Below are 144,179 nucleotides of genomic sequence, written 5' to 3' on the forward strand. Positions count from 1 at the left end.
GGAGGTTTCATTCTGCTCCCCATCCCTATCTTTCAGCTCAGGGGCCTGTGTATCCAGCAAACAACTGGTCTTACTACTAAAGACTGAGGCAAAGAAGGTACTAAGTACCTCAGCCTTTTCCTTATCCTTGACCACTATGTTCCCCACTGCATCCAACAAAGGACAGAGATTCTCCTTAGTCTTCCTTTTGTATTTGTAGAAGCACTTCCTGTTCTCTTTAACAGATGAAGACAAATTAATTTTCAGTTGGGCTTTGGCCCTTCTGATTTTCTTCCTGCATAGTCTCATGACAATCTTGTAGTCCTCCCAGGTTACCTGTGCCTTCTTCCAACGACCACAGACTCTCCTCCCTAAGCAGCAACCAAACCTCCGTATTTAGCCAGGCTGGCTTTCTTCCCTGCCAGCTCCTCTTTTGGCACATGGGAATGGCCTGTTCCTGTGTTTTTAAGAGTTGCCTCTTGAACAGTGCCAAGTCTTCCTGAACTCTTTGGCTTTTCAGGACTATCTCCCATGGGAGTCTGTCTACCAGTCTCTGAAACAGGCCAAAGTCTGCCTGCTAGAATTCCCAGGTGGAATTCTCTCTTTACTTCTCCAACAATGGAGAACTCTATCCTTTCCTGATTGCTGTGCCCAAGGTGGCCCCCATCACTCACCAGTCCTCTCTTCACAAACAGCAGGTCCAGCAAGGTGCCTTTTCTAGTTGTTTCCATCACCAGCTCTGTCAGGAAGGTAGCTTTACACACTCTAGGAACCTCCAGGTCTGGCTCCACTCTGCTGTGTATATCTTTGTGTATATCAGTAGCATAGCACATAAGAGGTTGGTCTCACATAAGACTATGTGAGAGCTCCTAAAACTTATCAGATGGCCTCCCTCTGTAACTGAAATTTCTTGTATAGCCCTTGGAAAAATATTGCACAGGCAATAGTAGTGCTGTCTACCCCCCAGTCACACCAGTAAGTCTGTATTTACAGAGAAAACCACATCGCAGTTATCATTCTCTTTCCTGGGGTCCATGGCATGCACATCCATCAGAATCTACATTCCCTGAAACCCACTTTGGGTTATATGCACACAGACACACGTGTACACTTCCCTGTTCATCTCTCCATTGACCGAAGATCAGCAGAGACACTTGTAGAAGAGCTTCTCTTGGTGCAAGCAATGGTTGGAACAGCAGCAAAATGTTCATCAGAAGGATGAGTGTCCCTGCCACCATGTGTGCCATGTAGAGGGTCCTGCTGACCCCAAGGGATGGTGGCAGATCAAGTCTGTCTGTTAGTTGCTCCATCCCCTTTGGCAGTAGCAGAGGGGATTCAGAAAGAGGTTTTTCAAAGTTTGTTCCGTTTGCACTGGTTTTGTGTCTCTCCTAACCTCTTTCTGAACTCTTGAATGAAGAGCTGTGAACCGAAGCTCACAGAGCCTGATTTCTTTCTTTCCCACAAAGAGAAATAACAGGAAATAACTCTTTTCTACAAAAAGAACAAACATATGAACTGCTCAGACTTAACAATGTTCATATATCAAAAGGGACAGTGTGAAGAGGGCATGAGGGACTTCTTTTATGAATGGGTTTGCTCATCCTGACTAAAAGCTGGCATCTTCCAATAGACTGAATTTTCTTTCCTAGCAAACAGTCCAGCTAAACTGTCAGGCTTCTGAGTACATCCTGCTAAATAAACAGCCTTGTCTTCTTCTTGCAGAAACATTGCAATTATTATAAATACTGCAGATGGGAAAACAATTTGAAGGAAGGGAAGTTGGTAGGCTCCAGGAAGGAGGAGGAGCTGGCATGTGCACTTTGATCCACAGGAAGGGTCCTCTCATGCTAAAAAAAAAATAAGTAGGGCAAGTATCTGTGCTTGTTTCTGTCTCTGAAAGGAATACTTCCAGAAAATATTTATCTATCAGGATGGCCTATGGCAAAAAATTTAGATTCTCTAGATCTTATATATAAGATCAAATACAAATCAGCTCTTGGAAAAGTATGTGACAGTGTATTTGCCTTGACAGAAATGCTACTTTTTCAGTCTCAAACAGCACAGATGTTGGTGATAACTCTTAGCTTGTTCATTAAGAGCAAGAGCTTTTCTGGGTGCCATTCTGGATTAGCCCATAATTTTTCCTCTAGATTTCTGAGCCAAAAGATCTCTCCAGCCCTGACTTCTAAAAGAAACAATGCTGGTTCATTTAGCTATAGTCTGCTCTGAGTGATTTAGAATGCCATTAGTGCACTAGCCACCAGCCCTAGAGCTGATAGTCTGCCAGTGCTGTGGGACATATCTTCAGGGAGATCTGCACATGTCTAAAAGCAACAATACTCCTGCACACACCCTGTGTAGGTCTTGAAAAGCAGCAGAAACACCAATACAATCAAACAACAAGAACAGCTCTAGGAGGTTTTTTTCTTTGTAAAGCAACTATGAAAGAATAATACTTCATATTGCTATTTCCGCCCCCCCCCCCCCCCCCCCCCTTCTGTCTTTTGTGCAATTCTGTAAAGATTTGGGCACTTGGGAGTGGACAGTCACAGCTCAGGGATCATGATCCTCTTTCTCCTCCTACCCTAGCTGCTCAGAATCAGACACAGACTGGCTTCTGGAATCTCAGAGTTAAGAACCCTCTTCTTCCCCAGGTCTCTGTGTTGCCACTGGCCACCATTCCACCATCATCTCCTGGGCTCTCAGGTCCTCTTCAGAAAATTTGCAGCATATTCCCAGGGAGGAATCACAAAATGGCTCTCAACTCTGCTAATGCTCAAGGTGCCAGTGGGCTAAAATGTAGTTCAGCATACCTGAGGTCACATCTGAGAAAACTAACAATTCATCTCTTCAGCTTTGAATATTCAAGCTTCCCATTTTTTCTGCTGTGTTTTCACTTTCTTAATTGCTATTTTTCTGCAGTCATGCAAAACTATACATACTAGAAACTGAGTGACTAATCCATTGATCTGTCTTTGCAGCATTTCTCCTGAATCTTCTTGGATGAAGCAGTTTGCTCTGCTTGCAAGCAACCTGGAGTCTTTTAACTAAAAGATCTCTGTGTTACTAACACATTTAAATGTCAGTTGAATACCTGAATTGATAGAAAAGCATATTGGTCCTGGTGAACCAAGAGGAGAAGTAAGATGCTATAAATTCTGTAGCTGTTGTCATTCTTGTCCTTCACCTGTGGTATTTACTTGCTACTTCCACCTCAATTCCTTGATTCCTGATCTGTTGCTTTTGTACTGTTGTTCATTTATCATTATAGCTGGCCTTGCATGCTGGTTTTGCTCATCCACCATGTAGGTGATGCTGGGAGGAGCTGTTTTAGTGAAAAACCTAAAGTGATGCTGTATTGCTGCTTCTTGAGGAAGAGGCAGTGGGGTTAGGCAACCAGCCTCTGTCCACCCAGGACTCTCTTATCTGCTGCCCTGTTTCCTCATTCCCACCTCTCTCTACTTGTTTAAATATCATAATTAACTGCTTTCAGGTTTTTTTATATCGATTGTCACAGCAGTGTGTACTACCTGCCTTACTAGTGTAGTCCTCCTGTTGCCCTCTCTCCCTTGAACTTCTGTCTAGCTCTATGACTGAACACCCAACCTCAGACCTTTTCCAAGGTATTGGGTACAAAACGACCTTGACACATTTTGCAGACACAGCTGCCTCACCCTGCTTTGGTGAAATGACCAAACCCCCTTCAGGGTACCTGAATTTGGGATTTCTGAAGAATTTTTAACTCTGGTATTTCTGACTGGTGGGATCTCACTGGTAGACCTTGAGGGAAGGATGATACACTAAAAGCATGGCAGATAGGAAGTAAGATGCAAAAGACCAAGGTGTGGACTTGTGCAAAATTAGGGAAAGCAAGACAAGATCATTTTGTTTAATTTGAAATATTTCAACTATAGTTGTTGCCCTCATATCATACAGTTCTATAGAGATGTGCAAGAACATAAACATTGCTTTATAGAATCAAAGCAATAGTATATCTGGCCAAAATTGTGTCCCTCAAAACTGGCTCCCAGCAGAAAAGTGTCAAAATGCCTGACTGGAATTGAACTTTCCTCTGCTGTAAGCCCTGGGCACTAAGTTGTCTTTTGTCCACAAAGGCTACAGCCCTCTCCACTCTTACTCACTTAGCACGCCTTTTCTGGCTGTTCTTGTGACTTGTGTTGCACTCTCAGACCTCATGCTTGCTAGCAAAAGGCACCTCCTATATCCTATGGCTGCCACTTCAGACAATTAACTCATGAATACTTCTATGACTGAACAGAAAACCTTTGGAAACAATTTTTTCCCCAGGCCTAGTACTAAGCGGTAGCAGTATGTAAGATCATCATCTCATTTTGCATAACCCTTGGAATGGTTATGAGAAGTAGGTAATGGTTTTCTCCAGAACATTAAACAGGTGACTAAAAGATTTGCACTCCATTAACAGAGTAACAAGTAATAGTTTCTGTGGAAGAATGTCTCATTTGTATCTTTCCTGTTTTGCAACCCAAAACTTCTGAAAATGCTTTTCCAACTTCAGTTCTCTCTTTTAAGTTCTCATTTCTGTAATCTCTTCCTATCTCAGTGAGATAAATATTGGTTTGAAAAAGCACTGTTCAAGTAGCTAAATTGTCAGAGAGGCAAAATTAAAAATTTGCTTCTTCCTTTAAATCTTATACACTCTGTGATGGGGCTATCCATCAAGAGTGAGCTATCTCAGGACTGATCACAAGTCTGGCACAAAGTAATTACTGAACCAGAAGCATTGTATTATACAGCATGAAATGAAATAGCAACTTTGCCTTCCACATTATGAACCAGTTGACTAATGATGGAGTGTTGCAATTAGAAAATATGGAAGAAACAAGGCAAGGTATTCCACGGTCTGCTAATGTGTAGAATAAAACTACTGATAGTGTGAAGTAGGGAAATTAAAACCACTAAAACTGTAACAGAAAATAACTATGGTATTATTAATAAACTGCAAAAGGAGAAGGTGACAGTGTCCTCTAAAGTAGGTCAAGTTTAAAAGGATTATGTGCACCACATGAAAAGGACTCCTTCTGGTTTTGTGTCAGTGGAGCTATTTTTTTCTAATGTGTTTTCTGATGACTGAGAACTGCTGCGTTCATTAGCATAGCAACTGTGACAAAGCGTCAGGAGATTATGCTTTAAAAGACCAGAAAGGAAAAATGATGAGTTGGGGGCAAGAACTGCCACAAAATCACCCAGGGACGCCAAGGCAAAAGCACTGGCGGCATAACTAGTAGTTTGGAAAAGTCACCATTTTGATATAAATTAGCCAGAAACCGACTGAGAGGAAATTTTGAAGTACTACAAGCTGCCCCAAATCAGTACTGAAGGCATTCTTCCCTGCCTCCTTTTATTTGCCTGGGCCATGTGTCTTCAAATAAGTCAATTACCTGGAAACAAAAAAAGTTGGGCATTTATTATAAAATGCAACCTTTTTTCCTTTCTTTTTATTTTTTTTAAGCCTAGATTAAAATCTTTCTGTAGTCCTAATATCAACTACAAACATTCTGAGTCATGCCAGTCTGGCCTACTTCTATTTTACCTTAATGTTAGCTGCAAACTTTAACAGTGCCTGAGTGGCGCAAGGATTTAGGTTTTCAGTGAAATCCACCCAGGTTAGTCAGAAGCTCTCGCTCTTGCTGCCCTCACTGCTAGCTTTTAAAATCAGGTTTTTTTGCCTCATACATAGCTACTTGCCCCCTTAGCACGCTGAACTACTCAAAGGCTCTTGCTCTGATTTCTGGATAACGTGGATACTGGATAACATAGCTCTTCACAATTTGGCAGCCTAATGCCAAACAAGACCTTTGTAAAAACAAATACACAGCCAAAGCAAGTGGTTTCAGCCTTTCCCATGTCAGACCATGGTGGCCACCAAGCTCATTCTGCCAGTTGCTGCCAGCAGAAGCTCTTCAGGTGAGCAGCCACAGCTGGAGCAGCAGCTTGTGCAGCTCACCATTCAATGGGTGAGACAGTTGTGGCAGTAGCACATACTGGAAACCCTTTCTTGACATAGTTATGACACTTGAGAGTCTCCTCATCCATCACTTTTAGCCTTTGGGAAGAAATATTGCAACAAAGAGCCCAATGTTTAGACCACACACTAACAAAAGTGATGGAAAAGATGAGTGAAGAATGCCACACAACAGCTTGTAGCATGTTATTTGAACACTGTAGAAAAAAATGTGCAGCATGCTGTGTTACTGAGAACCAATCCCAGGACTAATCCTCTTTTTGCCTGTTCTGGGCTTATATGACCGCTTGTGACCTTGAAGATGAAGTTTTTCCAGCCTAGAAGTTCATGAGTGCACAAACACAGGAGAAGGTACAAATCTGGTAGAGAAATGTGAAGCTGTGAAAGAGCTGCTGGATGTTTATGGAGGCAAGAAGCTGCCTGGGACAGAGCTGAACTGCAACCCTGTGCCACACAGACGGTGCTGAGCTGGAGCAGGACTTATGCAAAATGTCAGAGCCCTGAGCCAAATAGCCATGCTGCCTCTTCCACAGACTCTAGGGAACAGCCCTTCTCGTCCACAATTAATGCACTGGAGCAGGCTGAGCCTAGGAAATAAATGCAGGGCAGAAAAGAAAAGGTAGCATCTCATGTCCACACCGCTTAGCCAACATGTCTTTTCACAAGATGCAACTTCAGGGGAAGCCAGCCTGCAATCTGATGGCACAGGCAAATAGGAAAGTTAAGCAGGAAAAGAAGGAAATAGTTTTGTTGCTCCTATTCATGGCATTGCAGAAAATACTGGTGGAAGACAGTATCTGCATCATTCTTCATCTTTGCAAAGCCTATTTTTAAAACTGCTGAATGATGGAGAGCATACAGCTTCCCCAGTCTTCTAGACTGGACCTTCCTGTCCTCATTAGCCTTTTTCCTCATGGTCAGTCCAGGCAGTCATGGCTGCGATTTAGGCTTATTCTTTGCTGTCTTACTGGCAGCACAAAGACCAGACTGATGTAGGTTTTCACATATTTGAAGTCTATTACATCTGCATTCTGTCCCTCTTTTCTCAACTAGGCAAACTCAGTTCTTTAACCCATTCCTTGTGAGTGATGCTTTAATAACTGTCATTCTTCTTGCTCAGTCTGAGTTATAAGAGAGAGAGCCTTATCTTTACTTCTCCACAGATGAGGAAAAGGGAGAATACATCACTACCAGGTCTGTTTGGAAAGTCAGTGTGGATCAGATAATGGCCAGGGACTGTTGCCTTCTCATGCTCCATTTTAATAGACAGCCAAGTCAGTGTCACATGAATAGCTAGATATCAAAACTGAATAGAGAGCAAATAAGCACCATATGGATGTATGGCCATCAGAGTGACAAACACCCCAGAAATGTCTGAGATAATGAAGGCAGAGAAGTACAAGAAACGAGGAGAAGCAGATACTGGGAACATGCAGGGAATCAGGGTGACAGCCTGGGGAAGAGTAGAGCAGGGAAAAGCAGTCCTTACCTGACCTCTAAAGAATGAGGTAAGGGGCCAAACTGTCTTCCACTCCTGAATGGAACACTGGAAGTCTGAGCTGAGCTGGGCCATGATTCAAAGTGCTTTGAGCATGGGAAGAGCACAATGCATGGCTGGGGTTACTAACGCTTGCAAGAAGACAGGGGACCAATGTCCTAACTCAGCCAGGGAGGAATGGTGGTCTGTGCAAACAGAACCTGCACAGGGCCTCAAGCAGTCTTCTGTATTGTATCTAGTTTTGACACTCATCAAATTGCAAGGTTATTGCATTTAACTTGAAGGAAAAAGAAAGAAAAGTAAAAAAGAAGGAAAAAGGAAAGCAGGGAAAAAAGAGGAAAAGTGACCATTGAATTTGGTGGCATTTTCTAACACCCTCTGGCTTAAATTCAGTAATTGATTTCATCAACAATAAAGAAAACCCAGCCTTTTCTACTCCCTCTTCTCCCACTTATCACTTTTATCAAGGCTCCTGATTGACATAGAGTAGGATCTTGGAGGGTATTTTTGTGTTTGTAAAATATCAGCTTGGAATCTGACTCTGTCTCCTCGGAACACTCTGTGCCTTTCCGAGGGGACTTTCTGGGGGTGTATGAGCTGAAGAGACAGGTAACATTGCTGATGCTCTTTGGTGGCAGTTGCATTAAAGGTTCTGTGAAAAAGTGAAGAAACATGAGTTATAAACTTCTGTTCCCACTTGCAAAGGGGATTTTAGAAACTTGTTTTGGGGGGAGGGGAAACAAAACGTTAACATAATTCAGCTACATTTTGAAAAGTACCTAACAGATTATTGCCCATTTCAAGATAATGCATATACACAACAACCAGTCCTGGATTATCTAAAAGCCTGGCAGAGCAGCAGTGGCAACTTTTACCACCAGGCAAGTGGTGAATTTCCTGATGTAACTGAAACCCCTGTGCTCTACTTGGGAAAAGCCACAGGAACCCGAGACTTACTTTTCTCTCCCTCTTGGACCCTTCATGATATTTTGAAGAGCTGACCAAGAAGTTTTTCTCAACACCTGAAACATCATGAGGATGACACTGGCTTTGTCTCTTTTTGCCCACTCTTGCTGTTATCCTGAAGAGTGCAACAGAAGCAACATCCAGGGCATCAAGATTTGGTCACACAGTTCATAACTCTGCAAGTGGGTGCTGAACTGTTTCACTCACTGCAGGTTGCTCTGACTAGCACCATTGCTATTTAAGACCTCCTGGACTGTTATTAGGGAGACTGAGTGGGTCCAAGGTAAGCATGTAGCTTCTCCTCCACATCTCTAATCCAGGACACAGCCCAGCCCAGTTGCCTAACTTTGGTTCATGCTAATGGGAAAATCATGATGTTGTTTGCAGTGGAGAGTCAAGCAAGATAAGGTAAAACTACAGATGGAGGAGGGATTGTTGAGACAGGTATCAGTAAGGATTTCAGGGATTTAAGGGAGAAAAAAATGAACCACCATGGAAAGATTAAGAAACACCAATGTGATAAAAAAGAGAAAAAAAACTTTCAGAAGATGGTAGCTCAGCACCACCAAACAGCTATGCTGGGGAGCCTTGGGGGATGGTAAAACTTTCTTCTTTTGGCTGATGCCTGCAAGACTGGTAAAGATGTCTTGAGGTCATGAGGAGACTAATGCAGTGAAAGTTGCTCAAAATGGCTCAGAAATAACACAAGACCCCTTACTCAAGGAAATTAAGTTGCCTTTGAATCCTATCATGTTTTCTTAGGGGTGTCCTGATAGAAGTGTGGCTGCTTTCCAGCCTAGGCTGCTCTTGGGGACTGCATCTACACCCTTGCCCTATGACCTTTTCTAGCTGTTGTTAGGACACTTACATATTAGCCAGTCTATCTCTAAACTGCATTGTGAAAACACCTGGACACATTCTGCTTCTTTTCCATAATGGCTTAAATTGGCACAAACTGGTGGGACTTATCGCTAATAACAGACAGCAAGAAACTCTCTCCAGCAGTCTTTATTTTACCTATGCGATGTGACCTTCTGGTCCTGAAATTACTGGCTAGAAACCCCTTCATGGTGTAGTGAACTTAATGGCATCTGTGGAGGTCCTGGTGCATGTTCCTGCTGCAGCACAGCAAACTACATGGCATGAATGGAGTGCAGAAGTCTGTAGTGGCTGTGAAGCTGATTGCTGCACCTCAGGCTGTGCTTTACTACTCACCTTTCCCATCCATGCATTCTCATGGGGGTCTAGAGAGCCACAAGATCTGACATCAGAGCATCAGACAAACTCAATAAAGCAGTTCACAATGACCACTGGGAATATTTCCAGCACTCTGTTTTCTGTCATCAGTTTCACCTGCCTTCTCTCTTGTTATATGTTTGATCTTCATCCCTCTCCATTTTTTTGTCCAAATACTTGCATCTTTTTCCATATATACATAGTTTCCCTCATATACTAAAACTCTTCCCAGTCTGGAAGTGTTGCTCACTACTCACAATCACAGGCTCTTCTTTAAACAGGAGCAAAAAATCCCTCCCTCTCTGGAAGGGAACTGAATTCACGCATACATCCTGACCTCAGTGACATTTACATGGTCGAAATCTTGCCCTTAGGCTTTTCTGTCAGGATTGCAGGTTGGTAAACCAAGCAATTAAAGTTTAAGAGATTGCAGATTAGTATTGACATTTAAATTCAAATTACCACAAAATGACTGCAATTTTGGAATGAAAAAAAAAGTAAGCTATAAAGTTGATGTATTAAACTCTGTAATTTTCTCTAAATTTTATGTTTAAACTATTTTTTTCAATGATTTATGATGATACTTAATTTCACTATTCAGTGTTTTCCAAAAGGTTTTGTATAACCAAAGGATACATAATTTCCCTGGGAGGCTGAATAGTTGTTAGAAGAAAAAATTGCTTACATACAGCTCTATTCACATTTGGAGAAACGTTCACATTTCTGAAACAATTCAGAATTCAGGAATGGTTCAGATTTGTCTATTTATTTTCCCCCAAGCTCTTTATTGCTCTTGGGGCATAATTCCCAATATATCCAATGTAAAGTACAAGCCATTATCCTAATGGTTAAGTCATCCAAATGGAAAAAAAATTGAAGACCGAAGATGCTGGTATCAAGCAGCAGAGTTGAAACAGGAGCCAGACTCTATAGTTGCTCCTTCCCAGCCAAGCACCTCTTGCAGGCAAAACCATAGGAAGGTTCTCTGTCCTGGCTTGGGGCTTTCTAATCACTACCTCTTGCATATGTGGTGATGTTGCCCCTTTTTCCTACTTCAACCCATTTGGCAGCTAGTAGTTTTCTGGAAAGTTGGTCACTTCAGGATACAGAAATCATGAAACTCAAGTTATCCCACTATCTGAGTAAATGCTCTACACACTATGTTTTAAAAGGGAAAGAGAAGTAATTTCTCAATCTCAGGAAGCTATTTTTAATATCAATTCATTTGATATGTATTAAGGAGACAAAAAAATTGTCACTTTATTTCAGTGCCTTTGGTTTGCATGGCAAGGTTTTGCTAGTGGAGGGTTGCTAGAGAGATGCCATCTGTGGCAAGCTTCCCCAGTATCTGACACAGCCAATACCAGACAGCTCCAAGAAAGACTCACCTCTGGACAAGGCCAAGCCTATCAGTGATGGTATCAACCTCTGGGATAGCATATTTAAGAGAGAAAAAAACAAACCTGAAGAACCATAATTGTAGTCAGAGAGAGGAGAATATGAGAGAAACAATTCTGTCAACACCAGTCAGCAGAGGTGTTCCAGGCACTGAAGCAGATTTCTCTGCAGCCCATAGTGGAGACCGTGGTGAGACCAGCTGTGACCCTGCAACTCATGGAAGTCCACAGTGGAGGAGATACTCACCTGCAGCTCTTCGAGGGCCCTGTGCCAGGGCAGGTGAACACCCAAACGAGATTATGACCCCATGACGAGTCCACACTGAAGCAGGCTCCTGGCAGGAACTGTGGGTCTATGGAGAAAGAAAGCCACAGTGGAGCAGGTTTGCTGGCAGGACTTGTGACCCCATATGGGGCCCTTGATGGAGCACCCTGTTCCTGAAGAACAACACTCTGTAGAAGAGACCCACACAGGAGCAGCTTCTGAATAAATGTAGCCCGTGGGAAGGCCTCACGTTGGAAAAATGTGTGGAGAACTGTCTTCCGTGGGAGGGACCCCACGCTGAAGCAGGGGAAGAGTGTCAAGTGTCCTCCCACTGAGGAGGGAATGGTAGAGATGTGTGATGAACTGACCACAGCCCCCATTCACTGCCCCTGCTGTGGGGGAGAAAGTAGAGAATTTCAGGAGCAAAACTGAGCCTGGGAAGAAGGGAAGGGTAGGAGGAAGCTGTTTTTAAGATTTGGCTTTATTTCTCATTATCCTACTTGATTTTGATTGGCATTAAACTAAATTAATTTTCCTGAGTCAAGCCTGGTTTGCCCGTACAGTAACTGCTGAGTGATCTCTCCTTGTCTTTACCTCCAGCCATGAGCATTTCATTCAATTTTCCCTCCCGTCTGGCTGAAGAGAATAGTGACAGAACAGTGGGCACCTGACATCCAGAAAGGGTCAATCCCTCACAGTCAGGCAGAATTTCAGAAGCCCTTTCCTCTGGGGCATTTCTATCCTTCTGGTTTGCCTCCTTTCTTTTTTTCCTTTCTAAAGCAAGTGCTGGTTGGCTTAAGTTCTAGTCTGGCGTTCCTATTCTCTCTGGTTAACTACACAGGCAACACAGGCACCAGTAAATTTAGGATGCTGCAGTGCTGAGTAATCAGATTTCATGTGTAGCCCTGTTTCACTGTGAAGACACACAGTCTCAAAAGCATTTTGGATTGTAGTAGTCAAATTTATTTCCACTGTAGAAGCACACTTGCTTTGGTAATAAAAAAATAACATTTTCTTTGCAGAATAAAAGTAATCCTGTAGTGGTATAAATATATTTACTTGCACAAGAATCCATGTAAGTCACTCAACACATATTCAGATTCCATATTCTCACAGTCCTAAGTATCAAATGGAGTGAACAGAAGATAGATACTTGCAGAAATAGGAGAAATGTGAAGTCTGGCTCAGTGGGATTTAAACATACATGAAATAATAGAAAGCTTTCTTGTTTCTTGGGGTTTTTTTGAAATTATTTTAAATGAATACATTGCTTATGAAAAATACTGACAGTCTTCAGCACTGATAATTTCTATTTAACTCTTTAAAACATACTATATGGTGGCAGCCACAGATGTCTTTTCTGGCTGCCTCACAGACATGACCTCGGTGCTGGGCAGGCAGAAGTAACATCAAGAGCGTTCAAGATCGGTGCTCCTTCGTCTGTGTTCAGCCTGTATGTCTCCACACCAGAGACTCCCACCACCAGCTACTCTCTTTCAAGGAACAAACCAGGTCTAGGAATTTGTTTCAAGAGGTCATCACAAACTCATCAGACAGCACGCCTGATAAGTCCCTATGCTACACTAAGACAGGTTCTACATTCCAGATAGAGTGATTACTGACCTGGTGCAACCAACAGTTCAGCTTGTAGTAGGTAGGGTTGATGTGTAACTTTATCTATAGCATGAATACTTCATGCAAAAGGAAATGCACTATTTTCTGCATTCTCCCTTCAGTTCAAGCAATGAAACAATGGTAAACAAAACTGGAGTGAATTTAACTTAATGTACATATTTCAACTTTTAGATAATTCTTGAACTCTTTCTCCAATTGTGGGAGCGGAAAAAAACACAGAAATTAAATGAAATGAGTCACGTCATGACTGTGTTACTGTGTTCTGTCTCATTTATACTTCTTTACTGTGTGGGCTAACATTAGCACCATGCCCTCACAACATATGGTGATTTATTCTAATTCTTTTCTGTTAGTACAGTGAAAAAAGCACAAACTTCAGCCTTGATTCTTCTCAATGTGTCTATGAGATGAGGACACCAAACTAATACAACACAATACTGAAGACGAACATAACACTTAGTTCTGATACACTGAAAAGGAATTTCACACAAGATCATTTAAGTAGGCACACTGCCATACTGAGCATCATTCTTTTTTTCTTATTTTTTCCTCTTTTAGTTTAACATCAACCTTCAACTCTGAACAGAAGAATGTCAAGCCTCTAGGACAGTTTCAGAATTAAGAAAAGAACTACCTCTATTTTACAAACATCAAAACACTAATGTTGACACTTTAGTCGAGAAGTTCACTGCAAGTGACCCTCCCTCTGAATTCGAAGGCGCTCCTTCTCCACTTGCAAGCGTTCCTTCTCAATCTGCAGCTTCTCTGACTCAAACTTCAGGAACTGCAGCCTCTCTTTCTCTAACTGTAAACGTTCCTTTTCAAGTTTTAACTTCTCAGTTTCTAGATCGAGAGGCTGCATGATGGGTTTTTCTGTTTGGGTGAGGTCATTTTCCACAGCAGGTTTTTCAGCATGCAGAGTCTCTAGCCTGAGTTTCTCCCATTCAATCTGCAGCCGCTCCTTCTCAATCTGCAGTCTCTCACGCTCCAAGTCAACATGCCGCAACCGTTCCTTTTCAATTTGCAGGCGCTCCTTCTCTACTTGCAACCTTTCGGCTTCAATGTCTAGTCGCTGCTTCTCCAGTTCCACTTTTTGCTTCTCCAGATTTATAAGCAAGTGAGAATCTTCATAGGCTAGCCTAGCTTGAGCAGAGCTCAGATTTCCAAACTCTTCAATGTGAGGGAAGTCTGGTAGGTCATTTTCCTTTTTTGAATCTGGCAAAACTGATGACAAAATTTCCTCTTCTTCCTCAATAGGAAACTGCAGACAGGAATGTGACAGACATGAATTACATACCAGTCTTTATGCCAGAATAAATTTGTTACACACAACACCACCGAAAAGAACATATTGGGGTTTTTACTCTTAAAAGCTATTCAGAACCGCCTATCTCATGCTGTGAAATAACCATGTCTGATCAAAAGACTGTTTTCTACCTTTACACAGGCAGAGAAACATGCTTTATTAGTAAGTTACCTGATCATGAAAAACAGAAAAGTCAGCTTGCCAGTGGACATGCAAGAACAGACAGAAAACACTGCATGATAGATATTACAGAGCATTCAGAACCACTGATACAAAATTTGATCTAAAAGAGCATATGTTGTTCTTATTTTTCATATAGGTAAGCGACATTAACATAAGCCACTAGGAATTTGTTGTGAGTTACTGTCAGAGCAGTTGGTTACATGGTATGTCAGTTAACCCAGCTTTCACTAACTGAATGCTTCAATTTCTCAAAAACATGTAACACTGACGTCTTTCACATGCTCCTAATCATTAAAACTGTATTGTGATGACTAGGTATTTAGGAGCTGGGTGCAGGCAAACATCACGAAGTTTAATAAGGACAAGTGCAAGGTCCTACATCTGGGGAGAAATAACAATAGGCACCAGTATAGGTTAGGGGCTTCCCTGCTGGAAAGCAGCTCCATAGAGAAAGACCTTGGAGTGCTGGTGGACAGCAAGTTCTCCATAGAACAACAATGTGCCCTTGTGGCCAAGAGAGCCAATGGGTTCCTGGGATGTATCAAGAAAGGTGTGTCCAGCAGGTCTAGGGAAGTTCTTCTACCTCTCTACTCTGACCTGGTGAGACCACACCTGGAATACTGTGTCCAGTTTTGGGCTCCCCAGTTCAAGAGAGACAGAGACCTGCTGGAGACAAGCCAACAGAGAGCCACAAGGATGATTAGGGGACTTGAGCATCTCCCCTATGAAGAGAGACTGAGATCCCTAGGGCTATTTAGTCTTGAGAAGAGAAGACTGAGAGGGGATCTGAACAATGTCTATAAATATCCAAGGGGTGGGTGTCAAGTGGAAGGGCCCAGACTCTTTTCAGTGGTTCACAGTGATAAGACAACAAACAATGGGTTCAAACTTGAACTCCTCAACATGAGGAGAAACTTCTTTACAGTGAGGGTGACAGAGCACTGGAATAGGCTGCCCAGGGGGTTGTGGAATCTCTTTCTCTGGAGACTTTCAAAACCCACCTGGATGCATTCCTGTGTGGACTACCCTAAGTGATCCTGCTCCAGCAGGGGGGGTTGGACCTGATGATCTCTTGAGGTCCCTTCCAACCTCTGATACACTGTGATACTGTGGCCACGCTCTTGGCAGACTGTAACAACTTGTGTAGAATTATAGCCCTCATGTACCACAAACTCATAATACATAAGAGATAATGGTTTCCTACAAAGTATGCTGAAAAAGCAAGGCAAACTGAGCAAGATACAAGTTCAGAAAATCTTAAAGTAACGAGAACACTGCCAATCTTCTAGCATCAGAACAGACACACTGTTCTTCAGCAGTTGTCAGACAGCAGTCTTACTACCATTTAACAACTTATACTGATTTTTTTTCCCATCACACATCTCAATTGAGCCAAGACAGGAGTTTATGTCCCCCAACCCCCTCCAAAACTGTTAAATACTCCTTTTTTGGAATGAGAACTATATTTTTGTACAGGCACAACAAAACTATGCAAACATTTGACTTTGCTTCTGCTAGCTGCCTATCTCAGGATAGATGCAGTACTACTACAAGTAACAAAGTGTCTGCAGGATCCACAGCAGCTTGTCAAACACATTAAAATTCTGACAGAAAGGAATGCTGCTTGACCAGCATTGACTCTGTGTCCTGTGGGTTCATTTTATGAAATACAAACAGTATTCTATTTCTGTATTCTATTTCTTTCTGCACCTGCAGGTACTTTAATTTAAGGAGGTGAATTTCTCTTACCTATTCATCCACCTATCTTGCCTAAGTATTAAAATAACCAGTTTCCTTCAACAGCGTATTTTTCATTCTACCAACTGAACTAATTCTTATTTGTGGCACATACAAATGGAAAACACATGCAAAAACATATTCAAAGTTTAAGAAGATCACTTTGATAATGAACTTCCAAGACCTTGCACACAATTCCAAGTTGCTAGATTTGAATATCATCTATTTGAAACGTATTTGTTTCTACAGTTTCTTTAATTCACATTCAGAAAAATCAGAAACAGATGCTATAAAGAAACAAAGCAAAAAGCCTTATGCTTGAAATGAGACAAAGGACATATTGCATATAGCTAATATATGTCAATCACTCACTTCAAAATTCTGTGGATCCTCCTCTTCCTCTTCTACTTTGATTTCTGTTAAAGATCCACCAGCTTCTCTAAAGTCAGTGATATTTTGCCATTCAAAACTAGATTCAATTGCAAACCCCATTTTCTCATCCATGTCTTCATTGAGAGAGTCATCTAAATTGGATGAAGGAAGATGAAACCCAGCACCTACGACTTTGATGTTTGCATTCAGACGTTTTCTCTTCATGAGTGCTCTCCAGTCAAGGTATCGTCTTTTCACCTCTGTCCCTGTTCTTTGCTCTCCTTCACCTACAGCATTTACACACTCTGCTATTTCCTCCCAAGCTTTCCGTTTCATCTCATTAATTGTTGTATTAAGTTGCTTTGAAAAGAGTACTTCTCTCCTTTTCCTGATTTCCTTAAGAAGAGTTTGAGTTTCCTGAACACTAAAATTGCTTTTTCTTTTTCGTTTTAACTGTTTCATTTTTTCCAGCTTTAACCTAATAATTTCACCACAGTAGACACAGAGATGATCTGACACTAATCAGTTAACACAAAAATTAAAAGCCAATGAAAACAGAATTCAATTCTTGTGAATTTTCTCTTCACTTTGTAGTATTTTCTTATTTGTCAGGCTTCCTAAGAGAAAAAGAACAAACAACATAAATCTCAAAGGTATACACTGTATACTTTCATTTAATGAACTCAACTCCAAAGTCATCCTTTAAGGAATGCATGTTTTCAACCAATCATTCTTTTGATAAAAAGTAACCATTTTGTTGGACTCTGAATATAAAGTTGCTAAAGATACCTTCTCTAATCTCATATGAATGACAAATTCATTAATATATCCAACTCAAAAACTGTTGATACTTCCATTAAAAAAACATAACTATTTTCCTTCAACTCTTAGGAGTTTTGCCACTCAGAATTTGCTTAAGGCTGAAATTTGACATGCACATTTCAGTTTGAATGCTAAATTACTTCCAAAAGAAGCTAAATTTGTTATATTACTACTTCAAAACCAAGAATTGTTTAGAGGACTGAAATTTTTGAGAAACATTTAAAATGAAGCATTATTTCCACCCAATTACATTAGTATGAAAGGTTGAAGTTCTAGGGGCTCTTCTGATTTATCTTAATAACAACAACAACAAAAAAGAACTGGAGCAATTCTGCTGAATGTCAGAAATTAACTTTTAGTTCAAACAAATGTCATGCATTAGAGATGTTTTAAGAGGAAACAGACTTAGGAATAAGTCCTTAAATGCCTATGGTGAAGCCATCAGATGGGATGGCTAGTTCCAAATTTATCCAGCCCTCTACTCTCAGATCCTTTGCCTGATGCTGAAGAGAACAATAAACCTGACAGACTCTGTGCAACTGTACAGAAAGGGGAAAATTTGAGTAGACAAAAACAGGGGACTAATAATGCAGTGAGATGAATGTATCATAGACCATATAACCCCCCAAAAAAATCAAACTGAAAGCAAAAATTGAGACTAGAAAATGGTTCTTGGTCACAGACTGTTTGGTAATGGTCCAACTTAGGATTTATTTTGAACTTTGGACCATGCTACCTACTACTTTAGATTGGTTTAAGATGCTTTAAATCTAGTAGGCAAACAATTCACTTTACTGTACTTAGAATTTCAAGCTGTTGTTTGCTTACTAACCTAGTACACATTTTTGTCCACCTGAAGCAAATGGCTTGATTTTTTATTCGATTGCTATGGACTAATGGACTTAATCCTTAAACAACTCCCCCCCAGCTATACAGAATTCTCAAGTTACTCATTGGGGTTTTTTTTTGCCCATTATTATCCTAAACTTGCTTAAAACATACATGTCAGCACATTACACAAAACTTTCTATTTGGGGATAATACACATAATAGTGTAGACATCATTTTTCATCTGCTATCTCTATTGACAGGTTCACGTGCAAAGTTTTCACTGTCAAGCAACATTGTTTCATAGTCAGCATGTGAGCATGCTGGCAATAGAAAATATTTTTTAAAACTACAAGATTTAATAAAATATCCTTTAAGCTACTTCAGCTTGGTGCAATTTAAGACTATTGTACCATGGGCAGATTTATTACAGGAGCACCAGGGTCACCAATGGACAGTCCTCTCTTCACAGGAGCTTGCAGGTTGAACATGTGAAAAAACAAGCACTATAGGGAGCCAACAACACTTAAAAGGGTCATTGAAAAAGCAGAGAGGAGATGTCGAAGACGGATAGCAGTTGTGGAATGAGGTCGTTGAATATACGGATTCATCGACGAAAGGTTCCCCTTCCTCTCAGACAGCAATGGCCATGAACGGCAGAACAGCTCCCTTCCGAGCAGCGAGCGCGTTTTGGAGGAATGAAGGCGGGTACAGCCCCCAGGGCTGAAACGGCTCAGCCACCGACCTCGCTGCCGGCAAGCGGGGCAGGCTAGGTCCCGCCAGGAGGCGCACGAAGCCCTGCGGGGAGGCCACTAAAAGCAACAAAGAAAGGTGGGGGTACGGCTGGCTGCCCTGGTCAGCACGGGCCTGAGGCCCACCGGGCCTGCTCCCCAAAACCAGCTGCGCCTCGTCCGCGGCGGCGGGCCCAACCCCGCGCTGAGCCTCGGGGAACAGGTGGGTGCCCGGGCCCCATCCGCACCGCACTGCAAGGTCTCCCTCAGCAAGTGACCCACAGGCGGGCCGCTGGGGCCCGGCGCCTCTAGCGAGATGAGGAGGAAGACCTCCCAGCGAGGCCACCGACAACGGCGGACAACGGGCCCCACCGCTCTCATGGGCCGAGGGCAGTGAAGCCCCACCACTCTCTCCCTACAAAGGGACCAGGGGCTGCTTACGCCCCGCATGGACAACAACCTCACAGGAGAAGCTGCCTCAGCTCCGCAAGAGCTAGTACCGCTCCACTCCCATACCCCACCAGTTCCCCGGGGAGCCGCACGAACTACTCACCTACGCCCAACTCGCCTCTCCGGGTCGCCGGCCCTGTAACAACCACCGCCTTCCCATTGGGCAAACTGTGTGCCTATCAGCCCTTCCCGCACGCCTATTGGCAGTCCACATCCGCCACTTTCCTCGGCCCCACCTCCTCACCACCCTGACGCTCCAGACGGGCCAGAATCCCCCACATAGGTTTCGAGCGCGGCAACTCCTCTCCCAGCGGGACTGCCGCCGTACACCAACTCCCAGACAGCATTGGCTACCGATGCTGCTTGTCTTCCCGATGCCTACCGGTGACTGGCTAGTTCCTTCCAAAGCCCGCCTCTCCTTCAATGAGCTTCCGCTGGCAGGGATGTTGCCGGGTCATGGAAGAGCCAGACAGGGTGGTTCTGGTGTCTGTGCCCTGCCTGCCCTGCGTGAGGAGGCGGTGCAGCACTGTAGGCTGCCGGGGCATGGTGAGAGAGGGCTGGCGCCTCTCTGCCGCAATCTGTGAGGGAGGGAGAAGCTCGGCTGCCCGGCGTGCCATGACCGCAGGGCCCAGGCAGAGGGCGCGCGATTGCCCCGTGAGCCTCTCTGCGGCCGAGTAGAAGGAATTAGCAGCAGCCGGAGTCAGCGTGGCCGCTATGCTTTTGGTGGCAGAGCTAACAATATCGCACAGCAATATATATTTCTTCTTCGACCGCGTTGTTTGAGTCTGCTATTGGTTTTGTGATTAAAATAGTGAAATGACATTTGTGGAGATAATAGATATTTAAAAATATTATCTTTTGCCACTTTGTCATTAATGTAATTGAATATATGTGAAAAAACGTTTCTGTAGAGGTCTCTGTTCTTGAGCCCTTTTGTTGTTTTCTCAGTCATATGAAGTTACTGGCATTTGCTCTTTGTATTACATCCTGTTGCCTTGGTAACATAACCATTGAGCAGGCTTAAAGCACTACTTGCAGGTAGATAATTAATTCCCTCCTCCCCCCCCGAAGTTTGCTACCTGCCTATTCCACCTAAACTGATGTATTGTCTTGCATGCATATTAACAATTATTTGCTCAATCAAATGCAAGTTCTGAGCTATAATCAGTATTTGCACTTAAGCATTTTCACTGGACAGATATCTTTTAGAGATCATAATTGTGATGAAGAAACTACAAATTTGCTTTAAAATGGTATTTTCCACTTTCGGTCAATAATTTTGTCAGTGAACTTCCTGAATATATTTACAGAAACTCAACATGAAAAGGTTGTGAATTCATCAGCTTTCTTACAGTTGATAATTATTTTGCTTCCATACTTGCCTGTTGTGTACTGCACAATTTTAACAGGAAAATAGTAAGGAGTAGAGTAGCAAGATTATGCCATGTTGCTGGCAATATGCAGGGATACTTCTTTCTAAGGCCTAAGTATGAATTATGCTTTGATTTACACTATTACCAGTATTTTGACAGTGCTGAGAAATGTGATGCAAGTGTGCCCTGAAGGTCTTGCAAGCTAGTTCCAACCAGATTCAGGTGCAAGTAGGTGGAAAATTGATAGAGAGTGAAAGTCATTAACAGTTTGAACCTCTGCCAGTCTGCAAAAATAATTAGTGCTAATCATACCTCATTGAGCATCCTTCTTTTTATTGGGAAGCACAAAACCACTAAATATGATTAGTGTCCGTTAGACTAGTTTTAACTAGGAAGCGTATGATTTCCTAGGGTAGCTGTGTGCGTAATTCTAAAGAGTTTTATTTTCTCCCCCTACTCTTTTTCCACTATTACAGAGGCTAGTGATCAGAGGTGAAAAATCTTGGGATACACCACCCTCCTAACAAAAATCCTTGGACCTACTTCATTCCTGTGAAGTGTCTTGAATTTATCTTGAATTTGTATAGTTTATGTGTATTTTATTCATTAAATCCAGATTCTGCTTCCTTGCTTTTCATGACAATGGAAAAAGCCCCATCATGCCATCTGCTTCAGATACAAACTGTGCCAATCCATGGTGAATTCCTTGGATCTGTAAAACATATATAGGCTCTCAAATTTGGTCAGTTACTTGATATAAGCTTTTAACATTTTGAACACGTGGAATGCTTTGTACATGTCTCCAACTGGCTTTTGCTAGCTGTGTGGCAGAAGCTGGAAGGTTAATTTTTATTGCTGTAACGCTACTTTATCTATACAGGTTTGAAGACCACCTAGGGAAACACAGGGCTCCCTCACTTTGTATTAATGCCATTTCTGCAACCTTTCAGACTAATTAGCTTATATGTTGATTTAAAGCCATTTCTAAGTAGTATGGAAGCACGCTTCATAAATACCTAATAATTTGCAATACACAAACTGTTAAAATCCCCTATATTTCAGTCTGAGCTAGACGGATCTAATAAAAAAGATACCAATTTAAAAGAGCACCTTACAATGGTAAATTTAAAACTTTTCAGCAGGCTAAATCAAATTTAGCAGCAAATTGATATATGAAGGATATAAAAATACAAGCTCCAAGGACAATTTAACACACCCCCTCCACCCCTCCACTGCAGATTTCATGCATGCTAACTGCATTCTTGATTATAGTTTTAACATTCAAAATGCTCTCCACTTGAAAAAAGAAACAATGAAAAAAAGTAGTTACCCTCATTAGAAACACTGTAGATTCTCTATATGTTGAAAGTCACTGGAAAAAAAAAAAAAAACAAAACAAAACAAAATCAGACCTGAAAATGATTAAGTTGCATGGTGCTTTTATTTCACAAAAGAATTAACATCTCAGCAAACACATAGTAGCATACTTCCCACATATCAGCAGAACCCAGGCAGCAGCAAAATATTTGTTACTGATCTCTGTTTTATTAGATGTTAAAAGGGAGAAAAAGAAAGTAAATTGAGCATAATGTTCAGTTATAAATATTGTTGAATACATCCCTGGTTTCAGTCTGTTTTAATTAAAATAGATCTCATGCTGCCTCCTGTTGGCCATTGACAAACAGAAGCGCCTAAAGTGAGACTCTACATTACAAACTGCAGACAGCACATTCTATATCCTGTACCTTACTTACTACCTACTGCTAATCAGAGTAGGTATACATCTTTTTTTTTTTTTTCATGGAGTAGTACTTGAATTAAATCTGACCCAGTAAATCTACTCCATTTTGTGAATATAATGAATTTTTAACAGCAATAAACTTACATTAAATGTATTCAGAATACGGGAAATAATTAGTACATAAATAATAATCATCAGGTCTGTGCAAACATAATCAATATAAACACCTGAATAATTGATATTTATTATAACAAACAAACCAGTGTGATGACATTACCAAAGTGCCATAACATTTTTATAGCATTCTTTAAAAATTAAGATTATCCAATATAATCATTACTGGATATTAAAATCCCACATACATTATTTATTATCTTCATGTATATTATACTGGGCATGCTTATGTTGTGTTCCGTGACGTCAACTAGAATACTATTAGAAATGTTTTGGTTACATTGTTTAAGTGCAAATAGTAGATTATAGTTTTACATGCAATTTGTTTTAAGCATCTTACTATACATCAGTGAGAATACAGGTAATCATTAATCTAGTAGTTGACTATTTTTAGAGGAAGGTACTCTTACTGTGAGCTTTGAAAAGTCAGAAAAGATGTTAAAAAACCACTGAGCAATAATTTTGTAACTACTTTAAAATTGCATAACAGCTGCATAAAGCAGACTGAAAAATCTATTTGATCAAGACTTACAGTAGTTACTCATGCAAGTAATCCACGTTCTTCTGAGTAGTGTATTTGACTTTGCTGAGGTTTCTTACAACATTAGTGATTAATCACAAGACTTGGAACACAGGTCTTTAATTCTGTCATAAAGCTTTGGTTTTAACCATGATTTTCTAACACAGTTTCTTCTGCACTCAGTTCTATAAGATTTAACTCTCTGTGTGTGTGGAATTGTGCCAAATTAGCTTTTTTTATTCTGAGATTTGTAGTACAGGCTTACCCACATAACTGAAGAAAATTAACTATTTCACAGTAACTTTTCTGTAGGCAATGGTTGGTATAAAGTAACTGACACTGCTATATTATTTCCTGGTCACTGAGTAAGAGAGCTCACCTCCATTTGAAAACCATGATTTGTCAGAGCTGGAACTGACGTTAATTCCTGTGCAAATGTAGCATAACATAGTAAAGAAGCATGTCTGTGTTCCAAATGATGCTTCATTCAGTTTTCACTATATATACTAATAATAACAACTAATTTACCACATACGTCATTACTCTGTCTGATGTTGTATGCCAGAGGCATATACATATAGCAAATGACTGGATGGAAGACTGCCAAAAAAATGCTGTAAGGAAACAATTATAGGAAAGAGCATCACCTGAATTACTGACTGACTCGCTGTTTATGTGACCCAGCAAATTGGACATGACAGTGGCAATTAAAAAAAACTCTCACAATTCTCTATTCTCTTCCAATTTGCATAGCTATTTATACCCATATACTATGGGCATGTGACTTTCCTCATTGTCTAAATGTCATACTCATATTACTCAGGTATAAAAACAGCACAAAAACACAAGCAAATGAGAATTCAGTTTTGTCTTTTGATAAAGTGACAAGTTGCAATAATTAATGGTTAATGAAGTTTCTATGTTACCTTGAGTAGCTTTATTAATGCTAAAACTACTGTTCACCTATATAATTTTCTTCTAGTGTTTCAGTAAGCAGGAACAGTATTCTCCATCTTTCCTAAACTATTTAATACATTTGCTTTGCACTAACAAAAAGTAGTTGTATTCCAGTATAAAAATGTTTGCATTTCAGTACAGTGATTGTAAAGGTTACCTAGCTAAGTGTAGTTATGATTTGGAGACTCATTATAAGAAGAGCAAAATAAATGTGGAAGTTGCTTGAAATGCCATAACAAAAGCTATTTACTTCTAGAGACTTGATAAATATTTAATACAAATAAATTACTAAGTGGGCAAGTTCCACTTATTATTTTCTCCAAATGTGTGTACAAATGTGTGTAATTTTCATTTGCATCCTTATGAAAATATTTATGGCTAATGATATCTAAATTTATACAGGTATCTGCTAATGACTTATAGAGTTGGTTACAGAATTGGAACTTCCTATCTTTACTGTTTAAAACAGAAGTATGTTTCTAGGCAACATTGAGCTTTAAGCTTTAATACTGAGCTTGAGTTTTGCAGAAAGTACATGCATTAGTGATGTGATAATGAACTTACCGTGGTCATCTCAAGCCTTATACAAAATGTTTTAGATGCCTCACTAAATTTTTTTCATTTTCAGACTGCTTGGAAAAGATGTGATTTGATGTTCAGAACCATTATGTCTGGCATTAAGACAAGCTTACTGCTTATATGATACTTATATGGAATTTAAGCCTCTCAGTATCTTATTCAAAAATTTGGTAAGAAAGAAAACTTCCATGCTGTGCAAGCAAATGAAGTTATGAAACCTAAACGATTTCAGTGTCCTTCTGACAATTTATGCCTAGACTAATATTAATACTGCAAGTCCACTACAATTTTAACATTAGAATAGATGACCACTTGTTTATCAAGCAGTATATTGTGTAGCATTTACCATGTAATATCTTATCACTTAAAGTACAAGCTAATGTCTTTTAACTCATTTAAACTACTATAGAAGTTATAAAAAGGGATTATTTAATCTCAGAAAATAGTATTTACTTTGACTTTAAACCTGGGGATTTGTTTTTGCAACTTTGTACTTGAGGCATGATGAGATACAAACATTTCCCATAGTTAACCAAAGTAATGACCAGCGTTTATTTTACAGCTTGTTGCTGTAAGCAACCTAGTGGCTGCTTAGTAGGTAGCACTGCAGACTTCAGAGATGGAAGACTTCTGTTAGAAAACATCCTGAAGTGTTTTTTTCTTTAGTTAACAGCATGACTGAAGCAAAGATACCACGTGAATCATCCACCCTGTAGAAATCTTGCCCACCCTGCTACAGGTTATCAAAGTTTATCTTGCCACACTTAATGGGATGAAAACAAAGTTCAGCTACTACTAAGGCACAAGGATGGAGAAAACTGGTAAAACTGAAGAGATGAAGTAAGATGACAAGAGTTATCTCTCTCTTCAAGTTAGATACCTGGGTTTAATGCTGTGAAGGTCACTTTGGCTGTTGCCCTTGCTAAGGTCGAATAAGATGAAGCTGACAATGAATTCCTCTTACAGGTTTATGAATATAAAAAGCCTAAATAAAACAACACTAATGTAGATTCCTTTTAAACTTCACTTACATACGGAAAACAGTATCACAGTCAGTTTTCTCACTCAGCAACTGACCTACTGGGACAACTGTGACTATTACATAAGTAATGGCACATACTACACAAAGAATTCCTCATTGCTATGTGTTTTTTTTTTAAGTAATATAATTTTGCTGATTAATCATATAATTACAGATAAAACTTGCATATAAAATTAAGTGATACTTTCTGTAGTGACTTGCATGAATGATGATGTAATGGACTCTTCCAAAAGCAGTTCTTTAGCATACAATTTAAACTGAAAATTAAAAGAGTACATACTTTTCCATCTATAAATTAACACCTACAGATCTGTTCTAAAAGTTGTGCATTTGAATAGATTCTTTTGACTCAGGAGTTTTAAAATTCTCCAGAGCATATTGTCAGTACAGATGACCAGGGGTCCCTATATTTATTAAACTGAATGACCTGACAGTAAAACTCAGTTAAGGCTCTTGGCATTGGTGAAACTTCTTCCCACTCAGACCTACTACTATGGTAGACTTGGACTTCATCTGTGATTTCTTCTGGAGCATAATCACCACCCAATATATAAATTTTGTCTTCTGTGCCAACTGCCCCTGCATTAAAGCCAGCACATTCAAAAGATCCTTCCCCTTTCCAAACACAGGTTTCTGGGCAGAAACTGTAGACCTTGTATGTAGAGAGATCACATATGTACAATGTACAGTTCACTGGAACAGCTTTGATTAGAGTCGCATGGAAAAACTGCCCAAATTCTGCTACAAGCTCAGACCACTGATCAGTCATAGCATTGTACTTAAAGAAACAGTCAAGGGATGGATTAAAGGCATCGGTAATCTCTACTTCTGAGCCAAGGACATAAATTATATTCTGACATGCACTTGCTTCTGGATAGTAGATACCTCTTGGTAACTGACTTACAGATTTCCAATCTTTGGAAAAAGGATTATAGGATTCTACATCCAAAAGACTTCGGGTTTCTTGAGCTCCTCTGGTCTTTCCACCTATTACAAACAGCTGATTTAAAGTTACAACAGACGTGTGCATTGTCCTTGGTTTCTTCATAGCTGATACTATGGAGAATTCATTGCTCACTGGACAGTAGCACCAGGTTTGGTCAGTGGCATCATGAAATGGCTCAGCAATATGAAGCCTGACAGTTCTATAACAATTCCCTTTACATCCTCCAGTTATAAATATTTTTTCTCCATAGCTAGATAAGCTTGACCCTGGAAGATCAATCATGTGTGTATGTGGTAGTTCTTTCCATGTATCTGTTTTGATGTTGTAGCAGAATGTATGTCTGTTTTCTCCATCTTCATCAGTTTTATGAACAAATATATATTTTTCTGTTGTTGAAGGACGTGCATCTGGAAACAGTCCACTAAAGTTTTGCACGCTCTTGACTGCATCATTGATTATTACTGAGCAATTCGCACTCTTAAGTAACTGTTCTTCAGAATGCAGAAAGTCCTCCAAAGTCTTTTCAGGTAACTGGTGTAGTCTCACTTTTTTCATCAAATTAGGCAGGTATTTCTGTCGTGTTTCTAAATTGTGTTTGGTCCATTGAAGGACAGCTGTCAACACTGATTCTTCCTCAGGGACATTTAGTTCATCAGACTCCAGGCATTTCTGTAGTATCTCAAAATTCATCTCCAAAAAATCACTTGATCTGAGCAGCAAGGAAAAGTGGTGCTGTACAAAATCTAGTGCATGATCAAATAAGCGGACAGAACCATAACTTTCTGACAGAGAAAGCAACTGTAAGCAATTCACAAGATCAATACTTTTTATTAGAAAGTCACTGCAAGCTTTGGAAAGGAGTGAAACTTGAAGAAATGATGACAGTTGGAAGAGCATTTCCACATTATCATTCGTTATCTCTGTTTTTCCTGTGTAAGCGTAATCAAGGAAAGCTTTCACTGCTTTTGGTGACAGATTACTAATAGTAACATTGCCATCATCTCGCTCTTTCATATTAACTTCAAACATGGCTCTGTGAATAAAATATAGAATATATACACACAAATTAAAGATCTAGCAAACAGCAGAGAACACTGATGTGAGAAGAAGGTGACAATCAGGGCATAGAATAATGTGGGTAGGCTGTATAGGTCTGAAATGTGGAGGGTTCTCATAAGTAAGAACAATGCGTTTACTTGATATGGTTGAAGAAAAAAGGAGTGGTGATAAGAACACATTCAAAATGACAGTTCACAAAAATGATAGCAGCACCTATGCTTTGTATGGATTTTCACAGAGTGATGAATTCTATAGTTCTCAGTATGAGAGAGAATGTGAAATCGTTCGGGACAGCATGGGTTTCAAAAGCTTGAAAAAGGAAAGCTGTAAAAAAAAAAAAATTAGTAAAAAAACCCAGAATTTAGGTCATGCACCATGGATGAATATAGAGAATTAAACAAAAATAGGCCTTCTGAATTCCAGGCTGAGCAAATGGCGGGATGGACGATGGCTGTATTCCCCACTAATAAAAGTCGGTGAAGGATGGAAGAGGAGAAAAACCATGAGGAAGCTGAATTCTTGCTTTAGAATTGACAGATAGATGTATAGGTACAGGAAGATGTCAGTGAAAAAAAAAAAAAAGGAAGTTTTGACATAGGATTATATGACACAATGAAACTTGTAATGAAGGTACATTATGACTGAATACAAAGATGATGGTTGAAACTATGGAACAAACTATTGATCAGTAGAGTTGTGCAAATTCTACTAGAACTTTGACTATTACTAAATATGTACTAACATTTAACTATTTTGCACAGCCTAATATGGCAAAATAATTAAATTTTTTTCAAGCTGGTAAATGCTGGCAACAGAACAGTGCTGCAACATCACTTGCTCTACCCTTGAAGAGCCCGAGCGTCAGGCTGTGATAGCAACAGCTTCTAAATTTGACAAAAGATGATAGTGGTGAAAGATTTAGATAAATCATCAAATATTAAATATATAACCTGAATTATTAAGGAATCACAGATAATTCCTATTTAAAGAAGAGTATAATATCATAGCTCAGCTACACAGTATCTGTATAGTATGTGAAAATTCCATACTTTCATGAAGCCAAAGAGAAAAAGGAAAACCACTGTGTATAGCATAGTCTTTGGGAAGTGAACACCAGGTAAAGGAGTAACTTATCTGACCTCCCGAACATGAACATAAAATTACAATATGACATTTATATCCCAAAGAAATTTTTGCATACTAAATGATGATTTTTCATTCCCTTATGAATCCAATAGCTAACCTCTAAATCTAAATCTCTGAATTATAACATAAAATAGCAACCAATACTAGTAGAAGGAGACCAATCAAGCTAACAAGCAAGGAGCAGAATGTTGCTGAATCTTGAATTTACGCAGGGAAACCAAAATGAAGAAAAGTCCAAAGGCCAAGGAAGACAAAAGGTGTTTCATTTTAAAATGTAGCTAACACACCTAGATACTACTTCCTGAATTCTAGCTAACAGCAGAACCATGTACTTACAGTATGACATTTGTATTTCAGAGTAGAGTTTGCTGTGTGAATCTCTAATTCGCAAAGTCCTCGTGTCAGTTTGGAAGAACAGATATATTTGGGGTATGGTTAGACATCTAACACTGCAGTTTTGGTTTGGTTCTTTATTCTGCTATGTTTAATATGGCATTTGAATGCTTTGCTCAAAACTCTGCAGATGTGTAAACTGTGATTATTTACCTTTTATTTTTTGTAATTATATTCCCTTCCTTCATCTTAGAGAACTTACAATTCATTTCCTGCAAACTCATGCCAAGATTAGGTTTACCTGAAAAAATCACTGCATGCTGCCAGCACACAACGATGACATGGAATTATTTCATCTTTCACAAGAATTTTAAAGTCAAAAAATATATTTTGTTCTCTGAATTTTTGTAGTACTTTTAGAATCTGTTGTCCATGACCTTCAGCCACTAAGGAATTGATTTTATTTTCAGGAACAGAAATTCCATTGCAAATTGGTCTGCTAATGTAATCCCGTTGATTTGCCATAGTTTCTTCAATCTATTCCTGAATCTGAAAAGGAAAAAAAAAAGTCATTGATTCAGATACAGTTTTACTATTTAAAAACAAAACAACTCCCCAAACCAGAATATACCACAAACTAAAAACCCCAGCACTGAATTTAAGTCTGTGCAGTTACAAATTTGTGTTGTAACTTATACACTGAGTTTGCTACTAACACTTCTACTTTGCAAAATATATATAATTACATATTTTGAGAAGTAAAATATCTGATATATATGAAAGAACAACTCTGTGAATAGGACCCACCTGTAGGAATTTTTTTTCAATACAATCCACAGAAAACACACCAAAGAGGGTGGTAAATTTTAACAGCCATTTAAGAGAAAAACTAGTCCTAGGCTTACCCTCAAAACCCCCCAAATTCTGTAATTTCATGTAAGATGAAGATCAAGAAGAAAAATGTATTTTTAGATTCCAAAAGGCTCATCTGTATACTACAAAGCTCCAAACCCAAACCACTCCAATGGTCTTTCTAGAGCTTACAGTGGAAGGGAGATCCAGGCTACCAGACTACTTTCTAAATCAATATCCATTAGGCACTCTGGACTAAAATAACAGACTACAAAAAACCACCAACAGCCTGACCTAATCAGAGGATTTCTATGGCTTACCAAATTGGGTCATTTAGAGACAGTTTGGTAACAGTGCAGCTTTGAGTGTTTAGACAATTGATACTGATTTTACCTTGTATGTCTAATATTGCTAGGAAGCTTACAGCCTATGATGCAAACTGTGATCTTCATTTACAGTGGCATAAATTAACTGGCTTCAGAACCTATTTAAACCAGTGCAATCTCCCTTTCAGCAGTCAAGCTTTTTGGGTGAAAGTCCCTGTACTGAAGTGCATCATTTGTATAGTAAGTTGGCTTCTACAATTTTTGTACAATATATTTCACTCCGTTTTGCCAGCATAAAGAAACTTTAAAAATGAGTATACCTTTTTTACACATATTTAAAGAGCTATTTATACAACTACAGATGCATAAATTGCCCTTAGTGTAAATTTGGATCAAGCTTGCCTATTTTAAAGGCTAAGGAAACATTTTTTTTCTATTGCAGGCTTTTCTTTCACAATTCCAATTAAAATTAGCAACAGATAATGGCCCACCTGAATTGACAAAGAAGGAAGTAACAAATTCCAAGCCAAATACAGAAACCAGAAAAACACTGGGTTTGGGTTTTAATTTCATTAAAAGGCTTATCTGATAATGTGATACATTCAGAGCAAAACTAAGCCATCAGGCAGTCTTCTTCATGAGAGGTATTTTCATAGTAGACTGATCTATACTTTATCTAGTCAGGTAGCTCCAACCACAAATAGACATCCATGTCTCCTGGAATAGAAGAGATCCATTGATCTTGCTGCCAGCACTGGCACCCTTGGAGCAGGCATCTTCTCCTTCCCATGGCCAGACAATTTCACGTATTCACTCTTTCCATTCTAAGCCTGAGGAACTAAGAAAATACAGAAGAACAAGACCACCATTTATTCTGATAATGTATGGCCTCATAAACCCTGACTTCCATAAATCAAAGTTCTTCTCTATGTTAGAATTCTCTAGAATACCCTTTTCTTATGAATTTAAAAGCCTGTTCCTCAAAAGACTGAATTTTCAAAAGCAGAGTTGTTTCAGCAGAATAAGTTTCCCAAAATTGAATGAACTTTTTAATAAAAGTAAGTGAATTTCAAGGTTTATTTGACATCATGTAAAGTAATACTTCTTTTAAAGGAAATATAAACCTTTTCACAAAATTCTGGAACCAATAATAAATAGCAGACATCTTTCTCTTTTTACATATAATTTCTATAGTAAGCTCAGACCTACAGCTTGCTTTCTGCAGGTAGAATTCCTAATTTCAGTAATATTCGTCTTTGTATAATTAACACAGAAACATCAAATGTCATCAAGCCAATCTCTACTATTTTAGGCAGACATCATACAGTCACTTGCATAAAACAACTTTCTGAAACACAGTGTCTTTTACCACCACTATTTCCACAGAAAGACCATCCCAGTATATTTGTACCAAGGCTGCAAACCTTCTTGTAATTACACGTCAATGTATTAATAGTTACATATATTTCCTCTTCTGTTCAAATTGTAATTTAATTTATTCACTCTTACAATTATCAAGACTGTTGATATCCTCTCTCAATTTATTAGAATGAACAACTGTCAAACTTTCCATGGTCCACTTATAAGAATGATTTTCTGTTTACCTTACTATTTCTTGCAGTTTTATCTTCATCCACTCCAATCTGTTCTCATATTTCTTCCACTGATACCAGATTTGTCATACAGCATTACGGTTAAGATCTCATCAGTGTCTCACTACTGCAATTTTCAGATCATCCAGTGCATCCTGATCTATAACAGCAGTGTCTCCTTACTTTTTATTAAAAGCATTATTTCAGCAGTGTACCTATAATTTTTTTGTCCATCATTAAAGAAGATACTAACGAATACTGCATTATGGCTTACCCTAATTCACCCTGCACTCCATTTGAAAAATAAGTATTATAAAATTCTAATTCATATCTCCCTTGTAGCCAATTCCTGCTTTATTTGATAATTTTGGTACTAATTTACCACTTCACTGGATTTGTTGATGATTTTATAGCCCTCCAAAATAACAATTCAGCTAAAACTTACTATGTTAAACAAGGCCAGCTAGCATTTAGAATTATTTCATGCATTATTCTACAAAGCCATATGAATTAATCAATAGTTACATTTATAAATATTTGATCAAGTTACTGACAAAAAGATAGGAAGCATAGCGGTTGCAGACATACACTGTGTGCATCTAGAGTTCAGGAAAGCTGGACATCAAGCCTCCATGTATTTGCTCCTTTTACTCCCACAAGATTCCAACTATGAAGTCCGTCTTTACGTGGATTACCAAGAACCAAACCCCAGTTGATGGTTTATTAGAGTTCTCCTACCTCTGTTTCTTAACATATGACTGTGTGCCATTAAGCTTCTTACCATGGCAGGCAAAGGCTATATACTCAAGCCCTCTTCCATCATCTGACCCACCGGGTACTTGTTACACAACCAATCTTCCAGCATCTCCTGTAATGCAATTGATCAGATGCCAGGTACTGGCATATGTGACTGGGTATTGCCTGTGGTGAGATCAAATGTGTTCTCTGATGCAACCAAATCCACACTACCACTTGACAAAACTTCACTGCTCACATATTGAACCTTTTTCACATTTAGACTGGCAAATGCCTAGTTAGCTATTGGCCTGGTTTTATTAAAAACAAACAAATAAACAAACAAACAAACAAAAAACCCCAACCAACAAAAACCCCTCTGAACCCAAACACCCTTAAATATTTGCCCTGTTTTTCAGCATGGAAGTTGCATTGCACAAGTGGCCCATTAGCCATTACAGTGAAACTTGATACAGACCTCTACGTTATTAAGGTCAACTCCACATAATACATGCTTAGGAAGATGTATGTACCTCTCAAAGCCATCTGTAGAGATGTTCAGTTGAGGGGCTAGGCATTCTGCATACCTGACAGTCAAGTGACAAAAACTAGCCTACCTATGAATAGTCATAAAGCAGCTAGCAGTTGAATGAGGCTGAGTATGGTAAGCTAATTTTGGTCATTACAGGGGACAATCTAAAAGACCACCTGGGATATCTGAGGGGAAAAACATTTTTATGGTCAGTCATAATGATATAGATAGTGGGACTGAGTGCCCCATCAGCAAGTTTGCAGATGACACCAAGCTGAAGGGTGCTGTTGATATGTTAGAGAGATGGGATGTCATCCAGAAGGATGAAGAGGTGGGCCCAGGTGAAACTCATAAGGTCCAATGAGACCAAGTGCAGGGTCCTGCATCTGGGTCAGACCATCCTTATTTTCAATACAGACTGGGGACTGAGGTAATAGAAAGTATCCTTGCAGAAAAGGACTTGGGAGTTCTGGAGGATGAGAAGCTAGACATGAGCCAACAATGTGCACTTGCAGCCCAGAAGGCAAATCACTTCCCAGGCTGCATCAAAAGAAGCATGGCCAGCAGATTGAGAGAGGTGATTCTACCGAATTACTCTGCTGTGGTAAAACCTCACCTGGAGTACTGCATCCAGGTCTGGGGCCCTCAACACAGGAAGGACATGGACCTGATGGAGTGAGTTCAGAGAAGGGCCACAAAGATCATGAGGGGACTGGAACACCCCTCCTATGGGGACAGGCTGAGGGACCAGGAGGCTCCAGGGAGACCTAATAGCAGCCTTCCAGTACCTGAAGGGGGCCTACAAGAAAGATGGAGAGGAACTGTTTACAAAGGCCTGTAGTGACAGGATGAGGGGCAATGGTATCAAACTAGAAAAGAGATAGGATGTTAGGACAAATTCTTTACCACGAGGGTGGTGGAACATTGGAACAGGTTGCCCAGGGACGTGGTTGAGGCCCCATCGCTGGAGATATTCAAGGTCATATTCAAGGCTCGACAAGGCTCTGAGCAACCTGATCCAATGAAGGATGTCCCTGATCACTGCAGAGGGGCTGGACTAGATGACCTTTGGAGGTCCCTTCCAACCCAAACCGTTCTATGATTCTATAAAGTCCACTGATAATGGCCTAGAGATCGTTAGTTCTACTGTTCACAAGATTCCTCTGTTTTAACACTGTCCCTTTTCCCAAGATGGATGGATGAATGGAGCAGCCTAAAACAGAAAGAGCTCATTGACCCAGATTCCAGGTAATTACACTGAGAAGTCTGATAAGCCCATAGTCAAAATATGAGACATAAACACACATTAGTCCTATTTACAAGTATTAAGCATTCATAAACAAGCTGAAAAGATTTTTCTAAACCAACAGTCAAAATAGCCTTAGATGCTGCAACTGAATAATAAAATCATTGCAGAAGTTTAAATGTGCTAATAAAGTTAAGAATGGTATAAGATGTGCCATTAATTCTAAGTGAGTAACTGAAGAAAGCTTATTAAACAAGCGAAGTCAAGGGCCTGTGTAGTAAGAAATGACAACGCAGGGTACTGAATGACACTGGAGAAGACTTACACCAAACTGCTTTGATCAATTTGTAATAGTAAGATAAATTTATATATAAAAAATCTGACTATAATAGCCATGGGGATGTTGTTTTGTGAAAATTCAAGCATACATGTGCTGTGCATACCCAAGTTAGCAGTTTGCCAGAAAAAGCATGTTAGGGTCATGCCTGCCTGACAATAAACATGACTGAACTTTTGCGATGTGACTGAAGCCTGAGACTGTTCCCAGCACAAGAGACACCAATCGTACATGAGACATGACAACATTCAGACAGTACAGATAATATTCTCTCTTTTACTAACACAACTGGCAAAACCAGTCTCAACTCAGCCTTTGTCTGGTACTTTACTGTTTACAAACAATTGTAAAACTATCTGCTTTATCTCAAAGCACAATATAGTAACAGAATTCCATGTTCCTGTCTGGAAAATTCAATGCAACTGTGTCTCATAGCTTTTTAATAAAAAACTGAACTCCAAAGAAAATTAATACTCAATCATTTTTAGGCAATAAAAGAAAGATATATGTGACATTCTGAGACATTCAATCCACAAAAGTGGCATTTATTAATAATACATGTTGAGACAGTATTCTAAGAAGGAAAGGTGTCACAGGCTTTAAAGCTTTGGGTTCTTTAGAAGTGACTGAAAAAAAAACCCAAAACCCCAGTGTAGAAAAAAAACAGCATGGTACCAGTAGGAAGCAGAGAAATTGCACTGATTCCTGGAGACATTCCAAAAGTGCACATGATATTGTTGAATGGCATTTTCTTGGTTGGGTTATTTTGCTGGTGGGTTTTTTTTGTTTTGGTTTGGTTTGGTTTTGTACTGTATTAAATCCTATACCGCTAATCCTACAGTTAACTTTGTCTCTTTTTCCATAATGTTACTTCTGTGTTTAAAATACTTTTCAAAGACCTATGCTCAGCTATTACTATGACTTATTTTAGGCAGGAAGACAGCAGTTCATCTAGTCTGTGTAGAAACAGCACTTTTTCACATTAACAGGGAGCTGGGAATGCTAAACAACAATAACCAACCAAACCAAATCCAAACAACAACCACCAAACAAACCAAAACCAAACCAAAACAATACCCCCTTCCCCCTTCCCCCCCTCCCCCCCCCCCCCCAAAAAAAAAAAAAAGTAGAAAGATTCTAAGAAATACCTGAAATAATTCGATTTTCACAATTTTTGCATCATTTGTACATGGTCAATATACAACAGCTAAAGCATAAATATTTCCAAAGACAAGTAGTAGGTAAGTGGGTAGTAGATTTTCAAACAGACCCTAAATTTTTAGCCATGACCTAACTTTGAAACCAAAAGATAAACAAACAGATGGCCTGTAACTGAGAGTACAATGGAACACAGTCCTGACAGCCCTCACAGTTCTTACGAGAACAATGAGCACAGAACATAGAAAGCTTTCGTTTCGATATATTCTTTAGAGGCTAGAAACAAACTAGGGTGAGGCAGTACTTTGCATCTGGGGTGTGAATAATTATCTTTTTTAGTTAGTAGAAAGCAGCAAGCCCAGGAAAGGCAGGGGACAGCCTCGCTACTACAGCTTCCGGCATGTGTAAACTCCACCTGAGAGGGAGATGGTTCATCTGGAGCATGGATGTACTAATGGCAACGATGGGGCCAGGGGTACCGGGGTTACCACCCGCTATTAACTGATTGCGAAAAAACCCACAACGGACACTGTTCCCAACCGGGTAAGCCCGATCCTGTCTCACACAAAGCTGAAAGCAGACAGAAATTACACGGAAATTACGTTCCTTTTGCCATTGCTAGACTTAGCAGCCACCCCTAACCTCACCAATACACTAGAACCCCGAAGCTGGCCGGTAGCGGTACAGGTACCGGTCTCAGAAACGCAGGCCTCCGCCCCTCGCCCCGCCCGCCGGAGGGAGGGCAGCGCCGGCAGCACCGCTACTGAGCATGTCCAGATGGCCCGCGCATGCGCCGTGGGCCGGCTCTGTTCATTCTAAGGAAGGACTAATTCCGAGACAGCGGCACGACAGGGCTAAGGGGCTTCCCCTTCTCTCATAGGGCGACCGCGGGGCCCGGCCGCGGGATGTGGCAGTCTCCAGCGCTGCTGCCACTCCGCCACCAACAATGAGCTACTCCCCACCTTAGCGCTTCCTCCGAACAGCGCGCACCCACCTGCAGCCAACACCAGCAGCTCACCGACTAGTCTAGCCCACCTTCTGCAGCAGCAACGCCAGCACATTGGCTCCTTCCGGTGTCATTCTCCTACCTCTTGCACTTTGAGTGGCTCTCGCGGCCGTCAATCCAGATGACATCCCGTCCAGCCTCCCGAGCCGGTTCCTCTGTCGGCTCTCTGACGACACTACGGGTGTAGCTCAGCCGCAGGCACCGCCTTTCCCCTGATAAGTCAGTACCTGGCGCATTCCTCTGTCAATCACATGGCACTCTGATATCGGATTGGCCGTTGTGCTTCCACAGCGCATCTTTTCCGCCTACTTACAAATAGGCGTATGGAGGGGTTGTGCCGTTGGGTTGCGGCAGGGCGGAGGCGGTGGAGAAGTGTGGGTCGTGCAGCGTGTCGGCGGGGCTATGGGGAGCGTGCGCTGGGCCTTCCCTTGCGCCGCCTGGCGCCCCTGCCGCCAAGAGTGGTTGCTGGCGGCGCGGTTGGTGCAGCCCGAGGAGAAGGAACGGATCGGCCGCTTTGTTTTTGCCCGTGATGCCAAAGCTGCCCTGGTACATGCTGACGGGGGGCGGGCACGGCAGCGGAGGCTTTCCCCTCCCGCAGAGTCTAGAGGGACTCGAACGACCGCCTTTCCTGGAGCCCTCGTATCTCCTTGCCGCTGTTGCGGGCGAGTGTGGGCGTTGCGGGAGGGGCCCTTCCTCTCCATGGGGCCGCGGGTGGAGGCTTCTCCGTCGAGGGGCTGCGTCTGGCACCACTCGCGGACCTGGGACGCGCTGTTTCCCGTGGGGACGCGATCGTCTCTCTAGATTCTGTACTGCCCAGATTCCTGACTCCGTGTAGAAAAGTACGCCACTCACAGACACATCAGGGAAGTAAACGCATTCCAAAGTATTCATTGCCAGCTCTACCTACATTGTCGCTGTGGAGGAAAAAGGGACGTTGGCAGTCGGCTAGCAGTGTTTGAAAGATTTCGCAGGTGTTGTGATGTCCCTTTGGGAGACAAAATCCATGTGCATTAGGAGACTATACATGAGGACAGTAGTGTAAGGCGTAAGAAAGCAAAGCTGTTGTACGTCATTCTGCTTTTAAATCTCACATAACACTGGTAATAAGACAAACTAATGAATCTGTAAGAAATTACTCCTCTCTTCAGCTGTTCAGTATTTCATTTGATGCCTAAGTGACTGAATAAATATACTGAAAGTACGGCTTTTGAGACAAGTTTGCTGCTCAGTGTGGTGCAAAAAATATTTGTGCAATAAAGTACCTTAAGTGAGTAAAAAAAGGTAGAGAAAGGAATATGTGATTCTTCTAGGCTGAGACTGCTTTTTATTTGGTCTTCATGCTAACAGCGATAACAACCGTGCTATACTTCAGGCTGGTGAACTTGCTTAAATTTACTGTGCCCAGGCTTTTGTAGAAGGGAGAGGTTTGGCTAAAATACGCTTTTCTTTTGTATTGGCAACAATAAACCTACATTTTTTTTAGGCAAGTGCTAGCAACCAGCAACCACAGATACCTTCTAATTCTATGAATTACTTGTTTTATTTCATAGGCTGGCCGCCTGTTGATGCGGAAATTAATTGCAGAAAAGTTGTCCATACCCTGGAATGAAGTAGACTTGCAAAGGACATCCAAAGGAAAACCGTTCCTGGCAAATGACATAGCCGGTATCTATCCTAATTACAACTTCAATGTTTCTCATCAAGGAGATTATGCAGTTCTTGCAGCTGAGCCTGAACTTCAAGTTGGCATCGATATTATGAAGACTAATTTACCAGGTAATGCATTATTATGATTTTGTGGTGTCTAAGTGCTGAACGTTTTAATGTTTTCCAAAGAACCAATCTGTGTCTTAGAAATTTGGTGTACTTGGGAGGGAGTATGTGTACGTGAAGGCCATGAATTCTACCATGATATTGGCAGGACTAGCACCTACCTGCAGATACATTTCTTGAGGGTTTGCTGCCTGCTAGGTAGAATCAGGGGCAACTTTTCAGCTAGGGACAGTGAGATCCACCCTTGTGAGAACTTTATGGACTATAAGCGTTACTCCCTCGTCCCTTAAGGATGGACATTATATGTGTCAGCACCAGGCCAGTACTGTAGCAGGGTGGCATCAGAGATTCACTGTGAGTGTGCAGTAATCTTCAGTGAGAGGGGACTGTAAGGAGGGAACATCTGAGGTGTCTCTGGTAAAACCCTAAGCTTTAAAAACTTAAGTTCTTGGCCTATTTGTTTGCATGAAATGTTGCACTAACACAACTGTGTTAGTGAACTTTAGGACCGAAATTTTAAGTAAGAATTGCAGCTAAGTGTACTTTTAAATACGGTTTTTGTGTAGTTCATTTAGTTCACAAATGTTCATCACTGTGTGACTGGGTTAAAGCAGAAATGTACTGGGATTCATGAATTACTGGAATTTTCATTTTTGAGAAAGTTCCTCAGCAGTTTAACCAGATATAACAAGTAATAGCCAAGTTCTTAGAAAATATCTCTTCACAATCTTGGTTTTGTCCAGAATTTGTGATATGAAATATGTAAATACTCAATTAAACACTGAGGGGATAACTTTTTTCCTGATTACAGTGCACCTTTTTAATGATTATTTTGGATTGGCATATTTATCTAAGATGATCAGGAACTTTGTCGCAATCTAGTGTTAAGTTCTTCTCTGACTCACTTGCATGTATTTCAGACCCTAACTCTAAAGATGGTGGTCAGCATATGAGGCCACCCGAGCAGTTGCATATTTCATGATGGGACCTGTGGCCTGTGGGGAGAGCTACACTGGAACAGGTTCATAGAACCATAGGGACCCCCAAAGGTCATCTAGTCCAACCCACTCTGCAGTAAGCAGGGATGTGCTCAACTAGATCATGTTGCCAAGAGCCCTGTCAAGCCTCACCTTGAATATCTCCCAGGATGGGAATTCAACTACCTCCCTGGGCAATCTGTTCCAGTACCCTCATGGTGGTCACTGAAGGGACTCCTGTAAAGGTTGAGGCTAGTGCTTTTATCATACTTCTCCCAGCCTGCAGGCCCTCCCAGTGTCTTGCACACCCTTGTTCTATTTCCTGGGGAGGCAGAGAGACAGAGAAGACTTTTATGCTGTGTGAACGCTGCTGATATTGGTGTAGTATCAACACTGTTTAGGCATAGATCTAAAGCTGTGCTCTACAGACTGCAGTGAAAAAAAAATTAACACCCAGACCCAGTACTAGCAGAAACACTTTGGTCAGCCATGCTACAGGCCTTACTCCCAAGTTACTAATTTTAAGAAGCTTTCCTGTTTCAGAAACTAAATATATGAACATTATGAACATTTTTATTTTCACTATTTACATTTTAAGGTTTTCCTGTGAAATGGAAAATTAAGTTGCTCATAGATGATATATATGGGGACAGGGATGTCTTGCATCTTTTGCTGGCATTTTATGCAGCTGGAAATATGGCTGATGTTTTAGAGCTGACAAGTCCTATGAAATTTGTTCAACTCTCCTTCTGAAAGTAGGAAACAGTTGTAAAAAATAGAGGTTTAATTTTACATTTAGGTTTAGAAACCTCTATTTATATTACTTCTACATTCTGGAACAGAATATATTCAGCTTTGTAAGGGAATATATTTTTAGTTCTTTTCCAGTTAATAGGAAGAAGCTGGCTTTATTAAAAAAAAATCTCATCACTTCTTTCTCTCCAATTTTTTTACTTGCTCACTTTCTTCTTACTCTCATAGTAAATCACTTAAATAGTGGATAAATCAATGTCTGTTGATCTAGTGCTCATTCTGCAAGCAGCATCAGAACAATTCAAGACTTTTGGGGATTCTTCATTCAGTGTTCCTAATCAGTGCTGTCGTAAATGCTGTAAAATCAAAGTTAGGCTGTCAGTATATATTGTCACTGACTCTTAGTTATGTTGATTTTTAGCAGTCTAAATTTAGGAAAAATGATCTTGAGTTCTTCCTATTGATGATATTTTAGTTTCTATTCTTCTGTCACTTAGCTTTTTGATTGCTTATCCTAGTATTTCCAAATAGCACCATGAAACTGACATTCAGGGGAGGATTTGGTATCAAAGTTTAATCCCAGCAGAAATGCAGGAAGAGTGATGGAAACCAAACTCCTTTTTTTAGTTAATTAAAAGGAGAATTTAGATACAGCATTCACTTAAGTTCTTCAGTAGTGAGAGGCTCCTCCTGCCAATATGTCCTAGAATTGTTGATAGCAGCACGCATGACCTCTCACCATAAAGCAGATTTTGCCACATTCCCCTGGGCTGCAGCACTCTGCTTCTGTGTGGCTTTAATTTGTGAATATGAATGAGTGAGACTAAATAACACCTTGAGATCTGATACAAAGAGGCTTCAAGGGGTTTGCCCATAGAGACAGAAATAGTTGTTTTGGAGATGTTCATGACTCCAAAGACTAAATAATGAAAATCACTTGGTGCTTTTGTAATAAAGTGATACTAAAGAACTATGCATCTGGATAACCAATGTGAAACAATCCTGCTAGGATTCCTGAACGTGGGTCCTTTTATCCATCTTTCCTTCTTGTCAGAGATCTGGGCATATATTAACAGAAAAGGGGGCTATTAGGGCTCATCACTCTATCTGCAATCTGAATTCATGGTGTTGAGCTTCACAGTGTATATAGAGGAGTACAGAATGCATCATTACAAAATTTCTGTCTTTCCTTTCTGAGTATCTGAAATTCCATAGCTGGCATAGTGATTGAAGAAAAGAAGGACTTCCATCCCCTGTATAGATAACCTTTGACATTCTGTGAAATATGGCCATCCCCTGTCATCTTTAGATAGATAACCTTTGTATAGACAGGAGGAAACAGGGTTGCCTGTGTAAACCTCAACATCCCTCTGTTATTTTCACATTGATATATTTCCGAATAAGATAAGAAACATGGACTATATAAGTTTGTACTGAAATCTCTTTCAACACACAGGTCTTTTGGAGAGATCCTACCTGTGTCCAGCGCTGTAATAAAAGCATAATACAAGAAACTTACTGAGTTTCATGTCCTTCTCTAAATCATTTTGGCGACCGCGGCAGGACACCTCTGTTTGGCTGCGGGACCTGTTGAGGAACAGGACCTCTCAGGGCGCCCCCGAGAAATTCTCGAGTAGAGCTCCTCTACTCACCAGATCACCGCAGGAACAGACAAGACTGCTGACGGAGAGAAGGTATGCTTTTATTAAAAGAGGAGGGGTTGTATCCGTAAGTCGCAGAGGGACGCCCTGCGCGGGAGAGGAGCATTTATTGCCACCCCTAGGGAAAAGAGCTCTTAGGTTGGACCAGGGGGGTCCAAAGGGACTTAAAATATTGTTTATATTTTAAGTATACAGGTTGGAACCAGGGGGGTTCCTAAAGGGACTTAAAATATTGTTTATATTTTAAGTATACAGGTTGGAACCAGGGAGGTTCCTAAAGGGACTTAAAATATTGTTTATATTTTAAGTGTACCAGTTGGAACCAGGGGGGTTCCTAAAGGACTTAAAGTATTATAAACACTGTTTATAATTTGAGTGTGTGGTTGAGTGTGTGTGACTGAGACGTAGAAAATCTACGAAGCGAGAGGGAGTCCCAATCTGCGGTTCCGTTTCTCCGCGAGGAGGACGGCCAGAGAGGGACAAAGCGAATGAGCGAATGGAAGTGTGGCCAATAATTGTATGTTTGGGACCGGTCATTTTGTCATAATTGTATTTGTTGTGTGTTGTAAAAAGCCAGTACTGTGCTGTATTGTGTAGAATGGGGGGCAGACAAAGCAGTGAGATCCCAAAACATACCCCACTTGGTTGTATACTTGCCCACTGGGATGAAATTGGAGGCACTCCAGGAGGGTCGACAAAACAACAGACCCTAATTAAATTTTGTACCCGGTGGTGGCCATTATATAAGTTAGGTGATGGAGAAAAATGGCCTGTAAATGGGAGCCTAGAGTATAACACTTTATTGCAATTGATGTTGTTTTTAAGAGGAAAACAAAAATGGGAAGAGTCAATATATGCTGACATGTTTTTCTATCTCCGAGAACATCCTGATCTTCAAAGGGACTGTGGTATAAGAGCTCCCTCAGATCCACTAGTTTTGGCCCTTGAGAAGGAAAATAAGGCTAAGAACAAGAGGCAGGCACATTTGAAAAGGTGTTGTTCTGCATGTAGCATAGGGCAGAGATGCCTTAAACTTGAGGACCCGAAAGACCTGCCTGAGTTTTATCACCCCCCAGGAAAACTGCAAGGGGTAGTGACAGCAGGTCCAGGAGATAACACAGAGGGTCCTGGTAACAGCAGTGATTCTGATAGTGACACTGGAGTTAGCTCCACAACCCAGGCTCTGGGAAGCCCAGTGGCAAGAAGGACCCGAAGACAACAAGTAACTGCCCTGGCTTCCCAGCTACCCATTCAGGCCCCTCTGCGACAAGCAGTAGGGCCAGAGGGTGACCCAGTCTGGATTAAGGTACCTTTTACAAGCCAGGATTTGGATAGCTGGAGGAAAAAGGCTAAAAATTATCGTAATGACCCTACTGGGACAGCTACTCATTTTCGATTTATGATCAGGCAGCATAACCCAGACTGGGATGATATCCAGTTATTACTGGAACAAATGACTGAAACAGAAAAACAATTAATTGAAAGACACGGATTAGAAATAGCAACAGAAAGAATACAAACTCGGGGAGGGGGAGCGAATATAGGGGATGTATTTCCACTCCAAAATCCGGGATGGAATACAAATGATGCCCTGCAAAGAACTAGACTGGAAGAGTACAGGGAATTTATAGCCAGGGGAATGGAAAAAGCCATCCCGAAAACAATTAACTGGTCTGTATTATACTCAGTCAGACAAGGGCCTGGTGAATCACCCTCAGAATTCCTAGATAAGCTGAGGGAGGTCATGAGGAAAAAAACCTCTCTTGACCCTGGGTCAGAAGTAGGTACACAACAACTGGTATCATTATTTATTGGGCAATCTGCTGGTGATATCAGAAAGAAGTTGCAAAAATTGCCAGCTCCACAGGGAAGGGATTTGGAGGCACTTTTGGATGTAGCATGGAGGGTATTCTCTAACAGGGAAGAAGAGAATAGAAGAAAAGAAAAAAGGATGTTGGTGGCAGCGTTGCAGGAAAATAGGGAAACTAAAGGGCCTACCAGGGCACGGTTGGAAAAGGATCAATGTGCAATCTGTAGGAAGAAGGGACATTGGAAAAGAGAATGTCCAGAAAGGAAAAAGAAAAATAGGGTACAGGCACAGCTGGAAGAGGTTGATTAGGGGGGACCGGAGGGAATTACCCTGGCAGACCCTCTGGTTGTAATAAGGCTAGGGGAAAAGGAAAAGAAATTGGAGTTTCTGGTTGATACAGGAGCAACCTTTTCAGTCTTAAATGAAGCTTTGCTACCTTTGGATGAGAGCTATGTTTCTGTGGTAGGGGCTACAGGTCAAACTGAGAAGGCATATTTTTTTAAACCTCTTAAATATAAATATGGTAAAATCTGGGGCTTACATAAGTTTTTATATATGCCAAATGCCCCAAAGTCATTACTAGGAAGGGACTTGTTAGAAGCATTGGGAGCTGAAATTAAATTTAATAAGGGGAAGGTAGAATTTAGGGTAAGGGAGGAACAGTTAATTGAGGTTTTAAGTCTTGCACTAATGAGCCCTCAACGAGATGAAAACAAAATAATAGAAAGTATAAAAGATCAGGTATATCCTGGAGTTTGGGACACTGAGCATCCTGGAAGGGCCAAAAATGCTTTACCGATAACAATAGATCTTAAACCTGGAGCCCAACCAATCAGGATAAAGCAATATCCTTTAAGGAGAAAAGATAGGGAAGGAATTTTGCCCATTATAGAAAAATTTATAAAATATGGGCTGTTAACAGAATGTGAATCATCATACAACACCCCAATTTTGCCCGTGAAGAAACCCACAGGAGGGTATCGGCTAGTGCAGGATCTAAGGGCCATAAATAAAATTACGAGGGACATTCATCCGGTAGTAGCAAACCCATACACTCTCTTAACTCGATTAAGGACAGAGTTAGAATGGTTTACCGTCCTGGACTTAAAAGATGCTTTTTTCTGCCTACCTCTGGCCCCTGAAAGTCAGTCACTGTTTGCTTTTGAATGGGAGAATCCAGAAACTAACAGAAAATGCCAACTGACCTGGACAGTGTTGCCCCAAGGATTTAAAAACAGCCCCACTCTTTTTGGAAATCAACTGGCAAAAGAATTGGAGAAGTGGGATCAGCCAGAAGGAGATGGAGTCCTACTACAGTATGTAGATGATATCTTGATAGCAACTCGAACCACAGAAGAATGTGAAAAGTGGACTGTGAGTATGTTAAATTTTCTGGGACTTAATGGGTATCGAGTCTCCCCACAAAAGGCCCAAATAGTACAGCAGCAAATAACTTACTTGGGATATGAACTGACTGCGGGACAACGAGTACTGGGCCCTGAAAGGAAGGAAGCCATATGCTCCATTCCACTTCCCAACACAGTAAAAGAACTCCGAACCTTCTTGGGAATGACAGGCTGGTGTAGGCTGTGGATTTATAATTACGGCCTGTTTGTCAAACCTCTTTATGAATTATTGAGGAAGGCTGACAGGGCTCTGCAATGGAACGGAGAAGCTAAACAAGCCTTCCACACTTTAAAAAGGGAACTGATGAGGGCACCAGCACTAGGCCTACCTGATGTCACTAAACCCTTTTTGTTATATTCCCATGAAAGTCAGGGAATAGCACTTGGGGTCCTCGCACAAACTTTAGGACCCTATCGAAGAGCAGTGGCATACCTCTCTAAACAACTGGATGAGGTAAGCAAAGGATGGCCAGGATGCCTGAGGGCTGTGGCTGCAGTTGCAGTCAACATTCAGGAGTCCCGCAAGTTCACAATGGGACAGAAGATCACAGTCCTGGTATCACATACAGTCTCTGCTGTGCTGGAAGCCAAAGGGGGACACTGGTTGTCTCCACAACGATTCCTTAAATACCAGGCTATATTAGTGGAGCAGGATGATGTGGAGATCAAAGTCACTAATGTTGTCAATCCAGCCTCTTTCCTCCAGGGAAGTAATGGAGAATCAGTAATCCATGACTGTTTGGAAACAATCGAGGCCACTTACTCCAGCAGACTTGACCTGAAGGAAGAACCCCTGGAGATGGCAGATCATAACTGGTATACTGATGGAAGCAGTTTTGTGATCCAGGGAGAAAGAAAGGCTGGGTATGCTATAACTACAGAAGAAGAGGTGATTGAGGCAGAAGCACTACCAGGTAACACTTCTGCCCAAAAGGCGGAAATAATTGCTCTGACTAGAGCCTTGGAGCTCTCTCAAGGAAAAAGGGCAAACATATGGACAGACTCCAAGTATGCCTTTGGAGTAGTGCATGCCCATGGAGCCATCTGGAAGGAGAGAGGACTATTGTCAACCCAAGGAAAAGGCATTAAGCATGCAGAAGAAATATTGAGGTTATTGGAAGCAGTACAGAAACCAAGCAAAGTGGCTATAATGCACTGCAGAGCACACCAAAAGGGAAACAGTGGTCAAGAAAGAGGTAACCGGTTGGCAGACAAAACGGCTAAAACAGTAGCCAGGGAGGGGAAAGAGGTGGCAGAATTTGTTTTGGTCCCAGATGGTAAACTGACAATTGAGCAAAAGGAACCAGAGCCTGTGTATAACACAGAAGATCAGAAATTAATTAAGGATCTTTTAGGGACTAGGATAGAGAAAGGATGGGCTAGGACACCGGATGGGAAATTAGTCATACCTAGTAACCTCCTTTGGGCATTTGTTCAGATGGAACATGGAAAAACTCACTGGGGAGCTGAAGCTCTGTATCGAAAATTGGTTCAGGAGTGCATAGCACGAAAATTGTACACAACTGTAGAGCAGGTAACTCGACAATGTGAAGTATGTCTTAGGGCCAACCCCAAGGTGGCGAAAGAAGTCAAGCTTGGACAGATTAGTAGAGGAAATTATCCAGGACAACAGTGGCAAATTGATTTCACTGAACTTCCAAGAAAGGGGGGATATAGATATCTTTTGGTACTTACTGACACCTTCTCTGGTTGGCCAGAAGCATTTCCCTGTCGCACAAACAAAGCTCGGGAGGTTACCAAAATAATGTTACAAGAAATAATACCCCGGTTTGGGGTGCCTGCTACTATTTCCTCAGATAGAGGATCACATTTTGTGGCCAAGGTAGTACAACAAATAAGTAAAATCTTAGGAATTGATTGGCAACTCCACACTCCTTACAATCCACGCTCAAGTGGACAGGTGGAGAAAATGAACCATTTAATTAAGAATCAGATAATAAAAATTGGACAGGAGGCAAAACTCCCTTGGCCGCAAGCATTACCAATTGCCCTGCTGCGAATTCGAACTAAGCAAAGGACTAAGGAGAGGTTAAGTCCATTTGAAATTCTATTTGGAAGACCCTATGTGGTGGGAACAATGAATCCTTCTGAACCAGGGCAGTTCAGAGAAGAAATGTTGAATAGGTATGTTCAACAGATTTATAAGAATTTAAACATGATTAACAAACAAGTGATTGGAACCAATGTGAGGGGACTAGACAAACCAGTTCATGATGTAGAACCTGGAGATTATGTCTATGTTAGATCTCTTTCAGAAAATCCCCTGGAACCCAAGTGGACAGGACCATATCAAGTGTTGCTGATATCCTTCACAGCTATCAAAATCAGAGAGCAAGCTGCTTGGATACATCACACGCGAGTAAAGAAGGCAAAAGGCAGCCCTTGGAAAGCAGAAGAGCTGGGAGATTTGAAGTTGAGAATAACTCGTCAATAATGTTTACTTATCTGCTGTTACTTAAAATAGTAATAGTGGTAGCGTGGGATAATAATTTGTATGTACAAGTAATGAGAAATATAACTTTAGGGTTTAAGCTAGAGTCATGTTGGTTATGTACTACTCTCCCAACTGATCAATTAGAAGTGCCACTTTATGGAATACCTCATAAGAATTGGACATTTGAAGTTAAAGTAGGGAAAGATTTTTCAGATCTTACATGCCAATACGGAATGGGGAACGGAGAAAAGGGACCTAAATATGAACTTTTACCTTGGGATGAGAAACAAGAAATTAAAGCATATGCAAGATGTACTGACAGAAATATTACCAGATTCCCATTTGGGAATAGGCATTTTTTAAAAATCTTTGAGTTACCAAGTTGCATAAATACTACTAAAATAGGAAAATTTAGAGAACTCAAGAGGAGGCTAAAACAGTATTATGATTTTAAAAAGCAATCATATTTGAATCAGTGTAAGATGGCTCCAGGTTGGTGGTGGCTGTGTGGAGATGGATATGCACGAAAGAGCTTGCCAGAGAACTGGGAAGGACATTGTGTAGGGGGACAATTGATCCCACAGTATACAATACATAATGAAATAACTACAGGGATTGTAAGAAGTCCCTGGAGAAGGGTAAAAAGAGTACTGAACCCACTAATAGAGAGACCGACGGGATTCCATAGTTTTGTCAGATGGCTGATTCCTATGATAGGAGTGAGTGAATTAGAAAAGGCTATAGTGAATATCTCAGCCAGTATGGAGATGGCCCTTGCAGCAACTGAGGATGCCATTCGTGCAGAGCAGAAGGAAATAGAGAGTCTGCATAAAATTACAGGACAGTTTAAATACGCTCTGGATATTTTATTTGCCAAAGAAGGAGGACTATGCACAATAGTGAATGATAGTTGTTGCACATATGTAAATGAGGAAAAGAAGATAGAAATGGACTTGCATAAAATATGGGAACAAAGTAAGGTATTCCATGAAGTGAGCAGGGATGATATATCATACGGATTTTCAAACCTCTGGGAGAAGTTAACCTCGTGGATGCCCAACATTTTCTGGCTTAAACAATTATTAGTAGGAATTGTAATGATTATCATATTAATAGTATTAATAGTAGTCTTGATTAAGGTAATTATGTGTATTGGAAAGAGTGATGTGAAATCATATGAGAGGTATAAAAATGATAAACTTAGGCATGAGTTGGAAACTGGAAATTATTTTAAGAAAATATAGTATAGGAATATACTATTGGATGGTAGAAAGGGGGGAAATGATTGAAGAAAAGAAGGACTTCCATCCCCTGTATAGACATTCTGTGAAATATGGCCATCCCCTGTCATCTTTAGATAGATAAGGAAAAGCCCAACAAACAGGAACCAGGACTTCCATCCCCTGTATAGATAACCTTTGACATTCTGTGAAATATGGCCATCCCCTGTCATCTTTAGATAGATAACCTTTGTATAGACAGGAGGAAACAGGGTTGCCTGTGTAAACCTCAACATCCCTCTGTTATTTTCACATTGATATATTTCCGAATAAGATAAGAAACATGGACTATATAAGTTTGTACTGAAATCTCTTTCAACACACAGGTCTTTTGGAGAGATCCTACCTGTGTCCAGCGCTGTAATAAAAGCATAATACAAGAAACTTACTGAGTTTCATGTCCTTCTCTAAATCATTTGCATAGTCTGTGCTGAAGTATCTCAGCTGTCAACAGCTTGTATGCATCTCTTCTGTCTTTTGATAAAAAGAGAAACTTCAATTCTTGTCATTATGCATAAAAGAAATGTGTTGTGTGTCAGCATCTCATAATGCAATTGTTTTCCAAATTACATAATTTTATATAAATGTGAATTAAATTAAAAAAAGAATTCAGGTTCCAAATTTAAAGGAGAGGGTGTTTTGGGGGCTGTATGTCTTCCTTTTTCAGAATTATAATTAGTATTTTTTGAAAAATAAATAAGGTATTAATGAAAATTCAGTAATTGTGTGGGAAAGTGAGCCAGCAAATAAGCAATGAGGATAGACTTTTAAATTGTAGTCTCTGTAATATGAACTAAAGCCAGCAGTCTTTTCACCTAAAATTTTTCTGAGAAACTTTTTCTCTTAGTAGAATTACCTGGAAATCTTTTTACTGCTGTGCCATGAATATTTTGACATTTACTAGTATTGCTTTATTTGATGGTTCCACTGAGTGGTGCTCTAGCTCTGCCTTTGAGTACAGAATATTTCTGAGAGTGAATCCACTATAAATTTCTTTCTCTGGAATAGCTACAAGGACAAAGAGTTCCCAGTGTACAAAGTATATTACAGTAGGTGTGGGGTTTTTTTTCAAATACATGTTTAAATACAAAGCACTTCATCTTGTGATGTTATCCAACAGAATTTCGATTGAGGTCTCCAATACTCTAGCTCTTGTATTCCTTTGTTTGGCCAGTGAACAAGATATGCAATGCAAATATATCACAGTATATCAGAGGTTGGAAGGGACCTCAAGAGATCATTGCGTCCAACCCCCCTGCCAGAGCAGGATCACTTAGGGTAGACCGCATCCAGGTGGGTTTTGAAAGTCTTCAGAGAAGGAGACTCCAGAACGTCCTTGTTGTTCCCAGCCTGTTCCAGTGCTCTGTCACCCTCACTCTAAAGAAGTTTCTCCTCATGTTGAGGTGAAATCTTCTGTGTTGAAGTTTGAACCCATTGTTCCTTGTCTTATCACTGTGAACCACTGAAAAGAGCCTGGCCCCCTCCACTTGACACCTGCCCCTCAGATATTTATACACATTTATGAGATCCCCTCTCAGTCTTCTCTTCTCAAGACTAAACAGCCCCAGGGATCTCAGTCTCTCCTCATAGCAGAGATGCTCCCCTCATCATCCTCATGGCTCTCCGTTGGATTCTCTCCGGCAGGTCTCTGTCTCTCTTGAACTGGGGAGCCCAAAACTGGACACAGTATTCCAGATGTGGTCTCACCAGGTCAGAGTAGAGAGGTAGAAGAGCTTCCCTCGACCTGCTGGACACACCTTTCTTGATACATCCCAGGATCCCATTGGCTTTCTTGGCCACAAGAGCACATTGTTCTTCCATGGAGGAGAACTTGCTGTCCACCAGTTCACCATGAAACTTTCTGGTGGAAAGGTCTTTCTCTGTGGAGCTGCTTTCCAGCAGGGCAGCCCCTAACCTGTACTGGTGCCTGTTGTTATTTCTCCCCAGATGTAGGACCCTGCACTTGTCCTTATTAAACTTCATTTGGTTTGCCTGCCCCCAGCTCTCCAGCCTGTCCAGGTCACATTGGATGGCTGCACAGCCTGAGGGGGTGTCAGACGACCCCCCCCAGTTTTGTATCATCAGAACTTGCTGAGGGCACTCTCAATGCCCTCATCCAGGTCATTGATAAAGATATTGAACAAAACTGGACGTTGATAAAGATACTGAACTGAACAGTACTGATCCCTGGGGGACACCACTTGCCACAGGCCTCCAAGTTGACTCTGTACTACTGATGATGACCCTCTGAACTCTGTTGTGGAGCCAGTTTGCAATCCACCTCACTGACCAGCCATCTATGCCACATCTCCTGGGCTTTTCTATGAGGACGTTATGGGAGACGGTATCAAAAGCTTTACTGAAGTCAAGATATATGACATCCACTGCTCTTCCCTCATCTACCCACTTGGTCATAACTTCATAGAAGGCTATCAGATTAGTTAAACAGGAGCTCCCCTTGGTAAATCCATGTTGGCTACTCCTGATAACCTTTGCATCTTCCATGTGGTTAGAGATGACCTCCAGGATGTGCTGCTCCATCATCTTTCCAGGGATGGAGCTAAGGCTGACTGGTCTGTAGTATTATGCTGCTGCAGCTTTTGAGAAATATACTGTTAAATTGTGTGGTAGTGTATAACAAGGAGACCTGGTGCACAGAAGCATTTTGTCACTTACTAATCTGTGCTATATATTTTTGTTTTACTTACCAGCGATAGGAAGCTGCCTCTTTCCATAGTACTCTTGATGTATTATTAAAATCTGAAAAATTAAACCACTTCAAGATAGAGCTTTCTTTGAAGGTGAAGGTAGGCCACACAAGATGCTATTATTACCAGTGCAAATAGAAGCAATTCTACAAAAGTTCCACAGGTATGCAGCAGTTCACCATTTTTTCACTAGTCACATACTGAACTAAGTAACATAAAGCTGGTAGAAAAGGAAAATGTCCTCTTCAGCTGTTGTGTTTTGTTGCCTTTTAATTATCTGGCAGGTTATAATTGTAGGTTTAAACCAGGCTCTCAATTTACTGGTTTTTGAAGATTTACCAAGATAAATTATTTTTTTTTCTTCTTTTATGATCAGTTTAAGGTGAACTCTTGAGTCAGTTGGGAAAATGCAGATTGTACTATAAATCTGTTAATGGATTTAATTGAGGACATTATTTGTCAAGAGAGGTAATGCATATGAAATTGTTCTAACCTTTTCACAAAAGAAATGAGAAGGATTCTCACGGTACTACTAACTCCTGTGCAGATGACCTGCTTGTTGTGATGTATTTGATTATTTACTTTTTTAAACATATGGACAAGAAATTTAGCAAAAAGTGTCAACTTGGTTTACGTGGTGATTTACCAGTTGCTTTAACTTTGTGAAATAGAATGTTTTCAGTGACTTAGGAAATGACTGTAGCTTAGTAAAGGTTGCTTTCAGCATTTAAAAAAAATGTTTAGATCTTAGGTTCAAGAGTTTTCCTGCTGTGTAAGTGAATTTCTTTGCAGTAATACATTTTTTTAGCTTAGATGTAATTACAGATGTAAATTAACAATTCATTCTTGACCTTTCATAATCAGCCTGCAATCTTTCTTACCTATTGCATTAAAGTGAGATTGTAGATGTCCAATGTAAATGTAATTCCAGAAATAAATGTTTCACATACAATAAAATCAGGAGGCTTTTTTCATTAGTCTTGCAGTTTTATGCTAGGTTTGGTTATTAAAAAGACACAAAATGATAACTTTTTTGCATGTGAATTTTACGTATAATTAATTCGATCTAAAAATACTCCCTGAAATGCTTTTTTTAAGGAAGTGGGCTGTTATGTTCAAACACCTGATTGTTGGAACTGTTCCTCTGAGGCAAAAAAATACAAACAGAATTTAACTCATTTTTCTGGTCTTACTCTCATTATTTCATTATTGATATGATAGAAATGATGGAGATCTTCAAAACAGACCTATTTCACACATGAATCAGAGTATCTTAAGTCCCATGAGAAGAAACTAAATACCAGGCTTCAGTCCAGCTAGTAGAAGAGGACTCTTTCTCCAGCTGGTCATAAACTTTTTGCCATTTCTTTTGCTAGTCATTTGAGAGCTAGGCACACACACATCATAGTTTAAGATATTTGGCATGTGTTTTATGTAGCAGCTGTGTTCAAGTTTTTCAATTTGTAACGCTCTTTTAATTGTTGTCTTTTCAGGTTTTGTAATAAGAATTTCTTGATGTAGAGTGAAATGCTGAAACAGATTGTTAATTACTTCTTACAAACAGTACATTTACAGTATCTGTAGCTGTGCCATTAGCTAGTAATTTTGCAATTATCTCGTTATTAAGGATTGGATGCTGATTGCTGCTATGAGATTTACTGAAATGCAACGAAACCAAAACTTTGATTAAGGTGAAGTTAAAGCACAGGAAGACCAGAAGCACTTCAAAGAACAAAGTGCTTTAGGTTAAATGTTACTCCTAATTAAGGAAGTCAGAATTTATAAATATGAAAACATTTTTAGATGTAAAGTAGCATCCAAAAAACTAACTAATATCCTTGTTGAGCTAACAAATCTTAGTGGGCATATGCCCTTATGCTGAGTAAAGAAGGATGAATTTTTGTTCCTCTCTTTGAGAATGTGAAAAAGCAGCCATCTTAAGCATACTCTTAAAGAATACATGTAATATAGCAGTTTTCATTACTCTATTTAGTCATATTTGAAACCCTGTTTTAACCTCAAATCACATTTGGAAAAAAAACACTTGAATATTCTGATAATCGATTAAGCACCAATGCTCGATAAACCGTGAAGGGAAAATTTGATATTGATATAATCTCTTTGAGGGGAAATTGGCTTCTGAGAAACAACCGTGTATGATTTAAAATTTTTTTTTAATCAGAAAACATAAACACATTTGGATTCAAACAGAAACTGACAGGAAAATGAACTTGTGGAGAACAGATATGTTTAAATTGAGGGATAAATTGGCAATTAAGAAAGCAAAAAACATAAAGCAGGGGTTTTCAGGAGAATAAGAGGTGAAACAAAGAGAAACTATAAGAATAATTCTCTGGTTTTGAGTTGTGTGTTGTTTTTTGGTTTTTGGGTTTTGGTTTTTGGGTTTTGGGTTTTGGTTTTGGGTTTTGGTTTTGGGTTTTGGTTTTGGTTTTTGGTTTTGGTTTTTGGTTTTGGTTTTGATAGCCTTCTGGACACTGAATTTACAATAATTGCAGTCCATTCCTAAATTGGTCTTTTGGGAAATTAAATGATGCATTCAAAGTGCAGGGCTCAAGAGAGCTGAACATTTATTTATTTATTAATTTATTATAACGAAACTGAAAATGCATCTGCGTCCACACAACAGTTAGCTTTGGCTCTTCAAATTAATGAAGTCTTTCAGAAAGATATGATGGGAAGAGGAACAAGGTTAAGTAATTGCTATGGTGGGTACCAAGAATTTGCTTTTTTGGGTAGTTTCTTTCCGACATTGCCCATTTTCAATAGCTTCGGCTCTACAAATACATAGATTTGTTGGAAAAGTTAAGAAATAGAAGCAGTCTCTTCTGTCAAAAGCACTTTCAGATGTTGTCTGTACAAGAATGACAGTTTGGAGCTCTTAATAGTTTCAAGGTTGGGACACAATGATTTAGAGACAAATTTGTAGACTTTTAGACTGACTTAGGAAATGGTAGAAATTTATCTCAAATATGTAACATGTCACCTCAATAACAAAAGAACCAAAACAAAATAAAACAACAACCTCAGCTGGATTTCCTGACATATTTCCTTTCTAAGCAAAACTTTGATTTTTAACAAGGCAAATATTTTTCTGTTTCTTCAGGAAAAGTGACAGGTTGCTATTGTAATGTCAGGTTTTCAGGAAAGTTTAGGATCAGGAGACTTTTGCTACTTCTGTAAGCTGCTGTTTTCTTGCCTTTTATCCTAGCACAAAACAATTTACTAAAAACATAGCAAACATTTGGAGATAGTATCTACAAGAGTAGATACAGCTGCTATGGGGAATGGACCATTGAAGTTATCAGTTTTGCAGTTCTGGGCCATATTCAGCTTTTGCCATGTTGCAATAAGTTTATCTTCCTCTTGCATCTTTCCTTGTATAGCCTGGTGGCTGATAGAAGATGGGTCCTGCAGTGATTGGTCTGGAAATGTGGAGAAGTTGATTTGTGTATTGATAGGGAGGAAGGGGGAAAAGAAGAAGGGCAGTGTATACACAGAAATGGGGATGTTTTAAGTGTGAAAACCAGTTTTGACATTGGGTGATTGTCCTCACAGCAGTAGGTTTATCCTTATCACTTTTCTGGAAATGGTAGATGGTGCATTTTCTTCAGGGTATTTTTAGGCAAAGGTTTAATTGTCAAAGGTTTCAATCAATATCTTTCTGTATGTGTAGAAAGACCCTCTAGGACATTATTTCATAAAATGTAATAACTTTTTTTTGAGAGATCTAATGTTTTGGCAAGTACCACTGTGGCTTGAGGCTGTAGGTGGTAAGGCACACATCTTATATGAGTGAGTGCTGTTTCACTAGCGACATCTTGAAGTTTTTGTTGTCTCTTACAAAGTTAGAGATCTTTCTCCATTAAAGCGTGTTATGTTTCTGTATGTGTGTTACCTTTAAAAAGAGATCTGAGTGTGTTTGACCTTTTTAACTTTTTTCATTTTCCTTTTTTTTTTTTTACATCTGTACCTGTGTCCTCACAACTCTCAACCATAATGGCTTTGTAAAAGAAAGTTGATTTTTATGATTATATGGATATTGGGATTTTGTGTTTGCTTAGTGTGATGCATCATGACCTTGTGAGTGTTGAAAGGAAGCAGATTTCCTGCTGTTCTGACAAAATGGAATGATTGTTTTAAACGTTTGGTATGTTTTATAATGGAAAACTCATTAAATGCCATTTTCATGGGGGTAATCTACCTTTTTGTTGAAATTGTGGCTACCTGGAGCTCTGCTAGATGTGGTCATACGACATCTTGGAAAGAGTTTGAGGAGGTTAAAGTTGTGACCATTGACACAGACAAGTTAAGAAAGGGGTTTTCATTTGCTGCTCTTTTTTTCTTTTTCTTTTTTTTTTAAATCATCATTGTTTAGTTAGAAGTACATTTCAGTAAAAGAATTTAAAGTTCCTGAATCATGAGCGATTATCATCCTATGTATTTGAAATAACTTTTCTCTACTCAGAAGCAAGCTGGTTTTGTCCAGGATGTTCTTGTTTTGTTCATAGATTGTAAATACATGTAAATATTGTATATTTTGTACATATTCATTGCACTTGATATTTCTAGATTGTAGTTTTGCTTGTAAATACAGCTTCATTTGCTCTCTAACTGAGCTGGTCTGGCAGTTTTATTTTGGGGGTAATTTCAACCCACCACACCTTGCCCTTGCACCTGTGTGGGATTATGTCAGTACTCTTCCATAGCAAGTTTGTATTGCAGGTGAATGCTTGGCATAGGAAGAACATGTAAAGGTATTCTGGAGTCTGAACAAAATTTAAGAGGATCTGGGTATTTTGGTGGCTTGTGCTTGTTGCTTTTTGTTTGTTTGTTTTCAGAGCAAATGACAAAAAATACACATCTTTTGTAGATCTTGTGTATCACCTGTGTGTAAATTGATCAGATATGTGGCATCCACTTAGTAACTTAGGACTTTTTTTTTTTTTTTTCAGTCTGGGCCACACCTTTATCAAAATTATATTTCTCCAGTGTAGGTTTGGAAGTAGAACTATGTGATCCATTATGACTCTCTGCATTCTTTTATTTAGGATTGACTATCAGAGTAGCTTGCTTAAATATTCTTCGTCTCTGCTGTTGTACCTAATCACAGTGAAATCTTAGCCTAATATTACTCTAATATTGCAAAGCTTTAACAATCCAAACTGCAAAGAAAATTTCCAACATTATCAAACTATGTCAGTCTCTTTGTGACATTCTTTTTGACAATCTGGCTAATGTTAAGTAATTCAAAGGAGGCAACCTTGACTTTTCTGATATTTTAAAGTTAATACTGCTTCTCTGAGGTATGACAAGATAAAACAGACTTTCAGTAGTTACATTATGAGAATGTTTAATGTATCTGTCACAGGGAGAATTGCAGGATACTGGCAAGAAGTGGAGAGGTCGCAGAATACCAATCCAGTTTCCAATTCATGATAATGCTGTGTGAGCCAATAGATCTAAAAAACTTGCTTTGCTTATTTTGTATCTGGATCCTTCTAAGTTAATCATTTATTTAGCTAATGATTTGTCTTGTGTTGTCAGTTTCTAAACATTTGTACAAGGGTTAGTTGGTATTAATTAACAATTAGGACTTGGGCATCTGTTGCAGAAGAAATGTTTTGTCTGTATCAGTTTACTCTCATTTCCTTTAGAGATAGTAAAATGTGATTAAATATGGCAAATGCGACCAAAATTATTGTCATCCCAGGAGTCTAGGACACCAAATGTATTCATATACAGTCTGTCAGTTTGCAGGATTTCTGCCTAGCCTGGGTTTCACCTTATTAAGCAGATTGATCTGTTCATACTTCAGTTGCTCGTTTTGCTAGGTAGCAGGTTTCACACTGACCACTCCACATCTGAAAGTAAATTTATATGTATTGATTAGATGCTGTTCTTAATCACCAGCTGTTTTTTTTCATGCAGTTCAAGGCAATGGAGAGTCTCTTAGCATTCTGAGCTTTGGGGGTTTTGTTGGGTTGGTTTGGTGGTGGTGTTTCTTTTCTTAAGGGGATAGTTGAGCAATTGCCTGGCAGTAGTCTTAACCTTTGAATTTTCATAGTTTTGGTTATAGTCAGTATGTAAGTTAGTTACTTTGTATCTGACCAAAACAATTTGAAGATTGTAAAACTGGTGAAGAGCGAAGTGAGGAAGATGCATTATATAATATTTTTTCAGTGTTGTGGGGAAGGTATGTAATGGTTTTAAGAACTTCAGGTACAATGGGACAGTTAGGACTTTGAAGTGTCTGTTGTATTACCAAATTTGACTTACGATTGACTTGATGTTTGTAACAGATCACTGGTATGAATATTTCTGTATTAGTCCTATGGATAGTAATCTCCACTATTAATAGCTTCATAATTTACATGAATCATCCTACAGATACAGCTTGTTAGGCTTTTTTTTAATCAGTAAAAAAATGGGGGAACATTGCCTGGTATTTATCTAGTATTTCTAAAGCACTTTCTCAGACAGGACTAGGGAACAGAGTGTGTTTTCTTACTCTTAATTTCTGTATCTTTTTAAAATCAGTTTTTTTTTATATCTGGTCTGAGGTTTTGTAGTTTTAAAGGGAAAATGTAAAGCAGATTTTTAGCCTAGTCTTCACAGAAAAATTAATAAAATACTCATTTGTCATTGCAGTGGGGAAGATGGCATTATATATTTCAATGTAAATGATTTGTGCACACCCATGAATGTGTGCACTTATATAGCTTCTTTACTTTCCAGTTTTAATATTGGACTTTCTAGTATCACTTCTCATCTTCCTGCAGTTTCCTGAGTATTGTGTATTTTTAATATCATGAAGAACCTTAAGGCTTGGGTTGGACTTTTTAAAATGCTTGGAAGACAATTTTTGAAAGTTTAGTCAGTTTATATTCTTAGGGATCTAAGAATATAAAGAATATATAAAGAATATAAAGAATTCTAAGGGGACATGGCAGCCATATATAGGCAAGAAAGCGATTGCCTTTGCAGCTCTGTTAATTTTATGTTTAATTTTTTTCTGTGAAATGCTCTGGTTTTAGATCTGCATTATGATGCAGCAGGGCTGTGAGGCTTATGTGCCTGTACATTAAAGAAAAAAAAATCGATGAAAACAGGTGTTGGTGTCAGGGACAAACCTTCTATTTTCTCTTGTAAATGTCAAACTAATATAGACACCCACTGGGGAAACTGGTCAGAGATTTGCTGTATGCCTGTTGTCTGTTGGTTGGTGTTCTCTAAGAATCAAATTAATAAGTATTATAGGAAGGAGGCAGAGCTTTGCATAATTCTAGGGAAAAAGGGCTTGTAAAGTTAGGCCTTGAATAGCTAAACCCTCCTGTCAATTTTGTTCTAATGCAAATGAATATGCAGATTTGTATTTGTTAGGCAATCAGCTACTGGGGCAAATTCTTGTGAGTTAATTTAGTGTTATGAAAATAAGATGTATATTTTAAATTTGGTAGTTTTGTAGCTGACTGTCTTACTTTTCAGCAAGATGATCTAAGTAAAAAGAAACTGTTTCAAATATTTAGAGATTGTCACGCTCTATACCCAAGTGTGGAGTTTACGGTACACTAGAGAAATGCTTTCAGAATATTAGCAAAAAGAAAGAATACACAACAGTTTGTTTAAAGGTGAGAAAAGGAGTGGACTGTAAAAGCATATTCAAATGGAAGTACATTTTCAGCTGAGAAAGGGAAATAAAGTTCTGCTCAGAATTGAGAAGTAGTAAACTTTCCCAGTTGTTCTTGGAAAGAAGCTGTGTAAATTTTGAACACCACATTAACTGTAAGTTAGGAAAATAAGTGGCACAGTTAAGTAAGCAGTATCTATACAAAACACTGGAAATAGTTTTAAAGTTTGTTGTGAGGAATTACCACATTCGCAGTTTGTAGTTGTTAACTTAGATTTTATTTTTCATAAGGTTTATAGTGAAGTTATTTGGTTGAGGACTGAACAGATATGCATTTCTGAAAAGGAAAAAGCACCTTTATTAATAATATTTTAATGATCATGCTTCTATGATAAATAATACTTTTAAGCTACTACAGAGAAAGGCAACGAAGCTGGTGAGGGGCCTTGAACACAGACCCTATGAGGAGAAGCTGAGGGAGCTGGGGTTGTTTAGCCTGGAGAAGAGGAGGCTCAGGGGTGACCTCATTGCTGTCTACAACTACCTGAAGAGAGGTTGTAGCCAGGTGGGGGTTGTTCTCTTCTCGCAGGCAATAAGCAGCAGAACAAGAGGACACAGTCTCAAGTTGTGCCAGGGGAGGTATAAGCTGGATATTAGGAGGAAGTTCTTCACAGGGAGTGTGATTGCCCATTGGAATGGGCTGCCCAGGGAGGTGGTGGAGTCACCATCACTGGAGATGTTCAAGAGAAGACTGGATGAGGCACTTGGTGCCATGGTCTAGTTGATTGGTTAGGGCTGGGTGATCAGTTGGACTGGATGATCTTGGAGCTCTCTTCCAACCTGATTGATTCTATGAATTATTTTTTTCAACATAGTTGTATCCCCAGGTAACTTTTTGGCTCAAGGTTTGTAAGTGGTGTTTTTTAATAACTCAATGCAGGGAAGAGTGCTGGTTTGTATGAGCAAAGGCTCAGTACTGTGCAAACCCAGCTGTGTAGCATCTACTTTTGAGATTGTTAGCATATGGATGTTTAGAAGCACAGGCAGTGTGCAGTTTTCTACAACCTGAATGAGCAGATACTAAAGGAATCTTTTCCTTCTTTATGGCTGGAAATTAAATAAGAAATGGTAGTACAATTGCATAAGTTTTAGTGAGGTCTAGCCTTATCATTAATCATTGGTAATAAGACAAAATATTTCTGGAAATATTAGTATGATCGTAGTGCATTGCAGTGAAAGCATTTGTTCCTTCAGAGAATGGGTTTTTTTTTTCCTCAAATTTTTACTTTTTGTTCATTTTTACCATGCTTCTCCAGTTCGTCAATCTCTTTCAGAAATTTTTCTTACAATTTCTTAGAATTTATTCTTGATAAAGTACTAAAGTTCTCATGCATTCAGGATTTTAGAGTATCTATATACTTGAATTTCATCTGCATAAATACATACATGTACACTGCATCCACATGTCTCTTAGAAAATTAGTATCATCTTGCAGAGAAGCAGCAGCCACTGCACAGTGGAGAGACTGAATTTACATTGGTAGAAGTCTGAAGGTAAAGCGAAAACGTGACTGTAGTCATGAGAACGTTTGTAATGTCATTTCTGTAATGAATACTTTGCAAGTCTTAGGGAATATCTTCTGAAACTGCTAAATATACTTTTATCAAGAAGAAATATTAAATTATTCTTAATCCTTGTAAATACTTCATTGTGTTTCCTTTATTTCCTATTATATTTCCAACCTGCATTTCAATTTCTTTTGTGTTCTATAATTGTAACACAAGTCGGGGTCACCATTTATAATTGTGGCAGTTGTGTTCTCCTAGGCTGTGTGTTGTGGTGTTTCCAGGTGATGCCAAGACAAGAAGACTCTTGCTGTGAAAGGGAAAAGAATTTATTGCCTATGTAACTAAACAAAGCACTAAGCACAAGCAAAAGCAAAGAAAGAGCTTAAGCATAAGCCAAAGCCTACCACTCTGTTACATAGTCCACTTACATACTTTTCTAATACAGAGCTGCCACATCCCAATTTGGCTATCCTTTCACTGACATGGGTCCAAGCAAAGCATGCAAAAGGTTAATACTGACCAACAAGCTTCTCAAGGTATCCAGTCAACTTCTGCCTAGTCTTTCTCTTCAGTTACAAGGTGTTTACATTCTTTCCAACTCAAAGACAAAACATAGCCTTCTCAAAAATTGTTCAAAGGTTTGCTATCTTGCTACAGTGTTCTGTTACATGATCTTTGTGTTTTCCTTGCAGAAAACATTGTGGCTTCATGAAGATGATTAAAATATTGAAGTCCTTTATTTCTTTCTTTGCTTCTATTTTACAGAGTAGGCTTGGAGATTAACAAAAATATTTAGCACTATCCCTAAACTTCTCTAAGAGGAAAATATAGACAATAAACTTAGGAGGAAAAATACTTCAAAAATTATCATCAGAACAGGAAGCTCAGTTGTTCAGTGAAGGACTCTGGTACTCTGTCTTGCCCAGACAAGACTCTGTCTTGGCTGAAATGATCATCTGTAGACTATACTGTGTGTAATTCAAAATTGTAAACATTAGAGCTAACAGCTATTTTGGAAACATAATGGAATAATTGTCATGAAAGTTTTTTGTTGTATTTCTTAATGAAATTTAATTATTTTGTAAACTGGAACTTGGATTACTAATGAATGGAAATGGTCACAGAAATAAGTCCAAGTGTTTGTAGAATTGTTGATAAGTTTATTCCTGAAACAAGTTGGCAAACGGGAGGTAATTTAGAAATGCAGATTTACAACTGAGCAATTGCTGTATGGGATTTGTTCCCATTCTTTGAAAGGAAGTTTTTTGTAAATTGTGGCAACTATGTTTCAGGCTTTTTTTTTTTTTTCTTGTTTTTCCTGTCTGAGAAACAAAAAAGGTATCATTAAAAATAAAACTTTTCTTCTGCTTCCAGTTTTTTTCCCTTCTTATGAACCAGGAGATGAGAGAGAGGAACATTGAAGAGGATTTAGTAAAGGGCCAACAAAGTGACTAGAGGGTTGGGGAGCTTACCTGTGTAGAAATGTTTATGGAAGTGGGTTTGTTTAACCTGAAGAGGGGAGAGTTCTGAGGAGGGGAATCATAGAATAGTAGGGTTGGAAGGGACCTCTGAAGATTGAGTCTAACTCCCCTGCCAAAGCAGGATCACCTAAGGTAGGTCACACAGAAACACATCCAGACAGGTCTTGAAAGTCTCTAGAGAAGGAAACTCCACAACCTCTCTGGGCAGCCTGTTTTAGTGCTCTGTCACCCTTACAGTGAAGAAGCTTTTCATCGTGTTGAGGTGGAACTTCCTGTATTCTGGTTTGTATCTGTTGCCCCTTATCAATTGCCCCTTGTCCTATCACAGAACACCACTGAAAAGAGACTAGTACCTTCTTCTTGACACCCAACTGTCAGACATTTGTAAACACTAGTAAGATCTCTTCAGTCTTCTCTTTTCCGGACTAAACTGCCCCAGGTCGCAGCCTTTTACAGAATCACAGAATCAATAAGGTTGGAAAAGACCTCAAGGATCATCAAAGTCCAGCCTGTCACCCAAGAACTCATGACTGCTTTCCTCATGAGACAGATGTTCCAGTCCCTTAATTATCCTCCTAGGTCACTGGAGAGAAGATGTAGGTAGCTATTTTCATGAGGGTGCACAGGAACAGGACAAATTCAACAGGTCTGGTTGCTTCAGGGGTAATTCTGTCTCGATAGAACAATTCTATACCTTGAGAACAGTAGAACATTGCAATAAGTTGCCCAGAGAAGGGGTGAAAAACTTTGCTTAATAAGGCCCTGCTTCAGGGAAGTTAGATTTTCTAAGTAGATGGGTATTTCATTTGCCTTGGTAATTCATCAAAACATACTTGACATTGTTGCTCCTTCTTTTTTTCAAGTGCCAGAGGAAAGTTAGTTCTGTCCTCAGATTGTTCTGGATCATTCCATTAGGTGACTACTGCATCTATCAATAAAATTTCTGTCTTAAGAGGTTTTTGATCACTTTAGTTTACAAATTAATTGAGGATGTGTCTGAAAAGTCACTGCTGTGTCTTGTGTAATGTACATGTCACGTTTACAGTTTGCAACATGATCTGGAAGTTGTCAAAAAACCTGAATTTGTACTTTAGTGTTGTAACAGTTTGTTCAGTTCAATTATTACCACTTCCAAATCCTGTTTTTATATAGTGCTTAGATATCTGTAGAAGACAACCACTTTATAGAGATGAGTTAATACTCTTCTCTCTAATTTAAGATGGGGAGTATTAGTTTAGAGAAGGAAAGTTCCTTGCCTGTCACTCACAGAATCAGTGGCAAAGCTATGGTTAGAATCTGTGTATTTGTTGAGCAGTTATTAGAGACGAGTTCTTAACAGTGGTGTGGTAGTGGGAGGGGATTTGGATTAAATACAACTAATATTTTCTTTCTGATAAGAACATTGAATAACTTTATGAAAAATTCTCAGTATGTGGAGTTGTCTCTATGCCAATTTTTATTACTCCTACTAAAGAAAATAGATTGCTTTCTGCCATTGTCTGTTTAGCCAGCTGTGAGCCCTATCGGACAGACAGATTGCATGGTATGCTGATTAATGATACAGACTGTGGGTGATTAGCCAAGCGTGTATTGAGGTCCATAGTTTCCAGTGCATTATAGAAATGCTATTGATCAATATAAGAAGGCAGTCTTTAGTCTTCTGCAAAATAAATTTAGACAAGTGGGGGAAAACGGTGTATCCCCTGAAGAGCTGCTGCAGTGCTGAGCAGCTGTGCTTATTTTTAGAGGAGGCTTAAATGTAATCTAAGGATCTGAAGACTTTTTCATTGTGGGTGTTTTTTTTGTCTCCTTGACACCTTTCTTAGTGTGACTATGAGCCTCTCCCTACCCTCATTTTTCTTACAGAATAAATCCAAAAGATTTAATGTGTATACGATAAATTTGGGAGATTGTATTTTCACATGGGCTTAAAGCATTACTTTTGTATCCCAGTATCCAAGAGCAGGAGGCAGAATAACTTGATGAATTCTGACAAAGAGCATGCTGTTTCATAAATGTTACTGTCAAATGTCAAAAACTGCATATGCTGCTGTCTACATTTAGCCTGTATGTGAGGCTAAATTATAAGAGATGCTCTATCACCCGTTGACCCTTCCCAGCTGAGATTGGGAATTTAGGAAAATGAGAGGACGCCCTGGGTTGAAAGGCAAACTAATGAAACAGCAAAACTTAACACCAATATGAAGTATAAAGTTGCACTCAGTGCTGTGAATATACAGTGGTCTCAATTACAGCAAGGAAGTCCTCAGGAGCGGAATGATATGCAAGCTATTCCAGGGATAGAAAGGAGCAGGAGGAGCCTCTGTCCCTCTACAAATTTCCTCCTTTATAACAAGCATTACATTCGTTATGTGGGGGTACACCTGGGAGTCACCTCAGGTATGCTGCCCTGGCTGACATGAAAGTATTAATAGCCAGCATCCCATGGCAGGGCAACTACTTTTGTAATAGTGTATATATGTCTGTGTGTGTGTATATATATATATATATATATGTGTACATACATATATAAATATGTACACATATGGTGGGGTTGTGTTGGGGTTGTTTTGGTTGTTTTTTAACTGTAAAATCAGCACTGGTTAAATACTTCCCTTTTTAGTGAATGCTGAAAATGCATGTTTATGACTTGGACAATTTTAATGCAGTTATTCAGCTGTGAGAATGTTCAGAACACAGTATGAAAAACTCTCAATCACCAGCATCACTGCTTCAAGGCTAATATATATCCAGATTGTGGAGTTGTTGGTTCATAATTTTTCTCTTGTGAGTTTTTGCTAAAGCAATACCATGAGGGAATTAATTTTCTTATTACTAGTCTATTAAAATTTCTGTAAATACATCTTTCTAATTTATAGGTAGCAGCTCCATTCCCAATTTCTTTCGCATCATGAAGCGACAGTGCACTGAAACAGAGTGGGGTGTAATCAAGTCTGTTGGTAATGAATGGATGCAGCTGGATATGTTTTATCGGCACTGGGTAATACTTTTTTTTATTATTATTATTTAAAGACTGCAGTGCTAGAGCCTACATGTTCTCTTTTTACCCATTTTGTTATTGTTCTCATTATGGTAAAATTAGATACTTTTTTTTTATACTTAGATGTTAATGTGGGGATAATATTTTAATGAGATTCGTATTTTAGTTTTGTTTGTGTTCAGTTGTTTGAGGTTTTTTTAATGTCATCTCACATTGCTAGAAAGATTTATGCTTGGTTTTAAACACATAACCAGAACCAAGCAAAGGGTTCCTATCTGTATGTGCCACTTGGTGATTCCAGTTGTAAGTTCATTATGCTGCAGCAAGTTAAGATAGGTATTAACACCACCCATAACTTTCTCTTGATAATTTTATCAATCTGCCCTCACATATATAATACTACAAGTCTTAAATTTATTTGATCTGCAGTGTCTGCTCAGAAGTAATATTTATTGAACAATTTGAAAACAGCTAATATGAATAAAATGTATTTTTTCTGTGTTTTAGGCCTTGAAGGAAAGCTTCTTAAAGGCTGTTGGGGTTGGTATTGGCTTTAATTTGCAAAGAATTGAATTTAATGTGTCCCCATTGCAACTGGAAATAGGGAAGGTGTACAAGGAGACCAAAATGCTTCTGGATGGAGATAAAGAAGAAGACTGGACATTTGAGGTAAGAAATATTCAAATGTATTTTTTCAGTAATGCTAAACAGTCTGAACACTCTAAGGCTACATTGCACATTTATTTTTGAATTGCAAATTCGCCCCTTTATGCTGTATAACCACACTGAAAATTTATGTCAATCAAAATTTAGGGTACAGATCTGCAGCATTTTAACGTGTATTTGATGTTTGCAAAAACACTCCAGAGAGATTCATTATAATGGCTTTTAATTGTTTTCTTTTTCTGGAGTATGTTTCTTGCACTATGTGGAATTCATCCTAGGCCATGTAGGAAGTTCACTGAAGTATAAGTCAGACTAAACTTCTGAACAGTGTCTATGATTTTAAAGTTCTTCATCAGCTGGTCAAGAATGGGACTAGTGAATAACTAACTCCATTAGTTATTGTTCATGTTAAATGTTTGTAACGGAGGAGATCTCTTCATCTTCTTTGGGTTGTTTCTTCTTGACATGCAAACTGCTTGAAACATGTTTTTGTCAGTTAGGAGTCACAGTGTGCTGACTGGCTGCTGTCTGTGGGAATGGAGAGGTGCAAGAGACTTGCCTTTGCTTCATTGGAACTTTCATTTAGGCTCAATCTTTGTTTATCCTTCTTTCAACTTAATCACTTAAACATCTATTCTGTTAGATTTGGTAGGAGATACTTAATAGCATCTAATCTAGTTTAAAGGGTACGTAGAGGGAGAACTGATCGCAGTATGGTTTAGTTGTGGACTTGGCAGAGTTTGGTTAACAGACTTCATCTTAAAACTCTTTTCAAACCTAAATGATTCTTTGGTGGTATACAATGTTCTCAGATTGTTTAATTACTTAAAGAACCAAGCTATAAAAAGGGAAAAAAGTTATAGTGCCATGTCTCTATATGCCAGAGGCATTTTAACTGAACCACTTAAAACAAAGGAAGAAATACAGAAGAAATTGGCCTTAAAATTGTTTGTAAAGGGTACCTGGTTCTAGCCTGCTGTAAGTTTGTGCTTAGCTGGTATGTAGCAGTTCAAAGAATACAGACTTTGCAATTTCACATAATAGCCAAGCACACTTTTCAGTAAGTGTGTCCAGTTCCCAATACCCATTTACATATTTAGAAATATTTGTATTGTTGGAGACAACTCTTCCAGCAGACCTTATCTAAATGACAAATTTCTGCTGTGTGCTTGTTGTGTGTATACAAACCACATATGTGGTATGCATGTAGTAAAAAAAATAAATGTACCAGTAACAGTTAAATTGTGGCATAAGTTGACTTCTTCACAGGTCATTCCTTTTAACTTTCCTAACCACATGTGAGCTTGTGTTATTCTAAAAGTATACCCATACTAAATCAGCCCTCATCCTGATACTGCCATATTCTCTGAGAATTATGTCATGAAATTCACTAGTTGGACTGGCAAAATAAAATGTTAGAAAAGTGTGCCACATCTTGTAATAAAGTGCTTTCTGTATTAATGCTAACAGGGTACCATTGTCAAGGAAGCATCTGCCTCTTTCAGTTGAATTCTGGCACTTCTAATTTTGGTCTTTGATGACATGCCTGTGCTTGATTATCTAAAATAGCCTGAGCATGATGATATAGATAGCTGTATTACTTAAATGCTTTATAATTATTTGATTTTTTCCTTATTACTCAGTAATTACTGCTAGAAGCTTAATTTAATTTTTGTCTGAGGAATGTCTCCTTTTCCATGCTTGCCCTTCTGCTTCCCAAGAGCTCAACATTATAATTAGGCAGATTGTAGTGTTTCAAAGAAAGGATTTATTACCAAGTTTCATTTAAATGTAAGCTCAATTGGGATATAATTTCATTTAAATATCAACATTTATTAAAATGAAATTGAAATAAATAATTAGTTTTTCAGATACCATTCCCCAGCCTAAAATTAACATCACTCTATTTTTGTCTTCTCTCATTTTATTTTATTTTTTAATTTCATGACCATTTTCTTACTTACAAAAGGCTTTTTTTGTTTCATTGTGTGTCCTTGAGCCAAATTCTTGAAATAACTTGTTAACTGAAAACACTAATTCTGAGAAAGCTGCACTAGTCATCTAAGAGAGGATTTTAAGAACCATGGGTAAGACTGCGTATAACTGGTATAATGTTTTCCTTGTGTTCCCTGATGTGCTGAGTTTGCTTGAGTGAACCTTTCCTATCTAAATGAAAAAAAAAAATAATGATCTCACTTCTACCTTTCAGATCAGCCTGTGTCTTTATGATAAGAAATTATATGATAAGAAAGAGAGCAAGGCTGCTTAAGATCCAGTTATCACATATTTTGGATTGTCTTATTTGTTTTAAAGAGAATCTAATTTACTGAAAATGGAAGGGAGGTATGAATGGGCTTTTACCCATTTAAACTACAGATGATATTCTAGAATTACCTCCATAAAGCACTATATAATGTGAAAAAAATAAAAGCATAAAGACTAAACAAAAATATCTACCACCTTACATTAGTCATGATAAAAAATAAGAGAATTACTAGTGAATCAGAGCAAATCAAAGCTGACACTGTTCAGACACCTTGTAACTGTTCACAACAGAGCAAAGCCTGTTCATATTTGAGAGAATTTTCCATGAGCATTAAAAAAATATTCTTTTTCTGTTACTGCATTGTAAATTCCAAGTGCACTACCTTGTGTAGTTGACTCTTTGCTGCTGTCCCTTCATGAAGGGTTTAGTTTTGTCCAAAGTATATTTCCTCTCTTTTGCTCCTTATCTTTTTGAGCTTGGATTGAATGCAGTAACTCATGAACAGCCTCTTGCTGTTTGATCTTGATGCATTGGTTTAGCTTTAGGTGCTTGGTTTCATACAGTACTGTAGAGATTGCTACTTAGACTCCCTCCAACTGCTTTGGAAGAAGTAGGGGAAGAAAACACAGAAAATCTTTATTTAAAAACAAATTTTCTTCTAAGATATATCTGGTATGTGTATTAAATATGTTTTATTCACATAGGGAGTGGTGCACACTTTAAAAAGGTGAATTTCTGTAGTAACAGTATTTTGTTTGCTAACACTGGGAAGAGAGCTTACAGTATTTGTGTCAGAATGTTAATGATGTTTATTATAAGTAATGCTATATGCTCCATTTACTTCCATTAAAGAAAACAGACTTAATTAAGTACTAGTTAATTTTATTAAGAGTGAGAGATCTGTTACAATTACGGCAAGTTTTATAATTTAAAGAGATAAGCTTAAGTTTTTAATATATATCTCTGTAGCAGATCTGGCATGTAGGAAAAAATCCTAATTACTGATTTGCAAAAGAATTGCTTTGCAAATAAGTGCAGACAAAGAATTGTTTGCTTCTTTTCACAAAAAAAATATTTGCTTGGTTTCTCTGTATGCAAACACATTACTTCCAGAATATGAATTTCAAATTGACATTACCTGGGTCAGTTTGAAACATGTTTACTAATTGGTGTTGGTATGGAGTCTTTCAGCCTCATTAAAAGAAGTGAATCTTATCATATTGTCAGGAGTAATGGGAATAAAAACTTCTAAGACTAGGTAATCAAGCTGGATTCACACAGCAATCAGTTCTGCTGACTGGGAAGGCAAGAGCTTCCTCAAAACTGTGGTTTTGAGTGAATCCAGTGTGATTTGGATCCCAGGCACATCCTTTTCCTGAGCCTTTGAAATGAGGTAATTATAAGTCTCAGTGTGCCAACAGCTTGAACAGCTCTAGTAAAACTTTGGTTCTGTGCAGAGAAAAACGAACTTTGGTCCATTATGTGTTTTTTGGTTTATAGAGAGGAATCTTAGCAAAAGAAAGGTAAAGGAGTTACTCCTTTGTCTCAGAGGAATTCCTGCACAGTTGTTTTCTTTCTTTTTTTGTTTAATCATTTCTTTCTATTTAAGAAGCTGGATTTATTTTATAAACTGGTATAGCAGTATTCCTGGATGAATAGAGAAGCAAGCTCATTCCCTGTTTTTTGTGATTTGGGCATGTTTTGGTAACTCCATATCTGAAGATGTTTGCTGGTCTCTAGTAGGGGCCAGGAGACATCTCCTTCCCTTGTGTATTTGTTTTGACTTACCTTTCTCTGAAATGGCAAAGATAAGATGAAGGGCAGAGTTTGTTATGTTTTATTGTAAGATGCTGAAAACATTTCAGTGATTATGGAAGATACATGAAGTAAGTGAGTCAGAATGTCCCGAATGCATTATCTGCTGGGCCAGGTCTCTTCAGGGAAATGGTTCCTATTTAAGCAGTCACTGCCTGTTAAATGCAGATTTTAGCTGACAAAAAATATTTTATTAACAATATGTGAAAGACTTTATCTATAATATGTTTATACTTGCACAAACAAGAATACCTAAGTTAGCAGTAAGAAATTTCTCTGCGTTCAGCTTAAAGCCATGACAGTTTTTAACAGAGTTCAAACTACAGATGTAGGACACTTCCAGTGTGCTGCGTCCTCTGTAATAGAAGGGAGAAAATGGAGTGGTGAAAAACTAGATGTAGTAATTTTTCTGTTTAGACAAACAAAATACTGCCACCTTAGAGCTGTATAAATTATTTAGCAACACTTGATCAAACATCTAACTTTCATAGTCTCTTTTTATTTTTGAGGTTGTTCAGGGAAGTTGTGGAGGCTGTAACTCCCAACTCTGGGAGTGTTCACAGCTGGGTAGGATGGGGCCTTGAGCAACCTGATCTAATAGGAGGTGTCCCTGCCCATCTTTAAGGTCCTTTCTAATCCAAACCATTCTGTGATTCTGATTTTCAGTCTTGTACTGAAGTAACAGAAAACTTAGTAAAATACTTCCTGCTAAGTATACCTGTGCTTGCAGTTGTGGGAAATGACCACTTACACTACAGATCTGTTAGGGTTTCCCATGTGCATTTAATATTTCTCCTAATCTAGACAGAACTGTAATAGTAATTTTCTTATTAGTGCTTTGCAGAAAGGTAAAATACATAGAGAAGCCTAATGCAAACTGAGAGCTTTGTTTTAAAAGATGTTTTGCTTAGATTAAAAGGGAGGAAAAAAATAACCAACAACCTCTCAGAGGAAATAGAAGGACTTCAGGGTGCTTTATTTACATTATAGTACAGTGCAGTTAGAGTACTTCCCAGGGAAGCGGAAATTGAAGGTTTACTCATACTACCTGGGAGAATATCCAGACTACTATCTGATCTTTAGATTGATGATCTTATCTACATTGTTTGGGTTTTATGGGTAAGATTGTTGTAACTGGAATTACAGAATGGGTTGGAAGGGACCTCCAAAGGTCATCTAGTCCAACCCCCTCTGCAATAAGCAGGGGGATCCTCAACTAGATCAGGTTGCCCAGAGCCCTATTGAGCCTCACCTTGAGTATCTCCAGGGATGGGCCCTCAACCACCTCTCTGGGTGTCCTGTTCCAGTGTCACACTACCCTCATGGTAAAGAACTAATTCCTTATTCTTGATTTCTGTTTTAGAAAGTTTGTGCAGAAAACATGTGAACATTTTTGGATAAAGAAACACAGAATATATTATTCCTCTCCCTTTATCCTTTTTATTTTTTTTAAGTCAACGGGATTATAACTTGGCTATAGAATAGGCATTATTCATAAACAGTATATAAAGTGATTTTTCTCTGAAATTAATTGATCAGGATTAATTTGTAGCCTTTCTAGAGGAAAACATTTTTTAAACAAAGCTATTAAATAAATAAACTGTTACTAAATACATAGTTATATAGCTAAAAACTTTTTGAGGAAATTTGATTTATTTTTTTATTTAAACAGAGCAACATACAGACTACTGTGTCAGAAATTTGAGTTGTGATTTTTACTTTGTCTGAAGCCAAGGGAGAGTCACTGGTTTAAATTTGTGCTTACTTTGTTATATTTCAGAATACTTCCCAGAACTTCACAGGTCATCTCATTGGAGAACAGATAGCTAAGTTGGGTTATATGGCTTGTGACTTAGAAGCCATGGGTAAAGGAATGGTAAGGTCACAAGCTTGAATATAAACATTTACAAATGAATGAGATGGTGGTAGCCTATAGTATTCAGTTCATCCCTGCTGAGTTTTTAGTATATCTGCATCCTTGAACCATCTAACAAAACTGCTAAAAATTACTACTGCTTCTTGAATGCCACTATTTTAAATTATGTTCTGCTGTTTTTCTGAACCATATTCTAAACACTTGCGTAGTCTTTGCTGGAAGCACTGAAGAAAATACATTTACATTGCTGTTTCTCATCTTTACTAGGAAACCCGCTTAGATGACCATCATCATGTTGCTGTGGCTCTTGGGAAGCAGGAGGAATTTGGACAGAAGCATTCTTATGTAAGAAATTATGAAACATTTTCACATCTTGATACTAATCATTTGAACATAAACTTAGTCTGATACTGTAGCTACAAGTGTGTCATCTCAGATGTCCGGCCAAGGAGAAAGCTTTTATAAGCACGTTATTAACCAAATTCTTACTCAAATATTGCCTCTGGTTGTGTCATGCCTACATCAGGAAAGGTCTGGAAAGGAGAAGTAATTTAGAGAATGTCAAAGGATCCTCTCAAATCTGGCATGTGTTACAGTGTTCAGTGTGTTCATTTGAGAGAAGATTAAGTGATTATGGTCACAGCTGGCTAGTACAGAATTGGGAAAGATGATTTTCACAGAGGGAAGTGGAGACAATGAACCAGTCTGGACTGCTAAACTAGTACAACACCTCACCAAGTTAATTTTAATGGAGAGCTGTCAGTGTGTGTGTTCCAGAGCAGATCCAAACACCATTGTGACAAGATAAGCAACAACAACCAAGAGATGGGAAGAACAGCAGTTTTAGAGTTCATTCCATGTGTTACCTCTATTGACAGAAGCAACAAGGCTATTTAAAAGCTTTTGGGGGTTTTCTGTGTAATTTAACGAAGACCTGGCTCATGAAAATAAGCAGCGTTTTTAAATAGCAAATTACTTCAATGTCAAACCTGAAGCAGACTGGCAAGTTGTAGCCAAAATAGTATCAATCAGCAAAGGAAAGTGTAGCAAACTGACAGGTTTGTCTCTGATGGCTCAGAAGAAAATGTGTTAGTTTTCAGTTATTTAGCACAAAGATTCTGCCAGGAGCTATAAAAAAAATAACTAGTATATAAATAGATAAAGGGATGAAAGTGGTCATGCACACATCTGTCATGGTCATGAAGTCTGAGTAAATGGATTACGTGGAGAAGCAGACCTTTTAACTAGTACTAGATTGGAAAAAGAGGTATTCTTGAGGATTTACTGTGGTAAATCAGTGCTCAAATACTGTTAAGAAAATACATGCATTCTGTTCAACAGGACATAGTTAAGTTCCCATTGAGGCTGCATATCATTCTTCCTACAGTAATACTGATAAATGTCAGTCTGAGGTCAAAAGAAGGCTGCCATTATTTCTAAAGACAAGTACCTAGTTACACTAGAAAACTACAGGGTTTTTGACCTTCTCTATCATTGTCACTCACCTTAAAATTATCATAGAAAGAACAGGCATGATATCAAGAGTTAAGATGAAAGCCTTGGAATCAAGAGTCTCAAAGGAATACCTGTCCACTGACTAAATTTGATGACCTAAATTTCATTAGCTCAGTTCACTAAATAAAGGTCATTTTAAGTAGGACAAGTTAGCAATCTGTGACTCCCCAGTATGGAAACAAAGTTAAAATCTCTGTACTATTGGGTTGTGCCTTTTCAGGACTCTTTCTGACTGTAGTGTGGAGGAAATTAAAGGGACCTTCTCTTTCAAATAGAACTGTAAGAAAGGATTCTGTGTACTGTTAGGTGTATTGAGAGGAAAAGGTATTCTTCATTTTGGTTTGAATAAATTGAGTATGTATACGTTATGCAATTGCTTCAGGATGTCAGTGCTTGATTCTCTTCCCTATCACAGGAGTAATTTGCTTTGTGTCCTGTTTGCGGAAAAAATGTACTTTCAGTGAGCTCGCTTCACAACCTGATAGGGAGGGACTTGTAATTCACAGAAAGAACCAATTATTGCTTTAAAGTATTATAATGTAAATTCACTAGTGTCAAGAATCTTGATGTCTGCTAGTGGTAGCTCTAGGCTTGAAGGGACAGAACATTTGTCTGTACTCTTACCTGCTTTTAGGCCTCAACAAAAGGTGGCTGAGTTTATAATTTTTTATAATTCCTATATATTCTGTAAAATCTTTTTGTCTGCCACTTGCTACATTTCTCAGAACTTGTAGTGAGTTCAGTCAGAGCACAGTTGTCTTCAGGTAGGCATGTGCTGAAGTTTAGACTAGGTCTGTTAACAATCCACTCAGCGCTGAGGCTCAGTTCATATTTGGCATGCACCTGTGATGTTGTTTGCATGGCACCAGGCACAGTGCCTGGAGCTTTACCTCGTCTCCAAAAGGCCAAATGAAGAGGAATGTCTCAACACCATGTCACTTATGTGAGAATATAAACTAACAGGCAGCTTAATTAACTGGTACTTTCAGTCTACATTGGACAACTTTGCTGTGCTCTTACAAACTTTTGTTGTCTTTCCATTTATTCCAAAGAGTAGCTTGCTGCTCAAACACTGAAGCAGAGAATAGGCATTTTTGCTCTTTTACCTATTTACTGACCTACCTTCATTAAGGTTACAGGAAGGGATAAAAAAAAAAAAAATCAGTAAGATGGGCATTAGATAGTGTCCAGTATTTGCATTTAAGCAAGCAAATGCCCGCAAGGCATCATTATGAACAAATGCCTCAAATGGTCTCAAGGATCTCAACATACTGGGACACCTTTCTGAAGTGCCTGTTACACTACTGCATGCAGTATGGAGAACAAACACAAGGAGTTGGAGCTCTGTGTCCAGTTGCAAGGCTACAATCTTGTTGGGATCATGGAGACATGGTGGATTGATTCCCATAGCTGGAGTGTTCTGATCAAGGGGTACAGACTCTTCAAGGAAGATATCCTGGGAGGGTACAGAAGAGGAGTTGTCATTTATATGAGACAGCAGCTGGATTGCATCGAGTTTGCCTTGGGATAGATGAGGACCCAGCTGAGAGTTTGAGAATTAGGATTAAAGAGAGGAGAGGTCAAGGTAACCTGATCCTGGGCAACTGGCTCTGGGTGGCCTTGCTAGAGCAGAGGGGTGAAACTAGATGACCTCCAGGGATTCCTTCTGATCTCAGACATTCTGTGGTTACCAGACATCGGTATTTCCTCCCAATAAGTTACCTTTACTTACATCAAAAAAGTGCCAGTTTGTCTGCCAGAGCAGCCCTGATGAATTCTATCAAATACTAAAGGTAAAGAATGCGTGGCTTTTGTAAATGCCATATTTAGGAGTCAGCAACATTCCTGTTTGATTCATGCAACTGTAGTTTTTGTCCAGCTCTTTGGAAAGTACTACCCTTGCAGATAGCACAAGGTTGCACAGTAGCATGCTGAAAAACCCAAACCTCTTCTTACAAGTGTGATTTTTTTTTTTTTTTTTTCTTGAAGTGGTGGAACTAATGCAGAGACCAGGACACTCTTAATTTCCAATATCCCAGCCTACACTTAATCTGGATTTAATAATCTGGATTTAACATGGGGAATTGTGGGTTGACTGTGATCACTTTTGTCCTTAAATAGCATGAGCTTAAGAGAAGCATAACTTCAGTGACTACTGGTATTAAAAGAGTATGAATAGGCACGCTTCTAGTAGAATAAATTCTCACGCTATCATTTCAGATAATCATGTGTGCTGGAGGATAAATTACAGTTTAGTGATGGATTTTTTTTTTTTTAAAATTTATTTTTACATGCCTTTGAATTAACCACTCATTCTGTGGTATCTGCAGCATTCTGTGTCACTGATCCTTCCAGTTTTCTTAACTCAGTTTCAAAGATAAACTTGTTGTTTTGATGGTTTGGTTGTGTTTTTTTGGTTTGTTTTTTTTTTTTTTTCCTTTTCTGTACATGCTTCTGTTGGTTATTTTATAGCCTAAATTAGGGACAGTGATACTGGTATCAACTGAAATATTTACTTTGTTCTTCAGTAAGGAATATGTAGCTCAAAGTGGACAGAATATGCTACAGGAAGAAAACTGTGATTTATTTATTCATGTAATACTAATACTTGTTTTCCCTAGGTATGTTCCATGGAGCCTAACCAACCACAGTTTACACTATTGACTTTTGAAGACTTAGTTGCATCTGGTATTCCAATTGCACCTGAGGATTCTACATATTGGGATAATTTTTGTTCTAAGCAGGAGAGTCCAGTGCAACAGAATTCACATTCAAGATGAAAATGCTTGTAAGAAAATTGTCATTTTTTTTATGCTGTTACTGTATATAATTCAGAGTGTGGGAATAAGTGCATGTGCAAATTGAGCAATTTTTTCTTCCAATACTGAAAATCAGTAATGCAGAAGTTAAATTAGATGTTCAGTAAATTCAAACTTCAAAGTTAACAGAAGTGCAGAGTAATTTATATACAAATAGTAAGTATTCCAGATTTTTTCTTTTTTTTCTTTTTTTTTTTAATGAAATACAACTGGAGATAAATGGCACTCCAAGGAGGCCAGAAATGCCTATTCAGGTGACATGTAACAGTTATCACTTGGTATTTGAAACTGATTCAGTTCTACCTGAATTTGACTATAATACCAGATGGGCAAGCACTTAAGAGCTGAAAGGACAGACTTGTTCTGACACAGGCACAGGAGGTCTGCAGAAAAGGAGGTCTATTGAGAGTATTTGGGGCTGGAGAGTATTGAGCTGAATGGCTGGTCGGCTGCTAAATGGTTCAGTTCACCAGTCATGAAGGACATCATCAAGACAGTTTGCATCTGTGTGAAGAGAGATTGGTGCCATTCAGTGTGAAAATCTGCTAACTTTGAGAAGTGGATCATAGGAATTCACTCTTAGCATGTCATAAATCTGAACCCATACTACATTGTTACTATATTTGCGCTGATGTTAATCAAATGTGCTGATCTTAGCAGAAGGGCAGCTGCGGGAAAGCCTTTAATTTAAAGCTTTTTAATTAAAGCTTTGCTTTAATTCGAGTTGCTTTGGGGGTTTCCTGGGTTTGCTTTTGGGGCTTTCTGAGGGTGGAAGGACCCCAAAGATACAAGCAGGACCAATGGGGGCTTTCCTCCACTGCGCCTGCTTGGGAAGTGACGTGGCTGGGGGGTGTTGCCTGGGAACCATGTGGAATTTAAGTACCAATTAGCGTGAGAACGCCATTTCAGTACGAGGGCAGCCGCAGGAAAGCTCGTCTGGTCACTGGAACACGGAGAGTAGTGCCTGAGGGATTAAAAAATAATAATTAAAAAATAAAAAAGTTAAAAAAAAAAAAAAGGCCCGGTTCCCCTGATGACTGGAGACTGGCCAATGTGATGCCCATCCACAAGAAGGACCTGAAGGAGGAACCAGGAAATTACAAACCTGTCAGCCTGACCTCAGTGCCAGGCAAGGTTATGGAACAGGTTATCCTGAGTACAATCACACAGCACCTACAGGATGGCCAAAGGATCAGGCCGAGCCAGTACGGATTCAGGAGGGGCAGGTCCTGCCTGACCAACCTGATCTGTTTTCATGATCAGGTTACTGCCTGGTGAATGTGGGGCAGGCTGTGGATGTAGTCTACTTGGACTTCAGCAAAGCCTTTGACACTGTCTGCCACAAGAAGCTCCTGGCAAAGCTGGCAGCTCGTGGTTTGGACAGATTCACTCTGAAGTGGGTCAAGAACTGGCTGGAGGGCCGGGCCCAGAGAGTGGTGGTGAATGGTGCCACATCCAGTTGGTGGCCAGTCAGTAGTGGTGTCCCCCAGGGATCAGTGCTGGGTCCCATTCTATTCAATATCTTTACTGATGATCTGGATGAGGGAATTGAGTCCATCATCAGTACGTTTGCAGATGACACCAAGTTAGGAGCAGGTGTTGATCTGTTGGAAGGTAGGAGGGCCCTGCAGAGTGACCTGGACAGTCTGGATGGGTGGGCAGAGGCCAATGGGATGAGATTTAACAAGGTTAAGTGCAGGATTCTACACTTTGGCCACAACAACCCCAAGCAGCACTGCAGGCTGGGGACAGAGTGGCTGGAGAGTGGCCAGACAGAGAGGGACCTGGGGGTGCTGGTCGATAGTAGGCTGAACATGAGGCTATACAGTGTTCCATTGTGTTACACCTTTAAGGAAATGTATGGAGTTGTTTTGGGTTGGGTTGGTTGGTTTGTGTTTGGTGTGATGGTGTTGTTCGTGGTGTTGTTTTGGTTTGTTTTTGTTTTTTCCCTTTGGGTTTTTTTTTTTTTGTTTGGGTTTATTGGTTTGGGGGTTTTGGTGGGAAGGGGCTTGGGTGGGTTTTTGAACTGTGTTGTGAAGCTCAAAGACTCTTTATGTTGTTGTAGGAGCTCATTCCCATAAAATACACTTTTGCTTCACAAGGATCTTCTTTAAAACCCTTGAAAAATTGTTTTGGATTTATAAGTGATATAAATAGTAAGAAGATATTTCAAGTTGATATGCATTTTTGATCTTCCAACATCTAGAGGTACCTAGACACCTTTATTTCTACTTTACAAACCAGTGAAGAAGCGCTGCCATATAGCAAATGATTAAGAAAGCTGCCTAGAAGCTGCCTTACAAAGATAGAATCTTCGTACTACAAATTAAAAAGTATCTGCAATAAATGAGTAAAATTTGTTAGAAAATAGTTTGCATCACTACTAACAACTGAATAATACGTTTTATGTATGTTTATGATTTTAGTAGCTGTCAGCCCAATAAGAGATGGAGTGGTTTAGGGCATAGTGGGTCTAGATGTCACATCCAACTTGCTCCACATATAAATAATGAGATCTAATTTTTAAAACTGAACTAGGTGGGAGCATCTAATGATTAAAGGTTTTATCCAGCTGTTGCAAAACACATAAGCAGCCATGGCAACAAGGTACAAAACCCCAAACTTTTTGTTTTGTTGCAAAGGTCTTGTTCAAGTGCTAATTTCAGGCCTTCATGTCTTGTTTCTTGCTTATAAGAATCTTACGGAGTAGTAACCCTGTCTCTCAGCCTGTAACCTGCTGTTCAAGTTTATTTCTGAAAAGAGCATATGTTTGCCTTATGCTAAAGAAGATTCTGAAGGACTGTCTACCTTTTAATCAAAGTTGTAATCCTCTGAATAAAAAAAAAAGTCATTGGTTTGTAGATAGATTCAAGGCACTACCTACCAATCTGCCACAAAAAAAAAAAAAAAAAGCATAGGTCCTACTGGAGGCGAGGATATTTAAGTTCCAAGCTTAGAAATGCTGTGTGTTGTATACTTAAAAGGTTTGCCAGACTGCTTGTCAGGTATGTCCTAGGGATTTTGAGGTGCCTATTGAATCTTCTATGCAGGCTTAGGGCAGAAAGCTAACACCAAGTCTCCCAGCATAAGCAAGATGCAATGCCAGGCCAATATACAATTCCAGGAGTGATGGAGGTTTGGTAAATGGTAATGTTTCTATGATCAGCAAAGCTCTAAAGGGGGAGGGGGTGGGGCTGGTATTTCAGGTTTCTTACTTTCAGGGTTTGATAATTATGTTGCAGAAATATAAATGTCTCATTTAGGATTTTATTATTACCCCATTAATTTATTGAGACATTCAAGTCTGGTCAGGTATTCCACAGGGGCGCTGAGATTTTGATTGTGTTAGGATTTGAGGACTTAGCTCAGTGTGATTGCTGTTGGCAAATTTGCCTTCTTTGTGAAGCACCTTGAATAAGCTGGTGCATTAATTCCATCCTGTTTCTGCACGTGCCTGTATGGTTTCTGTGGTGCCCTCAGCAGCACAAGACCTCTAACACACCTGCCTGACATAATTTCTGCTGCAACAGCTTGTAATGGGCTAGTCTCAGTGTGCCGAAGATTTCTGCTGGCATATTGTCCCTGAGACAACCATAGAAAATGTTTTGGCATCATTACCAAAAAGTGGTGCAATTTTTTCCTAGTAATGTAGTTATATGTTAATACCTCAACACTGTACTGCAAATAAAAAAGGAAAACAAATGTAAAAGACCAGTTGAAAGTATAGTAGTGCTGGATTTCAACTCCCAAAGATAAATTCTTGGTTCTGCTTTGCTATAAGGTCTCAAAGCAGCTGAAATTATTCCAGTCCTTTAATTTGTGTTTCTTTTTTTTTCCCCTTCGAGGTTAAATAGTAGTATCCATATCACATGTTTTTCAAAGTTCCTCTTAAGGTTTTCCAACTATCTTGTGAGTTTCTCTTGTCACAGTAGTGTTTCCAGCCTTGGTTCTGTGTCCTAAAAAATTGCTTTCCATTAATCTTGAAATAGGCTGAAGTGCAATCAGGTAGCAAATCACATCCATTTTATCAGAATCTCTGACCAGAGGCAGAAAGCAGGAGTTTGCACTGTCCCTGAATTCACATAATGCTTCACCACTCACCCATTCTCCTGCTCAGCCATGCCCTTCTGCATCCAGGAGCCTCTGTGCCTGCGGAAACTGTTAGCTGCCGAAGGCAGGCTGTGTTTGTAGCTGCTTCCATTGATGCAGCAGTGCTAAGGCATGGCAAAGGCTGGAGTTGGATGGTGTGTCTCAGGTGTTTTCATAAAAGTACATGAAGAGAAACGAGTGCTTGACAGAGTGCAGCTCAAGGCCTGACTAATTTTTACTGCACAACTTTGACAAGTTAAGGCAAAGGAGGCAGGAGGAGAGAAAACAAGTACCAGGATTTGTGGTTTAGTCTGGTTGGGGGAAGGTTTTTGGGGTTTTCATGTATCCTCTCTATGTATTAGGTATTAAGGATTCATGTGTTCTGTGCTTTCCTGTATATTTTTTTAATAAAACTCTGTATTTCTCTCCAATTCAATGAGAGCATCTTTATTTTACTTCTTTTGGGAGTAAAATTGTTTCTGTCCACTCTTTAGGACATCAGTGCAGAAAGAATGTGCAAAAAGACTAACCAAAATATAAATTATTTTTATAAATGTGATTGTAGATTTAATATCTCATTGCATAATACATATTGTATGTTGTACACATAATGTGTTAAAAATATAGGGCAACTTTATCAATGGCATATATTTATGCACATGAACACATATATACAGGCTGTATTATTCATCATAGAGCGGTGTTTGAAATACTTACATGACTGCCTCTTAAAATTACCATGAGTGTGTGCTGCTTCATATGCGGGCTGAAAATACTGGCTTGGAAATATTTTGCTTTGAAGTCAGCATGCTGTATTTTCTCAGTTTTAGCAGCATCATTTTCTGTAATCAATCACTGGGTGAGTGTATTCTCATCCTGTGTCTCAGGTGGTTGTACAATGTGCTCCTCATCCTCATGGAGGGCTTTTGTGAAAGGTACAGTGAAGTACTTATTCAGTGAGGTCACTGGCCTCTTTGTAAGTGAAATGAAATTTTCCAGCATGTGTAAAGTTCAAACATTGCCTTCTGAATAGGGTGATATTGTCAGCAAGCAGTGTTTACAACATACATAAACACATTTTGCTAATCTTGTGACAGTTACAGTATCACAGTGCTCTGTCACCCTCACTGTAAAGAAGTTTCTCCTCATCTTGAGGTGAGATCCTCTATGTTCTAGTTTAAACCCATTGTTCATTGTCTTATCACTGTGAACCACCAAAAAGAGCCTGGCCCCCTCCACTTGACACCCACCCCTCAGATATTTATAGATATTGATGAGATCTCCTCTCAGTCTTCTCAAGACTAAACAGCCCCAGGGATCTGTCTCTCTTCATAGGGGAGATGCTCAAGTCCCCTAATCATCCTCGTGGCTCCCTGTTGGATAACATGATCTACAACTAATTACCTATCTGTACAACATTAGGAAAATGTATTGGATTAATTTTGTGTAGGAAAATTGTGTGGGTAAACATATTTCAGTTGTGTACTTGCTTATACCACAATTAAAATCTTCATGTGAGTGAAAACAGCATATTACAAAAAGACTAATCTTTCTGATATCATTGTTTCTGCCTAATTGCTTGTTAGCATCTTTACATGGTTGACCTTACTAATTTAGAATGTTTTCATTAAAGTCCAGTACAATATTTATTTGCATTTAAACTGGGGCAGTCAGGAAGCTCCTACTTGCAGAAATCATTATCTCCCAGTCACCTTTCAAGATCAAAAGATTGAACAGCAAACTGCTCATTGCAGTAGAAGCATACTATTTTCAATTGGCTTGGGTATGCTGGCCATAAAGCTTACGTAGCACTGGTCATGTAAATGGCTTTCAGTAATCAGAAAATAAGTTTATTTTCTGAGATCAGAAGATAATAGAGGGAAGAAGGTAATGGTAGATGAAGGCAATAATTTGTCTGAGAATAAAGGGCTTCTGGAACGCTGAAGAAACCTTGTATGTGCCAGGAATTTTGAAATACATCCGTTATATTCACAGAAGTCAGTCTGAGGACTTCTGAACCAATGCAATAAGATGGAATTTTTTTTAGTTGTTTGGGGTTTTTCTGTTGCCTTTTTTTTTTTTTTTTGGCATGACAAAAGTTTGAGTGCAGCATTGCTTGAGTTGTTGAGTTTGTATAAACAGGCTTTTAAAAAGGAAATAAAAATGCAGTTGCATTAAAATTTACGTGTGTTAATGCAAGTGTTTCAGCCATACGGTGTGTTTTAACTCATTCTCAGCCTACAGTATGTTCATCACTGGTGGCTGTATCCAAGAGTTGCTCTGACTGTGGAGCATAAAAACACACACCCGTACCTATACACATTTTTATTGGTGTGTATGTGTGTATATAGATATATATATATATATATATTTATAATACCCATAATGATCTTTGAAATAAATAGAAACTAGACCAGTCTTTATTAACTCAGTAACTGGGAATTGTAAGAAAAGAGCTTCAAGAGCAAGTAACACAAATGGTACAAATACATTTGCCTGATGCAAGAAACTATTAAGACCTGCAGTGGGGAAATTAAAAAGTGTCTTAACAAACAGGAGAAGGAGGAGATTAGGACATACTTTTTGGTTTTTTTTATCTGTTGGAAACTTTTATTAGAAACACATGAATTAAAAACGTGAAAAAGAATAATTGTCATAGTTTTATGAGTGAGACAGATTGCTCTTTTACCTCTTCCAAAAGGGGCAAAAGGGAAATGCTTCCACAAAGGACTGGATAGGATTGGAAAGTTTAAATGGAAATGCTATGTACAAACTACGTACAACAGTACAAAGCATATAATACACAAGTCATAGTCTGAGTTTAACACAGAAGCTCATTAAACCTAATTGGCAGCATTGCCAAGGCCAGCACCAGGCCTCACTCCCCTGCCAAGAGAGGTAAGTGCCTGGCTGTCCTTCCTGGGAGGAGAGAAGGAGAAAAAAGGGAAGAAAACTGACTTTGCAACCAGTTTTATAGGGTTGCAGGACTTACAGGAAGGAAATACACTTTGTGGTCCACCTCATGGACACTGGACCTTCTGGATGTCTGCAACTTTGTGGTTTCTTAAAGGCACCCACAGCCTCAAACTACCACAATAATAGGTGGGATTTTTTGTTGTGTTTTTTTTTCTTTTCCTTGTCATTTAATGATTGATAATTTGTATGGAGGAAATTAAAAACTAAAACCAAGAGACAAGGCTGCACTGAATTTATTTTAGTTTAGCCTTTGGGTCTCAAAGGCTCTTCTAGTCCAACATCCAATGTGATGAAAAGTTGTGATATCTTCATTGTGCATGCTTGAAATATATTTGAGTTTCTGAGAGGTCTTCAAAATGAGATTCCTGATGCAACTGCTTCAGAAAACAGGTGAAAAAGACTTTTGACCTTGCGGATTGGCAATTAGTAAAAAAAACCCTGTTAATTAGAAAATTTAGTGGGTATGTCACAGCTAAACAATTGTGTTCTTTGAAGATGTGATTTCATGGGCTTGGTGTAAGGCACAATATTAGAAATGCTGCCTTAGCAGTACAGATCCTGTAGGACCTAAACTGCCTCTTGGTGTTCGTAAATGAACACTATTGGTAAAAGAATCATCCAGGCCATACATTTTAACAAAAATCTGGAACTGAACTCCTGTGAACTCTTCCCACATGAGCTGCTGAGAATGGACAGCTGTTAGCTTTTATACACCTGCTTGAGATGCCCTGGATCTCTGGAATCTGATTTCAACCACAGGATGCTGAGTCAGATGTTCATCTATTACAGTACACAGGGCTTCCATCCTGGGGTCTCTGAGAGCTATGATTAGCCAGGGAACATTGGTAACAAAATTGAGGCAGACCAAGAACTACAAACCAGACTAGCACTTGGGGTGGTATAAACCAAGACTTTGGAAGAAGTAGCTTTCCTTCTTAAGATAAGTCAAGGGAAGCTAAAACCTGATTCTATGTAGAGCAGCTTCTAGTGTGATTTTTATGATGAAGACCATTGTTGTAAGGTTTATAGATTCAAAAGTAAGACTCCAGTCTGTTTTTTTTTCCTTAATGGAAATGAAGCATGCACTTTCAATTAGAGATGGTACAGGATAATGCCACAGCTGTGAGGTAGGAATTAAGGAGTCTTCCAGTTCTTGTGGTAAAATGTTTTTCTCCTATACCTCCATCTTTCAACGTTTCTGTATCTCTAACATACGTTTTCTTGTAATTTTATATGTGACTTCATGTTACAGGTCTACATTGGCCTTGTTTCTATTTTAATCAAGAAAGGCCACAGGGTTATGTTTTAACTGGATACTCATTAATATAAAGTTTCATTTAGAATTAACCTCTGCCTGTTGGCTGTATTTCTGTGAAACCATAATAAAATCACTTCTTGATGCCTCTGTTTCCCTTCTGTCTGCATATCATCAGCTGAACCTGCAAGCTCCTTTGGAGAAAGAAACTGTCTCCTGGTACTTTGTAAAATGGAGGCCTGGTCTGAGCTGGAGCCTCTTTGCATTACTCTTACATAAATAAACCAGGAATAATTGAATCCCACCAATGACAAACCTAATAATCCAACAGCAGCTCCTTCAGACTCAGACAATGCTGTTCTTCTGCATGGGGAATGATCATGAGTTACTGTGCTAATAGAAGACAGACTTGGCTGTTTGACTCAGACAATGCACTGAAGAAATGGGCATAGACCTTGGGTGGCTCCTGTGAGTAGAGATGTTGCTGTTAGACTCTTCCATGCTGGCATGCTGTGTTTGTCTAAGTGAATGGTGTATTTCAGTTGAAATCTCTAGCTGTCTTCTGCCTGCTACTCCATTGAATTACTAAATCTGTAATAGAATTACAGAATATCTCTGCCAGTAATGTTTATACAGCAGGCAGTATGCCAAAGGCTAGACAATATCATAACTTCATTAAATGCGAGTGTATGTATGAACTAAAAGATAATTCAGTTGTGCTTAGTGTATATGGCTCCTTTGCTTACCCTGCTCTCCTGCTTAATCCACAACTTCGTGACCAGGTATTTTCATCTTCCGCAGACCAAGGTCTCTTGTGATGATGATTACATCCAAAGCCAATTCACAAATACTGTATAATCACAGAACACTCTTCCAGCACTCTCTGCCTTCTGTTCATGTTTTTACCCCTTCCAGTTTAATTTTTCTGTATGGGAACTGGGTCTGAGTGCTTCTTTCAGTGTCTGCAAAGCCTCTCAGTGCAATGGATTCCCACTTTTCAGAATTCTAATTGAATACCTGCAACATGAGTCTGTATTTTTTTTCCACTTAGATCATTCCCCTTTTCTCCTTATCTATTACTTTTTTTCCCCCTCCTGATACACTTTCCTCTTCTCCAGTCTAAACCCTCTTCTAATTTTCCTGATAGAAAAATCCCCATTTTACTTCCAAGATGTTCTGTCCTCCTACATAGCCTTTAGACTGTAGCCTCATGCTGCCATGTGCTAGCTACAGGCATGGGGAAGGTGCCTCCAGTTAGATGGGCTCAACTCAACTTACCCTGTAACCCTCTCTTCAGGCAAGAGTACACTCATTTAGGTTCTTCCAGAGATCATGTCCACTCTTTTTTTAACAGGAGAGTCATAGTAGGGTTATTTGACTGCTTTGGTTCATTAAAACTCTTTACAGTATCATTGTAAGGCAGGACTTGATATTATAATAAGAAAAGTGTGTGGGTTTGTGTCATGTGGATTACACTGGCAGTTTTTTCACCTTTACATGGGACCTTCAGCAAGCCATCAATGTATTTGCATTCTCACTTACAAAATGGAGTGACACATTTCTATCATCCAGTGGTTTGCTTTGTTTAGTGCCTCGAAGCCCTTGGATTCAAGCTTTTACAGAGATGAAAAACACTGAAAATTTGTTACTCCAGTTGAGTCTGTATATGTTGGAAAATCATCAATAGATTTTAGAGCCTAATGTTGAAGCAGAAATCAGCATAATCCACTGTGAAGGTTCCTGAGTGCATCTGCATATCTTTACTGCCAGCAGAATAGCTTTTAGCTATGGGCTGTTCCTAAATGGATTTAGATGCCAGCCTGCTGCTTTCTTTACCCCTAGCAACCCAGGTAGAGCCAAGGAGTCAACTACGCAGCCACTGTGAGCCCTGTGTTGTGGTTCTGCCTCATCTTCAGGGAGATCTACCTGTGTCCAGTTCTTACAGTTAGATGTAAGGCAGTTCCTGGGTTTGATCAACTTTTAACTGTAACTTCTCTCACAGATAACATCAAAGTCAGTCTTGCATTAAATCAGTTGAAACAAAAATGTTCAAATTAGCAACTTGATGGGAATAGTGAAATCACATACAAGAGTTATGCCCCCTCATTGAGATTGTCAATAGTGGCCAAAAGACCTTAAAAAACAGGTACCCTGCCAAAAGACTTAAAAAAAATAGAAACCCCAGTGGTGTGGCTAGTCAAAAAACAGCTGATTCCCAAGTTATGTGTGAACAGTCTGATTGCAGCTGGAGCTTCTGATGAGACCATTTCTCATAAGACGTGCAAAAATGTGTAAGTTTTATTCTTAAGCTATTTTGAAGTTTGTCACGATAGAATAATCTCTCAGTGGCTTCAAAATGTTATAGGTAGCTAGAGGGCACAGTACTGCACTGTAGTACTTGGATAAATATTCATTTAATGTGACAAATTAATCATTTTATGTTCGCTTAATACTTTCAAAAAGTTGTTTTATATTGCAATTGCTTATCAATGATTTATGTTATATGCTACAAGAACAACCACAGTGACTAGTTTAATTATGCATAAAAAATAAAATGTTTATGATTTTGTTGTTTTATGAAGTAAATAATAATTTTTCTATTATTTCCCCATGAAAGTATTCTCTGCAATAAACATAAACTGAGTCTTTGCTTCTCTTCCATCTTTCCCAACAGAATTATTTGGTCCAAATTGTTCACTATGTTATCTGTGATAGAGGATTATGTATCTGGATATTGACTTTCTGGCAACTGACTTGCATTGGACAATGATCTGTAATCAAACAATTTAAAATATTGTTTCTAACTTCAAAAGCCACAGCTAAATAAATATATAACCAATTTGCTGCTTCTCTTCCACTGGATGTGTAAGATCTGTATTGAAGTCATAGGCAATTAAAAAGTTTATGATTGTGGGAATGGGCATGAAGCAATCTAGGTATGAGGTGTCTAAGCAATGAGGTATTTCATTTTCAGCTATTTCTTGAGGAAAATTCAAAAAGATCTCAGGAGCTATGCCTCTCAGATCTGCAACGCTCAAAAGCTGGATGTATGAGCCTGTGAAGGGAATCTACAGACCAGAAAACAGAACATCCCAGGGTGTGCTAGGCATCCACTGAATCTCACTACCTTTTAATTTAACAGGATGATGATTTTAAAGCTCTGTGTTACATTTACTTTGTATTTTATTCTTAATGTTGTGTTTGACTAGGGCAGGACTCAGTAAGTTTGCAGATGACACCAAGCTGGGTAGCTGTGTCAATCTGCTAGAGGGTAAGGAAGCTTTAAAGTCAGATCTGGACATGGGCCAAGGCTAATTGTATGAAGTTCAGCAAGGCCAAATGTCAGGTCTTGCACTAGAGTCACAACAACCCCATGGTAAGCTTGGGGATGTGTGGTTGGAGATCTGCAATTTGGAGAGGAACCTGGGGCTATTGGTTGATAGTCAGCTGAATGAGAGTCAGTGCCCAAGTGGCCAAGAAAGCCAATGACATCCTGGCTTATATTAGAAATGCTGTGGCCATCAGGAACAGGGATCATCCCCCTGTATTCAGCACTGGTGAGTCCACACCTTGAGTATTGTGTTCGGTTCTGGGCCTCTCACTATAGGAAGGACATTGAGGCTGGAGCCATGTCCAGAGAAGGGCAATGAGGCTCATCGAGGGCATGGAGCATATGACCCTGAGGGGTGTCTGAGGGAGCTGGGGTTGTTCAGTTTAGAGAAGAGGAGGCTGAGGGGAGACTTTACTGTTCTCTACAGCTGCCTGAAGGGAGGTTGGAGTGAGGAGAGGCCCAGCCTCTTCTCCTTGATAAGAAGTGACAGGACTAGAGGAAATGGTTACAAGCTGCACCAGGGGAGGTTAGGCTGAATATTAGGAAATATTTCTTTACTGAGAGAGTTATCAAACATTGGAATGATCTGCCCAGGGCAGTGGTGGAGTGACCATCCCTAGGGGTGTTCAAACAGCATGTGGACCTGGCTCTTATAGTCATGGTTTAGTGTTGACCCTTCAGTGCTGGGTTGAAGGTTGGACTGGATGATCTTTGAGGTCTCTTCCAACCAGATATATTCTGTAGTTCTGTGATCTAATAAGCTTTATCTTTACTGAACCCTGGTACCGCTGGCCAGTGTGTTATGCAGAGACTGTGTTATGTGGTGGTAACTAGTGAGCAACGGACCTCAGACTCCCCACAGTGTGACTCAAAGTCTCTCCAGTGACAGAGGCAAAACTGAACTTTGCCGCAAAGAGAATGAAAACAAAACTAGAAAATAGATCACTGCCACTGGGGGAGGTGAGATGAAGGGAATATGATTACCCTCTGCTTCTCTCCCTTCTGCTATGTCTAGAATGAACACACTTCTACCTTCAGGGTGGGACACAGGTAGTGACTGGACAAAGGCTGAGCTAGATATTAAGCAGCATGCTCACCCCCAGCTCTCACTGAGACTGGGGAGATCATTCAGACAATCACATAAAAGAGATGTCTACCCTTGCTTGTCTGTTATCAATGATAGCTGGCTCATCTACCCATGCCTAAAGTCATCTAGAGTTTGAATAATCATTGAGCAATGCTACAGGCAGGCAGGCAGGAGCATCTGGAAAATTTGGTATGCACACGGGATCAAGAACTCACGTTGACAATTAATGCTGGACCATTTCTGCAGATGCTTTACTGTCCTATATTTAAATGATCAGCATACAGGTTAGCCTGTGGATAGCTTCTTACATCTACCTGAATTCAGGAAATTATAGCATCAGACAGAGGAAGAAAAGCAATGTGGAATAAGCAGGAGAGACTTTGTAATTGGTGGCTAAAGGTGTCCTATGGTCGTGCATAGCAATGTCTGATTGACAGATGGGCCAGGAGAAAATTAGCCCCAAGTGTGTGAGCTACAGTGTAATATGGGAGCAAATGAGACTTTCCTGTTTGATTCCAGGCACAGAAAAGCTCCAGCAAAGAATCAGAAACCAGAGATCACTCATAAGCTTCTTTTTTACGCCCTCTGTGACTTGTCTCAGCTGCAAAAAGGAGAAACAATTTTAAAATTGAATCTAGGTTTCTGTTCTAATTTTTCATTTGGACTCACACAGGCTTATCCTCTCTTATGTTGGATATGATCATTAAAATGTCAGAGAAGTTCAAATAACATTTGAGAATGCTTTCCTGAGGAAAGCCTTTCCCAATTTCTGTATACTAAGCTTCTGATTACTTCTTAATTTATTTTGTATCCATGATTTTTGTTTGTTTGTTACAAAAATTGTGTCCTTTAAGTTTGGACAAACCTTATCTTCTCTAAATTTCAAAACTTTGATATTGCATATTTTACTCTTGGATTTAAAACAATTTGCAGGATGATAATAGAACAGGAACTGTTCCTACAGCTCAGCCTGGGCTGGGCAGCCTTTAAAATGATCCTAAATGTTAATATAAATTTACCTTTAAATTATTTCTATAACGTATTTATTATTGAAAATCCCATGGGAGATTTTGTGGTACTATTGCTAGACAGCTTGCAAATTGGGATGTTTGTAAATGAGGACTGATGTACCCTGGATCAGCTAAGACAGCTGAATGGGCAGATCACTCTCTGCTGCTAAAATCTGTCAGAGGCTGCCAGTGGGAGTGCTGGGATCTGCCCTGGAGTTTGAGTTCCAAAGGATCTGAAGGTAAGCCTAGGAAGATCAAGGGCTGTATCCACTCACACTGGGTAAGAATGTTGTATGCTGTATTATTTAACTCTGTTATTTGAATTTACTTTCAAGTCAGATCTTATGTACAAGTGTCATTGTGTCAAAATCTTCTACCCTATTTCCATCAGCCGAGAGAGGAATGCTCCTGAGCTGAGCTGTTACCTTGAGCTTGCTAAACCATTGAGTTTGTGGTCCTAGATTTTTGTGCTGTGCCTATAAGCTCACCGATTTCTGATTATACTTAACTCCTTTAAAAAGTCTGGGTATTTTGAGTTAAGTAGTAACAGATAAAACATTGTCAAAGCATCAGTTTAAATGAATTATATTTTTATTGTCTCCTTGACATCAGGTACCATTTCATAGTCACAGTTTTGTAGTGAAATCATTCTCTTTTGTGCTGTAAGACTTCTTCCCTGACCTGGGGACTTGTAAACCTGACTGGTTTTATTTTTCCTTTCCAAAAAAATAAAACCCATTGGACAGATTGCTAGCAGGCTCAAATAAAATTTTACTCAAGTGAAAAGAAATTTGCAGGCTAAAACCAGCTTATAGTTTGCCCCAACAGTCTGGAAACAACGAGCCCTCTCAAAATCCACACCGTGCCTGACAATTTCAAGGCTGGCCTTGATTTGAGTGTAGAAGTACAGGATGTCTATAGCAAAAGTAACGATGCATAGAAAATAACTATTTAAGCCAAGTGGAGCTGCTACCACTAGAAGCCATTTAAAAATTCTGAGAACCACTACTACTTCAGCTGTGTTTATAATGTTTATCTAAATGCAAATGAGAGCATTGCTGTTTGTCTATATGCTTGTCATTTTCTTTCACACAGTTGGTCACGGAGAAAGCTTTGGTAACCTTTCAGATAAAATACAATTTTCTAAAATAAAACTTCAATGAGTGTAAGAAACAGATAAGGTTTTTTGGGGTTTGGGTTGTTTTTTGTTCTTGTTTTAATGAGAAGTGCTTGTTTAAAAAAATTTGAAGTTTTCATTAAATGTTATCTCTGTTAGACCTTTAGAATATATGAAAGGTACTTTCATATATTGTGAGATAATAAATGAACATGAATAAGTAAATGTGCATTCTGCTTGCTTCTCTTTGCTTTAAAAGAAAGGCCTTCTCCAGCATATTAATGATTCATACACTTATGCTACTACCTCTTCTGTAATGCAGTTCAGCAAGCAAAACATCCTATTCATAATAATTTGTAATAATTCAAAATAACAGAAGCACAATGAGATGCTACCTCTAAAAGATATTGCCTGACAACACAAAATGGAGGTAAATAGAAAGCATTTGTTGAGCAGATGTCCTTTAGAGAAGAAGACTGTGGACTTCTGAGGACTCAGTTTTCACCTAGCTCAATCACTGGCCTGGTCTATGCAGTGTGGCTCCAGTGGCAGTGCTGGTGCAGAGGAGGGGGAAGGTTGTGTGGCAGCAAACAGAGCATATAGAGTAAGGGCAGGCTGAGATGTTCTCACTCTACAGAGAAACCAGACCTCTGAGGTGGCTTCTACTTCTCTGTGGCACAGTAATATCTTCCCTAGGCTTCAGCAGTCTTCACCAAGCCTCTTGAGTAAAAAAAATTTAGAAGTGACATACCTAAAAAGGGTAGTAGCTTCTTTTTGAGCAGTCATGAGTAAGAGCTTGGACAGCATATTCACAGAATCACAGAATTAACCAGGGGAGACCTTATTGCTGTCTACCTGAAGGGAGGTTGTAGCTAAGTGGGGCTTGGTCTCTTCTCCCAGGCAACCAGTGACAGAATGAGAGGACACAGTCTCAAGCTGTGCCAGGGGAAGTTTAGGCTGGATGTTAGGAAGAAATTCTTCACAGACAGACTTAGTGCCATGGTTTAGTTTATTAGATGGTGATGGATGATAGGTTGGACTTGATGATCGTGAAGGTCTTTTGAATGTGTAAAATCCACAACATCAGCAACAAATTGGGAAAAAGATTATTTGAAAATTAGTTTTAACTGAAAATATTTAAATGGCCTGCAACACATTAAAATCTATCCTATCATATTGTACCTTATATTAAAAAAAATTGAGCAGAGGATAGAAGGCTACTCTATTGTCACTGGTATTCTAAGACGCAGTATATCATTTTTGCTTTGCACAATGCTGCATTGATGACAGCTCAGACAATTACTTCAAGAATGTAATTCCATCAATGTCAGTAGCAATTGCTTTGAAAAGCATGCACTGACTTCAGTAGGAATGCCAACTTACATCCAGCTAAACATGCTGGTGCTGGCATAGAGAGCAGGTCTTTATTTTGCAGCCTATTCCAAGAGCAGACACCATACAGGAGGCAGGAATAGCTCCTGCCCTGCTGTTTTGAGGAGTCTGGAACTGAGAAGTCTTCCATCTTCTGCAGACAAACTATAGTATTCTTCTTAATTTCAGAAGTCTATCTAAAAATGAGAGGAAAGCAGAACAGTAACTTGAATTGTCTTAGACCAGCACTTGTGAGGAACAGGAAGGTAGGAAGACTAATAATTACTAACATTGTTTGGAAAACTGATATCTAAATAGCTAAAACTGTTGTAAGTCACTATTAAACCCAATGACCAAGTGTTGCTATGGAAATACTATTCCATAAAAATCTTACTTAGCTGCTTTCCATTCCATTTTAAGCCATCATATGCAATTACATCCATTTCCCATACCCAAGCTACAATGAGAGCTTGGAAACTCATTGCTTTTTATAGTTCACTCCTTACAGAGCTAAACCTACTGGATAAAAAACTTTTATAAATGTATGAAGTAGATAAGAGGTGATTATTTTATTCTGATAAAACTGGAGGAATTTTTTAGTAAACCACTCTAATCCAGCATTTTTAGATGAAATTGCAGAAGCTAATAAAGGCTGTTAAGATAGAGCTTTAGTAAAATTGTTCCTCAGTGGTTACTTGGGAGCTTCTAGCTACAACCTGTACATCAAAAATCTAACAGTTACTATATGCCATTTGAAATTTCCATTACTTGAACATTGTTGACAACTTCTAGCAAGTGGTAAAAGAAATACTAACATTTGAGAGTGCCAGAAATAGAAGCCAAAAAGAAGGATCAAGAAAATTGAAAGATTTACTCTTTGCTCAGAAATAATTGCTCTTCCCCTGCTGAACAAGCAAAGGTCACTGTAAAAAGTATATTTAAGCAATGGAAGTAAAAAAACAACCAACCAAACAAACCAAAAAAAACCCAAAACAAACAAACAACCCCCCAAAAAAAACCAAACTGCAATTAAAATCAGGTGTAAAAACTTATGGGAAACAGATAAGTATCTAAGATAGAAACTAGCTGAATTTGCTGAGTTATAAACAACTTCTCCAACTTGTAGTACGACAAATGAATGGCTGTGCCACTTAAATCAGCACAGAAATTCTGCAGCACTTTCTGCCAGATCTGAAATCAGAAAAGCTTCTAGGTAGCTCTGTGTTCCATTTCAAAATTGTAGGGAAGAAAATGCAATGACATATCAAAAATAAATCGCCAGTATGAAAAGTTGTGCATTTGGGTGTGAATTTTGCCATCTGGAGAAGAATGGTTGTCAGCAGGGACACAGTGCCTAAAAGAGAAGCCAGGAGATGCAGTCCTGCTGCTGCTTGAGTTCAGTGACAACCTGAAAATGAACAAGTGACCCAAGTGCAGCAGCCAAGTTGCAAAGTTTTTGCAACTTTTCATGCAAAAGCTGACGTACTAATTAATATCAGGTAATTAAATGTCATACACATATAGAAAAAAAAGACCACCTCTGCAGAAACACAATCCAAGCATTGAGCCAAAGACAAAAAACAGGGAAAGGAAGTGGGATGGAAAGGATGCCTTTTTTCCTTAGGCATTAGCAGTGACTGATAGGAAGACCGCAGCAAACGCAGGGGCTCACTATGGAGTTTCCAAGAGGAAAAATAACGAAAGATGATCTGTTTGTGTGTTGATGGCTCTATGTTCAGGCTCCTGCTCTATGGTACTGTGCAGCTCATCCCTTGGCTGCTGAGAGGACCCTCAGTCACTGCTTGGGAAAGCAACAGCAGAAGTGAAATGGTAGGGATAATAAAATCACAGGATCACAGGATGTTAGGGGGTGGGAGGGACCTCTGAAGATAGTTGAGTCCAACTCCCCTGCCAGAGCAGGACCATAGGACCTAGCACAGGTTGCACAGGAACACATCCAGATGGGTCTTGAAAGTCTCCAGAGAAGGAGACTCCACAACCCCACTGGGGAGCCCATTTTTGGAAAAGCAGGGACAAGGGATTTTCCCTGTGGAGATGCCTAATTATGCAGGATAGTGTTGCAGTCAAGCATCACCGATATGCTTCTATCTTGTTTAAATCCATACTACAAGCAGATTATTATGATGCCAACACCATGCTCACAGACTTCAATTATATTTTTTTCACTTCATTAAGCTCCCATGCATTTTCTCTGTCAATCCTGAGAAAAATCTTTTATTACCCTGACTGCAGTGTACCCCAGTACATTTACAGAGGTGAGAATGGGGTGTCTTTAACAGTGACTTTTCCCTCTTTTTCATTTTTCTGTCTGTTCCATCAAGATGTTCACAAAAGTAAGATGACCAGTGACCAATATGAGTTGTGCCCTCTGCACAGGCTGAGTGTCAGGCTCCAGCATCCTCTGTGGTGCTGCTCACACTACCAGCAGCTGAATCACATGGCTTTGTGCCCCTTGGGCTTTGGCTGTCCCAATGCCCTGTATTGTTAATGCTATGTGAATGCACACAACATTTTCTTGATTATGACTTTTTGCTTTCGCAGCTGGCCAGATGCCTGTGTTCCTGGGATGCTGAAGAGCTTTCTAGCAGCAGACCTGTGAATTCCTGCTTGACATTAGCAGCCAATTGTGCTTGATTGCATACTTTACCTTTTATGAAACAGGAATAGATTTGTAAAAAAATAGAAAAAAAGGAGGCTAATAGGGATCTGCTGGTAAAATAAGTGAATACAACATCATTCTCTTAGTTGCATTTACTCTTAGTAGCATTTGTTACTAAGCAGTAGTGTGGTACAGAACAAGATTATGTTTGGTGTTAAGGAAACAAATTCTGTTTATCCGAAGGAAACAGTGGCATACAGGTTTTTGCTCTCATGTAGTCACCTATAGTATGATATAACAGATAATTTTGTCAGTTTGAAAAAATTCTCTAGTGCATAGGCATTACTGCCTATCATGACTGAGCGTGAAACACAAGGGACTTCTATGTATAAATCAGATGTCTGTGAGATGCAAAGGACATGCAGAAGCAATCCTGGATCTATACTGTTCAGCTATCTAATCTAGCCACAAATACCCATGCATGAGGTTCTACTAGAGGTGAAAATGCACAAAGAGATTTATGTCAGGTAACTCAGTCTTCTAATGGACGTTTCTGTTTGCTGAACTTCATGAGCATCCATTTGGCCAGTTTCTCCTGCCTGTCTAGGTCTGTCTGAATAGCAGCACACCTGTGTTTCTCACTCTTCCTGGCTTTGTGTCATATGTGAACTTGATGAGGGTACAGTGTCCCATCATCGACCCCATTAATGAAGATGTTTAACAATATTTGCCCCACTACCAATCCCTGTGGCACACCACTGGTGTCTGGCCTGCAGCTGGAATTTTTTCGCCTGACTACAACTCTGTCAACCAGTTTTCACTCTCCACCTCACAGTCCATTTATCTAGAACAACTTCATCTGTTTAGCTATGAGGATGTTATATGAAAGAGTGTTAAAAGCCTTGCTGAGATAAACAACATCCACTGCCCTCCTCATCGACTGAGCCTGTCTTTTAATTGCAGAGGGCTATCAGATCGGTCAGACAGGATATCCTCTTTGTAAATCCATGCTGACTACTCTCTGTCACTCACCATCATGTCCTTCATGTGTCCAGAAATGGTTTTCAGGAAGATTTGCTCCACCATCATCTCAGAGATGATGCTTTCTTTTAGGCTTCAAAAACATCTCCTGATCACCACAGCCTTTCTGAAATAATCAATGACACTCAACCACTCACAGCAACTCAACACTGACTGCTCAACCTTTGTGCATGCATCCCATGAGGTCCCTGAAACTGTGCATGCCTAGTTTGTTTGATTATTATTTTTTTAATAGTGCTCTCTGGCTTCCAGTTTGTTGTCTCAGGCTTGTATAAACACATAAAAATGTATAAATGTATTAGTAAGTCAGATATGAAACACAATCAATATAATATAAAAATAGTATTTCACAGAGTTGTTACCCTCTACTGAGGGTAAATTATTCTTGCTCCAGACTTCCCCATGGTTCTCAGGGTTCTGAGATTCTCGATGGCATATTTTACCAATAAAGAGTGATTTGAAGAAGTAAATCTTTGCTGGCTGTTTCCAGTCAGCTTGTTCCTGTGCTCAGGAATTCTCTACAAGAGGTCTAGCTCTACAATGTGGCCAGGGAAGAAGTTTTCAAGTGATGCTGAGTGGCCTGTAGTTCCCCTATGTTGTCCTTTTGGCCTTTTTTGAAAGTGAGTGCATCCTTTGTCTTTTTTTGACTGATTTGCACTCTTGACTGAAAGACAAGTGACAAGGGATGGATGTCTGCAGGTGCTGATATGCGTCTGCATATCAGTGGTGAAGGAACACTGCAAATGTGGTTTGGTTAGAGCTAAAAACAAGAAAAAGGATAATAAATGACAGGTCTCATGAGATACAAAGACTTCACTTACTTCAGTTCCATATAAGGAGGGCAAATTAAAACTGCACAGTAAGAACTGCTCTTCTTAGTTCTTGAGTGCTCTGTTCAAATGCCTTAGCCTTCTGTGATGGTTTGAAACTGTCTTTTTAATTTTTCTTTGCAAAGTTCAAACAGAAAAAGTGAAAGAGTGTAAATAAGTCACTACTGGGTGTAAGAAAGCAAATAATGATTGCTCTAAACACTTGCATTGGATAGATAGAAATGTTTAAGAACTATTACCTAAAACAAAGTGGGGCACTCTGCACATCCTGCGTTCTGCAGTGGGGGCAGTTGCTGGGCTGTCTGGCTGCTGTTTCTTCTTCTCTTCTCGCTGAAGATAACACACTGACCTTGGCAGCTAAGTTAACAACTTTCTGCTTTAACTAACTCTGCTTTCTGTCCAGGGGGGGGCTGGGAGGGAAGCTCCTGGGAGAGAGAGAGGCTCCTTTGGGAAGAGTCCCCTCTGGGGGGAAGCAAAGGGAGATTGGTTGTGATTTTCTGTTGATTGTATATATTTGTAAATGTTGTGAATTTTGTATATTTGTACATATTCATTGCATTTCATCATAGATTGTAGATTCTGCTTTGTAAATACAGCTTTCATTTGCTTCCAGACTGGGCTAGCCCGGTTATTGTCGGGAGGGGGGAGGAATTTCAGCTCACAATGACACATCTTCTGAGATAGTTCCTTCCACACAGCTTTTATTTTGCATAGCATATATAAGTAGTCTGCCTCTTCACCTACAAACAGTAGCTAGTACTTTGAAAATCTCAGGTAATAGGAGGAGAAAAAAAACTTTCTAAAGCCTGATATAAAGGTGATGCAGTGCAGGAGAATGGTAAATAGTATGAAAAAGTAGCAATATAAGAATATTGACATTTAAAGCCTGTAATGCATAACCTTTGGGCCAGCAGTTTGGAGCGCACAGCTAGTCTGGCATTAACATTGCCTTGAGGGAGGCCTCTGTTTGTTTGACCTTGAGATTTCCACTCTTTGAATAAACAGAAAATGGGATAATACTGAGACAATACTTTCCCCACCAAGGGAGGTGTCATTTATTAGCAGTTTTTGCACGTTGTTTTTCATGGAAAATAGCCTCAGAAAGAGCTGGTTGCCTCAGTTCCCTGAACACAATTATATGTTAAGGGACCTGGGGAGTAGCAAGTTAGGAGAAGCAGACCACAAAAATAAGCAAGAGGGTGTTTCATTAAAGGCACAGCTGATACTAAGCTCAGTAGACTCTCTGCAAACATGCTGCAGCAAGAAGGCAGATTGCCTGACACACCCAGCAATGGGCATCCTGATGTGCTGCCCAGGCAGGGCCAGAATCATGCAGGTATCTCCAGCTCTTCTTCAAGGCCAGGGGCTGTCAAGGGGTTTTCTGGTTAAGCAGTTCTCTGTTGGAAAGTGCCACTTCAGTGAGACCAAAAGGTGTAGTCGATTTTGACATAATTCAGTTTTGAAACAAATTTTGGATTTTCTTTAAAAAAACACTTTTTGTTTGAAAGTTGCAAATAAAGCATTTCAGCAATGACACTTTGCTTTAATGCTTTCAAAAAGATTTTTTTTTTTAATAGTGTTTTCTGGCTTCCAATTTTTTGTCTCAGGCTTGTATAAACACATATAAATGTAAAAATCTAGTGTGAGGTGTCCCTGCCCATGGCAGGGGGGTTGGAACTAGATGATCCTTGTGGTCCCTTCCAACCCTGACTGCTTCTATGATTCTATGATAAATGTATTAATAAGTAATTTCTTAATACATTTATATAATTGTGTTTATATTAATACATTCATATTATCAATCAATATAATATAAAAATAATATAATCAATATAATATAAAAATAATATTTCACAGAGATGCTCACAAATTTTCCTTTAATGTTAAAGAGGAATCACTGTAATCATCTAGAGCCCAATTCCAGCATGACAAACTTAGATTTCTTCTTGTCTATTTCTGCTTTAATTCCAGTGCTCGAAATGGGAAACTTCTCTTAGTGAAACACCTTGACATATCAGCACCGTCAGCCCTGAGTGCTCTTGGAAGCAGTGCTTGGATGTGCAGAAGTATATTTTTCACTGAAAATGTCAGGTGCTCATGCGAGCAATGCAAGACTGTTCTGCTCAGCTAATGCAAATTGCTCTCTTAGAATATCAACTACAAATTTATCAGAATGCTACCAACTCCAGAAAAACACATATGAAATGTAAAAAGGTAGCCTCTACAATATAGTAAGCAGACACAAGGTGGGTAGATATTCTAAAACTACTGCAGTCCAGTCAACAAATTTATGCATAGATGAACAATTCAATAATACAGTGAAGCTGGCTAGGTTATACCTGCATTCAGTGGTGTTCTGTGTACTTTGGTACAGTAACTTTCCATAAAGAAACAAGCAATTTGTTTTCCTTGCAGGAAAAAAAAATATCTAATATGACAACACCAGTAAGGCACGTTTAGACAGGGCTTTTCACATTGAGTCTGGCAGATAACCATCCATTTTTCAATTAAAATGTGATTGGAGTGTCTGATTTTCTTGGGTGTGTAGCAAAATCCCAGCAAAACCACACTTATTTTCATCATGTAACTAAGTACAAGCATGTTTGTACTGTTCAAATTAAGTCAGTGGACCATGAAAATTATTCAAAACAGCAATCTGAATCAATTATCCTTGGACAACATAGGCTTAAAGTTGTAATCATCATCTGGTGAGAAATAGTGTCCCAGTCCTTACCCTGCTGCAAGGTGCACAGAGGCTGTCACCGGGTTCAACATTCTCTCAAATGGAGATCCTCCTGGCAGTGTATTTCATACCACTGTGAGTTTCACAGTGTGGACCCGTATAGAAGAGATAAGCCAGGAAAAGTGACGTTTTAAAGTGAATCTGAAATAAAGCTTGACTTGAGTATAGCAAAATTCTTGTCTGCTTCCAAACTGAAAAGCCACTGGTGAAAGAATTACTGGGCAGAAGTCATTGCCCTTGTGCAGAAGTATCTGGACCACAGTGGCATAGCATTTACAAGTTTATGTGACAATGTACACAGTACAGATTCCTAATACTCTTTTGATTATCAGCAGATATCAGGTTTTAAACTATAATTTATTCACGGTTCAGTCAAATCTGTCAAATCATCTCTTCAAGGGTCCAAACCATGGTAAGTTATCTCCAGCCCTTCATTCATATGGAAAATGCATCTCACATCCTACTCCAGTAGGATGTGCACTTTCCAGTTCAAGGGAAAGGAAGGCAAGAGAAAGAGTTCAACCATTTCTTTATTTAAATAGCAGTCACAGAGCAAAGATGAAGGCAATGTTATTCACACATTCCAGCGCTGATCTGCAGATCTCTACTACTGTGCACTTCAGATTGTGATCTTTCAAGTTAAGCAATGAAAGTCCTTGGACGTGGCAAAGTGGAAGGCAATTTCCAGCACAGACTTGAGGTGGGTGAACTATGTTCTCCAGACATATGTTAGAGTATAGATAAAACACAAATCGTGTTTTAAGATGAACTGTCAGAGAGAACAGTGATACCAGTGGAAGAGCTTGTGGTTTCGTTATTACTCAAAGGATAAGCACACAACTGAGTTATGTACGCAGTGAAGTAACTGAAGATTGTGCATACATTGCCAATTGTAGTCACTCTTCAGAGTTATATACCAGTAAGGATTGTGGTACATACAATACTGATTCTCTGGTTGCCTAGACTGAGGATCTCTGAAGCATATTCTCTCTCCCATTGCTCAGCACACTAAGGCTTATTTTCTGCAAAACCAAGAAGTTGGTGGAAAAATAGAGGATTATGAATCGCATGTCAGGGTCACCCCCATGGTAGAACCATCATGTGCACCCCAATTCAGGGACTCAAAAGACCAGCTTCTCCCTTCTATCTAGGTTTTGCTGTTAAATGTGTGAAGGGCTGAAGTAACCAAATGCTGCTATAAAATCTGTATGAGAAGGTGCTAGGCTTGATGCTTTAGGCTGCTTGTATTTGAAAAAAAATTACAAGTATCACTAAACATTAAATTCAGAGATTTCAACTCATTCTGACAGTTTTCAATAAAGTGCAGAAGATAATTAAACTCCTCTAAATCTCAGGTTGCTTCCTTTAATTTTATCCACTTACCTTCATCTTGAGTAGGCTAACTTGCATTTGAGTAAAGCATGACATATTTAGCTATAGTATATTTCTCCAAAAGACATCAGAGTCTTCATTTGAAGATAAATGAAATGTTCAGCTGACAACATCAAATGCAGGAAAAAAATTAGAGAGGCAAAAGCCCATGTAGAACTTAGACTGGCCACTGCTGTGAAGAACAATAAGAAATGTTTTTATAAATGTATTAATGGCAAAAGGAGGGGCAAGGACAACCTCCACTCATTAGTGGACATGGACAAAAGATGAGGAAAAGGCAGAGGTACTTAATGCCTTCTTTGCCTCAATTTTCAATAGTAGGATAGGTTGTCTTCCAGACAATTGGCCTTGCACTTTGCCATGTCAAAAGATTTTCATTGCTTAACTTGAAATATCACAATCTGAAGTGCACAGTAGTAGAGATCTGCAGATCAGTGCTGGAATGTGTGAATGAAGTAGTTTGCTCAGAGAGATTGTGGATTCTCCTTCTCTGTGGCCTGCCCAAAATGATTCTGCTTTGGCAGGGAGGTTGGTCCAGATGATTTCTTGAGTTCCCTTCCAATCCCTAACATTCCATGATTCTGTGATCCCATTGGTCTGTATGATTTCATTACTCACATCAAACTTCACCATTCCTTATATGCATATTGTCACCAGTAGATATTTGATACCTCCTCTGAGATTATGGATTTAAACCAAACATTGAATAGTGTTGGGCTTTCTTGTGATCACTGGGAGCCTCTAATAGGCATCCTTATATGAGACAAGAAGTTTAGGTAACCTTGATGTTTAGCATCTTCTGTCAGTCAAATATAATTTATTTTTCTTCTGCCTTCAAATTTAATTTTATTGTTTGCTTAGAAAAGCAATGTATATTCCTCTAGCAGTTCAGGTCTTTAAAAAACCTTTATATAAAGACATACATTCTGTGTTTTGGCATAGATGTTTATTATTCATTTTTACTCATTAAATATTTAAACCCTACTTCTGAAATCACTTTACTCAGAAATAACACATTTAGGGCAATAGCTACGTCCTACCTCTGAAAAAAATTTGTAGCTGATGTTTGCGTTAGAGTTACCACATTGCTATGTGCATGTAAGATCAGTAGTAACAGAAAAAGACTGGGCGTATTTACCTTCCAAAATGTGGATTAAGCCTATCCACAAAATGTCAGCAGACATTTACACCAGCTCCAGTTCAGGAAAGTATCACAAAAAACCTCTTGAAATATTGAATGTGGCAAACAGTAAGTTTCGAAAATGCTAAATAAGTTTGACCTCCCAATGATGAATTGTGCTCTTCAACAGCTGGCTTTCAATGACTTGTCAAAACTGTTCAGAAGTGCCATCCCTCTGAGGAACACCCACACAGTAGCAGCCTTGACTGTCTTGATGTCACTTCAGTGCCAGGAAACCTTTGGATAGTGTGATTTGGACATGTCTTAAATCGGCAGGTCCCAAAATAACGAGCTTAAATGCCAACAGAGAGGTGTAGGCTTTAAAAGGACTTTGTGTGCAGCCAGCAGGTAGAAAATCTAGGAAACAAGTAACTAGCTGTATTTCCACGACTGCAATATTAACTTCAAACTTTAGCAGTTTGGGTATATAGGAATGATTAAATGCAAATGTTGGCATCAAACTGATAAAAAGCTTTGGATGTCAAATATGCTAACTGCACCCCACTGTAATGCTCATTTTTCAGTTTTAAAACAGAAAAGTTAAGGACAACAAAAATGCTAATTTCTCAATGCCTTGTGTACTTGAGATCAAAAATCCTCTGCAGAATTTGAAATTGTTTTGACCATGTGCTTGTCAGAGAGAAAGAGAAGTGGGCAGCTCCATGGAAGAAGATGAGTCAGGAGCTTAGGGTCACAGCCAGGGCAGCAGGGCAGCCATCTCACTTGCAAGGTGCAGTGTCCCGTGGTACACAAATAAGGAGAGCAGGGCAGGTTCCCTTTCACTAACCAAGGTCAGGCACAAGCCCTGTGACTGGCAGACAAATTTACAGTGACGAATCTACATGAGCAGGAAGTCGAGTCACCAAGCTGGGGTGAGAAGCGTTGAGTACAGGCACCCATGTCACAAAACTTAGAAAAGGAGCAAGTTCATTAATACAGGTCCTGAGTGAAGAGGCATCTTACAGCTCTTCTACAAGTCTGATCTGAGGTTACACAGCCACAGTGTATCAGGGCAGGCTTTGAACCCAGGCAACCAAATCCATAGGAGTGGGGAAATAATGATAGGCCTCTGATACTGCCCACCTTTGGAACACACAGGTGAAAACATGTATTAGCAGCAATTGTATACTTTCAGAGACTGGAAACTTTCCCAAACCTTTGACAGTCCGTGCTCATTATGCTATCCAGCAATATGCAGTGAGTCAAATGATTTCCTGATATACCCTCCTGGTAAACTTTGGAGCAAGTCGTCCTCCAGCAAATATGACAGAGGTGGAGATCATTTTAATAACCAGTCGAGATAGATTTCAGTAGAGGTATAGCAACTATAAACAAATTTTGTTGATTTCTTGTACTGTTTAGCCAAGGTTGTACATCTCAGCTTTCAGAGACACAGATCCTATTTGTCTCATTGGTGTACTGGTTGAAGTGTCCTTTACAGTTGTGTACTGTTAAAGCATTAAAACATTGCTGCAGAGCTGTCTATTCATAGAAAGCCATTTTGGAAAAACAAAACAATAAGATGTAAAAAGATGGTAAATCAACAGCATATTAATGCATTCTCTATTGCCATTCACATTGACCTTCTGCATTTTGATTAGCCACTGCCTTTTTACTCATAGAAAATCATCAGTACAGACAACAGATGCCTTAGTCCACCAGAATGGCCTACTACAAATTCTGATGTGACAATGGTTGAACACTGTAGAAAATGGTTTCTTCTAATAAGTCCACCAAAATTTCTGTCAGTAACTTTCTACTTGCAGTCAATGCAAACATTTAAATATGCGACCAAAGTGTGAGCTGCATACAGTCTTTTTTTGATGTGAAGCTAGCTCATTGACCTTTTAGGAACACATCCCAAACTAAAGTTTGCAATGCACTTTAATATTGGCTGCATGGCTTAGCCTGGATTTCACATGCTCACATACTTCTCCAATCTGCAACTCACCTGCAGAAGTCTGTTCATCTCATGTCATTTGTCACAGAGAGATGACTGGTGTGTGGTTATGTTTCACTCTGTTTTCTAAAAGAAGATATTCCGCTCTTAGCAGTTGCTGGTGCTAAGCACAGGGATGCAACTTGTTGTCTGTTAGGGAATGTCCAGGCTATTGTTTGTCTGCCATTGTATAAAATCTTTCCAATATGCTTGTAGTTTCACAGTCTGAAAAAATCCATGTGGTGTAAAAGACTGAACACAGACAGCCTAGATTCAGGTTGCCCAGGCTGCCAAAAGGGATGGTAAATGCCCCATCCTTGGTAACATTCCAGGTCAGGCTGGACAGGACTCTGAGCAACATGATCTAGTTGAAGATGTCCCTGCTTACTGCAGGGGGTTGGACTAGGTTATCTCTACAGGTTCCTTCTGACCCAAACAATTCTATGATTCTATGAGGAATAAGAAAATCATTCAGCAGCCGTACAATCCATTATGAAAACGCTTCACAGGACCAGATAAACAGATTGTAAACTGGCCAGCTTGCAATCAGACTGCAACCAGTCTTCACAGGTGTGGTCACTGTGTCTTGTAGAAACGGATAAAGAGCTGCAAATAAAGAAGACAGAAAGCACTCTTAAGAGTGATGGCAGTTCCTCAGCAAAAATGATCACACAGGGAGCTGCTGATGGCCTTGTAAAGAGGAATGAGTTTGCTGAACAGCTGGGCTCCCTAGGAAACAGAATTTTGCTATTATTTATCTGCTTATTCTTGCAAAAGTTCTGAAGAAGCCATAACAATAGGCAATTCTGCCTCCATCATTACCTGTGTGATCATCACCTGCGGGTTGCTATCACATCTTCTCCCTTGGATGGATCTTAATGAGATCAGGACTTAAGTGTATGTCCATCCATAACGATGATAGCTGACACATTCAGAGAAAACCTCAAAGGTCACTGACTCACTCTGCTCCATGCCAGCAGAATTTGGTGCACACATACACATACTGTCTCTTTGCACTGATGGGCAGAGGGAACACCGTGGCACTTGTACCCATCTAAGAGTGGTTATGAATCAAGCCAGACAAAGGAACATGGCATAATCTTGGTCCCACATCTGTGCAATGTTAAGAACATAAAATGTTGCAAGACTAATAGAGAACACAGGGAACCACAGCCCCGAATTACATTCTTGGAAATCTGAATGCTAAACCTGCAATTTTAACAAGTAGTTAAGTCTAAGCAGTCATCAAAGCCAGATTACTCATTAGCAAAGGGCTCAGCACAGAATGTTGGGCTGTAACATGGCCTCCTGAGGTAATTTGGATGATGTCTGCTTTAATCTGCTGGCACAGCATCACAGGCTGCTTTGACCTGTAATGGCCAGCTGCAATGCATACACTTATCCAGCATGACCATAGAGTGATCACTTTGTTGTGTTTGAATTGTCCCCTTGATTTTCCCCTGGAATCTATGAATGCATGGTGCAAACTATGCTGCCAGCTGCACTCTGTCAGCTGTACCTTTTAGGGCTTTGTTGCAGAGGCTTACAGACACCTGCAAGGCTGTAAATGATTGGATTGAGAGGATCCAATCCCAGTTGCTGTCATTTGGACTTCTTAGTTGTTGTATATTCTAGGAGCATCCTCTCTGGGAACCACATGAGTAAGGTATTCTGCACTGCAAACCCTGAGGATAGTGAGATTTAAAGCAATAACGTAGAGAAGTCTCCTTTCTCCATGTATTGAACACTGGTCAGTATTTTCCAAGTGACCAAGTGAAATTTGAGAATAACTTCCTATAGATCCTAATTTCGAAAGCAAAGATGATACTATCTCCAGCTCTGCATCACATTGTTCTCCCTACCAGGACATACATGTGTGACAGAAAATCAGACTGCTCTGTGCTGTATCTTTCTTTGGCAGCTGGTCACAAGTAGTATTCCTCAGAGCACAGTACTGGGGCAAGTTCTCTTTAATATCTTTTTCAATGATCTGGATAAGGGGATAAAATGCACTCTCACTAAGTTTACAGATCACAGAATCACAGAATCACAGAAACATTCAAGTTGGAAAAGACCCTCAGGATCTCTAAGTCCAACCCAGAACCCTTACTCTACAAGACTCACCCCTAATTCATACCCTCACGCACCACATCCAAAACACTTTGAAACACATCCAGGGTTGGTGACTCCACCACCTCCCCAGGCAGCACATTCCAATGCCTGACCATTCCTGCTGGGAAAACATTCTTCCTACTGTCCAGTCTAAACCTGCCCTGCTGCAGCTTGAGGCCATTCCCTCTTGTTCTATCACTAATAACCTGTGAGAAGAGACCAACACCAACCTTTCTACTATGTCCTTTCAGGTAGTTATGGAGAGCCATGAGGTCTCCCCTCAGCCTCCTCTTTTCCAAACTAACCAGCCCCAACTCCTTCAATGGCAATCAGTAGGTAAGGAGTGTTGGTCTGCTTGAGGGTAGGAAGACTGCAGAGGGATCTGGACAGGCTGGACTAGTGGACCAAGGCTAGTTACGAAGTTCAACAAGGCAAAGTGCCAGGTGCTGCACTTGGGTCACAACAACCCCAAGAAATGCTGCAAGCCTGGAGAAGAGTGACTGGGAACTTACCCATCAGAAAAAGACTTATGGGTGTTCAGTGTTGGGCCACTCATTACAAGGAGGATGTTGAGGTCCTGGAACAGGTCCAGCTAAGGGCAACAAAACTGGTGAAAGGTCCAGAACACAAGTCTTACGAGGAGTGTCTGAAGGAACTGAGATTGTTTACTCTGGAGAGGAGGAGGCTCAGAGGAGACCTTCTTGGTCTCTACAACTACTTGAAAGGAAGCTGTAGCAAGGTAGGTGTCAAACTGCTCTCCCTTGTAGCAAATGACAGGGTAAGATGAAAGAGCTTGAAGTTGCTCAAGGGGAGGTTTAGGTTTGGATATTTGGAAAAATTTTTTTACTGAAAAGAATTGTCAAGCACTGGAACAGGATGGCCAGGGAAGTGGTTGATGGGATGTCATCCCCAGAAGTGGGCCCAGAGGAACCACACGAGGTTCAACAAGGCAAAGTGAAAGGTCCTGCACTTGGGTCAGGACAATCTTCAATATCAGTACAGGCTGGTGTGGTAGAGAAGCAGCCCTGCAGAGAAGAACTTGGGGGTACTGGTGGATGAGAAGCTGGACATGTTCCAATGATGTACACTTGCAGCCCAAAAGGCAAATCACATCGTGGACTGCAGCAAAAGAAGCATGGCCACCAGATCAAAACAGGTGATTCTGCCACTCTGCTCTGATGTGGTCAGACCTCACTTGGAGTATTGTGTTCTGCTCTGGAGCCCTCAACGCAAGGGGGAGGGACTGTTTACAAGGAAGGCATGTAATAGTATGATGAGGGACAATGGTTTTAAACTAGAGAAGTGTAGGCTTAGATTGGACATTGGGAAGAATTCTTTACTATGAGGGTGATGGAATACTGGAACAGGTTGCCCAATGAGAGGGTAGAGGCCCCATCCGTGGGGACATTTATTCAAGATCAGGCTTGATGGGGCTCTGAGCAACCTGATCTAGTTTGGGATGTCCCTGCTTACTGCAGGGGCATTGGACTGAATGACCTTGAAAAGTCCCTTCTAACTCCTATTCATTCTAGTCTAGTCTAGTCTAGTCTAATCTATTCCGTTCTGTTCCTTTCCATTCCATTCCACACGAGGATTTTAACACCTTGTTCAAGGGAGCTCCTGGGGAGTCCTACAGGCTGTACGGTTGCTGCAAGTTCCTGAACTAGTTGAATTAAAACCCAGCTCTTTGGCCATCTTTGCACAGAGGAGCTTCCTGTTCTTCCTCCTCCCCATTTTTCTGGAGCTGCCTGGAATCCTTATGCAAACAGAGAGGCAATGGACATGCAAAGGCTGTCATAGTGGCTTTTTTTACAAAGGCTGTAAAAAAGAAAGACAAATTATCTGGAAAGCTATGGCACAGCTGGAGCTAAATGCAGCAAGGGAAATGAAGAGTAATAATGGCTGCTTCAGGTACATTAGTCAGAGAAGGAAGACAAAAGAAGTAGCATTAATTCTGATAAATTAAGATAGGGGATCTGGTAACAACTGACATGGAGAAGGCTGAAGTTCTCAACTTTTTTTCACTGGTGATTGTTCTCCCCACACCTCTTGAGTCCCTGAATCTCCAAAAAGGAAAAAAACAGAGTGCATATTCAACTGAAAAGTAGCCCAAGCAGTAGATATGCCTTCTTCATCAGGAGAATGCTTCCAAGACGACCAGAGATGATTAGCGTTTGAAAACAAAATAACACGTTACAGTGATTTTATCAGTATCTTCAGTAACTTCCTACAAGACATTTTCCTCCAGGCATCTGAATTGCAACAGGAATTCCCAGAAGCATCTGGCATCTCACCATGCATAAATCATCAAAACATGCAATGCAATAGAAAGCAAGGAAAAAGGAGAGGATGGAGTAAGAAAGGAAAAAAAACCCTAACAAACCAACTCCCTCCCCTAACCCCAACCCCAAAGAAGGAGTAAAGACCTCAGGGCAAAAGAAGCTCATGTCCTAGGGAGCTGAAGGGCTGTATGGGAAACATTCAAGCAGTTTCAGGAGGCAGCGTTTCTTCCTTCAGGGCATCAATTCCTGAAAATTCAAAACAAAGGAAGCAACAGAATCACAGAATAACAGAATCAACCAGGTTAGAAAAGACCTCCAAAATCATCAAGTCCAACCTATCACCCAACCCTATCTAATCAACTAGACCATGGCACTAAGTGCCTCATCCAATCTTTTCTTAAACACCTCCAGGGATGCTGACCCCACCACCTTCCTGGGTAGCCCTGGGAGTTCATTGGAGTTTGAGTAGGGAGAGCCTTCTTTGTAGCATGATACTCGGTCCTAACTGCACTCCAATTTTGGTGGTGCTTGCAACTTGCTCAGGAAGGCATTCTGTCTCCACTCCTTAGGTCATTGATGTGTATAAATATCTGAGGGGTGGGTGTCAGGTGGAGGGGACCAGGCTCTTTTTGGTGGTTCACAGTGATAAGACAACAAATAATGGCTTCAAACTTCAACACAGAAGATTTCAGCTCAACATGAGGAGAAACTTCTTCACAGTGAGGGTGACAGAGTACTGGAACAGGCTCCCCAGGGGGTTGTGGAGTCTCCTTCTCTGGAGCCTTTCAAAACCCACCTGGATGCATTCCTGTGCAAACTACCTTAAGTGATCCTGCTCTGGCAGGAGGGTTGGACCCAATGCTCTCTTGAGGTCCCTTTCAACCTCTGATATACTGTGATACTGTGATCCGAATCAAGGCAGCTACTAGGACAGTGTTATTCCCCTTGTTCTTGGCCACCACACTGAGTACAATCCATTAACCACTGCTCTTCTGCAGTCTGTCTTCTGGAGCAATCTGTGTTCCCTTGTCCCTGTATCTCCAGGAATTTGCCACAGCAGGATTTCAGTGAGCTTATTAAGAGAAAATCCTCTTTTTTTCCTAAGAAAATAACTTCCATTGGTCACCAGCTGTAAATATTTCCTCAGGAAGTTAAATCAAAAGCAGAAGGAGATTATTTCTTACCTATGTAAGCTGGACAACCACAAATCCATGGGCCCCAATGGAATGCACCCACAAGTGCTGAAAGAGCTGGCTAAGGTTATTGTTAATCCACTCTCCATCATTTTTGAAAGGTTTTGGAGAACAGGGGAGGCACCTGAGGACTGAAGGAAAGTCAACGTCACTTGCATCTTCAAAAAGGGTAATAAGGAGGACTCAGGAAACTACAGACCAGTCAGTCTTACCTCCACCCCTGAAAGGTAATGGAACCAGCTCATTCTGTGGATCATCTCTAAGCATGTAGAGGAAAAGATTATCAGAAATAGTCAGTGTGGATTCATGAAGGAGAAATCATGCTTGACCATTCTGATAGCATTCTAGGTAGAGCAGAGAGCAGTGGATGTTGTGTACCTCAACTTCAGCAAGGCTTTTGACACTGCCACATCCTCACAAGTAAAGTCAGGAAGTGTTGGTTAGATTAGTGGATAGTGAGGTGAATGGAGAACTGACTGAATGACAGAGCAGAGAGGCTTGTACAGGGTCTAGCTAGAGGCCTGTGACTAGTGGGGTTCCTTAGCGTTCAGTTCTGGGTCCAGTCTTTTTCAACATATTCATTGACAGCCTGGATGAAGGAACAGAGCGTACTCTCAGCAGGTTTGCTGACATTACAAAACTGGGAGGAGTGGCTGGAGACACCAGTAGACTGTGCTGCAATACAGGGGCAAGTAAAGAGTCATGCACCTAAGGAGGAATAACCCATGAACTAGTACAGGTTAGGGGTTGGCCTGCTGGAAAGTATCTCTATAGAGAAAGACCTGGGCATGCTTGTGGACAACAAGTGCACCATGAGCCAGCAATGTGCTCTTGTGGCCAAAAGGGCAAACAGTATTCTGGAATGCATTAAGAAGAATGTGGCCAGCAGGTTGAGGGAGGTTCTCTTTCTCTTCTGCTCTGCCCTGGTGGGGTCACATCTGGAGTATTGCATCTAGTTCTGGGCTCCAGTTTGAGAGGCACAAGAAACCAGTGCAAAGAGTCCAATGAAGAGCTACAAAGATGATTAGGGGTCTGAAGCACCTCTCTTAGTATGAGAGTCTGAAAGACTTGGAGCTCTTTAGCCTGGAGAAGAGAAGACTGAAAGGAGATCATCAGAAATGCATATAAATAAAAAGGTGGAGGTCATGAGAATGGGGCTCACTTGAACTTGTTCCCTTCAAGGGTTAGAGAGCAGGCTACCCTGAAAGTTTGTGGAACCTCCTTCTCTGGAGACTTTCAAAACTTTTGCAACTTGATGTAGGCATATCTGTGTAAGCAGTGGGATTGGACTAGGTCGTCTCCAGAGGTCCCTTCCAGCCTAACATTCTGTGATTGAAACCATATATAAGCTGTTCATTCAGTTCTCTTAAACTGGTTGTAAAACCCTCAAAGCCATCCACAGGGTGCACTTATCAGCTGAGTATCAGGTCTGTCCACATGATGGGACTGAGACTGGTGTCAGTTGAAGCAAATGGGCATTCCTAGCTGTATCTGAGACCATGGGGGCCATTTTGTTTCTGGAACAACTTGGATCAGTTTTAAGAGTTAACATCTATCAGTTGTGCTCGCACTCCTTCTGAGCCAGTGCAGGACTGTGGACCAACTGGGGCAGAAAAATCTTTAACAGTTGCTGCCCCTGTCCCTCCTCCATGCTGAAGAGCCCCAAGGGAGGGATGAACACAGTAGCTGGGAAGTAGAATCATAGAATCATAGAATCATGGAATCAACAAGGTTGGAAAAGACCTCAGAGATCATCAAGTCCAACCTATCACCCAGAACCTCATGACCAACTAAACCATGGCTTCAAGTGCCACGTCCAATCCTTTTTTGAACACCTCCAGGGACAGTGACTCCACCACCTCCCTGGGCAGCACATTCCAATGGTAGATCACTCTTTCTGTGAAGAACTTTCTCCTCACCTCGAGCCTAAACTTCCCCTGGCACAGCTTGAGACTGTGTCCTCTTGTTCTGTTGCTGGTTGCCTGGGAGAAGAGACCAACCCCCACCTGTCTAGTACCTCCTTTCAGGTAGTTGTAGAGAGCAATAAGGTCACCCCTGAGCCTCCTCTTCTCTAGGCTAAATAACCCTAGCTCTCCCTCTGCAGGGCCCTTCTACCCTCTAGCAGATCAACACCTGCTCCCAACTTGGTGTCATCTGCAAACTTACTAGTGGACTCAATCCCCTCATCCAGATCATCAATAGAGATATTGAACAGGATTTGGCCCAGCATTGATCCCTGGGGACACCACTAGTGACTGGCTGCCAGCTGGATTAATTATAAAATATATAAAAATATACATTTTATTACAGTCCCGAGGCAACATCCTTCCCCTGTGACAAGGATTAGCTGGGCTCTCATATGAATGAGACTGTGAAACAAATTACTTGGCCTTGGTGTAAAGCAACCAGCATTGGCAAGCTTCTGTTTTTACTTGACATAAATCTTTTGTAGTAAGGACAAGAAATCTTAAGAAAAGAGGATGGCTGAGACCAATGAGGTTTACAGCTCTTCATAGAATATTTCCTGGTGGTGGTATCTTCAAATACTGCCATGACTTATTTACAAAGTGTATTTACAGGTTCAATTATTCAGTTGTGGGTATTTGTTAAGAAATGTATATCCTGCCAGGAAATGAATGGCAGAGATATTTATAGAAATTTTATAATTTATTTATGGACAAACTGTGCTACAAATTATTTACAGCTGACATTTACAGGTACTAGTATTCAGCTGGAAGAACCATCTCTATAGAATGTATATATATGGGCACTTTGATCAGCTTGAGAGGGTTTGGAACTTTAAAAATTGAAACCAATTTGGAAAGGGGTGGGAGGGGGTGGGGGGAAGAAAGAGCCCTGGGGGTTTTGGGTGGACCCTCAGGTGGGGAGAAGGAAAGAGTTGGGAGGTCTTTGGGTGTTGTGTAAGGGACTCTGTATGCTTTGGGATATCTTTGCCACTATGCTTGTAGTTTTTGTAGTTTCATCAGTTGCTTTTCCATTTAAACTTTCCATCACTCTTCAATCCGTTTCTGTGAGTGTCATTCTTTTGTCCCTCTTGGGGCAAGAGAGGATCTGTGTGGCCTCAAACCAGCACAATGTGCTGTAATAAGGAAATCGAAAGTGGTGCCAACTGCGTGGTGCTGTGCTGCGTGGTTGCTGCTTCTCCCGGAATGAAAAGTCCAGGAGCTTTCTGGGAAGCCTCGGAGGCTTTTGCAGCTCGGTCCACAGAGTGCCTTACATGAGAAGAGCTTCCCACTCTGGGGGAAAGCCTTGTCACCGAGGTTCGTATCTGGGGGAGCTTATGTGCTCTGACCCCAGATAGGCGTCTTGTTTACCAGACAGGCAAGGTCCTGTCCCCTTTGTTCCTCTTCCCACCTTGGCCTGTTATTGTGGCAGGAAGGAGGGGAGAGAAAGGACCTGTCTAGACACCTTAAGGCCTGTCTGGATTTGTACTGGGCCATGTGTCATGGCCTACCACCTCACCCACCAAGTATGATGGATGACCCTACTGTTTGCAAATACCACTTTGGAAAGGAGAAATAGAACTACAGTCAAGAAAGACTGATGTCCTTGCGTTGCCAAGGGAACCACGAACTTTAGTGAACTTTGCTCATTATAATGTCATTATAATACAAAAGCACACTTCGTGGCCTGAGGCTACCCTCCTCCAAGGCAGACCATGCCTTGGACACGCCTCCTTGAGCATAAATGGAAGCCCTACTTGTGGGGGGCACAAGGGGCAGAGAGAGGTGGAGTTCACCTCATCGACAGGTGTGAGGTTGATTATAAAAGATGTCTTTCTAACAATGGGGTGTTGGAGAGTTTTTGTGAATTTTTTGGGGAGTTCTCTGTGTGTGTATGTGTGTGAGTGTGTTAAGAAGTAACAAGAAGAAGACATCGAAGGAAAGCTTTCCCTACTAAGATCAAGAAGGACCAGCAGGACTGGACCTGGGACCAGGGAGATGTCTTTGGACCCTTGCATTGTTGGTAGCTATAGATCTCTTTCCCTTTTTCCCTCTTCACTTTACTTTTCCCTTTTCTCCCCTCACTTTTCTCTACCTCATGTGGGTAAAACAATACAATTTTGCTGATGATTGGATTGAACCCCCTGGAATGAGGCACCTGAGTTCTTTGCACTCTGAGATCACAGTAACGAACCACCGTGAGTCCATCATTTGGACTGTGACACCCTGGACTGCCATGACTTTTGGAATATGATAGAGAGTGGTTTAGCAACCATGTGTCCCAGTTCCCTCAGCACCTGTCGGTGTATCTCATCGGTCCCATGGACTTGAACGCTTTCAGGTTCTTCATATGGTCACAAACCTCATTTTCACTTACAATGGGCAGTTTCTTCTTCCAGTCCCTGCCATTACCTTCTGTTATTCTGTTTTTTAGAAGCTATCAGGTGTTTGATCCTTCTTTGAAGGAGTAGGATCATTATGAATGTTCAGTGCTAAGATTCTGTATCTGCAGATGTGCATGGAAGAGTTTTTTTTTTGGCTGGCTTTTAACTGAATACGGTCACTTTGGCTTTGCAGGAAGGAAGGAAAGCTCAAGGAACAAGGAGTCACCTTGGCACCTGTTATAGAGAGACAACTGATTCACTCCGTTTTACATAGGTTATAGTTTCACCCAATTTATAATTCTACTGGGAATATTACAGGATGAAATCAGCATCTAAGTGGGATTACTCCTGATTTACACCAGAGTATATCAGAGCAAGTTCACTAACTGCTTAACTTAATGCTTTGTCTCTTGTTCTATTTTTGTTTTGTTTTGTTTTGTTTTTAATATGACTTAATGTTCTGAAATCTTTGCAAGGACTGACACAGACCCATGGTAAAGGGTATTATGTACCTTCCATAAACAAAGTCCTTAATGAAATTCTGAAACCCCTCTTGCTTCCCTAGGGTTCTCAGTTTGTTTGGAGAAGAGTCCTTATCTTACACATACACGGGTTTTAGTTTTGTTGGTTCCTCTAGTAGTTTCAAATATTTTGTTACAGCATTTTCTTTCTTTCTTTTTTTTTTTTTTTTGCCCAGCTATCATGTCTGGGTTTCATCTGCTGAAGAGACAAAATCTGTGGTATGGAGTGAGGTTCTGCCCAGCACCAATACTTCCAGGTGAAAAAAAGACTTAGTGACATCTGTTTATCAACACCTGGGATGTGTTAAATTCCTTTCTGATGATAAAACCCCAGCAACTGGCAAATGCCCATCGGTATTGTGCTCTTCTGGGGTCACTAACAGACCAGTTTTGTGAGACCAAAGCAGCATCCTGCTGAGTACCTGCACTGGCTCCAAATGTGTTCACAGTGTTTGTGGTGGGTTGAAAATTCCCCCCAGAGACCAGCCCAGTTGGAAGCAGATGAAGCTGCATTTACAAGCAAAACTACAATGTACAATGAATTGCAATGAATATGTACAAAATACACAATATTTACAATTTATAAACAACACAAGAACCCCCCTGCACAAAAAACAGGGGAGCTGCAACAGCTTCTCCCTTCCCTGACCTGCTTCTTATCCCCTGTACACAAAAAGGACAAGAGAAAGAATAGAGAAGTTGTTTTGTTAATACCAATCACAACAAAGCAGTGCAGCCAAGGTCAAGCCAGAAGTGAGTTAGTCTCTCCCAGAGCGAAGAAGCGAAAAGAGAGATTGTTTTGTGAAACTAGTTTAAGTCCGTTATCTCTCCAATGGATTGTTTGGAACTTATTATTTTCCTTTTTTACCCCTAATAGTCATTTATTTACCACTTTCTGTTCAAGATCTGTAAAAAGTTTTTTAAAAGGCACATCCTTAAAACTACCATAGGGCTCCTCCAGACTGTATCCCTTTGAAGAGCAAAGATTAAGACAACTTCCAGTAGCGCATTAGCATTTTGATTACACTAAACTTGATCTGAAAATGATGAAGCGTTTCTTTTGGTTTGCTTTCCTTTTTCTTGTTGCAGAAGGATTTCACTGACCCTGAATCAATATAATGAACACTCATTTTTAGACTTAGATGACATTGAACACAATGAGATAAAATGGAAGGGCTGGGTCATAGAAAGTCCTGAGAATGGTTTGATAACAACACTTCAAAGGGGGAACACTTTTCTCCCCAGAAAGGGAAAGTTTTAAAATTTATGTCTGACCTTTAAATATCTTTGAACAATGTTATTATGCATAATCTTTCATTCTTTACCCTTTATGCTTCAGATAGAGCTTTTTTCTTTTTTTGACAGAATACATCCCTTTTACAGTATATTCTCTACATTTTCAAAGTTCAGAGGCACATTAACATTTACAGAATTTTTTATCGCTATTGTAGGAAAGGTTTGAATAACAGAATCACTGTGGGATTAACTAATTAATATTTTGAAAGCACTCTGAACAGCAAAAGTGTAAAATGAAAATACATTTTTCTATTTTTGATGAAAATTAGAGCTCCATTGTGCAGATTTTCAATTTAACTTAATGCCAAAAAGATCCCAATACAGGCCTCAGCTTAGTCATGCTTTCAAACCTGTTCAATAAAGTGCTCAAACACAGCTGTCTTGAACTGTGTCCCAAGACACAGTTGTCTTGAATTAGGACTATATTAGACAAGAGAACAGCATGTAAAAATCCTCCTCCTGGACTAGTAAACCAATGGACATGGAAAAAGAGATACTGAACTTCCATAATGAAACTTTCATGAATGCAGTGTCTTGTACCTTTAGTACTCTGCTCCTGATTGCTGAATGGAACTGAGTAATCTGTGAAGCTCTGTCCACACAATTTTCCAGAATAGGACAGGGCAACTTGGAAAACACAGATTGAGTTTACAGGACAGCAGCATGGTTTCACTGGTGGAAGCATGTCTCCAGAGGGTAACCTTGGTACTTACATCAATAAAAAAATGTAAAAACTTTTCTGCTCTGTTGCAGGAAGAGACAGATTGAGATTGAGTCAGAAGCATGGAATTAACAACTGCAATATCTAAGTGTGAGATCTTGAAGAAAGTCTGAGTGTCCCACCAGACATCTTGGCAGACATCTCAGAAAGCCTTCAGAAACCAATCTAGATGAATTAACTAAACTGCTACCAGTAGGGAAGTCAACTGCTGCTGCAGAGCCAAGGATGCCATCTAAAGCAAAGTCAGTGGCAAATGTCATCTCCAAATGAAGGATGAAGCCAAGATAAAGATGGTCCAAGATCTGAGATCTTGTTTTCTAGAAAATGTTCATGCATTACTAGCAGAGAAAGTCACAGTCCTTCAATTTTTGTCCTTCCTACTAGGTTCAGCTTATTATGGATGAGTCAGTCTGCCTCCAGTGCTGCACTGTTACCCTACAGCAGGAAAAAGGGGAGCCAAGGCATTAAGCATTAGGTTATTGTAAAAAAGGAGGTAGAATAACAATGTTCTGGGTTTAAATGAGTTCAGTGCAATGTGTCTAAATACTCTGTTCTCCCTGGAGAGTCACATAAACTTTATATAAGGGAGGATTTTGTCACCCTAGTTTTGGCTGATATTAAGCAAACACATGCATTAATTTCATGCTTTACCCAGACACCAAAGGTAACTCAGTGAGGTCCTCATATTACTGGAGATCTAGCTGGTGCTATAAAGGATTGTCTTTGAGGGCTGGGTGTGGTTTAACCCCTTTATATGGCAATGCTTTTGGACTTTTCTAGAGAGGTACAAACTCACATTCTGAATCTAGTTTTTGCATCCTATTCAGCATGCCTACATTACCATTCAGGCCAGTTATTGTTTCCTTCACCTCATCCCCACTATGATTCATCCATGCCTTCCTTTTGGGACAATGGTAGTTCTTATTGTCCTGTTAAGACGCATGAAATAATCTTCCCCATGGTGAAGTACATCCCTTTCTGATTAATTTCATACCAATGGGAAGGAAACAAAGAAAATGGGAATTGAAACACATGGGTAAAAGCTTTGGTAAGATGCATTCCAAATTATAGAACCCCAGAGAATAATTGGTTCCATAATATTAAGTCGATAAATATTAAATGTAACTCAGAAACTGTTCTATAGGACAAATAAGAATTACATGGGACTCTGTGGACAGACCGGATCCTGTCTCCATGGAGGAATGAAAGCTTCCTCCTCTAACTTAGAGGTAACACAGAGATATTTAGGAAAAAATATGCCAGGAAGGATCCACAGTACCATGTTTGCCTTGGCTAGTTTGGATGGGTTGATGAAAATTTTCTTTCAAAGCCTGATGATGGCAGTGAAGGACCAGCCTGCATTAGGGGAGGGGAAACAGCCCTGAGAGAGAATGGAAATGTAGTCTTTGTGTTTAAAGCTTTTGTCCTGTTCAGCAGTGCTTTGTCTCATGTGTTTAGTTAGCTAGCTCTATGACAGCAGAGGACCAGCACCTACACCAGATCTACTGTGGGGGCCACAGTAATGAATAGGAGGAACCATAAATATCTGGGGTGAGAAGACTGTCAGGATGGGCAGAGGCAGAGGAGCATTACTCATGCTGAGTGGCTTCAGAAAGATTTGGAAGGAGGAGGTCATTGTTTCCATTTGAAATCTAGTGAATGAAGCACAAAAAGACCTAGTGACTGAAAAATGAAAGATAAATTCAGATTATAAATAAGGTTCTGTTTTCCAGAGGGAGGGTAGCCAACCCCCAGACAACTCCCTGAGGTTCCTGGTGCGGTCTCCACCGCTGGCGCAATGGTCTATTGGGAAGCTGAGCTTCACAGTGGTGAATTCAGAGTAAGTCTGTCTTCTACAGGGTGTCACACTAAACAATATGTCCTTTTAGTAGCTGGAACTTCAGTTACTCTTTTCCAGCATTTCCATAAACAGTATTAGTGATACCTCCCTCAGATCTTTTTACAATTTCTTTCTGGTTCTCATCACAAACACTCTGTGAAGTCACACGGACAATAACCTCTGTGGTGGAGTTTTTCGTGTTTCCCTCGACAGACAACCCAGTAGTTTTTTAGAAAATTGACTGTCTGAAATCCTTAGGTATTTTGAATTTCTCAGCATTCACTTTTAAGTACCATGCAATTAGTAAATGTTCACCATTAAGAAATGCTTTGCTCTCCAATACCGCTATCTGGTAATAAAACTGAAGTCCTGGAGAAACTTTCAGTTTATCTGTTGACTTTCATTTCCTTTAACCACTATGTGTCGGTGTGAGCTGAAATTCCCCCCCTCCCCACCAACAATAACCAGGCTAGCTCAGTCTGGAAGCAAATGAAAAGCTGTATTTACAAGCAGAGTCTAAAATCTACGATGAAATGCAATGAATATGTACAAATATACAAAATTCACAACATTTACAAATATATACAATCAACAGAAAAGCACAACCAAGCTCCCTTTGCTTCCCCGCAAGGGGACCCTCCCAAAGGGGCCTCCCTCTCCCAGGAGCTTCCCCCCCAGCCCCCCCTGGACAGAGAAGCAGAGTTAGTTAAGCAGAAAATTGTTAACTTAGCTGCCAAGGTCAGTGTGTTATCTTCAGCCAGAAGAGAAGAAGAAACAGCAGCCAGACAGCCCAGCAACTGCCCCCACTGCCGAACGCAGAATGTGCAGAATGCCTACTTTGTTTTGGGTAATAGTTCTTAAACATTTCTATCTATCCAATGGAAGTGTTTAGAACAATCGTTATTGTGCTTTCTTACACCCAATAGTGACTTATTTACATTCTTTCACTTTCTCTGTTCTGAACTTTGCAAGGAAAAATTAAAAAGACAGTTTCAAACCATCACACACTACCTTTAAAGAACTATTTCACAAAATTTATGCCTTACTGCAGTAATAAGGGAAGTGAAACATCTGGAATTTCATAGTGGCCAATAAGGCCTGAGCTGATTCAATATGTTGTCAACACATTGGTATTGCTCTTAACCTTTAGAAAGACCTAGTTGTCTGCAATTATGCATAGTAAATCATGGAAGCCTGCAGGATAATAGAATAATGATTTGACTAACAGAGATCCCAAAGGTATCTCTAATCTTGCTGTCAGTCTCTGATGTAGTAAATTAAAACTGAATTCGTTACATTTGTTTGGTCATCATTAGCTTTTCACTCACGTTGGTCATCTCCCTGCAACGGAAAATGGGAAGTCTGAAAGAAAAAGAAGAAAGAGAAACCAGTTTCTTATGGGCACAGTAAACAAATCTGATTATTGGAGGTTTTGCCAGTGCCTTTTTTGTTGCAATGCACTGAAATGGCTGCTAAAAACTGAGTTTGTTAGAAGACACTGCACAAAATTAATAAACAATGAGAGACTCAAGAGTTTGGGCAGATTTTTTTTAAGCAGGTGTTTTGACTTTGAGATATGCTGCTATATTTTGCTGGCATCAATAGATGTCAAAGCCTGATATCTAACACTTCTGCTTTTTTGACCATCAAAGCTATATTTAAGCATTAAATCTTTTGTTGTTCTTGTTGGAGCAACGGTTACCATCTCACATGTAATGCAAGAAGGCATGACGAGCTTTTTGCACATGCTGAAACTCACCATGGTGTGCTGACACCGTTCAGGTTCTGCCATACAGAGGCTGGGATATAACCCACAATAGACTACCCTACTACACAGCCTGCCAGGAGCTAAATTACCTTGCAAAAGTAGTTACAGAATCATAGAATTGTTAGGGTTGGAAGGGACCTCAAGGATCATCTAGTTACAACGCCCCTGCCATGGCCAGGGACACCTCACACTAGATCAGGTTGCCCAGAGCCGCATCCAGCCTGGCCTTACACACCTCCAGGGGTGGGGCTTCTACCATCTTCCTGGGCAACCTGTTCCAGGCTCTCACCACCCTCATGGCAAAGAATTTCTTCCTAACATCCAATCCAAATCTACCCATTTCTGTCTTTATTCCATTCCCCCTAGTCCTATCACTACCTGACACCTTAAAACATCCCTCCCCAGCTTTCTTGTAGGCCCCTTTCAGATACTGGAAGGCCACAATAAGGTCTCCTCGGAGCCTTTTCTTCTCCAGACTGAACAGCCCCAACTCTTTCAGTCTGTCCTCATAAGAGAGGTGCTGCAACCCTCTGATCATCCTGGTGGCCCTTCTCTGGACATGTTCCATCACCTCCATATCCCTCTTGTAACAGGGGCTCCAGAAGTGGTTGCAGTACTCCGGGTGGGGTCTCACCAGAGTAGAGTCGAGGGGGAGAATCACCTCCCTCGACCTATGCTTCTCTTAATGCAGCCCAGGGTGTGATTGGCTTTCCAGGCTGCAAGTGCACACTGGTGGCTCGTGTTGAGCTTATTCACCAGCACCCCAAAGTCCTTTTCTTCAGGGCTACTCTCAAGCCAGTCACTGCCCAGCCTATATTGGTGCTTGAGATTGCCCCGACCCTGATGCAGGACCTTGCATTTGGTCATGAGGTTGTCCTGGTCCCACCTCTCCAGCCTGTCAAGGTGCCTCTGTATGGCACCCCTTCCCTCCAGCGTGTCTGCTGCACCACACAGCTTGGTGTCTGTAGTTCTGTAAAAACACAGTGTTTTAATGAGAAACAAGAGCAAGATAAACTCCTCCTATGTTGTATTTTCTTTTTTTTTTTTTTTTTAATTCTCAAATTGTGCATACAGAAGAATATAAGGGCAAGAATTGATTATAAATAATTTTTGAGGTCATCAGACTAAAACCAAAATTTGTAATACAGGATAAGACCATATATTATTTGTCAGTTCTTGGTGAAACACTGAGCTGCAGCTAAAGTGGTTGGCTTGGTGGTTGTCTTGTGGATTTTGAAAGTCAGTGCAGAAGCTCAACTATGCAGAGGAGTCTTTTGCATAGGAGGAAAATCACTGTGTTGATTTAGGTCTGAGCACAGCAGCAACATCCATTCCTACTTCTGAAAAAGCTCATATTTACCTGTGGAGGGCACATTGTGAGTTAAAAAAAAAAAGACAAGCAGAACCTGAATATATTAAATATTCAGCTCTTTGCTATTTCCTGTTGACCAAAAACCTATGACACTGGTGACCAAGCAATGCAGCCTGCTTATCCAGCTGGCTCAGTGCCTCGGTGGAGGGAGACTGTGGAGGGGTTTACAGAGGGAGGTGTTATCTATGGAGCATCGAGCAATAGTGAGATGACTACAGATTTGCTGTCCTCAGCTTGTTTCCCTGTCCTTTTCCCTAGCCAAGTCCATGTGTAATATTCCTTTTAGAGACAACACTGTGAACTTTATTCTCAAATTATTAAAATTAATCTTTTCTGGTTTTAATCTAATTTTAATTAATCTAATCTATGACACAGCTGCAGCATTATTACAGGTATTAAGATGTTTATTTAAATGTAACAATCCTTGCAGCATCTGGTTTCCCAAACCATGAGACTAGAGGCATACTGAATCCAGCAGAAAGAGCTGAAGAGGTGTTAGAGTTATATTTAACTATAACTGTTCTGATCACTGTAGGCAAATCTCCTTCCTTTCAATAGCAGAGTTGCACTTTCAAGTTCTTCAGACATTTTAATGATGAGATGGAGCTCTGACTTGCTCACCTGTTCTCACTTGGGACCTGACCTTACAACGCTTACAGCCTCCTACGAAATGCTGCATTCTGTTATGGAGTAGCTCCTCAAGACATTATAGCAGGAGGTACATGAGACTGCTAGAAATTGGGCTCAAAAACCCCAACACTTAGTTGGACACTAAGAACTGCTGATTTCATAGAAACTACTCTTAGTTCAGGAGGTGATCTGTGAATAGTAATAAGCTGTGAGAATTATCAGAAAAATACAGTATATGTTTATTCCCATACAGTGCTCCAAGCTTTTTGACCACTACTGGAAAGCAGAGGGTTTGACCTAATGTAGTCATTCTTATGTAAGAAAAGAAAAAACATGCTTACCTGATAAATGGCAAAGTACCAGTTGTATTATTGCATATGCTCTACTTTTCTTTCCCATGGTCTTTTTTAACAATGGTGAAATAAACTACACTGAAAGGGAAACATAGGCAACACAGAATAGGCTTTTGTGTGGTTAAAGGTATAGACCATTAGGATATTTTACTTTCTGGTCTCTGTGCCTTTGTCAAGATTTGTACTGTCTTATTCTACAGCTTTTTGTGCTAGGCCATCACTGCAGTCTCCATTTGTCCTCTTATTAAGCTCAGCTTCTTGTTTAATTATGGATAAAGTTGATTCACTTCAAACAGCACAGATAAAAGAAGCCAAGAGTCTCAGACCTGGGGCTCTCATTCATACACGGTCCTGGTAGGCTTTTTCTGCCTGCACCCCATGCAACCTGCAGAGGCAAAGGTAAAGTGCATGCTTCTGTTCACCTCTTCCAGTCCAGCTCCAAAAACTGACCTTGACAGGAAGAGTAAAGGAAAACTAAAAATTATGGTAGTGACCAGACTGGGATAACCTGAACTGAAAGATAAGAGAGAATCCAATGCCTATGAACCTGTCAGCAGAGCTTGAATCTGAAAAAAGATAGAGGTCAAAACTTGACAAACTATAAAACCTGCAATTCTGAAGCAGGTGTCTCTGCAGTGTATGCAGCATATGATAAAAAAGTGTCTAAAAATCCTGTAAACTGTCCTCAAATGTCTGTGGAAAAGGAAAAAAGAAAGAAACTCCACAAGTTGAAAAAATACCTTCAAAATAGATTTAAGTTAAAAAAAATAACAAAATGTTTAGAAATGTAATTAATGAGGCAGTTTCTGAAGTACAGCACAAACCGAAGATTACATAATGGGTGTCAAGATAATAAATCACACTCAGATTCTTCTCACGCTTCTGAGTCATTTAGCCTGCTGTCCTTTTGAGCTGTCACTTGAACAAAAGCATCTGAAATGAACTAATTTGGTAACTTACCTCATTTATCTTTCTCTGGGAAGCATTTCCTTTCTCCAGAAGTCTCTAACAACAGGCTAAAAGGAGATACAAATATAAGTGAAATGCCAATGAGAAAGACAATTAAGTTTTTCTATGAGCTGAAGCTTTGAGATGTCTATTCCAGGCACAGTTGCTGCCTACACCACATTCTTCTGATATTCAACTCAGAAAAGTCATGGAAGTGATCTCTCTTATTGAAGAGTCTTTGAAATAACAGAACTACAGCATAGCACTGCTACAACATTATGAACTAGCTTGGCTACCAGCCAGCTGTATAGCTACCTTAGCATGATTCTTCCCTGAGGCATCACACTCAGCTAACAGTGTTTGTCCTCCCTCTGATACACAGATTTAATTCTCCAAGACCTAACACACATATATCCCTGTGTAGTATTGAATAACTTGAAGAAAGAAGGAAAAAGCTAAACTCTGGGTTCGTGATGTAACTTGAAGGGGGACTCTCCGCCCAGCAGACGAATACATCCTAAGCAGAGACTCCAAGCTGAGCTCCATTGCAGACACTTGACAAAACGCATAGTAAATTGTTTCATCTTTGGGTGCCTCCACTTCCTGCCTGCACCAGGATAAATATAGTTATTTGCTTTCCTCTGACCACTGAGGTTAGAAATGTGTTGAGACCAGCATTACTCTTTGCTATGTGCTCATACTTATGACAATGGTAGCAAAGTCTCAGCAGGAGTCTCCTAGTGCTGTGTAGCACAAATAGATACTAATAACCAACATCTCTAATCAAAGATCTTTTCAAAAGTGTAGGGAGGCTGCCAGGCTGATCCATCCCTGTGGGCCTGTCTAAACAGATGTGTACCTTTTAATTTACCTGCCAGGCAATTTTTTTCTTACATCTGTAGAGAACCTATGATTGTATCTCATTTTTCAAACAATGTTTTGTTATTCTTGAAGTTTTCTTTTCTTAACAATCACCTAGATTAGGACAGACTCTTAAAGGGAATTTAGTAAGGCTTCTCTTATTACCCAGCCTGGATACATTTGTGCTTCCAGCATTGTGAAAAGGTTTAGCAGATTGAGGCATGTATGAAAATTACATGAAGCTCTGAACCTCAGTGGGGTTTTCAGAGGGGCTGTCAATATGTCAAACTCACTAGGAGACAAGTAGACCTCAAGCTCAGCAGAACAGATTTACTTCAGAATAGAACTGAAAACAGGATTATTTGTGGAGAAAAATCTAGCAGTTGGACTAAGGTGCTCTGAACTGTAGTATGCCATAAACCAATCAAAATTACATTAATGGAGATTTTAAGAACTCTTAGAACTATGTTAAGGATTATTTGAAAACACTGTCATCCAGAAAAAGAGTTAGGGAAAACTAGGAAGTAGCAATATTCTCAAGTATTGTTGCCATCACTCAGTGTTTTAAGATGAAATGAGATTTAAAGTTTTAGTTTTGGAAGTCATGCTATTCTGTAGCTTCTCCACTGCCTTTGTCTCTCTTTTTGGCATTTATGAATACCTCACATTTTCTATAACCTTGTGGTATTGGATTGCAATTTTCAGAGACTTAAAAAACACAATAGAATTGATTGAAAACCATGTTGTTATTAATCTCTTCAGTTTAAATGGAAACTGGGCAATTTTCTGAGCCTTGATCATGAAGTTGAATACTTGCAATACTTCCTTATCAATCTGATCTTTTTTGTAATTCTGACAGAAGCCACAGCTTCTGCACATAAATAATACAAATTTCTTACAAAGAAAACTGGAAGTTAGTCAAAGAAGAGAACGAGGAAAGAACCTGTATAAAGACAGATAGATTCATACAAGTGTTAATATTAGAGTTACTCCTATTATCCACAGGTATCTAAAAGCATGGGTAAATAACATCTACCTGAATAATAATATAGAATAATGATATGACAGCAGGAAGGACAGAGAACTAATACAAAAGAACATAGGAGACATCTGTCGTAGCATTAAAAAAAAAAAAAGGCTGATTTGATAAAACAAAATGAGCTTTTAGGATGCAATTCATCTTGTCTAATTTCACCCATTTAAACCATTTAAAACTTCAACCATTTAAGCATCTCATTTCAAGATAAATGTCTAGTTTCCTGTGTAGCCAGTGGACAGAAATATATTATATCCAACATCTAATTCATCTCACCTATCTTGAACAATTAGAGTAGGCTAGGTTTGAGAAACCCTAGTCTCTCTTTTCACTGTTGGGATCATTGCCTTATGCTAGACACACGTATTTTAGACAATTAAGATTAATTGAGTTGAATTTCACTCTCACATGGGGGAAAATTATGGGAAAAAATTGAAGAAATACACATTTAAGAATGATGAAAAGAAGAAAAACAAGTTAATGATACAAAATTACATAAAAGCTTTTCTTACAATTTTAAATGGTATTGAAGACTTTTAGAGGGCCTGTTTTAACACCATAATAAAGCAGACAGGCTTTTCCTCTAAAGAGTTTCTAAAATACCTTTTCTCTCTTGTATGTAGGGATTTTTAGGCAGTTTTAGGAGAACTGATTCATTGGGCACTTCAAATTTTGAAGTCCAAGTCAAGTGTTTAAGTCTGAAGGATGGATTGGACTTTATGGTTTTGAAACAAATTTTGAAGGAAAAAAATGACAAACAACACAGGAGTAAATAGAAAAATGTAATGTTTCTGCCAAAGTTTAGTTCTGTCAATCAACAATGACTTTTCTTTGAAAAAGAAAATTATTTCTGAAATTAAATATAGTAGGCACTTTAGAGTAAGAAGATTGTAGTGAGGATGAAGACTAAGAGAACTAGATGTAATGTGGGCAATGTGTAAATGCAGCTAAGGTAAGATAAGCAGGGAACCTCTAGAAAAGAAACTGAAAATGGTGTTCTCCAGAGGGTAAAGTCACCCTCAAAAATTGTTTCTAAGATTCACCTATTAATTGACATGAATATTTTCATTAACTATCTTAGCTCAAAAGTGAGTATGTGATGATAAAACTTTCTGACAGCATGAATACTGGTCAGGAAGGACAGCAGCACGATGAAGAGTGCACTGGTGGAAGTGGGGTTAAGTTTAATGGTGCGTGAAAATGAAAGGTCCTGTGTTAAAGGACTCCTGTCAAGGCTTTCTTGACTAACAAGGAATTAACCAGCTGAAGATGAACAAGGCAGAGAAATGGTGCTATGTGAGCACAGGTATCCTCTGAGCTACCATGGAGCAGTAGGCACTCAGCTCTGGTGAAGCCACTCTTTGAGTACTGTGTCCAGTTTTGGGCACCTCAGTACAAGAGAGATGTGGAGGTGCTGGAGCAAGTGCAGAGGAGGGCAACAAATCTGGTGAAGGTCCTGGAGAATAAATCTTATGAATATGGAGAATAAATCTTATGAAGAGTGACTGAAGGAGCTAGGGCTGTTTAGTTTGAAAAAGAGAAGGCTGAGGAGAGACTTCATTGCTGTCTACAACTACCTGAAAGGACATCGTAGAGGGGCTGGTGCTGGTCTCTTCTCACAGGTAATTAGTGATAGAACAAGAGGGAATGGCCTCCAGCTGCAACTGGGTAGGTTTAGACTGGACATAGGAAGAATTTTTTCACAGGAAGAGTGGTCAGGCATTGGAGTGGGCTGCCGAGGGAGGTGGTTGAGTCTCCAACCTTGGATGTGTTTAAGGGTCGTTTGGATGTGGTGCTTGGGGATATGGTTTAGGGGTGAACTTTGTAGAGTAGGGTTATCGGTTGGACTTGGTGATTCTGAGGGTCTTTTCCAACCTGAGTGTTTCTGTGATTCCCAGAGAGGTGTTACCTGCAGAACCTAGTAGTCTGTCTTCCCTGCAGACTGAAGTTCAGTGGAGGTAGAGAAAAATTAATTACTTTTGTGAGAAGTATTAGTGCTTTTTATGGCATTTATGATACTTCCTCTGGTGTTCTTCCCCTGTGGTCATCTCTTGGCAATGCCAAAGGAATATGTGATACCCTGCAGGGTGTCCTCAGGGATAGGAAAGCTTCATTGAGAGAAACAGAGAGGCCCATCCATAAATATGCCAAAGGACAAGCATAATTTAAAAAGAGATATTTAAATCAAAGCACTGTATTACAGAGAGAAAAAAAAAATACAAAACAAAACACCAGAACAACAACAAACCAAAATGCCAACACCAAACCCACAGGTGGAATAAATGGATATACACTGAGCAGGTATGTATTTAGGATCAAAATAATAAAAATTAAAAAGTCTTTTTATCATTATTACATGTGAATAATGAGAGTTTCAATAGAAAATATTTAACTAATTTCAATATGAACCTCGACTGTCTTCTGGAAAAGATGATACAAAGATAATACAATCCAAGTAGAGGACTGGACTCACCAGTTTATTTTCCTTCCAGTTCTATGGTGCAAACACATGCACTGCTGGTAGAAAATTGTGCAGAACAACCAGTTTGGGAGTAACAGGCTCTTTTGTAGAATATTTTATCAGAAGTTTTAAAAGATTTGAAAAAGGAAAGGAAGACTGGTTTTATTTCCATTTGTAAACAAATGAACTGAGACACATGCAGGTAAAATTACTTTCCTTAGTCACCCAATCAGGTCTGTTGAAAATAGAATACATTTCTTTCATTCTTGTACAGGGAGCTGTTTGCTGCACTACAGTGACTCACCACAGCTGAGGGTGAAAAAAGTTCTGTTTGCTGGTTTGTCTTTGTCTTTGTTTTGTTTTGTGTTAAAAGTATTTGTAAGTAGCAAGCTGATAATTAGAAGCAGACACATACAATGGCAAATTTCCTTTTGGAGACTACTATAAGAGTAGGGTATTTTCCTATGGCATTGTGCATTTTTGCATCTAGTGTATGTCTACAGGTCTGAAACAGAGTGCAATTTGGAGAGTAATGGATTAGTAAAGCCCTAAGTTCATCAATTCACATGGCAAAATATAATCTTGCAACTATTTTGCTTTCAAATTTAAGTTAATGCTTTAGTGCAAAGCAATAACTTTCTGTCTTGCCCTAATCTGATTCACATCTGGTACCTGGGTATATGCCCTGGATAGCTCCGAACATCTGGAGACAGGATGGATGGGGTCATGTGTAAACACAGCCTTCAAATCATCCAAGATGATGGTGACATTTGATTTGTCAACTTGACTTTGGCTTTAAAAAAAAAAAAATGTATTATTCAACAATTCCTTCTAATACTCGTTTTTCACAAGTTTGCCTTGGCGTGCTAGATTGACAGTGAAAAAGGAAACATCAGTCACAAGCTGAATAGAAGTTATTTACTCTGATTTTTTTCCTGTAGATGTGCTGTCTGTTCAGATTAGCTGTATTGTAATTGCTTCTAATTCAGTGTTTCATCTGTGTTTGCAAAACTGTGCTCCTTCCAGTAGACTGTTTGATCAGTTTCAGTGACAGATTTACATGGAAGTATTTCTCATCTCCCAAACAAATAGAACTTCACAATAAATTATTTGGTTAACAAGAAGTGCAAGTACAAAGGAGATTATCCAGAAGGGCGTATATGTATTAGATACTGCTGGATGGCTCTTATCCTTGATAAGTTTGCAGATGTAGAAATTAATGCATTTTGATGAATATAAGTAAAATGTTTGCAAACATATCAAAACATCAGTCTGTAGTGTGAAGTGTTTAAATCAGCTTTACATCTCTGAGACATAAAACACAAAGTATGTATATTGCTGACACAGGAAGTTTGCATCAAATCATCAAAAATCCTGTATTTTTAACTGTGTTAATTCTTTTATATGAATAAAGAAATCAAGCTAACAATAGAGTCCTTTCACTAATGTTGCTGATTTATCCTCTAACAGTCTTGTCTGAACAATTGACAGATTTTCAGCTATGCTAATTATCTGTGTCTTTGGATTTGAACCCCTCTCAGTGTCTGAGGAGTGGCACATAGCTTGCAAAGCAATAAACCCAAAACTTTCCAAAAATAGCATCTAACATTCGTGGGAGTACAGCAAATATCCTAGAATCCAGATGGCTACCTGGATTGCTAAGGCTAACCTCAGCCTGTAGTGAATTTCCAGAATCAGGAGAATGCAGCCTTGCAATAAAAGGCTCTGGAAAATCTAGTAAATAAATTAATTCAGTCCCTCTTCCTAACAGTAGGAGAAAATCACTGTCTTGGTTTCAAGATTTGCTTGATATGAGGGTTAGGACTGAAGAACATAGCAACCTACAGGTAGTATCTTACTGAAAAGTAGTTGTCCCCTGAAGATACAAAGTTTTTGTTTGGTTTGGTGTGTTTTTTTTTTTTTTTTTTTCTTATTTTTGTTGTTGGTTGGTTGGGGTTTTTTGGTTGCTGTTGTTATTTTTATTTTTGTGGGGTGGGGTTTTGTGGGGGGTGGTTGTTGTTGTTTGTTTGTTTCTTTGTTTTTTAGTCTACCATGGGAAATTATTCTCTAGATTTCTGGATAGATCATGTTAGGACTAGCATTATACTTATGGCTGAACAGTCTCACGCTGCAGGAAGCTGGCGACTAAGGAGGTTAGATGGAGTTTAGAGACAAGAAGGACTTGGTATTCCGTGGTCTTTCACAACACTGCAGTACTGATACCAGGAATGTGATGATTCTTGGTTAGGGTTCTGGAAGGTCCAGGAAGGTAGCAATCCGTGGGACACCAACTGACCCACTTACAGAAGATGGCCTGAGTCCTTCCTGCTCTTTCAAGAGCAATTTTGGTTTTACATTGACAGTGGTCCTCTAGGCTTCAGAACCTATAGGAGTAGTGTCAGACTATTATTGCTGGGAAATCTCATCTAGGGAGATAGTGCAATGCCCATCCCATTCCTGACTGGTTGGAAAGAAAAGGAGTAAAACTGTTGTGAAAGACTATGGAATACCAGTTAAAAAGAACAATTCCTACCCTGAAAAGCCAAATAATACCTTCACACAACTGTCTTCTTATCCCATTATGCTTCCCATGGTCCCTTTTGTGACATACTATCCAGAATTTGTGTCAGAATTTTTTTGCTTCTTTTCCTTTTAATTTTAGCTTAAATGATTGGTTGAATAGAAATCATATCCATTATTGATACACAGCACAAAGTCAACAATTTTGTCTTCAAATTTTGATCAGAAATAGCAAATTGCATAGGGAATAATTTGTGGTAGAAATGGTCAGCCAAGACAAAAATACATTTAAATGCAGGACAGAGCCACTCAACCAATTGTGTGCTTATGCAAAACTCTAATAACTCGGATTTTTTTATGCAAATGCTGTCACTATTCTGAACCCATCTTATGAATATATGGCAGTAATTGTGACTGTGAACATTTTTCATTTCACTTATATTCCCAAATGGAAAATTCTAGAATCATAGAATCAACAGGGTTGGAAAAGACCTCAGAGATCATCAAGTCCAACCTATCACCCAGCACCTCATGACTAACTGTACCATGATTTCAATTGCCATGTCCAATTCTTTTTCGAACACCTCCAGGGATCTCAACACTCAGGAAAACTATTATGAATTTATAACTAAGAGAACTCTGGGACAGGGCTGACACTAGTGCAAGAGTGGGTGAGGATCAGGTACAGTAAATTCTGCTGGTGCTGAAATACTGTTTTTTGTAGCCTGTGAAAGACACTAGACTCACTATTCACAGTATCACAGTATATCAGAGGTTGAAGGGACCTCAAGAGATCATCAGGTCCAACCCCCCTGCCAGAGCAGGATCACTTAGGGTAGTCTGCACAGGAATGCATCCAGGGGGTTTTTGAAAGTTTCCAGAGAAGGAGACTCCACAACCCGCCCTGGGCAGCCTGTTCCAGTGCTCTGTCACCCTCACTGTAAAGAAGTTTCTCATCATGTTGAGGTGAAATCTTCTATTTTCTAGTTTGAACCCATTGTTCATTGTCTTATCACTGTGAACCACCAAAAAGAGCCTGGCCCCCTCCACCTGACACCCCCCCCTCAGATATTTATAGACATTGTTCAGATCCCCTCTCAGTCTTCTCTTAAGACTAAATAGCCCCAGGGATCTCAGTCTCTCTTCATAGGCGAGATGCTCAAGTCCCCTAATCATCCTTGTGGCTCTCCATTGGATTCTCTCCAGCAGGTGTCTGTCTTTCTTGAACTGGGGAGCCCCAAACTGGACACAGTATTCCAGGTTTGGTCTCACCAGGGCAGAGTAGAGAGGTAGAAGAACTTCCCTAGACCTGCTGGACACATCACAAAGTGGAAAAGAGTCAAGTACTGTTTTCCTGAAAGTTAGTTTGCATTTTATTTTGACTCACTCTATCTATTACTTCTGGGTACATTTCAACCTGCTCTTCTAAGCAATTATATCAAACAGTTTCCCAAAATGTTAGTTTTATTTCTACTTAGCCTTTGATTTGTTAACAGCTTTCTCCAAATTTGTCTCACTCTTCTGCAGCCTTTGAATTCTTCTTTTCTTCTACTGCAATTATTTTTTCCCAATGTAACCTATTAACTTTTAATTTTTATTTGTTTTTAATTCCCCCTAACCAGTTCTTTCTCTACGGACTTTGTTATTGGCTCTGAGATAAGATGCAGGATGGGCAGAAAACTTTTGGGTTGGAGTTTGCTCCCAATCTGCTGTCTCAGAGCACTGGCAGAATCATTCACTTACATATGCCAGGAACAAAGAAACCTCGCTTCAGCTGTGCTCTCTTGCTTGCATTTTAACCGCAACTGTTTAATACTGCATAAATTAGTAAATATTAATTGGGCTAGAAGCTGTCTATGGTCTTAGTTCTCATGATACAATTTCGGCAGAGAAATTACTATTAGACCCCACGGTCATAAAGAGCGTGTTGCTGTGGGTTTAGATTGCTGGGGGTTACCCCAGAAGAACTTTAAAAGTCCCTTCCAACCCAAACACTTCATCATTCTATGATTCTGTGGTAATTTTGATTCAGCTGAAATATCTGTTGTTCTGTTCAAAAGAGTCAGGTAAAACCACACACTACACAGTTACAAATTTCTGCTAATGCAGATTTAAACAAAGATGCATAACAGTTCTAGATTCCTAAGGGCAAGATAATTATTTTGGCTTTAGTTCTGGGCTTTTTTCCAAAAGAATATGGCTCTAGGTACTCTCCAGAAATGGTTTCTGAATGTGCTCATCAAGGAAAAGAACACAAGGCCCCAGATACTTCTTAGGACAATATTTGAGAGGGAAATGTGACTTGGCTGAACTGCCTGGTCTCAGTAACGGAAACAGAAGTGCTGGGAGACAGATGGTGCTCGTCCAAAACACTGTGGCCAATACTATTGAGGAAGTCAGTCTCAGACATGCTCAGATATGGAATATTTTACCACCACTGACCTACCCAGACATATTTTAACTTGGTCTTGAAGGTCCTCGAAGTTTTCTGCACTCCTGAGCAACTAGAATGTTTTAAGAGCCCCAAAGCTTAGCAAATAATGAGATTATCCAGACATTTTTTAGCCTTTCAGTCTTTCCAGGCAAGCCAAGTATGTTCCTGCAAAAGAAGTTATGAGTGACCATGTGTGCATGAGGATAACAGGGCTAAAGTGAGTGGCACAGGCTCTGGCTGACAGTGTCTGCTGTGAGACAAGCTGTACAAGTGGAAATACAGAGTTTTAGCTCTTCAAACAGCCTCACATTCCTCGTTCCTGTAAGGTGAAGTGAATTTATTTAAGAATAAATATCAAGAACTCTCTTATCAACTTCAGAAACACTAAAAAATTTTCTTGTACAGATTTCCAATGTTTTAGATAACAGGATGCAAGAGTGCTCTGATAGCAAAAGACTCACTCCTGTAACTCCTGAAATAGTCATTAATAATGATTATTGAGAGGTGACACTCTTGCAATCCTGTAATCTGGGCTGAAAATTTCATCAGTTACACCATAAAGCAGCTTTGCAAGCAACTCTGACATGTGGCCTGATGATCATGGTTGATCGAAGTTAATGGTTTGTGAAAGTCATTGCTGAATATAAATGTAAATGTACTGTTCAGCAATGTCATCATAACACAGTCTTAAAATCTGTCTTGTTTTAAGATGTACAACCACCACGACATTTTTCATTTTATGTGAATTCAAGGCTGTTTAGGTATTTCAAAAAAACTTCACTCCTAAGCTTGAATTGTATTTGACCTTTTGCCTTTTATGGTTTCATCTTTATCTAAATTTCAATCCTTGCAGAACTCCCAAATTCTTAGTAAAGAAAGGAGTAACTTAATGTTTCTTAGTCACAAGAGCGAAACTTTACAGTAAAAAAAAAAAAAAAAATTACCTCCATGTTAGTTAAAAAACCCAAACAAGTGTTTTCTCAGCATTTTTTGAATTGAACTCATACTACATTTGTTGCAGTGGAGAGCTGGAATCCCTCTCCCACATTAACAATAACCAGGCTAACTCAGTCCAGAAGCAAATGAACCTGTATTTACAGGCAAAACTACAATCTATGATGAAATGCAATGAATCTGTACAAACATTTACAAATATGTACAATCAAGAGAAAACCATAAAAAAGCTCCCTGGCTCCCCCACTCCCAAGGGGGCCTCTGCTTCTCCCCCGCCCCCCATGCCCCAAAAGAAGAAAAGGAAGAAAACCAAGAAGCAGAGAGAGGCTTGTTAAACTTAGCTTGTCAAGCTCAGTATGCCAGTATGTTATCTGTAGAAAAGAAGCAGAGGACAGACAGACTGAGAGACTGCCTGTACCTTGTTTTGAGTGCTGAGTCTTAAACATTTCTGTCTCGCCAATGGAAGTGTTTAGAATAATCATTATTTTGCTTTCTTACACCCAATTGTGATTTGTTTACATTCTTTCACTTTTCTGCTTGAACTTTGCGAAGAAAAATTAGAGACACGGTCTTAAAACCATCACAACATTGTACCTCATTGGGCCATGTGCTTCCATAGAATTCCCCCCAAATTAGTGGAGTTCTAGTTAGTTCAGCGGTCTGGACCAGTGACATACACTGCAGGTTCAACATCTTGTTTAGATTATATTACCTTGTTCCTGCCACAGACTTTTAAAGTGAGCAATGAATTAAATTGTTTTATGAGGAGTGCAAGATGAACAAAAGAGGAACTTTCTCATAGGAGGCATAATTAAGCTGAGGGATTGATTTTCACAGAGTCACAGAATTAACCAGGTTGGAAGAGACATCCAAGATCATCAAGTCCAACCGATCACCCAACCCTATCCAGTCAGGCAGGTTGGTCAGGCAGCGTGTGCACTTGGTAAAGCCATGCTGGCTGTCTTGAATCACCTCCCTGTCCTCCATGTGCCTTAGCATAGCTTCTAGGAAGATTTGTTCCATGATCTTCCCAGGCACAGAGGTGAGGCTGACAGTTCAGTAACCCCAAGGATCCTCCTTTCTACAGTTTTTAAAATTGGCTGCAGTGTTTCCTGACTTCCAGTCACCGGGGACTTCACCTGACTGCTAGGACTTTTCAAATATCAGAGAGAGTGGCCTGGCAGCTACATAAACCAATCCTTTCCGGACTCTGGGATGTATCTCATCAGGTCCCATAGACATATGTGTTTTCAGGTTCCTCAGGTGGTCTTCCTGCATTCCTCAGAAAGTCCCAAAGCTTCAGATTGCTGAAGTCTGGATGCCAACACTATCTCTGCTTTTGTGTCCTGCTCTATTTTCCTGCTGCTAGCTGTTGTCAGAGCAAGAGACTTGCTCAGGTGGATCTTTGGTTTAACCCAGCACAAATGGCCTAATGTCTGTACATTTTCTTCTTTTTCTTCTTCTTCTTCCTAGAATGGACATGATAGGAGATGCAGAATGCTATTCAAAGAATGAAGACAAAGTTGTTTTTTTTTTCCCAAGACTTTCCTACCCAAGACAAGAGACAGATGGAAAGAGACAGATGGAGAATACAAGGAATCAGTGACACAGCATCAATTGACATGAATGGCAGCAAAATCACTGCTGCAGCATTACGAGATTCCTTCCTGGCATTAGGGGGAGAAAGATTTTAAGAACAGACTTGCAGTAGGATAATGGGGCATTTTTACTGTTGTTTATGAAAAAACTCCTCCAGACTGTGAGAAAAGATTAAAATAAGCATTTGCTCTAAATCAGGGGTTGAGGATTTCACTTTAAATTCTCATGAATTCCTAACCAGAATTCCTGTTACTTACCATTTCCCAGTGTTCTGTTACTCAAAATAAGAAAAACTCCAAGTCAATCCCTTTTCATCTTTATCACCATTGTGTATATCTGCAGGCTTGAAGGAGGAGTCTTTCAAATCCTTGCATGCTTTGGTGCATATTCTATGGTATGTGGGCTTAAAAATAACTGTGAGTGATAGCTGACAGCCTGGGAACTATGGAGAAATCTGTCTTGCTAATAAAGGATGTGACTTGTATGCACTTTAATCCCCTATTAATACATGCTTCAGAGTTTTAAAACTAGAAGACCCAACACAATAGAAGAGGAAACAGGTGAGGTTCAACACCTCACCTGTGCAAATGCAAGCTCCTGCATCTGGGTCAGGGCAATTCCAAGCACTGATATAGACTGGGCAGGGACTGGCTCGAGAGCAGCCCTGAAGAAAAGGACTTGGGGGTGCTGGTGGATGAGAAGCTCAATGTGAGCCACCAGTATGCACTTGCAGCCCAGAAAGCCAACCAGATCCTGGGCTGCATCAAGAGAAGCATAGCAGAGAACGAGGGAAGTGATTTCCCCCCTCTACTCCACTCTGGTGACACCCTACCTAGAGTACTGCATCCAGTTCTGGAGCCCCTATTCCAAGAAGTTTCTGGACATGCTAATACGTGTCCAGAGAAGGGCCACCAGGATGATCAGAAGGCTGGAGCACCTCTCCTATGAAGACAGACTGAGAGAGTTGGGGCTATTCAGTCTGGAGAAGAGAAGGCTCCGAGGTGACCTTCTTGTGGCCTTCCAGTATCTGAAGGGGGCCTACAAGAAAGCTGGGGAGGGACTTTTTAGGATATCAGGTAATGATAGGACTAGGGGGAATGGAATAAAACTAGAAATGGGTAGATTCAGATTGGATGTTAGGAAGAAGTTTTTCACCATGAGGGTGGTGAGACACTGGAACAGGTTGCCCAGGTGGTAGAAGCCCCATCCCTGGAAGTTTTTAAGGCCAGGCTGGATGTGGCTCTGGGCAACATGGTCTAGTGTGAGGAGTCCCTACCCATGGCAGGGGCATTGGAACTAGGTGATCCTTGAGGTCCCTTCCAACCCTAACAATTTCATGATTCTATGATTCTAGGATTCTATGATTCTAGGATTCTATGATATCACAGTCAAAACCACAGGAAGTGAGAAGTAAGGATCAGTGTGGCAAAACCTTCACTGGTCTAGGATTTTTGCTGCACAACATTTGTGATATAAAAAGATAGGAGAGGAGGAAAAATAATAAAAAAGAAGGTCCTAATCTAACAACATTACAAGACATCAAGAAACATCACAAATAATTAGGTGGTAGGATAAGAACCTGGACATCCTTGCAGCAATGTTTGCACGCAGGATGCCTCCATCATCTTCCTGGGCTCAGGAAAGCTGAAAGTCACGGGGGAAAGCAATTCAGAAATACCCTTACCTTCTATACCTGAAGATCCCACTCCCACAGCCACAGATGAAATTCTGCAGGGAGTTGCCATACTTGCCATCTGCATGCTCCACAAGTAGCTTTCAAGACTTTGCCTCTTCCTCCTCAAGTTTGCAATAAGTTTGCTACACCTAACTGTGTGTACAAAGTGTACTTCTATTAATCTTTCAGAGGCCTCGTTAGTTGGATGAGAATTATCTCATTCTTACCTGCTCTTTGCTTTGCTGAATTGAAATGCTATTTTAGCTGCCTTTTATGCATACTGAAATCAAGTTTATACCATTTTAAAAGGAAAAATAAACCAGTTCTAGCCACCTACTGAGCTGCCATATTTCATGCCTAGAGGGTTAATCAAGCACCTGGTAGGTTCTGAGAAAGAAAATGAAAACTACTTGTGTTTGCATTGATTTTGATGTAAGAAATCCCAACCTTAAACAGTTGAGAGAATGAGTCCCAACAGCAAACAAAAAAACCAAATACCAAAACCTCACCAAAACCCCCAAACACACCAACCAAAAAAACCCAAAGAAACAATCAACACCCCCTCCTCCCAAACAACAAAAACACAAAGGCAATAAGCATGAGATAGTTTCAAAATTATATTTTTCAAAAGATAATTTTTGAGATAGATTCCAAATATTGCTCCTCACTCTAATGGCAAGAAATCCTAATCTGCTACAACTCCTTAGTAAATTCACACCTTCTTTTGCTTCTGTTGTTAATGTTAGTACAGTATTAGTGTCAACTTCCTGGAAGCAGGTTTGCACTGACTTCTTCACTTAGCAAGTGGAAAGAAACTGAATAAACCCCATTTTGCTCTAACTCATTCATCCAGGTTTACAGCCAGGATATTATGCAGCTTTGTGATTTCCAAGCTGTAGTGAAATTCAGAGCTAAACCCCAAGAGCTATACCAAAAGAGACTTCCAGGAGCAGCATCAACCCTTGTGGGAACTGCTCAGTGCCATTAAGCAGGATGCTTCAGGATAACTTCTCTTTGTGCCCAAAAACTGTTCATGCCTTCATGCTTTAGTAGCTCCATATTTCTAAAGCTGCCAGTCACTGTTTGCAATGGATTCATTAGAGTCCACACAGGGCAGGTTATTGTCATGATAGGGCCATGACATGGCCCAGTACAAACCCAGACAGGCCTTAAGACAAGGTCCCTTTCTCTCCCCTTCTTCCTGCAGAAAAACAGGGCAACACAGGCAAAAGAACAAAGGGGATAGGACTCCTGCCTGTCTGGTAAACAAGCTGTTTATCTGGGGTGAGAGCACGTAAGCTGACCACTGCCCCCAGATACAAGGTCTTTGTTTCTGCGTGTTATGGTTATAGCCTGGCAGAACTCCTTTCCATTGGGCAGCTACAGGCTATCTTCAGTGCCTCATTGGACCAAATGATCTCTGGCCAGATGTACATAGAGGTTGACTGGGTACTCACCCTTGTTTTGCCTCAAACCTTGCTTTAAGCCTTGCTCAAACATTGCTCCAAGTCTTGCTTCAAACTTTGCTTCAAGCCTTGCTTCAAACTTTGCTTCAAGCCTACTTGGACCTGCCTTGTAGAAGCTGCCTGCAGTTGCCCTGCCCTGCCTCGAGAGCTGGTCCAGAGCCTGGGATAAAGTCAGGAGTCATACACATGAAAGCTGGAGAAGCCACAAGCTTGAAGCTGGATCAGCCTTGGGCCATGCAGTATATTCTCCTTGCCATCAATCTGCCATGCCCGCACTGTATGAGAGCTCCCCAAAGCTAACACAGCAGCAGCAGCGTTCCCCATGTGGGTAAAACCAGCTGTGGGTAATTAATTCATTGCCTTCAGGGTTTAAAGGTTCTTATCGAGCCTCCCCCCTGTAATTGAGCACTATCTGCTCTCAGGGACTTTCTCTTTTCAAGTTATTGCCTCCTAGCTTGTACAAAAATTGTTTGTATTTTGCCCTAAGACTGCATATTCCCATGGTAAATATATATTCCAACCGTACAACGATCCTATCTAATGAGTTTGGCAATTTTCATTAATAAAGGGTTACTATTTTCTATTAATACCTGTTTGCCATATCGTTTATTATGGTTGTGATGGTAATTAATTAATTTCCCCCCTTGACCACAGTTATGTGAATAAAGCCACTTGATACTTCTAGATTTGTAGATTCCATTTCCACTTGATGTCTCACGATGAAGCAGCTAGACACACAATCCCTTAATCATGACCTAAATCTCTCAGCCCCACATCTTTCCAACACAGTCTCTAAATCTGAACTTAGGTTGCCTGCTTGTTACAGGCTGTGCTGTTTGTTTATGTAAAGGTACCTTATGAGGAGCATTTTCATGTATATTATTGGTTCGTTTTTACTTTGCCATTTCCCACAAGCTGAGCAGCAGATAAGTGCCACCTTTTAAATTACTAATTCATTAGTAAATTGATGCTTATCTGCTAGTGAGTAGGGCTTATCAGTCATCTTTTCCACCTGATTTATGGTTTTGAAGGTTTTTGGTTTTGGTGCCTTTCTGTAAAGCAGCTGCTAACATTTTACCTGTTAATTTGGGTGGGTAATTATTGAGAAAGAGGGAGTAATTAATATCTACTAGGAAATTCACAGCATCTCTAGGTCATGGTAGCAGAGGTTAGTAACGCTCCTTGTTAGAGATTTATATCTCATTTCTACTCTAAATGCATTAGCTACAACACTTAGCTGTTTAATCTCATTATGGGTATATATGGACTAGACTGAAACCCTCCCAATGTTGACTCCTTTAGCCCATTACGGTACTTTGAAATAGGGCTTAGTCAGTGTTTCTTTTTCCTGCTTGATAACTAAGGTTCTTCAGTTGCTCTCTGTAATGCAGATCAATGTCAAAAAGTCAAGACAGCAGAAACAGCTTTAAACTGCAGGGAGTCACTTTCCCCTCAGGTTAAGAAAGGTATCAGTTCCACCTCACGATGTCTAATGGCTAGGCAGGTCTATTCGTTGCACAGCAAAGGCCACTACTGCTGTGCTGCAGTCAGTCCTGGATTTGCCTATCCAAAAAGGATGGGTTGGATCACAAAATATACAAGTACTTGGGACTCTTAAATTGCAGCTGCAATATGAAGAGTCCCATGTATTATGCCAATTAAAGATGAGAAGGGTAAGAAATTATTTAATTGCAGTACAGAAATATCAACATTAAGGAAAAGGTAGCTGACAGCGTGGTTTTTTATTTTCTTTTCCTTTATGTGCAAAGCAAAAACAAGAGCCAGCCTTTAAAGCTGAAGTCATATGCATTCAACCTCCTAATCAGATGCGATTTTCTGGCAATAAAGTTAATTTCCTATTGGAGAGATTATGTAGTGAAGAGATACATTTCCCATGTACTGGAGTCTTTAAAATGAGATTACATACCTTGAAAAGAACACACGATTCTTTAATTTAGCTTCTGGGAAAAACATACATACACAGACTACATATGAGAAAAAAAAAGAACAAACAAATAAGATATTTAAAAGAACTACTTCTGGGTTTAGAGCTAGGAAATACAAATAAAGCATTCCATTTCATTTATGATATAATAGGCTCAGCTGGACTAATTTTTTAAGAGGAAAGCAGGAGCACAGCAAAAGGTGTGGCACTGGAAGCAGCTGCCAAAAGATTGCCAAGCCATGTGGAAGACATAATGCTTGAACTTAAAAAGTTTTATTTAATTTGTTCTTAATTTCAGATTTCACTGATGTTAGAAATAGCTGTATAAAGAAAGGGACTTGGGGGTGCTGGTGGATGAGAAGCTCAACATGAGCCACCAGTGTGCATTTGCAGCTCAGAAAGCCAATCAGATCCTGGGCTGCATCAAGAGAAGCATAACCAGCAGGTCGAGGGAGGTGATTCTCCCCCTCTACTCCACTCTGGTGAGACCCCACCTGGAGTACTGTGTCCAGTTCTGGAGCCCCTATTCCAAGAAGGATCTGGAGGTGCTGGAACATGTCCAGAGAAGGGCCACCAGGATGATCAGAGGGCTGGAACACCTCTCCTACGAGGAGAGACTGAAAGAGTTGGGGCTGTTCAGTCTGGAGAAGAGAAGTCTCCAAGGAGACCTTATTGTGGCCTTCCAGTATCTGAAGGGGGCCTACAAGAAAGCTGGGGAGGGACTTTTTAGGATGTCAGGTAATGATAAGACTAGGGGGAATGGAGCAAAACTAGAAGTGAGTAGATTCAGATTGGATGTTAAGAAGAAGTTTTTCCCCATGAGAATGGTGAGACACTGGAACAGGTTGCCCAGGAAGGAGATGGTAGAACCCTGGAGGTTTTTAAGGGCAGGCTGGATGTGACTCTGACCAATCTGATCTATCACAGTCATGGTCAACGTATATCAGAGGTTGGAAGGGACCTCAAGAGATCATCAGGTCCAACCCTCCCTGCCAGAGCAGGATCACTTAGGGTAGTCCACACAGGAATGCATCCAGGTGGGTTTTGAAAGTCTCCAGAGAAGGAGACTCCACAACCCTCCTGGGAAGCCTGTTCCAGTGCTCTGTCACCCTCACTGTAAAGAAGTTTCTCCTCATGTTGAAGTGAAATCCCATTGCTCCTTGTCCTATCACTGTGAACCACTGAAAAGAAGCGTGAGGTGTCCCTGTCCATGGCAGGGGGGTTGGAACTAGATGATCCCTGATGGTCCCTTCCAACCCTAACAATTCTATGATTCTATTTCAAACTTCAGTGTTTGTAATACCAAATTAGAACGAACTACTTTTCAAAGACAGATACTGTAATTTACAATTTCTTTTCCTTGCTGTAAGTTTATATGTTATATTTAAATCCCTTCAGCTGCCCAGGTGTGAATCCATGCATGTTAATGTGTTAAATTTTTCATTAAAAAAAATAATGATTGTTTTAGGAAAATTGCAATACTTTTAATGCCTGTCTTTCACCTGAAGTTACTAGTACATGCTCTCAATTCTCTAAGGTCTTTTGTTTCTGGGTTGGCTTCTTTTTCTGGATTACATCTTATGGTAGAGATACACTAAGAGTAGGTTTTGAAAATGTCTGCAACAGTTTTAGTAGTTTTAAATAAATTGTATAGAGAATAAAATGTGTAGTATTGCAATTCTCTGTGTTTAGAACAGATCCAGGAGAACAGTGCAGTCATATTTTAATTGCTATTTATGTTGCCCTATTTCAGGAGACGAATTTTAGGTCCTTATTTGTAGTTGGTTTGTTTACTCGTGTGTTTCTGAAGTGCAATTTCTTTTCTACAACTCCATTTTTCTTCTCAAGTAGTTTCAGAGGCATGGAAGTGCCCAGTGCTTCTGTTTCTCAGTCACCCCTAAATCACAGTATCCCAGTATATCAGAGGTTGGAAGGGACCTCAAGAGATCATTAGGTCCAACCCCCTTGCCAGAGCAGGAAATAAATAGCCATATACTGTATAAGAAAAAGTAATTTTATGTCTCAGTTCTCTAAGTTCCATGGCAAAGTGTCTGAAAGCTTTTTAATTTCCTCCTTTTTCACTCCTCTCTCAAAAGTCTACTTGTGGTAATAGGCTCTGTCTCTGCTCTGCCAGTTAATGTTTCACCAGACTGAAAGTTTCTTTTGTCCCTTGAAAACCACACACACTGTTTGTCAAAATCTGTAGACTGCACCATTCATGACAAGCCCTCAATTTTGAAAATGCTGTGCAGCCTTTTAGCCACATCATATCCATTAAAATAAATTCCTGAATCAAAACCCACCCTCTTATTGTCAGGAAACCTCTCTTATTGAGTGACTGACCTGGATACACCAACCTGATACATTAACTCTGGTGTTTGATGCATTGGAATCACCTGTAAATGACAAAGCACTCACAAAATATGTTATTTCCCCCTTTCCTTTCTGTTTATTATTTAGTTTATTTAGTTTTTATTGGTGACTTTTGAGACTGCTGCTGTTTGATATTTTATTATTTTATGCATTATAAAGTTGTATATTATATAATAAATACAGTAAATACCTGTTGATAACAATTCATACACACAAATATGACCTGATTTAGAAAATGAAGACTATCTTTACTTTCCTGTGACTCCTTAAGTGCTTTGAGTGCTCAGTGTGATAGATGTTTGGAGCAACCTTGGTGTTTAGTGTCTCCTGTGTTAAACTGAAATTTAACAAGTCGAAATTTATCCTGCATCTAGGATGGAGTAATGTTAGGCAGAAGTATTAATTAGGAGCCTGCAGAAAGGGATGGGGGGATGGTGGTCAACAGTAGGCTCAAAAGGAGTCACAGAGTGCCCTGACTACCAAGAGAGCAAAACACATCCCGGGTTCCATCAAATACAGCACAACCAGGCACTCAAAAGAGGTGATTATCCTGCTCTATGCAGCATTGGTGCAGCCTCACCTTGACTACTGAGTGCAGCTATGGGTCTCACCATCTAACAAGGATGTGAAGCTGCTTGAATGTGCTCAGATGAGGGCAACAAAGATGGTGAGAGAACTGGAAACTGTGTCATCCTTGTTTTCCACCTAGAGTTTAATAATTGGTCTTGTGCTTCCCAGGCTTTTGCACCTCTGAAGATGAGAAATTTGCTTCCCCTAAGGTTTTCACTTAACTAGGATGTGAGCTCCGAATCCCTGACTTTCCCTACAACTTGTTGGCTCACTCTCTGACTATCCTGTGGACCACCACCTCACTCATTCCCTCATTCTCTCACTCCCTTCCTCCCTCACTCCCCCACTCACTCACAATAAACCTGCCATGCGTGTTTAT

The 144,179-nt window shown here is 39.9% G+C and overlaps 3 protein-coding genes across 3 annotated transcripts; 1 reads left to right on the forward strand and 2 right to left on the reverse strand.

Annotated features, from left to right (window-relative positions):
* Nucleotides 1-13,663: 13,663 nt before the first annotated feature.
* MSANTD4 (Myb/SANT DNA binding domain containing 4 with coiled-coils) lies at nucleotides 13,664-17,040 on the reverse strand. The gene is made up of 2 exons (XM_054388905.1): nucleotides 16,579-17,040; nucleotides 13,664-14,241 (listed from the first exon to the last, which is right to left on the reverse strand). The coding sequence occupies exons 1-2, from the start codon at nucleotides 17,038-17,040 to the stop codon at nucleotides 13,666-13,668; spliced, it is 1,038 nt and encodes a 345-aa protein (XP_054244880.1). The 3' UTR covers nucleotides 13,664-13,665.
* A 9,113-nt stretch (nucleotides 17,041-26,153) lies between these two features.
* KBTBD3 (kelch repeat and BTB domain containing 3) lies at nucleotides 26,154-27,774 on the reverse strand. The gene has a single exon (XM_054388368.1). The coding sequence runs from the start codon at nucleotides 27,768-27,770 to the stop codon at nucleotides 26,154-26,156; it is 1,617 nt and encodes a 538-aa protein (XP_054244343.1). The 5' UTR covers nucleotides 27,771-27,774.
* Nucleotides 27,775-37,465: 9,691 nt separating this feature from the next.
* Nucleotides 37,466-76,502, forward strand: AASDHPPT (aminoadipate-semialdehyde dehydrogenase-phosphopantetheinyl transferase). The gene is made up of 6 exons (XM_054380872.1): nucleotides 37,466-37,609; nucleotides 38,614-38,839; nucleotides 65,463-65,584; nucleotides 66,092-66,253; nucleotides 72,475-72,552; nucleotides 76,344-76,502. The coding sequence occupies exons 1-6, from the start codon at nucleotides 37,466-37,468 to the stop codon at nucleotides 76,500-76,502; spliced, it is 891 nt and encodes a 296-aa protein (XP_054236847.1).
* The last annotated feature ends 67,677 nt before the right edge of the window (nucleotides 76,503-144,179 follow it).

This window comes from Indicator indicator, chromosome 1 (genome assembly GCF_027791375.1).
Source record: "Indicator indicator isolate 239-I01 chromosome 1, UM_Iind_1.1, whole genome shotgun sequence".
Lineage (NCBI taxonomy): Eukaryota > Metazoa > Chordata > Aves > Piciformes > Indicatoridae > Indicator > Indicator indicator.

What these genes read in the sequence shown, in the direction of transcription:
- MSANTD4 (XM_054388905.1), bottom strand. Translation starts at nt 17,040, where the DNA reads ATGAAACAGTTAAAACGAAAAAGAAAAAGCAATTTTAGTGTTCAGGAA. An exon ending in AGGATCCACAGAATTTTGAA is followed by an intron (nt 14,242 to 16,578) that starts GTGAGTGATTGA and finishes TCCTGTCTGCAG; the next exon opens with TTTCCTATTGAGGAAGAAGA.
- KBTBD3 (XM_054388368.1), bottom strand. Translation starts at nt 27,770, where the DNA reads ATGTTTGAAGTTAATATGAAAGAGCGAGATGATGGCAATGTTACTATT.
- AASDHPPT (XM_054380872.1), top strand. Translation starts at nt 37,466, where the DNA reads ATGGGGAGCGTGCGCTGGGCCTTCCCTTGCGCCGCCTGGCGCCCCTGC. An exon ending in GTGATGCCAAAGCTGCCCTG is followed by an intron (nt 37,610 to 38,613) that starts GTACATGCTGAC and finishes TTTATTTCATAG; the next exon opens with GCTGGCCGCCTGTTGATGCG. An exon ending in TTGGACAGAAGCATTCTTAT is followed by an intron (nt 72,553 to 76,343) that starts GTAAGAAATTAT and finishes TGTTTTCCCTAG; the next exon opens with GTATGTTCCATGGAGCCTAA.